Source organism: Lissotriton helveticus, chromosome 11, assembly GCF_964261635.1.
Source record: "Lissotriton helveticus chromosome 11, aLisHel1.1, whole genome shotgun sequence".
Classification (NCBI taxonomy): domain Eukaryota; kingdom Metazoa; phylum Chordata; class Amphibia; order Caudata; family Salamandridae; genus Lissotriton; species Lissotriton helveticus.
In genome coordinates this window covers 861,202,217-861,346,395 of record NC_136072.1, presented here as the reverse complement: position 1 = coordinate 861,346,395, position 144,179 = coordinate 861,202,217, and the positions used below count along the sequence as shown (strand labels likewise).

Sequence of the window (144,179 nt, the reverse complement as noted above, 5' to 3'; positions counted from 1 at the left end):
TTCAATATGGTGACACTTTTACAGATTGCGGTTCACATTCGGTGCTTTTGTGCTCCCCTTTACCCATGCACCCGTCCTCCCTCCTCCTAGTGCATTACCAGTCCTCTTTCCCCAGAACTATGTGTACTCACATGGCCCCGCCGTAACTCTCCTGAGTTACGGCCGCTCCACAGCAACCTCCGGTGGACACCACCACTCTTCCGTCCAGTGGTCGTCGGCTTCTTCCTCTTCGTCCCGCCGACCGAGGTGTCTCCTCTCGTCTCGCTGTTCCTCGTCCTGGTCCGTACTCGGGTCACCCGGCTCCACGCTTCGCATCTTCAGCCCCTCCTTCCCCTCGCTAGTCCAAGACAACTCTTCCTGGGTAGGTCCCGTTTTCGTTGGTTCCACGTGAGTACTTCCGCGGTTAGCTCCTCCCTCTTCCTCGGGGTCGTGCTGCCGAGAGAGAGGAAAGGTGAGTGCGTGACTGTTGTTCTGTGGGTGTGTTTTCCTGCCCACATAGTCCCGTCCTGTCTGTGCGGAGAACTGTGGTCACGGTAGTCTCTTGCCTGACTGTCTCCCGCAGGTCGTTTTCTCACACTGTCATTGAGGTATTTGGGTCCATTGTTGTGTAGGCATTTGTAGGCGTGAGTTAGGATTTTGAAAGTGACTCTTTTCTCCAAGGGGAGCCAGTGGAGACTTCGTAGGTGTTGACTGATGTGTTTGTGTCGGGGGATTCCGAGGACGAGTCTGACGGCGGTGTTCTGTATTGTCTGGAGTTTGCGGAGTAGGGACTTGTTGATGCCGGCGTAGAGTGTGTTTCCATAGTCCAGTCTGCTGGTGATGAGTGTGTGGGTGACTGTCTTCCTAGACTCAGGGAGGAGCCACTTGAAGGTCTTGCGGAGGATGCATAGGATGTTGAAGCAGCTGGAGGTGATGGCGTTGACCTGTCGGTTCATTGTGAGTGATGAGTCGAGTACGATTCCGAGGTTCTTGGCGTGTCTGAGGGGGTAGGCAGGCTTACGAAGGCAGTCGGCCACCAGGTGCTGTCCCATGCAGAAGGGGTGGTACAGAGGACAAGTACTTCTGTCATCTCAGCTTTGAGCTTCAGCCAGCTACTGCTGATCCAGACTGCAACATCTTGTATTCCTTTCTGGAAGTTGAATTTGGCAGTGGTGGGGTCTTTGGGGAGGGAGAGGATGAGCTGGGTGTGGTCTGCGTTGGATACGATGTTGAGGCCGTGTTGTCAGACTATGGCTGCGAGGGGGGCCATATAAACGTTGAAGAGGATGGGGCTCAGGGATGAACCCTGTAGGACTTCACAGGTGATTTTCGTGGGGTCGAAGAGGAAGGGTGGGAGTCTAATCTTTTGGCTTCTTCCGGTGAGGAATAATCAAATCCAGTCCAGGGCTGTTCCTTGTATGCCTGTGTTGTGTACTCTGATGACTATTGTGCTGTGGGAGACAGTGTCGAAGGCCGCTGATAGGTCGGGTAGGATGAGGGCTGTGGAGTGGCCTTGGTCCAGGAGGGTGCGGATGTCATCTGTGGCGGTGAGTAGGGTGGTCTCTGTGCTGTGGTTGCTTCAGAATCCGGATTGGAACAGGTCGAGGACGGCGTTCTCTTCAATGAATCGTGTAATTTTCCTGTTGACTGTTTTCTCTGCAACTTTGGCTGTGAAGGGGAGGAGCGAGATGGGCCAATAGTTCTTGAGGTCTGTGGGGTCAGCTCTGGGCTTCTTGAGCAGTGGTCTGACTTCTGCACGCTTCCAGTCGTCTAGAAAGGTGCCTGTTTTGAAGGTGGTATTGATGGTGTGTTGTAGTTCAGGTACGATGGCGGCCGTGGCTCTGTGGTAGATGTGAGGGGGCAAGTGTCGGTGGGCCCCCCCGAGTGGATGCTTTTTATGGTCGAGGCGGTGTCTTCGGCCATGATCGGTGTCCAGTTGGAGATGGTGGGCTGGCTGGTGTTTCTGGGGGGGCGGGGGCTGTCTATCGCACCAGGTGGATGCTCGATGAAATTGTCGTAGAGGTTTTTGATCTTGAGGTGGAAATAGGTTCCAAGCTTGTCGCAGAGGTCTTGGGATGGGGTGATGTCTGTGGCATTGCTGCATGGGTTGGTGGATTCTTGAACGACACTGAAAAGTTCCTTGGAGTTGGGGGAGGTGGCCAGGATTTTGTGGTGGATAAAGTTCCTCTTGGTGGCTCCGATCTGGTTGTGGGAGTCCGTCATGGTGTCCTTATAGGTGGTGTGGTTTTTGGTTGGCTTGGTGTTTCACCAGTTCTTCTCCAGGCGTCTGCAGGTGTGTCTGGCTTCTTGGAGAGCGGTGGTGAACCAGGTGGCTTTCCTGGGGCGGTGTCTGTCAGGGTTGCGTAACGGGGCTAGCTTGTCTGCGCAGTCGGAGATCCAGGTGTGGAGTTCTCTGGCAGAGTCGTTTGCGTCGGGTGCCCAGGTGTGGTTGTCAGGATGAGGATGGAGTTAAGTTGCTAGTCGGTAATCTTGCTCCAGTTTCTTCATGGTGGCTGGTTTGGGTGCTTTGGGTTTGTTGATGGCGAAGTGTACGCATTGGTGGTCGGTCCATGGCGGTTGCGTTGTGTGGCTGAATTGGACGCTGTTTCCTGCTGCAAAGATGGGGTCAAGGGTGTGTTCTGCTCTGTGGGTCGGTGTATTGACGAGTTGTGTAAGTCCGATGCTGGCGAGGTTGTCACGAAGGATAGTGGAGTGGGGGTCGCTGGGGTTGTCGAGGTGGAAGTTCAGGTCTCCCATGAGCATATAGTTTGTTGAGGCGATGGCGTGGGGAACAATGAAGTCGGTGATGATGGTGGTAAAGGGTGTTCGGGCCAGGGGGTCTGAATACAAGGATTCCTCAGAGTGTGGCTTTGGGGTTGTCTGGATCTGGAAGCGCAAGTGTTCAGCGGAGGGGAAGGTTTTGCTGGAGGTGGTGAGGCGGAGGGTGCTCTTGTGGGCGATGGCGAGACCCCCCCCTGGGTAGTTGGGGCAGTCTTTCCCCTGGATCTTTTATCAATCTGGGATGGTGGTGCTGATGTTGGGGGGCGAGTATGCGTTGGTCCAGGTCTCTGTTAAGAAGGCGATGTTGGGCGAGAGAGAGTTGAGTAGGTTCCAGATTTCCATGGCTTTTGAGCACAGAGCGTACGTTGAGGAGGATGCTTTTTAGGGTATCGCCGGTGCTGGCGTTGGTGTTGTTGGAGGACGGGGTGGCAGTGAGGGTCGGACAGCAGTGGAGGCAGGAGAATTGGCCGTGGGTCATGTTTGGCAAGGCCTGTTGGCATTCTCTAAGTCTTCCAGAGTTGAGTGCGAGGGTGGTGGTGCTGTAGCGATGGGTAGTGGGAAGTCCAGGGTTCCTGGCGCTGGCTGCGGTCGGGTCACAGATGGGCACAGACAAGCTTGCCTTTGGCGTGCCTACAGTGGTCGGCGGCTTGACTGCGCAGTGGCCGCCATTAAGTAGGTGGGAGGGAGGAGAGACTGGGAGGCGGGAGCGGGGGAATTCCGGGGGGGAATTCTGGGGGTAATTCCCGGAGGGGGGGCGGCAGCAGCAGCAAAAGGAACAGGCAGGCACAAGAAAATAAAAACAGTGGTTGAAGACACAGATGGGCCCAATAACAGTGGCACAACAGGGAAAAATTAAGAAAAAAACGGCTGAGAAAGGTTACGGTGGTTGCAGGCAGTCTGGTCCCAGTTGGAGCGGGCAGCAGGCGCAGGAGCAGGCAGCAGCCTCGAACCTCCCAAGGAGGAGGTCAGGGTCTGGAGGAAAGAAACGGCACAGCGGAGCTGCGGGAAGAGAGTAGACCTAGACTGAGGCTCGGAGGTCTTACTCCTGAAATACCACAACATTGTTAACCACTTTTAATATTCTATTCACTAGAACTATGCCCAGTCTAAATGGCATCCTGTAAAACTGGAAAGTGCCCTATAGGGTAACAAAAGCCCCCTAGTCTTGTATCAATTTCCTCCCTTGTAAGCTGGTACTGTATACTTCTAATAGTAATACCCCTCCTCTACATACTTTACTGAAATAATCTAGCTTCCTACATTTCCAATATTCATGACCAACTGTTGGAGAGCTTTTAAAATTAGAGACATGATTAAGTGAACCATATCTAAAACATTGGGTTTTAGAATTATTGCGCCTACCTCTGCCCCTGCTAACATTTGATAACATACTGGATTTTTTTATCACTGCTAACAGCAGCTATCTGGTTGAGATGAGTGTCTAGTTGTTTTGAATCTTCCCATGAATTGTCAATGGTTTAAGCACGATCCAGGGGTGTGGAATTTATTAAAATATCTACTTGTACATGGGGCAGGATGCTTCATAAATCTACTTGTCCCTTAACAAAATCCACTTGCCCCTTTGGTGCCATGTTGTGCGGCGACAAATTATGGCAGCAATCTAATTATATAAGAGCTCCTATATAGCCTCTCTGATTATGCCAGGGCTCATACCATAGAAGTGTTTGAATATTAGCAATCCCTTTATGTTGCTACGTTTCCGCAGATCTACATACTGGGACTGAAGGTAGTGGTAAACAATAGTTCCAGGGTTGGAATGTCCTTTGGAGTCTATGCAAACCTACTAACTTGCATGTTTTAAGGGTTTTCAACAACTCTTCTCTAATCTTTTCCAATACTGAGAAATGTTGGAAATTTATGGCAGATGTAAACCGTCTTCCAGAGTTGGGAAAAAAGTGGTTGGAGGGAAAATAAACTTGCAAACACTCAGGTGTTCGCATGAGCAAAGCTACACATGCAGATTTGCTCATGCTAAAATGCAGTTCACAAATATTTTCTAGGAGTACTATTTCTTGCCCTACTGCTGTAAATCGTTGTGAATTCACGAAAGCCATATAGCTGCCCTTAATGCAAGGACATATACCAAGGGTGCGTGCACTTTTGAGACTTTCTTTAATAATTGGGCCCCTAATTTGGTCTGGCATTAACCATGACCTTTTGTGTTTATTGAAATTTTCTCTCTGTATCGATTGGTTTCACGGTGAGTGACAGCATTCTGCTCTTCCACGAGAAGCATATCAGCACACAAAGTAGTTTTGTTCAGTGCCAGTAACTAATGTGGCAGTGTGTGCTTTTTTGAGACCAACATTTTTTTTTTGCTTTTGCCAATGTTTGTTATATTGGTGAGGGTCCGGCAGCTCTCACATCAATAAGGTTTTACAAAAACCATGTCAAAACAAGTCACGCATTGCCAAAATTAAAAAGCTGACTACCATTTCAGACCTACTGGTTTTGTCAATGCTTGTTTATTTTTGTTTCCCAAAATCTTATTGAAACACGTTACACTGATTTTCTAATATGAATATTTTGGGGAAATACTAGCATGCATCAACACATTTTATAAAATGATGCTGAAAAGAAATGGTAACTGAAATTTTACAGTAGTTTAGCAAAACAAATGTCCTACTTTCATTGTTTAGGAACATTTTATATTGAAAGCAAAGAATCATTAATCTTGCTTTCAAGCTTCTGCGAATATTTGCATCTAAACAGAGATCATTCTGGGAGCATTATGCATAGACTATATTGCTTAACTTTGAAACCGTGTGTCCACATTTTTATACTGGAACCACTGTCAGTAGTGCAGTCAGAACTTACATTTACTGAGAGCGCTCAGCCTAATAATAAAGGCTCTCAATGAATGAACCATAATTACAATTGTGAACAGCATTAACATATGCACACAAATATTAACTTAACTGCAGGCAGTGCCCTTCCCTGATCCTTAATGTGGTACTGCAAACTGGCAACCAAAGGGTTTGCGCTGCAGGGGGTTGGGCCTGCTTGTCCCAAGGACAAAATGCACATTAAAACTTGTTGCCCTTGACCCCAAACAATATGTCCTGGGTGTCGGGCTATAGGAATTCCACATCCCTGACGATCAATTGCTTCATCATGACTGGGTTTTTTTTCAGGCTTACAACCCTTCCTGAATCTTTTTAGAATTACACCTAGAAACATTTTGATCCCAAACTTGGGGAGAGGAGTTGGCCTAACGGCTAGGGCGCTCAACCTCGGAATTTGGGTTCGAGTCTCGGTAACGACGCCAAAACCTCCTGTGATTCTGGGAAAATCACTTAATCTCCCCGTGCCTAAAATGAATGTGTGTCCGTCCTCATGTAACGTAACTGGTGCTATGTAAAGCACTCTGATACCTGATTCGGTTTGGGTCTAGTTCGCGCTATATAAAGCTCTGCAAAAAAAAAAAAGTCACATTTTCAAATTCACAATATGACGCCAGTACCTTCAATGTGGTAAAGTGTGTCAACTCCGAAGGTCCTTGAAAATGTATATATATATATGATAATAGTGTCAGCGTGCTAGCAAATTCACTTTACCCTCAAAATGATTCCCCACTTTTATAATAATATTAATAATAATCCACATTTGTAAAGCGCACAATCACCCGTAAGGGTCTCTAGGCGCTGGGGGCCCTCGGGAAGATTAAGCAAGCTATTGCCCAGAGTCACGTGGTGCTGGGCTAATCTGCCGCCGGTGCCCGGGATCGAACCGTGATCCCCAGATTCCGGAGTCAGTCGCCCTAGCCACGGTGCCACACCACTTTTGCCACACTTTGGAACTCTTTTCTTTTCTTATCAACAAGAGAGGGAGGGAAGAGTACACTCTCAGTCACCCGGATAGGTAAACTTCAAACAACGAAAGAGTGTAAATCAATAAATGTATAGAAGCACAAAAGGAGAGAAGATGAGTGTGCAAATCTTATTAGATTTGTTTAGGAAGCCCTCACTCACCACCCTGGTTGGTGACATGCTTCACCATCGGGCCCACCGGGAGAAGCCGAATGCCTCCCCGGTGTGCTACAACGCCAGGATTACTGCGGAGATCATTAGTTGTGAAGATTATGTAAATGTGAAAAAGGTTAAAAAATGTCCAGATTGTGTCTCACATAAAAACTTTATTCTGTGGCCAATCTGACATATTAAAAGCAATGTGTTTAGGAAACTACCAAGTTAATTGTTTTGCTATTTCCACTTAAAGTGGGGTCAACAGGTTTCTGCCCTTGATGTGTGATTTACTGGGCATTCGTCAGGACCATGGGGAGTGTACCTCAGCGGTATGGGCACGCTAAGGCCCACCCTGACCAGAGGACGTGAAAGTTAAAAATCAGTGTGAAAAAAGGGTTCAAAATGAACAAACCAACAAGTTGTGGGAAAATTACCTCATAATCAGAGGAACCTGTATAGTTTGAAAAATAAAAGATCCACGCCCCATAGGTCTCGGGAGGGGGGTAGAGGCGAAAATGGCACACCGCCCGCAACGCCTGGCACCCGTTCGATACCTGCGTGTAGCCTCTAACCGGACCTCGTGGAACTCATCAATATCTTCATTTTCATCAAGCGTACACTCTGGCAAATGATCTAAAAATGTTGAACTCCCAAATAACAGTTGAGTAAATTTCTCTTTCAATCTTGTTTGAGCTTGATGCCGTAAATGGCTCCTATATAAGCATTAAAAAAGACCTGAGCCACAATCTCCACTTCAGCAAAGGTTCACTTGTAGAAAAGGAGATGAGGTGTCACAACTTGCATCATGTTGAGAATACATTTACCAGAAACAAAAAAAGCAGAGTAATATGCACTGCAAAAAGTAAGAAGAAAACCAAATAAAACAAATTACACTAGCCTCAGAAACTACATTTGATATGAAGAGAAACAAACACTGCACAAAATAACGTAACACAAAAATTGCACTTTTAATCTCTGCACAACACTACAGATCACTGAAAAAAGCATAGGTCTAATTGTAATTAGCATGCCATCCGCTGTTGGCAAACAGGCATCTGTTTTCAAAGAGCCCCTCCAATGTCTGCAGAAGTGTGCGGAAAACTGACTGTAGACTATTCACTTTAAGAACCTTTAAATAAGCATACTAATCGCTGTTAACACAAATATACGGATGCTCAAAAAACAGTAGTTGGTGATGTTTAAATGTATATGCTTCAATAAAGGTCATTCTAGTAACGGAAATGACATCAGGAGGATCTGGTGCTTAAGATCTTCCCTAATAATCCAGGAAGCTCAAAAGTGGACCCCTGCCAAAAACACCAATCTTGCAGGACACTGTCTCAATGAACAGAAAGACGTGTTGTGACACTTTTGATCCACAAAGTGCATGGAAATGCTGCAAGTAAAGGTAAGATACACATGAGACAACTTGTGCATAAGACAATGTATATATATATTGTATAGATCCGAATCCACAACAGGGTTGAAACGCGTAAACAAATCTGAAGCACTTTCTGTGAGTCGCCACTGAAAGTGCAATCTGTAGTAGTAAAACAGGAACCAAGCTTTTATGTTTGCGAAAGTAATAGCGAGATCCTACTTGTAGAGATTAAAACTCTAGAGAACCAAGTGAAATGTTCTGAAGGAATTACTGCTTTTAAGAAAAAGCTAGAGGAAGTAACTAAAACTCTGAATGAGACCGAAAAGACCTTGTGAAATACAAAGTGAATAAACTAAAAAAAGATTTAGAAAGGTTCTCCCAAGAGAATGTATATGATATCCCAATATATTAGATAAGTACCAAGGACAACAACTTTATATAAAGGAGAGGAGTGAGCAGTTGGCATCGTAACACAGACAACTGAACATCGAATTTGAATGAGTGGAGTAACACTGATGACTCTGGCTCAAGTGACTGATGGCTCATTTAAGAATAGGACCAGGCCGATGAGAGGACAAGGAGGTTTTCAACCGCTACATCAACATACACCTTGGTGGCCACCACAACCGTGTGGTTTTGCAGCTCACCCATTTCAACCAGTCCCATTTGGGGGTCCTAGACATCAACCTTTTTTTTTAAGGCAGGACCGTGGACAAAGAGGTCGAAGAACAGGAAACAAGGGTGGACTACACAAGAACTGTGTGGAACAACAGACACCACATGTACAATGGAATCTGACACTAGAACTGCATCTAACCTGGAGTATGACGAGGGATCCGACCATGTACATAAGTGGGGCAACGATTTCGAAGTCAATCTCAGCAGCAAGACCCTGACTACCTTGGAAACAAGGGTCTTGGAGAAAGGTTTAGGATTTGTCTCCACCTACATGGGTGATTACTTTACACAAAACATAAGGAACTGGCTGAGTTTTTTTCGAAATATACTATTATCTTTTTTTTAATAAAAAAGGATACCATCACAATGGATGCTGTCCTTAATACAGGTCTAGAAGACAAGTTCAATTTCAATCCTCCTCTCCATCTGGTGTCATCTGAGGTGGTGAACTTTGAAAAAGTAGTGGTAAAAGATTTTGAAGCTTGTGAGGGGCAAGCCAGACAACCATTTTTCAGTCTAACAAAAGAAGAAAAATATTGTTTGAAAGAACTAGGATCCAACTCGGAGATGTCATAAAGCCTGTGGAAAAGGAGGTGCCACTGTGATCCTGGACATTGTTACTTATTGAGCAGAATGTCTATGACAACTGAGTGTCAGAAAATACTATAAACCTTACAAAAGAAGATTTCAGCTTTAGTAGATAAAGGAAAATAATCTGGCTGGATTACCAACAGTGAAGCAGACCTCCACATTATGACCAACCCAAGGATCCCAGCGTTATATGTCTTGCCCAAGATCCCAAAACTGCAGAGACCACCACCAAGAAGACCATTTGTCTCTGGTATCGGGTCAGAATCGAACCTCACTCACAATTTTATGGTTGTTTTCTTAGACCCCTAGTTGCTGAGATGCAATCATATTTACAAGATACCAAACATGTTTTGTCGTTCCTCACCACGGTCCCCTTTCACCCTCAGAGACATTTTTGGGTGACATATGATGTGGAAGCCCTAGATACTAATATTCCATAGGATGATACTTTGCACACCATAAAGTTCTTGTTGGAACAACTCACAAGGGATGATCTTACCCCCACATCATTTGCGATGGACTGTGCTTCCATTGCAATGAAAGAGAATTTGTTTTCGTTTGAAGACCAACTCTACTGGCAAGTGACCGGAACATCTATGGGCAGTACCTGCACCCGAGCATGGCTAATTTGCACATGACCTGGTTTGAAACCACACATATCTACTCTACTGACAACCCTTCCAGGTGAACCTCAAAATGTGGAAAAGGTGTATAGACAATATCTTGGTCATCTGGGAAGGTGATCTCAAGTTCCTGGACGCTTTTTCCGAGTGGCTTAACGCCCTGAATGCCAACTTGAGGTTCACATGTCAGTGCAGTAAAATAAAACTTCCATTTCTTGACCTCCTATTGTATCCATAGGAAGGCGGGATCCATACAGAACTGTACCAGAAACCTATAGCTCGCAATTCATTACCTAGCTATAACAGCTTCCACATACGAGCCTTACGGGATAACCTTCCTGTAAGTAAGTTCCTTCAACTCAGAAAGAATTGTACAGAAGTGGAAAAATATACACATCATGCAGTGATACTAAGAGAGAATTTGAGGTCAAGACAATACCCCAAAGATCTAATTCAAAGAGCCTCTAAACAGGCACACAATAACAACCGTGAAGCCCTATTAGAAACCTATTCAAGACCTAGACCAGAAAGACTTGTATGTTTAAGAACTTTTAGCCATCACACAGGCATGGTGAAGAAGGTTTTTAACTGCAATTGGCATATTTTAAACAAAGGACATTCTGTGAGAAACCCTTATTTGCATTGAAACGCAGTAGCAACCATGGGGACATTCTGGTCTACAAAAGACCTCGCTGCCTAAAGTGGAATGAAGTCCATCAGATGCTATGGACAGGAGATCCTGTAAAAGGCCACTTTCCATGTGGTTTCTGTTCGGTCTGTAATCGGACCAAACATGCAACACAGTTCGATCTTGGCCTTAAGACACTATGGCTGTTAGGTAGTCACACCAATTGTAACTCACAGGGAGTCATCTACTTGATTGGGTGCCCATGTGGCATGCTATACATGGGCATAACAACCCGGAAGGTGAGAGTCAGGATCATTGAACACAGAAGTCCGATGAGAAGCAAGAAATCTAATACACAACTCACCAGACATTTTTGGGAAACTGGGCATACAGAGGCCGATATCAACTGGGTGGTCTTATACAAACCCCACTGCTCTACTGTGATCGGTCCACTTGACATGGTACTGTTCCGGAGGGAGCAGCGATGAGTCTTTAGATTTGGTAGTCATTTAAGAGGCCTGAATGATGACATCCCTTGGTGCTCTTTATGAGAGCATGGTGCTCTTGACGAGATCACAGTCATACACCATGACTCTGTACTATATTTGATTAGCACCATACTGCACCATACTAAAGACTACACTTTGACAGTTAAGTGGTTATTTTGAATAGGACTGTTTTTACTCCCATTAGATCACATCATCATTTTTATTATAATAAGTCAGCCATCATGACCACCACTTGTGAGTACTGGAACTACTGTACCCCAAAACCTGAGGCTTTGTGTAGTCTAATATTTCCTCTTTTGATCAAACGACGACTTAATATCTTGCATATATACCCCTGTCTTTATACCTACCACATATACATTTAGATAGAACACTCTGTTCTGGTACTAGATTCCTGTGAAACAACTTTGCCTCACATCAATGATATTCTTGAATTTTTTTGTGGATAGGCAGGAACACTTCCCTATATATAGAACACACTCTCCACACCTGCATATATACACATAATGAGCCAGCTGTGTTGACTTTCGTTATTGTATGGTAACACATGCATCTCGCATTAATCGGGAACACAATTCCCTTAAGCGCACTTCCTCTATGGATTTTACACGGAAGTTAAATAGACTGGATTTCATCCAGTTCCCCCTCCCATCAGCCCTTCAGATGTGGAGGTGCATAGAAGCGCACAAGGTACGGTGGTGTTTGTGTGTTTTTGTTTGCCTGTTCCATGATAAGAGATGCTGCCAGGACTGCACTTACAAATGCGCCTGAGTGTACACTGTCGGATGCCTCACTTCGTAAATTTGAGTGCGACCCGTTTGGTGGTATCGACCTGTGCTTGGTTTTCACATAATTATTGTTTCTATTGTAGGACTGGTCATACATAATGGGAGTTAATAGCACAACTGTCACCAGTGCCCAGGGGTCATGATAGGCTTCCATGGAGGCTTTTTATGGGCTGTCTATGTACTACCTGATATGAACAGCGACTGTTCAATCATCTCGGAGGCACCTTCTATGTTGTTGGACTTGGCCCTTTTCGCAGGGTCATCCCAGAACTTTTTGCCTTCCTCCTGTACTATTTCTGACCTGTTTTTGTTGGTTTTAGGACTCTGGGCACTTTACCACTGCTGATCAGTGCTAAAGTGCATATGCTCTCTGTGTAAATTGTTGATATGGATTTGAGATTCCATGATTGTCATATTTGATTTACTAGTCAGTCCCTAGTACCAAGCACAGTGTGTGCCCAGGGCCTGTACATCAAATGCTGCTAGTGGGCTGCAGCACTGATTGTGCTACCCACAGAAGCAGCCTGTAAAATGTAACTCTGGCCTGCCATTGCAGAGCCTGTGTGCAGTCTGGGATATCCATGTCGACTTGGCAAGTGCACACACTGCACACACTTGCCAGTCCCTAAACCTTCTCTTTTCTACATATTAGTCATCCCTAAGGTAGGCCCAAGGTACCCCTTTGGGCAGGGTACATTGTCTGTGAAAGGTAAGACATGCCCTGACCTGCAAAGAGGTGCCTGCTGCTATTTAGGACCTCTGGAGACTGTTTGTTGCTGGGAGCTGGAAAATCGACACAACTTCGAAGAAGGGTGACGCATCCTTACCGGTTTCTGATGCATCGTCAAAGAAACCGTCGGAGCACCTGCCGCGGCTTGAGAAATCGCCGCACAACCCATCGGGTGTAACGATCACTTTAGTCACCGGCGCACTGATTCGGACGCAAGCCTGGTGTGCAGCTGCACAAAACCACGCATCATAACGGATCAACGCATCGAGGCACCAAGACTGTTGCATCGTTAGGAGCCGCAGAAAGAAACAGACGCATAAACTCCCCGCGCAGTAAGAAATCGACGCATCACCTCCCCTGTGCTGCAGCAAGGAACCAACGCATCACCTCCCCTGAGTGTAAGCAATGATACAGCACCTTCCCTGCGGCCATTTTGTTTGTTTTGCGTGAATCATCCAAGGTACTTTGTGAGAAAAGTGTCGCATTTACAACTTGCATTAAACTGAACTACTTCTACCATTTGAAAACCTTATTTTCAATACTGTATTGTGGATTTTTGACGTTAGGTCTTGTTTTGGTTTAGGTAAATATTACTTATTTTTCTAAACTGGTGTGGTGTCTATTTGTAGTGTTTTCACTGTATTACTGTACGTGTTCACAAATGCTTTACACACTGCCTCTGAGATAAGCCTGTCTGCTCGTGCCAAGCCACCAAGGGGAAGAGCAGGGGTTATTTTAGGAGTGTATCACCCTACCCTGACTAGAAGCAAGGGCCCCTATTTGGACAAAGGTACCTACCTCTGCCAACTAGAGACCCCCATTTCTAACATATATTATGAAAATATGTATGTATGTATGTATTGTACACTTATATAGCGCAAGCTGTCACCCAAAGGGTATCCTGGCGCTTTGACTCCACTAAACCAAGTACGCAGTCACCACATTATACTGTTCTAGGAAAAAGGTAGGTCTTCAAACCTTTTTTAAAAGATGGAAAATCCCTCAAACACTGCAAAGAAAGGGGGAGTGAGCTCCAGAGTTTAGCGGCTGAGTATCTAAAGGAACGGCCACCCATTCGCAATCTCCGAACTCTCGGGACCACCGCCAAACATGCCGAGGAGGAGCGTAGCAGTCTTGCTGAGCGGTACCACGAAAAAAGTTTCTGCAGCAAGACGGGTCCTTGGTCATGCAGTGCCTTAAAGGCCAGGCAGGAAGCTTTAAAACAGATTTGTTGCTGAACAGGTAGCCAGTGAAGGTCTTTTAGCGCCAGGGAAGAAGAAGCATTGCATGGCCTAGATAGAGCAAGCTTTGCTGCCATGTTTTGAATGCGCTGCAGCCTACTAATCAGAGTGCTAGGTGTGCCCAAAAGTAAAGCGTTACAATAATCAATCCTGCTTAGGATAATGCCACGCACCACCTCTGGCCTACCCTGCACTGGAAGCATTGGAAGAATTGTACGCAAAGTGCGTAATAACAACATACAAGTAGAAATGGTCTTGTTAACAAAGCCATCCATCTGCAGATTGGGGCTGAACATGACTCCCAGATTACAGGCTGAATCCGCCGCCACCACTGGGCCCATAGAGGACGATGGCCAAAAATCAGCCGGTAGGGGGCACGGGGTACAATCAGATGAACAATACAATACCTCGGTCTTTGAACCATTAAACTGGAGAGAATTAGTTCTCAACCAGTCAGCCGTAGCAGACATGCATTGTTGAAAGGTCTCCTTAGACACGGCGTCTTCTCCTTCAAGGGAGAAGATAAGCTGAGTGTCGTCAGCATAATTGATCACTGAGATGCCGAAGGACTTAATTAGGCTAATCAAAGGGCGGAGGTACAAATTAAATAAAATAGGGCTAATTGCTGACCCTTTGGGTACACCTTGCCCTACTCTTTTGATTCCTGATCTAAAAGGAGGCAGAGCCACCACCTGGTGTCTATTCTGGAGATATGAATTTAGCCAGTCCAGTGCCAATCCCGCTACCCCAATCTCCTCCAGCCGACTGATAAGGATGGAATGGCTGACCGTGTCAAATGCGGCCGACATGTCGAGCAGCACTAAAGAGGCTGCCCGACCAATGTCGACCCGTGATCGAAGATCATCCAACACGACCGCCAGCGCCGACTCCGTACCATGCGCTGGCCGAAAGCCGAACTGGGTCACATCCAAACAGCTGTTCCTTTCCAGGAAGCTGGACAGAGACTGGGTCACGAGTTTTTCCATGATCTTAACCGGAAAGGGAAGCAAGGAAATTGGCCGTTAATTCACCGGGCAGGTGGGGTCGAGTGTGGGTTTCTTCCGAAGAGGAGAAACCACAGCCAACTTCCAGCACTCTGGCACTGTAGCAGTGCTAAAGGACTGGGAGCAGTTGGAATAGAGGGAGCAGAAAAGCTCCTCCTGAAAAAGCTTCCAAAATTTATGAGGTAGCGGATCAAGAGGAGAGCCCGAGGACACACCATTTGCAAGGGAACAGAAATCCTCAAACGGAGGAAGGGTAAAACTTTCCAACCTTGGATGACCTGGGATAGATGAAGGTACATGGACAGCATTTGGCTGGGGACATGAGCAACCCGAACTAGGGAGTCCACTCAGAATGGTGGCAATCTTGTCCTCAAATGCGTCAGCCAAAGTGTCGCAGAGAGACTGTGAGGCCGGAATATTGTTTGCCGCACATGTCGGCTTAGAAAGATCATTAACTATTTTAAACAGGGTCTGTGATTTATTAGACGCCTGTAATAGCATATCCTCTAGATATTTCGCTTCAGCGCGCTTAATCTGGGCTTTATAGTCCAGCAGCGCTTGTTTAAATTGGGATCTAGCAGACTCTGCATAGTGCTTTCTCCATGCCCTTTCTGCCTGTTTGCAACTTATTTTCGTATGGAGAAGATCGTTAGAGTACCACGGCATGGCAGGCCTATGTCTATCTTTTGATTTCCGCAGGGTGGCCAGCTTGTCCAGCGAGTTGGTAATTTGCATACATAGGCCTGAGTAGCTCGCCTCCACATTCCCCTCTAAATAAAAACCTCCTGAAAGCAAAGTGGGTGGAACATTGCTATTTAGAAGTTTAGACCATTGTCTGCTAGTTTTGGTGGGACCCGAACTGCACACTCCCGCAGAGTCGGCGGGGAGACCTAGGGAAAAATGGACTAAAGCGTGGTCAGTCCAACATTGAGTGATTATGTCCCTAATCTCAACCTGCGTGGCTTCCGCAAAAACCAGATCTAAGGCATGGCCCTTCAAGTGAGTCTGGGAGAGTACCAGTTGCTGCAGTTGAAGATTGCTACATGCCTGGCACAGTTCTCTATAAGCTGTGTCCATCGGCCCATTTGGCCACAAATTAAAGTCCCCCAGAATAAGTGGTCTAGAATGAGTATTGAAAAGATCATAGATTAAGTCGATCAGATCAGGTAGGCTGGATAGTGCATTACCCGGAGGTCTGTAACATAACAGCCCGGAATGCAATGTTCCTTTCTGTCCTTTAAGGGAAAAGCCCATAAGTTCGAATCCTTGGACCCTCTTTACCTCAAGCTGAGAGAAATCCAGAGTGTCCCTAAATATAAACCCTATGCCTCCCCCTCTGTTCTCCTTACGAGGGTTATGCCTGATTTTTTATCCCGAAGGACAGGCCAACCCAAGTTCTACCTCGCTGCCTGCTCGAGTCCATGTCTCTGTAAGAAAGAGCACATCCAACCCATGGGATTGAATTAAGAGTGCGATTTCGACATGGTGTTTGCAAAGAGACCGAACATTAAGTAGCCCGCAAGACAACACCGCTAAGTTGTTAGACGTCAAGGCCGGCAAGTTACTTACCGGAGGGCGATGACCGAGCTCACAGAGCTCTGCCCTAGAGTAGGTTAGCCGGTGTGTAGCCGCAGAGGCAGCATGGCTAGCACTAGTCGCGATCGATACGCGAACGGGCTCAAACGGGCTTACCTCTGGCGCACCTCCGGCGCGCCATTGGCGCGTCCGCTGCGCGCCAACGCTGCGCAGGGTAAGAGTCTCACCTAAATATTTCCCCTCAGAGAGCGCGCAAGAGACTAGGTGCCTGTCGTCAGAAAGGAGCAGCGCGATAGCGTAAAGATGCAGATGATTTAAAATTATTTAAACTAGCAATGCAGCACGATGTGCAAGCGCGCTGTAGTCAGTAGAGTCTGACCTGCCAGCAGGAGAATCCGGTTTTTATGCGCTTCACCAAACACGGGAGTCCTCCGATGTAAACACTAGCCCCCCAACCAAGATGGCGCCCGCAAATCGGCACTCACCTGGTCACCCTCACCCAAGATGGCGGCCTAGAACGCCGCGATGCGGTGGAGTCACGGACCCTAGCACGCCCTGGTGCGCCCTAAATCCCGCTTAATGCGGGGTGAACAAACAATTATGGTGCAGGGTAAGAGTCTCACCTAAATATTGCCCCTCAGAGAGCGCGCAAGAGACTAGGTGCCTGTCGTCAGAAAGGAGCAGCGCGATAGCGCAAAGATGCAGGTAATTTAAAATTATTAAAACTAGAAATGCAGCACGATGTGCAAGCGCACTGTAGTCAGTAAAATAATATTATCTATAACAAATGGGCTCTGTAGGTCTGTGGTTACATCAATTTGTTGTCATTTTAATGTTTATGTATGTTCTGTTTATACACATTTAGCTCTGCACTTTGTTATGGGACTGAGGACGGTTGAGCTGATCCTCGCCTACACGCCTAGAGTAAGATTTTCCCAATGCTCACTGGGATTATAGGTTCTCTTCACACTAATTTTGAAGTGTTGGTGATGGACACTGGTGTCATTTGATTTGAGTGTTTTGCATGAGTAATTGCTTCTGTTTATTTTTCAACATCTGGTGGACCTTACTACGACAATGGTTTCACCAGAAAAGCCACTGAGCTAACTGTATGGCTTTTATGTTTATATATATATTTTCTTCACATTAGCAGATTGATTGATTGATTGATATATATATACATATATATATCAATCAATCAATCAATATCTATATATATATCTGAAGAAAGCAATTACGCTGAAACGCGTCATGCCGCTCACCTCTGTTTTGTTTATTAAAGATGCTACGTTCCCTGTGATCCGGCGTGGCTCAGTTCTTTTCTGGTGAGAAGAATTTGGAGATGATATATATATATATATCCAAAATGCAAAGTTTCCCTTTAAGAAGAGCCCACTTGCAGGTAGGTGAATTTTCGTGTTTATTATGCAGAAAACAGCGCAGTGGAGGGAAAAACAATGTCCAAATAAATCAGTCTGCCTGACGCGTTTCATGCTCCTCGAGCATTTCTTCAAAGGCATCTCTTAAACACACTGCGTGGAGCACTGGCCTCATTAAATCATTTTCACCTGCCCCAGTGGGCGTTGGCTCACAGTGAGCCTGCTGGTATATGTAGTGCCCATAATATCGCTCCAGTGAGCTGCTCCTTATCAGTGTCAATGTTCAGCAAATAAAAACCCCAGTGGGTCTGGAAATTGTCACACAGCGCAGCATATTTAAACCTGCATCACCACCTTCCTGCCCTTCATGCTGTTGGTCCAGTGACTGCAGCTCGGACCACTTCTGGGGCAGGTGAAAATGATTTAATGAGGCCAGTGCTCCACGCAGTGTGTTTAAGAGATGCCTCTGAAGAAATGCTCGAGGAGCATGAAACGCGTCAGGCAGACAGATTTATTTGGACATTGTTTTTCCCTCCACTGCGCTGTTTTCTGCATAATAAGCACGAAAATTCACCTACCTGCAAGTGGGCTCTTCTTAAAGGGAAACTTTGCATTTTGGATTTGTTAAAACGGCCAAGCCCGGTCGTGGAAGAGCCCTGCCACATAGAAGTGGACCGAGCTGCAGTCACTGGACCAACAGCATGAAGGGCAGGAAGGTCGTGATGCAGGTTTGAAATATGCTGCGCTGTGGCTGTGTGACAATTTCCTGACCCACTGGGGTTTTTATTTGCTGAACATTGACACTGCTAAGGAGCAGCTCACTGGAGCGATATTATGGGCACTACATATACCAGCAGGCTCACTGTGAGCCAACGCCCACTGGGGCAGGTGAAAATGATTTAATGAGGCCAGTGCTCCACGCAGTGTGTTTAAGAGATGCCTCTGAAGAAATGCTCGAGGAGCATGAAACGCGTTAGGCAGACAGATTTATTTGGACATTGTTTTTCCCTCCACTGCGCTGTTTTCTGCATAATAAACACAAAAATTCACCTACCTCCAAGTGGGCTCTTCTTAAAGGGAAACTTTGCATTTTGGATATATATGAGTATAGGATCATCCAAATGTGAAATAGATAATCATCCGGCACTCCAAGGTAGGGTTTAAAAGCACTCTTATTTGCATTTAGACGAATTACATCAACGCGTTTCGGAAGTCTCCTGCGTCCTTGTTCACGATATATATATATATATATATATATATATATATATATATTCACTGAGAAAACCATAGGTTTCAGGGGCATTATAGTTAGTTGGACATTTCACTCGTACAAAACCATTGAAATTCCCCTGTTATAGTTAGTTCAGCTAACTATAACTCGCGTGCCCGCAATGCACTGCTGATGACGTCACATATTACATCACTCATGACATGGTCAGTGACATCACTCATAACATCACTGATGACATCTCTGATGACATCACTGATGACATCATCCAGTGAATGTGTGTTTTTCTGTATGAGTAGAAACAGTGTAATTAGAATGTTTGGGGTGTGTTTAGAGATAGTGTGAGCAGGTGTGTGGGACACCTGGAGAGACAGCAGTTGTGAGGAGCATGTGTAGAGATGTGTAAGGGACTGGAGTGTACCAAGTGCAGGGGTGTAACACAAGCCCTCTGCGGTGCAGGGAGTGGCAGAGCCCTCCTGGGCCCCCAAACTCTTCAGGGGGCCCTCATTCGGCCAAGGCCAATGATTACCTGTGCGATAAGGGATATAAGGGGGCCCTCTTCACATTCTGCAGGGAACCCCATCATTGTGCGTTACTCCACCGACCGTGTGGAGTGTGAGATGCAAAGTACGTTTAAAGCAAGAGGGGGCATGTGTAGGGACAGCATGTGTGTCGGCGGCATGTGTAGAGACTGTATGTGTGGGGGGGCATTTGTAGAGACTGCATGTGTGTCGGAGGCATTTGTAGAGACTGCATGTGTATCGGGGGCATTTGCAGAGACTGCATGTGTGTCTACCTGGTCTTGGCTCCAGACACACGCCAGGGGGGTGGAGACATCATTGTGAGAGGCAAGACACAGCCATATTCAGGTGTCCTTGACAACTCCTCCCACTACTCTAGCTCAGGAAGGTCCATCAGCCTGGTGATGGGCAATCAGGATATGTAGGGATCACCTTAACTCCCTGTGTGTGACTTTCTAGAGTGAATGCACAAACAGGCCCCTGTCAATCTAAACCAGACATTGATTCCACAGGCAGGCAGAGGCACAGGATGGTTAATCAAGAAAATGCCCACTTTCTAAAAATAGCATTTTCAAACACATAGTTTAAAAACCACCTTCACTAAAAGATGTGTTTTTACATTCTGCGCTCAGAGAGCCCAAACTCCAAATTTCTAGCTGTTCCCAATTGAAAGTTACACGTGTAAAATGTTACAAGGCAGCTCCAAAGACAGCCTATGGGAGAGCTAGTCCTTGCAATAGTGAAAAACGAAATTAGTATTATTTCACTATCAGAACATGTAAAGTACACCAGTACATGTCCTTCCTTTCACGTACACTGCATCCTGCTCATGGAGTTTATTTGGGCCTACCTTATGGGTGTCTTACATGTAGTATAAGGGACGGTTGAGGCCTGGCAAGTGCACTTGCCAGGTCGAAATAACGGTTTAGAACTGCACTCACCGACACTGTAATGGCAGGCCTGAGACATGTTTACAGAGCTACACATTAGGGCATCACAACCAGTGCTGCAAGCCCACTAGTGCAAAACAACAGTTGATGGACAGAATGCAGAACAATGTCATACATTCACCCCAGTACAGAGATCTGGGCCTAAATCCATCGTTTTTTTGCACTCCACACCACCCCAGTTCAGACATGGCAATATGCAAATCAGCCTTGACCCTGTGCCTCATGGGAACAGTCCAGCCCGAACTGCCTAGCCATGTTTTTCCTGGCCCAGAATCAAGCATCCTAGGACCGGTTTCTGGCTATCAGCCGTCTTCAGCCAGGATAGCTTGACTCCAGTGGTGTGGAGAGCATGGGACTCACGTCTGAGCATACCCATCCCACTCGGGGTGAGGAATGCAAAACAACAGTAGCAAGCCCACTAGTAGCATATAATTACAGGTCGTGGGCACCCCAAGTGTAGTTCACTAGGGCCTTAAAATGAAAGCAAATATGCCAATCATGGGGAACCAATCAGAATAACAATTTACACAGGGAGCACTTGCACTTTAGCACTGATCAGCAGTGGTAAAGTGCCAAGAATAAATAAACCAGCAAAAACTAAGTCCAGCATAACATCAAAAATACAGGAGGTAGAGGCAAAAAGACTGGGGAGATCACACCAAGAATGCCAGGTCTAACACAAAGGTCATAGGGCCGAACTCTTGTTCAAGATATAGGGACACAAAAAGCTAGAAGAGGCCTTTTCTTCAACTGCCCAGCTGATCAGTTTCAATTGGACCTGCCCTAGACCCTGCTGCTGGTCTCTGCTGGAGTGAGTTTTGAATATGCCCCCCGCCCCCCAAGTGCTGAACCAGAGGTCCTGGACCCTTGACTGGAGTCAAATTGTACTCTGCTTGACGTTTTCCTGAAACCTGAGACTTGGAAACTTTTTTTTGGGCTTCAAAGACCTCTGGGGGAAAGCTAAGCAACCTGCCAAGCTGATCCAAGGAAGGTGCATTGCTCCATGGCAAAAAATGCAGGTTGCTCTTGCTTGGAGTTTTTCTGCAGCAGCAAATCTGATTCATCTGGACGTTGTGGAGAAAGTGATTGATTGATTGATAGCTTTATTTCGATATGCGTATATCATAAAAGCATTACACAATAATATAAAAACAACATATCGGAAACTCAAGACTGTACTTAATACATCAAATGTTAAAAGCAGAATAAATAAGTTATTTTTTTTAAAAGAAGCATTAAATCGATAAGGACAGTCTTTTGAGACGTATCAACCATGCCCATTTTAAAAATTTAGACACAGCACAAACAATAAGGGGGGCAGTATTGGTCAATAAGATGCGAAGAGCCACAGAATGTTGGCGGATACCCATCTCATTACAAAGCGGTTTGAGCCAAAAAGATCTTGGGCGTGCGTAGTCTGGACAGTCAAGAAGAAAATGCGCCACTGTTTCGCAGCAATCAGAACAAAGGGCACAGAAGCGTGATACCTGCTTGCTCGAATTCCATCTGGAAAGGAGGTCGGCTAGGGGTAGAGTTCCTAGTCTGAACTTGATGTACAAAGCCCGGTCCATTGGAATGGAGATAATATCCAAGAAGGGTTCGAAGGCAGTAACATCTTTGATCCTCAAATATGCTGCGGTGGAGTTGCAGTGATGTTGATTGCTCGTGAGTTTTGAGGACACCCAACCCCAGTATATTTTTTTCAGGATCTCCTTTGGGGGTGCTGAATGAGTAAACCAGCAGGAGCCCAGACCTAGTTCCCCGAGCAGGAGTTTAATGTCCCTGAGCCACTTGATCCTTTGCCAGCCAGCCGAATGCATTACCTCTGCCAGCCCGTCTGCATAGGATTTTAGTTCCGGGACCCTCCACAGTCAGGCCCACAATAGGAGGGGCCGGAGGCGGGCCAGGTCTTTAATTGGTTTACAGCCCGCATCCATAAGCATTGGGACAGTCGGGGTGCTCATCGGGACTGCCAGTAGATCTTTGATGAACTTGTTCTCTGCTTTAGAGAGGGACTCCATTCCGCCCAGACCCCATAACTCCGCTCCATAAAGTGATGCCGGTACCGCTTTGGCCTTGTATATATCGATGATTGGAGATACACAATGTTTCGATGATGAGTTGTACTCCTTTAACAAGGCTCCCCCCACTCTTTTGTGAACCAATGTCATTTTAGTGGTATGGGGTACCCAACTCATGCTGTCACTCGGCCGAATTCCCCGGTAGTCGAATTCTGCAACTTTTTCTAGGGGAATAAAGTTCAGGATAGGAGGGCGGCCCAGTTTTTTAGGAGGGTGCATTACTAGATATTTGGTTTTTTGTACATTTATAACAAGACCTCTCATTACACAGAAATCCTGAAACCGGTTCAGGAGTTTTGGAGCCCCTGGGGAGTTTTTGAGATGAGAAGGGTGTCGTCAGCAAACAACAAAGTTGGAATCTTAACGTTGCAGAGTGTAGGGGGGTCTGCTGGTTCTTCGAGCAAATAATCAACCACCCCGTTCACGTAAAGCGAGAAGAGGGTGGGTGCTAGGACGCAGCCCTGCCGAACTCCCCTCTCTACCTTGATCTTGTCAGTCTTCTCCCCATTCAAGCCCCACCTGACCTGAGCGTAGTTCGCTTTGTGCAATTTCATTAGGAGGTCCACTATGTATGGAGGCATCCCAAGGCCGTACAGCACCCTCCAAAGTTCCTCCCTGGGAACAAGGTCAAAGGCAGTCTTCAGGTCTATAAAGGCCAAATAAAGACTGCCTTTGCCCAATACCACCACCTTCCAATACAGTAACAGGAGTCTGAAGACTTGTTCAATTGTTCCTGTGCCTGTACGGAACCCGGCCTGCATCTCGGATAATATGTGGTTTTCGTCTACCCAGGAGAGGATCCTTCCCAGAATTGCTTTTCCCGCCACCTTCTGGGTCGAGTCTATCAGGCTTATGGGCCTATAGTTTCCCGGTAGATCACAGTTACCCTTTTTAAATATTGGGACTACCTCGCCCCCTTTCCAGGACTCTGGGACAGACCCTCCCTCCATGATGGCATTAAGGAGAGCGGAAATCAACACCCCCCAGTCACCTGGATGTGCACGAAGAAGATCCCCTGGTAGCCCATCCGGGCCTGCTGCTTTTAATGGAGTAAGGGTTTTAATTAATTTCGTAACTTCTTGGGCAGAAAAAAGGACCATATCTCTGTCCAAAGAATAGGGGGGGAGAGTAAATTGATCATTAAGAGGGCCTTCAATGGGACAGTAAAGACCCAGAAAATGATCAAACCATGCCTTAGCTGTGATAGTGCACGTCCTCAAGGTGTCATCAGGGCGCTTCCTATTACCCACCAAGTTCCAGAAACTTCTGGCATCTCTCCCTCGACTGGCCGTCAGGAGTTCCTGCCAGAAGTTATCTTCCCACTCCTTCTTAGCAACTCTTTGGCAAGATGAATATGACCTTCAAGCCTCCCTAATCCTTATTTGGGATTTTGATTTTACTGCGTCAATTAGCAGAGTCTTCGCCTCTCTGCACGTACGATTAAACCAACCTTGTCTAGCCCTAGAAGCTGATCTCTTTCCATTAGTGCTACCTGGGACAATAAAAAGGTCACTGAGAGCCAATGTTAATTTGCAAAATATTGCAGATACATCCCCCACCCCACTCCCCAGATGATCAAGATTGCCTACAGCTGCCGCTAAGATCTGCGATATAGAAAGTAGTTTCTCAGTTGAAAGTGACAGCTTGGCCCATTTTAGCCGACGACCACAATTCGAAACTACTGACATATCCGGGACTAAGGGGCACAGATTTTTTCTGCCTGAATCATCTAAACACCTATTGGACATGGTGAGTGAGAGAAGATTGTGATCACTTTCTACGGTGGATATGATAACCATATCCTTAACCATATTCCATAGGTGGATGTTAAGAAGAAAATAGTCTATTCTGGAGCAATGCGCGGGCCTGTTATAAGTATGAGCTCCCTTTTTATCCAAGTTAGTCCTACCATTGAGAGCCCTCAGGTCAAACTCAGATGTTATAGAGTTGACCTGGAGCACCACTTCCGACCATTTCTTAATTGGACTAAGCTCTAAAGCCGGTATACCCCACCTGTTGTCAACAACCTCATGATCCTCTAAAACTTCTGGTCCAAGGGGCTCAAAAGTGCAATTGAAGTCGCCTCCCACCAGGGTGCAGTGCTTGTGTGGCGAGGATCGAAGCAAAGCTTCCAACCGTGCTACGACGGGGGATTCTCTGCCTCCCTTTATACCTCTGGCATAGATATTAAAAACATTTAGAATAACCTGGCCCTTATGATTTTTTAATGTGATGTTAAGAAGGTCGGGACATTGGGTATCGTGCTCGTCCACCCTACAATTGAGTGCGGCAGCTACCCATACGAGGAGGCCTCCCGAGGGACGGCCTCGACCGCCCTCAGTTTGTACAGCTGATATGTGGTGAGACGAATATCCCGCCTTATGAGAAGGCTCCCTGCACCAGGTTTCCTGGAACAAACATATGGAGTAATCCTCCACCAGGGTGTTCCAATCGGGCAGGGTCAATTTCCTCTCTAGACCGGCCACATTCCAACTAAGAACCCTAAAATGTGGGTCCGTCGCAGTCGGGATGCTACCGGCCTCGATGGTATTCACCAGGTCTATATCTCCCACCAGAGGACAGGCGTTCGTGAACTCACTTTGGATCGGCACTATCCCTAGTTCCCTTGTGCCACCTGATACCCTAAGCTCCCTTGGGACGGGCTGTGAGTTGGGTTCTGCAAACGAATTTGCATTTCCGCAGTTAGGGCTACCAGTCGCACAATTAGCAATTGGACTCCTGTTACCTTCTTGGCAATCAAGGGATTGTCACCGTCTCCTCCCTAAACCATTCCACCCGCCCGAAGCAGGGATGGGCGGGATGGTAGTATGTATAAGAATCTGTGAGGATGGGGCTACTATCCCTGGCCACGGACAATTTCCGGGGCCATTAGCCTCATCGATCAGGGAGGTTAAAACACTAGAGGGGCGTGGGTAGAAAAATGTTAGGTCGACAATGCCAATACCACCCTTGCCCGTGCACCAACCCTGTCTCGTAATCCATCCCACCACCCTTGGATCTTGAAAATTGACCACAATACAGTCCCCCCCCAGATTTTTAATGGTGGAGCCTATCCAATCTATTCGCCTCACTCCCAGTAAGAGTCCATCAACTTCCCCAGGTAGGGGCCGATTCGCCCTTAACCAATGCATAGCTTTGTTTTTAAGCATTTGGAAGGTCTCTCTCTGTCCCGATGGGAGTGGTGGGACATTGATCAGGACCGCTACATAGGGGAAGGAGTCAGGAGTGAGGTTCATGGGGGGTTTCTTATATGGGGGCCTTTTCAAGGGTGGTAAGGACGGACTAAAGACAGAAGAGGCAGGGCGGGGTTTCAATTTATTCGTTGCTGGCTGGTTTCCTATTGCAGGGGCAGGTGATAAGGCGGCACCCTTCTTGGCGCCCTCCACTCCTCCTCCCACTGCAATACCCAATGGATTGATACTAGGCGTCGACTGTTGCACAACAGGCTGGCCAGTTGATGCAGTGATAGGGGTGTTTACGACAATCCCTAATGGTGCAGAGTTAAGCGGCTTCGGCGGTCTCTTTACCGCTCCATTGTTGGTTTTTACAGACAGGGGGGAGTGGGAATGTTCCCTTTGTCCCTTAACGTGTGGTGGGGCTTGAGCAGTAGTCTGGCAACTACTGTTGCCATCCTGCCTTGAGTGACTTTTTATTAGTGCCTTGGTAGAATAGAAATTGTCCAGAGTAGCCTGCTCGAAGTGGTTTAGGCGGTCAGCAAGCTTAGTGATGCGTTCCTCTAGTGGAAGCAGTAGGGACCGTAGTATCCGTTCCACTTCAGGAAGCAAGCTAGTCAACCACGGCTGTGTATCGACCGTTACCGTCCCTGTGTCTATAGAGGTGGGAGGACTGGGGTCGGTATTACCAGAAGGTGTAATTGCCCCCACTTGCTTAAAAACACCCCCTCGACTCTCTATAGTGTCTGCCTTGCTGGGATACATGCTTTTATTGACTTTCCTAAATTTGTGGGGTGGTTTAGGAAGAAGGTTTTTCCTAGATAAGCTATTGCTTTTCCTTTTGAGGCCCGATTTTGGTTTGGTCAGTGGAGCACACACCACAGGTAGGGGGGTAATCGTTTCTATAGGGCTTACACGGGGGAGGATCGAGTCACCCACTACACTTTGAATGGCCCCATTCATACTTACATCATGACCCGAATTACAGAAGTCAGGTAGTTGAAGTGAGGACAATGGGGTTACTAGGGCAGGAAAGATTTGACCAGGGCGCTTATCCCCCGAGTTCTTTAGCAGTTCAATTGATAGTCTGCGCTCTGCGCGCCTCTCAGCAAGCGATTGCTCCTTGTCAATTGGGTGGACGGGGCGATTAAAAAACGTATCCAAGGGACCTACAACAGATTGGCCGGCCTCGGCCGTTGGAGACCTTGAAACAGGTTTGTTGGAGAGGTCCGGCATTCTGAAGCGTTGGTAACCCCCTTGACTGCTAACTTGTAGATTGGTGAAAACGTCAGCGGAATGGCCCAGCCCGGCCTCCAGCGGCCCCGGACGGCCACAGACGGTCCCGCCCTTGTCCCGGGCTTCTCCCGGGCGCACACCCGCGCGCTCCCGCGCAGCGGAATCCTAGTGCAAAAATAAAGGAGGAGGAGGTGGGGCGGGGGGCGTGGCAGTCAGGGAGAGCGACCCAGGTGTTGTGGGTTGACCTCGCGCAGGGGCTCCTGGAACTTAGAGTCCCTGCGGGTCCGCTCGCAGCCCTGTACTTGCCTGCCAAAGCCCAAAGTCCGGAGTCCAAGAACAGAGCCCCACTCTGTGTTCAAGACGCCTCTCTCCACGCCGCGAAGCGGGACCCGCGGAGCGGGTCCGGCGAGGAGCTACGGCGGAAGAGAAACACCGCAGGTGCAGGGAACAGCCCACAGCAAGGTCCAGGCAAACAAGGTATCCCACGTAGATCAGGCGGGAAGCTGCTTTCAAGTGCTAGGGTGGGGGGCGTGGCAGTCAGGGAGAGCGACCCAGGTGTTGTGGGTTGACCTCACGCAGGGGCTCCTGGAACTTAGAGTCCCTGCGGGTCCGCTCGCAGCCCTGTACTTGCCTGCCAAAGCCCAAAGTCCGGAGTCCAAGAACAGAGCCCCACTCTGTGTTCAAGACGCCTCTCTCCACGCCGCGAAGCGGGACCCGCGGAGCGGGTCCGGCGAGGAGCTACGGCAGAAGAGAAACACCGCAGGTGCAGGGAACAGCCCACAGCAAGGTCCAGCCAAACAAGGTATCCCACGTAGATCAGGCGGGAAGCTGCTTTCAAGTGCTAGGGCGGGGGGCGTGGCAGTCAGGGAGAGCGACCCAGGTGTTGTGGGTTGACCTCACGCAGGGGCTCCTGGAACTTAGAGTCCCTGCGGGTCCGCTCGCAGCCCTGTACTTGCCTGCCAAAGCCCAAAGTCCGGAGTCCAAGAACAGAGCCCCACTCTGTGTTCAAGATGCCTCTCTCCACGCCGCGAAGCGGGACCCGCGGAGCGGGTCCGGCAAGGAGCTACGGCAGAAGAGAAACACCGCAGGTGCAGGGAACAGCCCACAGCAAGGTCCAGGCAAACAAGGTATCTGGCCTCGTGGAGCCCTTTTCGGCTGCAGCCTTGCTGTGCTGGAAGAATGCGAACTACAGAAGGTAAAAATCTTTACCATGAGAATGCACAGAAAATATCTGGCCACCAAGGAACGTCCCCTCTGTGCAAAATTCAAATTTCCTCTGCTCCAAGCTAACACTTCTGACCGGGACGAATCTGTTTTTTTTTTTCATCCGACCAGTGCTCCATCACGTATGGCCTTCACGTGCACCCAAGTACATGTCAAGCATAAAGAGGTGACCGCGGTTGGAGCTTAATGCCTTTGAGGATATTATCACATTTAAACTTTAAAAAATCATGAATACACTTATTAGATTTCTTGTTTTGGTGTCATTTTATTTATTAAAACAAACTTTTTTCCTGAATTGGTTTGGGATTTTTCTTGTGTTGTCTTTTTGCTTTATTACTGTTTTGATACTGCATACATACTTTAAACATTGCCTCCAAATTAAGCCTATCCATGGCTATTATTTGATGTGTGTAATCACCACCCTCAACTATTACCCCAATTTCTCACACAGATCAACAGCAGCTTGCTTTCAGATAAAGGTGAAACGTTCTGTTCCCTACTACTCGCTCCAATATCAGAATAGAGTTGGAGAGCAGGATGAGGTGTTTAGACTAACCCACTCATGGTTCTGAACTAATTACCAACATTTTACAGTCAGCTTTTTCACGTCGATTCATACTGGCTATCGTTCTTTGGATTCTGAGACTTTTAGTCCACCATGTATAATGACAAAACTAAAACTACAAATACCATGTACAATGAATAAAAATAGGGTTGGAAAACTATTGGGGCCGATATGAACAACTTGAAATGGATGGCTCTGTTGATCTCATTGAAAAGTGTGGAAGTTAATAATTTGTCAGGCATGGGAGTCTAGTACAGATGCAGTAAACTGCATCCTTTTTTTTTTTTTTTTTTTTTTTTTTAAACCTTTATTGAAATACGCATATCAGTACAAGCGCAGGCCTACAACCACAGGGGCCGGCCGCAAAATCAGGAGAGCCAAAAAGGAGCAACATCAATGTGTACGGCAAAATGAATACAGTACAGACGTGGAATAAAGTCGCTACACAGTAAGCGCCAGGATAAGAAAGGTTCCATTTTATGCTTTATAGAGGAGGCAGTAGCTATATCTACCAGGGCGTCATGCAACATACACAGAAAAAAGGGGGGGGGGACGGGAGGGATATAGCCCCCCACGCAATCAGGTAACCATAATAGGGCGAGGCCCAACGACATCCCATGCCCATCAAAGGGTCAAAAATAAAGGACAAGCCATAGCAAACAATTGAATAGGACGCCACATAGACAGCCCACCCGCCCCGAAAAAGGAGAAAGTGCAGACACCTGCGAATCGAAGGAGAAAGAACAAAGGGACATAGCCCACCCCCTAGAAAGGAAGCAAAAAGGGACCATAGAACAAAACAAGCTAAAATAACAAACACCCCCCCCACCCTACATCACTGTAATGGCTATGGCCTACCCCACTAAACAGCGTGCCTGTCGCCCCAGAGTCACCCGAAATATAGAAGAAAAGAGAAAGGGAGAAATAACGGAGAAAGAAAAAGGTGAAAAAGAGAGAAGAAGAGGAAAAAGGAGAGAGAGAGGAGAGGAGCCGGCGATCGAGTTACAGAACACCTCCCCACCCGCAACAAAGGATCAATAATCGAGGTCAAAGAGAATACTGGGAAAAGCCTACACAGAGGATGGAAACAGGAACTGTTCAAATAACGAGGCCCGGAGATGCCATTAACAAAACGAAAGTCCCGCAGGCACCCAGGCACAATTACCCCTGTCCACTTCTACGAGGAGCAGAACTGCCAGACCCCGACATGGCCAAGAAACAGTACGATATAGTGGGGTCATACCAGTCAGGGAAAGCAAGTGGAATCTTCGCGGAACACCGTCCCGGCCACCAAGAAGCAACCAGGAAAACTCGGCAGCAGTCAGAATGCAAAAGTACACCAAATATCCATGTGGCCAAGCACAAAATCTGGGCTGTCCAGCACGAAGCAAAGAAATCAGGATGTAGGAAACACTGCAGCATCGGCACCGGGTCCACTTGATCCCATAGAATCGAACACCCATCTGTAGATCCCAGCACAGCAGCTGGAGGAGTCTCAACAATACCAACTCGGGGAGACGACACAGCGTCACAAAATGGCGGGGCAACCATGGCGGCGATCCGCAACTCCAAGGCCCGGCATTGCAAGGACAGGTCAATCCGCAGAGCAGCCAGGGCAAGCGAGACATCACTTCGTGTAGGGGCAGCCCAAAGCAAACGAGGTCCGGGTAGAGCAAATGCAGCAACGTCCCTGTCTCCAGGAGGAAGACACTCCGAGGGGCCATCCGCCATCTTGAACAAATCGCCCGCCGCCAATGTCCCGTCCGCCTCCAAGTCCACCACGAGCGCCGGAGGCCCCAAGACACACAGCCGATCCGCGGCGGACGGCGCCTGGCGGAGAAAGGAGAGTCACCAGAAGAACAGGTGTGCTCCCCACAACTCTCGGGGAGCCCTGCACCGGATCCCAGGCGGGACAATCAACAGGAGTGGGCGTCTCACCCGAGGGGTGCCGGACAACGCGGCTTCTCTCTCCGGTCCGGCAAGCAATCGGGCATGTGGGGCGGCCCGCTATCGGGGGTGGGTCCGCTCCAGTGCCACAGGCTCGCGGCTCTCAGGCTCCCACCATCGGGTCTCTCCACCGGTTCCGGACCGTCGGCACTCTGAACACCTCCGGGCAGGCACTGCACTCGAGGCCCCGGCGCCAGGGCCGGGAAGGCCGGCAAGACAACAAGGGCAGAACTCAGAAACCACTGCACGCCGGAGCCCCGGAAACAGACGGTAAGTGAAGGCTCTTCCTTAGTAACCGAAATCGGAACGCCCCGAACAGGATTAAAGACAGGATAGGTGGCGGGGAGGAAGGGATCACAGAGCGAGGCGTTTATGCGACCGTTCCGATCGCCATCTTGGCTCCTCCCCCCTGCATCCTTGATTTCATGCACCAAATCTCTTACAAAGGATTCTTAGTTCTGCTTCATGGGCATGTACACTTTTGAGAAGCCCCTCACATACCCCAGGGAGTATCACATCTCTTACCACCAAATGTTGCAGCTTTTTAAGGTAATCTGTTACCTCTGTCTGTTGATACCGAGTGTTGTCACCTAGCTATCCTTACCATGGAAATGCTGGCTACCTTCAGGTTGGCGGACACTTCAGTACTCCTGTAAGGCTGTACTCTGGATTGAACTGTGTGTCAGTCAGGCTGTGGCCTGCTCCTTTTAAGATATAGTCTATGCCACATGCTACTCATTTTATGATGTACTACACTTCTAAAAGCCTTCATTTACCCTGGTCTATACTGTACTCCTGTTAGGCTCCCACACCAGCTCATGTCACGCTGCGCCTTGAATTGTACTGTTCCTGCCTGGCTACAGTGTGGCCAGTAAGCACTCCTGCCCCTGTAAAGGTGGCAGTATTAAAGCCACCCTACTTTTTTCTGGCCTAAACTCCAGACCAATCGAATTATGTGGCAGGGAAGGACCAAATTATGCGGTAGGGTTGACTAAATTATGTGGCAAGAAAAGGCAAACTTTACAAAGTTCTGCACATTTTGTGATAATACTACTTCATTATTTTTGTTACCTTTACATGTTGCCACCATCTGAACAAAGGTTCCACCTCAGTAGCAACAGCTTAACGCGTGAATACAGTAACAAGAAAATGAAAGGTGACCAGTCAACATTTGTAAAGCATCTTCCAATGAGGGTAACACATATCTATGTTTTTAGTAACTGTAACATTAAATGTTTGTTTTATATCTGAAGATTATGGAGCAGATTTATACTAATGCATTTTTGGTAGAGGTGGGTCAGCCAACAAATGAACAGGGAGAGCTGAGCAAGAGCCGAGCCAAGGGTCTGGCTCGGCTCTTAAAGCCTGGGCCGAGCGCCCTGAAAATATTTGCAATGTAAATCACACAACAGACCACACAAAATTTGATAAAATCTTTTCAAAATTAAAAATATTTTTCTTTAACATGTGGAAGCTTTGACATCAAAACGTCACATTATAGCACTACACTGAGAAGCACTTGGTAAAAGTGATCGTTTTTAACCATGAACCATTGGTGAAATAAGAGGCTAGACAGTTGTCATGCAAAGGCTGTACATAGCCCAGATAAGTAAAGGCAACATTATAGTCTATTAAATCACACACAATAGGTTTTTATACAACTGGTATTCTGAACTCACGTATTTGAAGGTGCTTTTATACCGGATATTGAAGGAAAAGGAGTTTAGGTTAAATAAAATATTTGCTTAAGATCACTCAATAGCAGAAGCGGGAAAGCTGCGATTTATACAGATTGTCTGGTTTTATTTGATACAAATAGGCCGTTAAACGGGTATCTATTTGACTTTCCTTTGAGGCTTTGTTTTTACCACGTTTGTGCATTTTTCTGCAGTTGTTGTATATCGCGAACCCTAAGGTATGGGACTGGTAAAGCACGGGGGCATTTGCCCAGAATCGAAGGATGTTCAGCTGACGCCAAGGCTCCAACCTGGTTTCCCACTTCCAAAATCCACAACTCCGCTCCAAAGCCACATCTTGGATAGAGAGGGGTGTCAGGCAGAATCCACTTGAAATGCTCGGCTCGCTGTGGCATCTAGGGTCTAACAGGAGGGGAGGGGAGGAGCCGAGCGGACGTGGATTGTCTCGGCTCCCGGTCCACGAGCTGCTCTAACCCGGCTCTAGGCTGCTACAGCCCTTCTTTTTGATCGCTCATTTTCCCCACCTGAAGCGGAGCGAGTGGGGCATTTGCAGAGCAACAGTGATCGCTCCTGAGTTGGCGGACAAGTTCGATCTCCCTGAGGTGAAGAGAGGGAGGCGGAGCTCAAAATGGCGGGCGGCACCTCGCCGTGGACTCCACCGACTGCGGCCGCCCCTGGGAGGTAGGATTGCGACCTGCGCTCCCCCGGCCTGCCGAGACTTTCGCCGATTCTCGCAGCAGCTGAAGGGACATAATATTATCCAGCTTCACTTTGGCGGCGACCCCCACAGAGGGAATCCTCCCAGCGCCTGCCTGACTCCAAGATGGCGGCCGGCGGCGACCTTCAGATGGCGATCGCTGCTTCCACTGGCTCGCCCTAACCTCTATCCGGCATCCTGTTAATCCTGCGGCCCTCTCTCTGATTTTCTGGCCTGCCTCCCGACCTGCTGCCGGTTTGGGGCCACTGCCATTACCGGAATGCCCTGCGGTCCTGCAGCACGGGCCGGATCTCCGGATCACTCACTCACCCCTCCCCCCCCCGCATGGCACCAGTGTTGTGAATGTGCCGAGCAAGGCTGCATTGCTCCCGGAGTCCACACTGCGTGCCCCCCTGCTGGACCGCCGCCGATTCCTACACATCTTCCAGGGCGGTTGAATCCACACACAACCCACCGGCTGCCGTGCCAGCGCCACACGGCCAAAGCGTGACCGCACCAACAGTGTCAACACGGCCTTCACCACCTTGCACACCCTCACCCCCACCGAGCCGGCTGACCGCAAGCTCTCCAAGATGGTGACGCGCCTGCGGCTGGCCTCCAGCTTCATCTCCCACCTGGGCTCCCACCTTCTCTCCTGGACTTCTTTACTTTTTGTTCTGTCCTGGCCGCCATTTTGCTGCTGATTTCGGACAGTTTTCTCTGGACTCTGACCCTCCATCCATTCCCTCGTCCTTTAACCCTTTTCCCCGTCGTTGATCCTCAAATGTTTCTTCCCTTTTCTGCTTTGCCTTCTCTCCATACCCTTGCATCCCTCCCACCCTCCCTTTGTGCTGTGACTGCATCCACGCTTATGGAACTCTGCTTTTTTGTATATAGAAATAACTCTAATCACTAGTAAATGCAGTAGACCTTTGTACCATCTACCATTCCTATGTGACTCTTAGAGTATATCCAGTCATATCCCTTCCCTATGTATATAGAGAAAACTCTAATCACTAGTATATGCAGTAGACCTTTGTACTCGCTACCATTCCTATGTGACCCTTAGAGTATATCCAGTCATATCCCTTCCCTATGTATATAGAGATAACTCTAACGACTAGTCTCCTATGTGACTGTTAGAGTATATCCATATGTATCCCTTCCCTATGTATATAGAGATAACTCTAACGACTAGTCTCCTATGTGATTTAGAGTATATCCATGTGTATCCCTTCCCTATGTATATAGAGATAACTATAATCACTAAAATATGCAGTAGTCCGCTGTGCTCTCTACCATTCCTATGTCTATGTGACTCTTAGAGTATATCCACGTGTATCCCTTCCCTATGTAAATAGAGATAACTCTAATCACTAGTGTATGCAGTCGACCTTTGTACTCTCTGCCATTCCTTTGTGACTCTTAGAGTATATCCATCCGTATCCCTTCCCTAAGTATATAGAGATAACTCTAATCACTAGTATATGTAGTAGACCTTTGTACTATCTACCATTCCTATGGTACTCTTAGAGTATATCCATTTGTATCTCCTCCTTGTGTGACTTTACCTCTTGTACATTTGCAATTTTTTCTGTTTGTATCCTTTATGTAACGCATGTAATCCTAAATCCTTATGTTTTCAACTGGTTCTTATGTAAAGCGCTCTGACACCTTCGGGTAAAGTTCGCGGCCGCGCTATATAAAATCGCACAAATAAATAAAAATAAAATAAAACCTCGAACTGAGCCAGAGCCAGGCTCGAGAATGGCTCGAGCTTTTAGTGGCTCGCCCACCTCTAATTGTGGGTTTCTGATAGACTGTGTAGTCAGTGCTAGTCTGACTCATGTCGGCCTGCACTGTACTCTCTGCTGACCCACCATGCCCGTTTAGAGGTCTGCCACCCTTCCCTCCTCCCGTTCCTTCCTCCATCCCGCTCTCTCATCTCTACAAAACATTCTCCGGTATCAGCTGCCCCGCAACGGCCCTCTCTGCCCTGCGACCTTAGACAACCCGTCAGCCGGTCCCGTGGAGCGCCGCTGGCACAGTTTGGGATGTGGGCCGGGAGAAGGTCACTAGAACCGCACCCACCACCGGCTGCTCCACTCTGTAGCCGGTCCCTTCTGTGGGCGGCGCTTATCCGTAGGCAGGGGCTGTTCTGTGCTTGTGGGTGTGGCGGCCAAGTAGTGTTTCGTTAAACTCGGAGGTTCTGCCCAGTCTGGCTCCGTCCTCAGTTTGTTCGCCTCTTGTTTTTTGCTCCGCGCATCTCGCCTTCAGCCATGCCCGTAGATCTGTCCGCCTGGACCGGGCCGCTCTGCCTCACGGACGTGGAGGAGAAGCCCAAACACCCGCTCCGTCTGTGCTACGGGAGCCTGGAGGTGGACCATCTGGGAAAGGAACTGGCCCCTACACAGGTAACGATTGTTGACTGAACCCCCTAGAGAAAACAGCATTCCCCCTCTCTTCAAAAAGACGTCTGACTGCTTTCAATGCAGTAACTTTCCATCTTGCTCTTCTTTCCAGATTGCCCCTGCTCTTGGTTGGGGCAATTCCATCAACCCATAGTACCTTTACGCACCCACCCCACGGGGTACCCAACCCCAGCCCAGACACCATACTCCACAACTCCGGGGAGGAGGAGTTTCACTGGACTCTTCCTAACCTCAAGACATTTTCTGTCGCCCGTCTGCTAAGAGCAGCAACCTCTATTCGTCGTACGTTTGCAGAGCACCTCGGAGCCACACGCCCATCTTTCACCAGCTCCGAATAGACTAATCTGCGACTGCTACCCAGATCATTGGTCGGCAGTTAAGTTTACACAGCCAAATGAGAAATATAGTGCTTTGTGGCCGCGCCATGGGATCGAAGTGCTATTGCCAATCCAGGTACTCGGTGCTGCATGTCTACAGAGCATCTGTACACTGTGGCAGCTCCAGCAATATTGTGTGCCAGATGAGGAAGGATCCTTTTCTCCTTCCTACTGAACGTTCCACGGTGGGGGTGGGGGCAGGGGGTGGGGGGGGGGGTGGAGTGACGAGTGGCTTCCATGAGTTATTTCAGGGTTGGGACAGTCAATTTCTACCTTAGGGTAATTGTATGCAGTGGTTGGGTGTGGCGGATGGGGGCGGGTATGAAGGGAAAACATGCCCACACTTTTTGTGAAAAGACGACACTCCCGAGAGGGTTACTTTTGACAGTTGAAATGCTTCAGCTGAATTGTCAGGCAGGGTCTCCTGTGCTGTGAAACCGAGGGAGGGATGACAGCTAAAGAAGCCTTCTTGCCAGGGTGCCCGCTTGCCTGAACGAAAAGTACATGTGCACAACTAGTTAATCTGGGTGCTTTGAAGCTGGTATTGGCTTTGATTGATGGAATCACTTGAAGCTTCATGATGACGCACATTTATTCTTTTTTAGAGGCATTGTATGGGAGCTACCAGCTAACCTGTGAAATGTGTGCTTAAAAAGACAGTTATGAAAAAAAAATTTGCACTGTATACGGTTTGTGTATTACTAAGATGTATTATTGAAAGCAATTTTTTCTCCTTGTATCTTAAACCTTTTTGCGCATTTGTCGCAGCTTATCTTAAACTATGTGTAATACACGTTTAAAATAAGGACTTGCATGTCCACAGAGCTTTCTGTCACAGACTGGGACCAGGTAGTTTTAACCATACACAAGTCACTATTCTCCACTGCACCAACCAGGATTCAATTCCATTACTCTCTGGTGCAGCCCATTAACTAAAAGTGTTTTCCTAATGTACAATAGTGCATTTCACATCAATTAACATAAGTTTCATTTAGCTTTCATTTAAGCTGGGCTGGATTTCATATGTAGTTACAGAATTAATTGGTTTTTTTTGCCATGACTTTGACCACACCCCTGATCTCACTCACCCTGCCCCATTGCGTGCAGCATCACAGTTCCCATGCTTTTCTTAGTACTTTTCAACCACTGATTGTTTGTAAATTTTTCAGTTTTACTAATGAGCAGTAGAGCCGAAGCTTAAAGAGGAGTGCCCAAGAGAATGCATTCGTTTAATAACAGTGCTTGGGACGGAAGTGCAGATTAGTTGAATAAGAAATGGTAAGGATGGAGATCATTTGGTGTCAGACTGGAGAAGGCAGGGCAACGTTATCTGTACTGTAGTCTTGCATACACCACTCGAAGCTAGTAGTTAAGTATACAAGGGATAAAGTACCCCCTCCTTTACATTATAAGGATATTGCAAGTCACAGAGGAATCATATAGAGGAACGATTCCAAAGGCCGATTTCCTTTAAAAGGTTATGAAACTACAAGGTGACTTGTAATATTCTTATCATTTATTCTAGGGAGACTATGCGAGGCACACTTGTTATCGCTGCCCAAACCTGACAGAGACCCTAGAGGCCCCTCGCTCCTCTCAACACGGACTATAAGTTGTTGGCGAAAGTATTGGTGGACAGGCTAGCACAAGCGGTTCACACCCTGGTACACTCAGACCAAAATGGCTTTATACCAAACCAAACCACCTCACTCAACCTTTGCCGCTTCTTCCGAATAGCATCTTATTCTATGTGCACATTGCCGAGAGTAGGCTGCCTCGTACTTGATCTTGAGAAAGCCTTCGACTCTCTCAAATGAAATTATATGTTTGCCACACTTGGAAGGTATAAACTAGACCCTGCATTCCTGAAAAGAACCCACCTACTCTACACAAATCCAGTGGTAAGAATGAAGACGGGCCTATACATATCAGATATGGTCCCAGTGCTACAGGGATGAGCCAGGGCTGCCCATTGTCCCCCTTGTCTTCACGCTTGTGATGGAGCCGCTAGCGGAGACAATAAGGACGCAACTGTATGATGGCATACTGCTAGGTGATGGCACACATAAGGTATTGCTATATGCCGATCACCTGTTAGTCTATCTCCAGGATATCAACAATGTGCTGGAACATCTGGCCCAAATCCTATGTGAATTTGCGGCCGTATCAGGGCTGAAAGTAAACATCGGCAAATCAAAGCTTTATGCCTTTGGCGCAAGAAACCCTAACCCAGGTCTTGTGCTCAATGGCAAAAGGGTGAAATGGAGTGCAGACACATTCCACTACCATGGAATACGAATATATCGCCAGCCGCTAGATCTATTTGACGGCAACCTAGGCAGGACACTAACAGCCACTCCCCCTCGCTGTGACAGGCAGAGTGGTATTGGTAAAGATGGTGGCTCTACCAAGGTTTTTGTACTACTTTGTCAACCTGCCTATCTAAAACCAGCCTCCTTCTTCGCCACACTGGAGAAGATGGTCAGAGACTACATATGGGGCCCCAGTCGGCAGACTGGCTATAAAGAAATTATATTTGCCCACTGACGAGGGGGTCTGGCAGCGCCTGTCTCGAGCACTACTTCCTGGCAGCTCAACTCCAGTGGATCGCCAGATGGATGGCAGAGAACCCAGATCCTCAAACTCTTCCACCCCGGTGCACAAACGCGATGTTGAACTTGGCATACAGATGCTACTGAAGGAGCCTATACATAACCCGAAACACAATGCCCTACGCCCCTGCGCTCCCCTTAGAGCTCACTCCTAGAGGTCAGAGAGTGCTCACAACTGCCAAGTTGCACCAGTGGCACGATGCAGGAGTACAGACTCTAAGAGAACTTTATCGCGACGGCTCGCTTGTCCCCTATGCAACATTTTAAAATTGCCCCGGGGGCATCTAGAACTGTGCCATCCTGCCTCCATTTTGTTTTGTTCCTTTGTCTGGCATGGAGTTTTTCTATTGCCCAGTGACTTCTTGAATCCCAAGCCAACTTGTGGATGTTTTACAATCTCTTTAATATTCTTTCTTTTTAGCATAGTTGTAGATTCCCCGAGGCTGTGAGGTATGCACATATAACAATGCCACCAAGTGCGGAGGGTTGCTATTGTATCTTCACTAGACTATGGAGAGATCAATGGTTGGTAACTACTTTGTGCCCGGTCATAAAATTTGATCAGCCTCCCATCACTGTAAGCCTACTTTTAGGTTTCACCTATACAGCACACGTACTTACAAACAATGGGATTACAGCCTGGCCATAGCTCTCATTTGCATCGCTCCTGTTTGTCACGGCATGCAGGCATCATGTCCTTTCCTTGTGATTGACCATCCCCTGGAGCATGGAACAAGAACTTGTGTCCATCCACTGCTCCTGTTTTAGGAGCTACTTTGTTTTTGTGCTCAAGCACTCACTCCATATGAGTGCTTGTGTTTTCAGTCTGTCTCCCATATCCTCATCCATGTAGCTTTTTCCCCTCCCTCCCTCTCCACTAAACTGCAGTCTACGCCACTGAATTCTATTCTGCACCACTGTACTCTACGCCACCGTGCTCAATGTCATTGCATTCTACACCACTGTACCCCAAGCCTTTCCAGTGTATGTCACTCTACTCCATGTCACTGTACACTCTTCTTGTCGGCCCCTCTCTATGCTACTGCCTTCTACTCAGGAGTGATTTACAGTCCACCACTGCACTTTATGCCAATGCACTCTAAGCTGCCACTCTACTCTGTGCCCACTGAACTCTACTCTAACCCACTCCATACCACTCTATTCTACACCAGTGCACTCGGTACCACTCTAATTAGTGCCACTGCACCACTCTACTCTGAATCAATCCATTCTACTCTATACACTGTATGCCCCTTCACTGTATGCCACTCTATACCACTCCACAAAGTGGCACTCTAACCCACCCCAAACAATGCCACTCTACTCCACCCCTCTCCAGCCCATCCTACCCCACCCCACTACAAGTCCCTCTACGCCATACCACATCACTCTGCTGTGCAACATCACTAAAAGACATTGGCAAAGCCATTAATTATCGGGTAGGTGAAACCTATCAGCCTTGCCAATGTTTGTTTAACTTTTAATGCCATGTGCATGAACGCACAGGTGTGTGCATGTGTTGTTTCAATAACAGTATGTACAGTGAACGTTTCGAGGGACTTTGTGGCCGACTCAAAATAGAAGTTCCATTTAAGTGCATGCCACACTGGCTTCTTTTCTAATACATGTTATTGTCCTAGCACTGCCCACTCCTTCACTTTCAGAAACTACATTTTCTCTTCCCTCACTTTTTTTCTCTGCATAGACCTTGCCTTCCGATACAGGTTGCCAAATCCTGCCAGAAGCAGTAGACCTGAAGGTCCGAACAGGCACCCACCAACTCTTCCTTCAGCAAAAGAGGGAGGGCACCCGGGATGAGCCAAAAATACCTCTCCACATCCCTCCTTGTATTCTTTTTGGAATTCCAAGGAAGAAGAAACGCCCTTTGAATTATTGGGACAGTCATCTGAATTTCAAAAGGTGGCAGCTTCTGACTCCCATCGCATTTAAGACAAAGACAAGAAGCTAAATACATGGTTGCATTTTCTTTTTTTCTCTCCTTACATTCCACAGTTACCTCTATGCTCTAGAATTATGCTAACATTGACTGTCGAACAAGTTTTTTAGGTCTTGTGCCTAGCATTGCAGTGCACAGCATTGCTCGCGTAGCAAGAGATCTCATGTAGGGGGTTTCAAAACTGACCAAGGAATCACACACGCTCATGCTTTTCGTTTCCCCCCGGCTATTGGGCTTTACGTGCGTCTTTTTAACAAAGACAACACGCAATTGGGAAAAGGCGGGCGCATGTCCCGCCTTTGCTCCGCCCACATCCTATTGGTGTCTGTTACGCGCAGCAGCAGCATCTGTTTTGCATTATTGTGCCTGATAATGCAAAACAGATGTCTCGCTGTGGCGCATGCGCGCGCACCACTTGCGTGCTTGTCCTGCTTACAAAGGCTGCACGACGTGCTCAGCCGGGACAGGGGCTTTGTTAATGGCGGCGCTTGTTTATTTTTTGCATCACGCTTTCACATAAACTGAAAGCGCGATGCAAAAAATAAACTCAGACCTGCTTTTACCTCCTGTTCTGCTTGTTTTAAAGCTGAAGTATACTCAGCTTGGATTTAGTGCCGAATGGGCCCTGGGCGTTCGGATCTTTGCACAAATGTCATCTTTTCTAATGTTTTGTTCTTGTTGCACATCTTGCCAAGATGTGATCTACAAGATACCCTTGAGAGTCGATCTGCAGTAATGTAGAATTGTCCACATACATGTCCCCCGTGTACTGCTCTGGCCTGGCCTGAACGCCCATTCTGTTTAGCAGCATCAATGAAATCTGCTGCAGTTTTTTCCCTATATTGTAAAGGCTGGTTTTAGTTTGGACGTGTTGGCCTCAGTTCGTGTGGCGGTGCAAGTTTATTTTTTGCATCGTGCTTTCACTCGAACTGAAAGCGCGATTAAAAAAATAAACTCAGACCCGCTTTTACCACCTGTTCCGCTTGTTTTAAATCTGACCTATACTCGGCTTGGATTTAATGCCGTATGGGCCCTGGGCGTTCGGATCTTTGTGTGTATGTAAATGTTTTTGTACTTGTATAGCGCGCAGCTACCCAGAATGAGTTTCCCGGCGCTTGTACGAATACCGCAAGGAAACCCTTCCTGGTTTTTCCCTGTGAAGTGTCCACTCCTGGGCACCCCCATGGTGAAACCAGGCATCCCTCGCGTTGTGGGGGCCGTTGTGGAGACTAAGCAAGCTATTGCCCAGAGTTGCAGCGTGGGACCCATGATCAGAATAGGTACTGAGGCGAGAATTTCCGGTCAGAGGAATTTATGAGCCCGAGACCCGCCGAGGCGGGAATCGAACCCTGGTCCCTGGCCAGAGCTCTGCATCAAGGTCTGCCTGCTCTAACCATTGAGCCACACTTCTCCACATGAAGTGTCAACCAGGGTGGTAAAGGCTGCGGTGAGCGGCACCCCAAGCCCACCCTAGGGGCATTCATTCCAATCGGGGCTTGTGCACTGGGTGCAGACTGAAGGGGGTACAGTTTACTAATATATACTTAAGAGGGTGGTTGAGTTAAGGGCAGTCACGTGCCCCTTCCCCATCCTACGCCTCCCACAACTACCGGAAGCTCGGGGTATTTTCCAGAAGGGGAGCTTAGTTATTGGTTTTGGTTTGTTTGCATTACTATGGGGCTTATGGAATGGAGTGTAGCTTCTGAACCCCCCATGCCTACACACACACCCACACCTCTACACACACCTACACACACCTACACCTCTACACACACCTACACCTACACCTCTACACACACACACCTACACACACACACCTACACCCACCTACACCTACACACACACACACCTACACCTACACACACCTACACACACACCTACACCTACACACACCTACACACACCTACACACACACACACACACACACACACACCTACACACACACACACACACACACACACACACACACTCCCCCCCCTCCTCCTCCATGGTGAAGCCCGTACTGCATGTACCAATGAAAGCTGTTAATCCGATGAGCCCTGCCTTCTTGGCCTGTCCGCCTCCGGCCTTACCCTACCATTGGCCTCTTTGCCCTCTAACCCCACATCCCCCGGCAGAGCCCCGTCGACCTACCTGCTTGATCATGGAGTCGATGAGGCGCACGTAGAAGTCCTTCTGCGGGCGGATGCCTGCAAAGGAAACACACAGCGCTTAGAAGAGGAGGCGCAGAGGGGGCTCGACATTGGGCCTGGTCCAGGCAGAATATCTTCTTTGTAAATCTCGGAGCTCAACGAGTCACCTCTTCTGCTTACTAATAAAAGGATACACGCACAAAGTGGGAACTCTTCCAAATAAAATGATAAAACACCTCTCATGTGGCCCATTGCCTTTTCCAGCCCCGGCTGAAAGGAGGTGATGCGAGGGGGGGGTATTAAACCAGGTAGGACTAGACGCTCTATAGCACTGGTCAGTACACGTGGGACCTGCCACCACATGGCACGCGGTGTAGTCTAACACCCCCCCCACCCCAGAATGGTACATGCCCTGGCTTCCTGTTACCTATTCAGGGGTGGTCCTGTGGGGAACTTTCTCGGTGCGTGGGGGCCTGTGGCTCAGTGTATAGGGGTTTCAGGCCAAGGGTGAAGGCCCCGGATGTGCGCGGTGCCCGGGTTGGGGTGCAGGGCCTGGTGCTGGGAGCAGAGACTTAGCGTTGCTGTACAGGAGCCGCAGACGTTAGTGGATGCCATCATTTGTCTTCTCACTGCTGGATTCCTGGATTTTGGGGAAAAACAGAACAAGCATTTGCAATGCACTAGGTCTCACATTTGCGAGAGTTTGAGCTATTGGCATTGTAAATGACTGCCTTTTATTTATGCCTTTGAAAACCTGCAAGCTGTGCGTAAACAAGCACTTTGTACTTCTAGTTCTTGCTTATAAGAAGCAAAACTGGCCGTCTCTTTTACTGACAGCCTTGCTTCTCGTAAGCAAGGACTATACGTACAAAGTGCGTGTTTATGCACCGCTTGCAGGTTTTCAAAACACATGCATAAAAGGCATAGTCATTTACAATGCCAATAGCGCAAACTCTAATAAATGCGAGACTTATTGCATTGCAAATGCTTGTTTTTTGTAGTACCTGCTGCTCCTGCAGGATGTTACAGATAAAGATTTTGTGGTACTACGGAAGCTAACTCTGTAAACCTAGTCAGTGATGTGCTTATAGGGTCACTCTAATATCAGTAATACCACTTGTTGCATGCGTTCAAACAGAAATAATTGACTAGAGAGCCTAACTTGGCCAACTGCTGGAGGAGTTTGTATTGCCCTATATTTTCATGAAAAGTAACCTGTCCATTCTTTTTCTGAGTAAGACCCTCTTATTGTGTCAAACTGGTGTTGCTTTTTGGTCATGTGGGAAGGGAAATAAAGATAGAATGTTAATTTTTTTATTCTGATTTGCTCGAGTGCAATGACGTTTCAATCAGTAGTCAATGGATTGGCTGGAACCCCTGTTTGAGAGCTTCAAGTTGAAAACGTATTCAAGTGAGACATTTATATAGATAATAATCAATACAAATATTAGAATTGATATTCTCACAAGAGAGAGTTTTATTGACTAAGGGAAACACACAGCCTGTGTTAAGAAAAGATGATGCACATGTGGCATAAATGCAAAGTCTCCATGTGTGATGCAATGTGCCTTTATAAATCTCACATATGATGTGGGATTTGAGAAACTTGGCAGCAGACTGTAAAGCTGCAGAACTGAATGCAAGGGAGCAGGGCTAACATGCCAGACTAAAAACCTTTTTGACTGGCTCAGATCTTTCTTTAACATTCAATGATTTGTAAAATGCCTGCAATACCCAATTGAATAAGATCCAGTAGTGGGAAATTCAAGGTGTGCTGCATCTTAATTCACTTCAGAGGGGCCTTCGTAGTAACAAGCACATGTTAGATGACACATTCAAAGGCTCCGGCTTTTGTCCTCCTAATCTGCCTGGCACCAAACCCGGGGAAGGGGGAGTGGAGCTGTCATCAGAACAGGTTTGAAGTGACCACAGAGAAGGGATCGGTCATTACCCTGTGCATGGATGGGCACAAAGGGTCGGCACATTGGGGGTGGGGGGTTCTAAATTTTGGATTGTGTGAAGTGCTCTGTGAAGTTGCCTGCAGCAGGTCAAACAAAGTGCTGCAAACATGGGTAGGGAACCCCATAGAATGTTTACCCCATTGATTAGGGAGGAGCCAGGAGTCACCCCCAACCCACTAGTTGGTGGCAGGCATAAATGTGGCACCTTCAGGCACCCACTTCAGAAAACTTTCTGGACCTGAGGAATAACAGAAGTGGGCTGGACCTGCTCTCTGTGACCCGAGAGGAGCCCTGAAGGCCTGTAATTGCTCTCGTGCCCAGAACAAAGTGGACTCCAAGGGTCAGTTGCCTGACCTCATTTGTGGCTATAGGACCACAACATGCTGCAAGAGGCCTTGCTCCTAAAGAGTCTAGCTCATCTGACCAGTACCAACTGAACCCTGCTGGCGGTCTCTGCTGGAGGGACTCCTGACCCCTAACTGCTATTCCCATGGTCCCGAAACCCTTGACTCTGTGTAACCGGACTTCTCTTTACACCCTTAAAAAGCTGGGACTTAAACACCATTTGCACTTCCAAACCTCAGGGACCATCCCTGCCTATTTGCATAAGGTGTGACCTTGCTGGGCTAACAAAACCGGTTTCTCCTGCTCTGAACTTCTCCACAGTAGCAAATCCAATTCAGCAGACACTTGGTGAGAAGGCATCCAGCCTTGTGGTAACCGTAGTGGGATGCAGCCTGCAGCCTTTTCCAGCTGGAGACTTCCGATCTCCACAAAAAAGAGATTATGTCCAAAGGTAAACGTTTTGACGGTGTTAAGGCACTAAAAGTATCCTGTTGGCTGAGGACATCCTTGTGTGTGTTCTAGATCCCTTCCAGTCAAACATCCGCCCCCTTCCACTTGCAGAGTAACTTAACCGCACCGCCGTTCCTTAAAAATCTATTGTGTGGTCGCTTCGCTGATCCCAAATATCCTTAACACTAGCTCACATTTCACAATCTACGCCGTGTTCCATGCATATCCATATTTTCACCTCACCTCACTGGCTTCAGATTTCTAGCGCAACCCCTAGCTTCTCATGCTGGGTCTAGTTTTTTTTGCCACACGGTGAACCTTGTGGGCAGCACAAACTCGGATTGGCTGACAGCCTGCTGCCTCTCATTGGTTGCGCTAAAAATTACAGCAGCCTTACACACACCCCCATTCACATCTCTCAAGTCTCTGATGCGCAGAATGGTTTCACTTTCTTCTGTCTGCTGTTCGGAAGCTATTGCCCACACGAGATGCTCGTACATTTTTAAGAACTAACAAATGCTGCGTTTTATTGCTAAGAAGGGGAGGTTGGTAGAGGGATGAGAGAAACTGCTGAAACAAAATGGAAAGCGAACAAAGAATGGGACGTGCTGGACTGAGCGGCATAAGATATGAGTGGAACTAAGTGAAACAAGCATTGAAAATGCAATTTGACGCGCCTTTGATTAAGTTAAAGCCATGTGCTTCGTTAATGGTATTGTATAGCAAAGCAAATGGATTTAACTTAATGAAAGGCGAGACCTATTGCATTTTTTAAAAAAAAAATTGTATTGATTCAAAGAAACAAACAATGGGCATTTGAAAGGCGTTCCATGCATACAGAAATAGGGAAAATCAAATAAATCAAGTACATCGTCACAATTTGGAAAAAAACCAAAAAACAATACAGTTGTGGCATTCCGTCAGCCCCTCCCCGTCTCCCCAAACCCCCATCCCCTTCCCTCCTACTCGGAGTCGCTATCGCTGTCTAACTGTGGTGGCTTGCAGATGAACCCTCTATACTCATTCCATGCTCCCCAAATCTTGGCTCATTTCCGCGGACATTTCCGATTCCGATACACTGCCCTTTCTGCCACCATTGCAGAGTCCAAATCCGAACACCAGTCCCTGAGCGCCGGCACCAAAGGGGATCCCCAGACTCTGGCTATATTCCGTTTAGCGTGGCCCAGTCCTGCATGGAGTGATTGAGATTGTTAGGCTCCCAAACGTTTAACAAGCAGCAGCGCAGTTCCGGAACCAGTTATTCCTTCACTACTTGTGATATAGTCTGCATAACCTTAGCCCAAAAACAGGCAACCGGAGGGCAGTCCCAAATAGTATGAAAGAATGTTCCCTCCTCCCCACATCCTCGCAGACAATACTGATGTGCAATTTTCCCTATCTTGTGAAGAGTGACCCTAGTGTAATAAACTCGGTGCAAAATTTTCAACTGTATTAATCGGAGCCTAGATGGCACAGCAACTTCCCGAGGAGAGGAAAGCGCGGTTTGCCAATCCGACTCATCAAAGTCACCCACCTCCACAGCCCAGGCTGCCCTTAGCTTCAGAGTGGCGTCAGGAAGGTTATTAACAAGTTTGCGATAAACCAAGGAGGTCTCCCTCTCGGGCATATGCTCCGTAATTACCCTATCTTCTAGTGGGGTAGATTCAGGTAGCTCTTCACCAGGTTGGATCAGTGACTTCAGGGCATGGCTAATCTGCAAATATCGGAATCGCTCCCTGTGCACTAAATCATAATGTTCCACAAGTTGTTCAAAGGAAATGACGGCACCTCGCCTCCAAAGGTCTCCAACCGTAGAGATACCAATCAAGTCCCAGGCCTCAAAGCCCCTATTGTTGCATAGACGACCCAGTCGACACGATGACCAGAGTGGCGTCATCTGCGTAAGTGTATCTTTACATTTAAGGCTCGCCGAGGCCAAAAATCACAACCTCACCGTGGGGCCAAGTAAGGCCTCAGCACTTTTCGTGTCATAGAGTGCAGCCAGCACACCTCCGCCACCTAGGTCATACCTGTCCGCTTTATACGCTGGTTCAGTCTGTGGAGCGTGCAGCCAGTGGTTTACGATCTTTAACTGGGCCGCCCAGTAATATAATTGAATATCAGGGAGTGCTATGCCTCCATCAAACCAGCCCTTAACTAGTTTATGCCGGGAAATGCGCGCTGGTTTGTCCCCCCAGAGGAGACCCGAGACCAGTGCGTTTATAGACGTGAAATACTTAAGAGGCACAAGAAACGGGGTATTCTCAAGGATATAAAGCAGCCGTGGCAAAGTCATCATTTTAAATAACGCCGCTTTCCCGAGAAGGGTCAGTGGCAAGGTGTGCCAGTGTTTTACGTCATTACGAAAGCGCTCAAGAAGAGGCGTCAAATTATGTCGAAAGAAGGCCTCTTGGTTAGGCGTCACCCAGACCCCCAGATATTTAAAGGGCCCATCAGTAATCATCAATGGACAGTGGCCGGAAGCTGCGGTGGGGTCCCTTAAGGACAAATAAAACCGACTTGGACCAGTTAATAGTGTATCCCAAAGCCCGCCCGAAGATTTCACAGATGTTGAGGAGTACTATAATTGAGCGTCTGGGCAGGGTCAGATAGAGAAGGATATCATCAGCATATAATGATATGCGGTCCTCCCACGACTCGGTCCAGCTGAGTCCTTTAATCATGGGGTCCCACCGTATCCATGCTGCCAAAGGCTCAAGGATCAGGGCAAAAAACAGGGGCGACAGAAGGCACCCCTGACGCGTGCCACGACCGAGTTGAAAATCCCTGGAGATATGACCATTAGCCACTACATGGGCTAGGGGTTTAGTATAAAGTAGCTTCACCCACGCACAGAACTTGGGGCCGAAGCCCAGATGTCGAAGAACCGCAAAAAGATAAGGCCATTCAACCATGTCGAAAGCCATTCGGGAATCCAGTGAAAGGATCACCGCCGGTACCGAAAGACTAGGTATCTGTGCCAGCACCGCGTGGACCCGTCGCAAATTAAGAGCGGTATTTCTGTTCGGCATGAACCCGGATTGGTCCGGGTGGATAAGCGTCTCTAAGTGCGGGGTCAGTCGACTAGCTATCATTTTAGCCAATATCTTTGCTTCCGCATTCAATAATGAGATTGGACGATAAGATGTGCACTCGTCCGGGGGCTTGCCGGTTTTCGGTATAGCAATTATTGTGGCTGTCTGCTGGTCCAGCGGCAATTCCCCCTTACTCAACCTATCTAAAAACATCTTCAAAAGGTGCGGAGCAGTTAGGTCAGAGACACGCTTATAAAATTCTATGGGGACCCCGTTGGGTCCCAGGGCCTTACCAGATTGTAAAGAGTGAATCGCAGCCAGGACCTCGTTCTTCGTGAACTCAGTCTCCAGGAGTGAGGCCTCGTCGTCCGACAAGGAGGGCATTTTTATATCCTTGATATAGGTCTGCGCTTCTTCTGTGGACATGTGGGAGGTGAAGGGAATAGACTTTTTCGTAATAGTCAGCTAGGGCATCTATGATGTCCGTGGGAGTGGTGACTGCCACAGCCTCTGGGGTGCAGAGTTGCGCTATTATCCTTTGTGCCCTTTCCTTCCTATCCAGCCAGGCCAGAAGTCTTCCCGCCTTATCCCCAACTTCATAAATAGTGTGCTGCGTGCGTTGGAGCCGTTGCCGAACCTGGTCCCGCTGATATTCAGTGAATTCAGCCTGTTTGAGGTGCAATGTGGGCAGCCTCCTCAGTAGGGTCTTCCTCGTGTCGCGACTGCAGCACAGCCAGGTCAGCCTCGATCACTTGGAGGTCGGCATTCGCGGGCCGCCTGTGACCCGTTATTGAAGCTGTCGCCTGCCCCCTTAGCACCGTTTTATACGCTTCCCACAAGACCCCTGGCGATCGAACCGAGTCCGTATTTTCTTGGAAGTAATGCTTTGTAACTGTAATCAGCTCTTTCCTAATCTGCGGTTTCTGTAGATAGCGGGGTGAAATTGGGAAAATACGTCTCCGGGCTTTAAGGTAAGAGGTATAGGTCAGAGAGACCGGGGAGTGATCATAAATACCTCTTGGGCCTATCAGTACCTCTGTCAAATGGGGTAGACTATCATCAGAGAGGAAACAATAATTGATGCGGGAAAGACTATTGTGAACCCCTGAATAAAAAGTGTACCCGCGGTCCCCAGGATGTTTAAACCTCCACCCATCCGTGAGGCCCAGTGCCTCTATAAAACCAGCCAGTCGGGATTTACCCGTCCCCGGCGTCCTGCAGGGGTGGCGGTCCAGCTCATCGTTTAGAACTGCGTTGGAATCGCCCCATATTATGAACTCTCCCTCCGGCAGTGTCAATAAAAAAGGACTAAGGGCAGGAAGTGCAACAGCATGAAGAGCCGGTGGAACATATACTGTTACCACATTAAATTTCCTCCCTTCCCACAAACAGGAGATGGCAGCAAATTGTCCCTGTGTGTCCTTCCAGACCTGTTGAACAATCAGAGGGAAGCGATTGCGTATCAATATGCCCACCCCTCTAGAGCCAGTTGAGAATTCTGAGTGCACTACCATTGTGTACCCCCAGCGGTCCAAAGCCTTACAGGTCGACCCCACCGGATGAGTTTCCTGAAGCAATACAAGTGCCGGGGCTGTACGGCGTACATACTGCAGTACCAATCCCCGCTTAATTTTATCCCCCAGCCCGTGCACGTTCCAAGTAAGCAAGGTCATAGGAGATACCGGGGTCATAAGTGGGGCGTTAACATCTGCCGCAGTGCCCAACAATCCCTCGTCTTCCATCATAATCTAAGCATCTCTGTGAACCCATCTCTGCAGCATGAACCTTAGCATATAGAACTTTGAAATGCAGCCCAAAACCTGAACTAAAAACAGAATTCAACAATCCCCCCCCCCTTCTCCACTGTGGTCACAATTTGTACATTTTCATAGCAAACACTACTACTGTCCCCCCTTACCCCTGGAACCTCCGTCTTACTCCCCTCCGCCCACCTCCCTGCTCCCCTGCCTGTGGACCTCGAACTTCCCACCCCCCAACACGACAGAGTGCCTGTACTCCCCCCAACCATGCTAAACGTGCAGAGGTGTAGCGAGCCCCTCAGCCCGTGGCAATCAACAATGTCTACAATAAAATACAGCTTGCACTCGAAAACCCGACCCTTAGAAAAGCATCATGGCATGTCTAGAAAAATCACAAATCAGGCATGTTACATACCCGAAACTTCGAACCCAGGCACCCTCGTATGTTCACTCCCTCGTTGGTTCCCCCCCCCACACCTCCCTGCCAGTTACTTGTGAATGTCACCATGAACCGGTCCAGTAAGAGGCCGTGAATGCCGCTCATTCCTGTTCGTCCAGGCCACTCGGTCCCATCTCGGCCTCCGTCGCCTGAGTGTCAGGCCCTTCACCTTTCCACGGTCTACCTTGTTGCGGCGGGTGCCATTCGCGTCGCCGACCTTTGTCCATCCCTCCAGCCATTCCCAAGTTGCATCAGGAGAGTAAAAAAAACATGGTTTACCGTCCCACTCAACTCTCAATTTGGCCGGAAAAAGCATTGCATATTTGATGTCCCTGCTGCGGAGTTCCTGCTTAACGGCCTGGAAGCTGCGTCTCTGTGCCTGGACCCGTGCCGTAAAGTCAGGGAAAAAAAGAGACCTCGTAGTTATCAATCTTCAGTGGGGGGCCCGCCCTGGAGGCCTGCAAGATATTATCCCTGTCCTGGAAATTAAAAACCCTGTCAATCAGGGGTCGCGGCGAAGCCCCAGGCCTGGGTCGCCCACCTGGCACCCTGTGAGCTCGTTCAATGGAAAAATAAGCAGAGAGCGCCTTGGGCTTTAGATGTTTCGTGATCAGTTCCTCCACCTAGAGTTCCGCAGTAGGCACTTCTGTCTTTTCTGGAACCCCAAGGATTCGTATATTATTCCGACGGGCCCTCCCTTCATAGTCATCCAGTTGTTGCGCCATGCAAGTCTGTTTCTTTTCCAGATCAGACAGTTGACGTTGCAATTCAGAAGTGTCCTCTTGTAGCGCCGCCATCACCACCTTGAGCTCCTTCACTTTCTCATTCATCTGCTTAAAGTCCGCACGCAGCAGGGAAACTTCAACCGTGACTGAGTTCATTGAGGTACACATTCCCCCTATGGCCGCCATGACGTCGTGCAGCGTAGGTTCCTTAGCCGGGGGGGACGATGTTTCTGCGCCTTCTTTGTCTGCTCTCGGCGAATCGCCTTTATCCCCGCCTTTGTTCCAAGCAAATTTAGACAGTTGTGCCTGAGGGTTACTCCTAGAACCTCTACCCCCCGTCGCCATTTTTCTCGTTGTCATGGGAGGAAAGCCGGGTATGGGCACAGCGACAGTAGCCTCGACCCCTCCGTATCTTCCACTAGGTCCAAAACCCCTTGGTGGGGCCGGTATGCACCCCTAGCAAGCCTCTGGCGAACCCGCCGCCCAGGCCGCAGCACTCCAGACCAAGCCGCCAGCCCTCGCCTAGGCTCAGCGACCAACACTCCGTCCCGGGTTTAATAAGTCTTAAGGACGCCCTCAGGCAGTGCCACGATGGAGAGATGAGGCTGAGAGCGCCCCGCCTTAATCAGGTCTGTTCTGGGGGGGAGGGGGGGGGGGGGAGCAGAGATATCAGTTGCCCCCCAACCGTCCCACCCGGGCCCATCAGCGCCAAGGTCCGTGCCTCACTCTCACCTCCAACAAGGATGGAGCCCAAAAACCAGCTTCGGTGATGAGCTGTGGGCCCGGAGAGGTGGATGCGTCAATAATTAAAGAAAGCACCTTGTCAGTGCTTCGGAGAACTTTTAGGCCGCTTGAGGCTCCACAGGATTCACGGGGGGGCGTGTAGTTAGGTCATCACCAGTCAGCATCTGCCCAGGCCCCCTACCGTTGCCAGAGGGGCCGTGACTCCGCCAGCCTCGCGATATCGGGCACTTACCACCGCTAGGCCCTGAAGCCGGGGCCTCGATTAGTGTCCTGCCCCAGGCCGACACCTCCACACACCACAGAGCCAGTAATCAGATGGGGCCAGTCCCTGCTGCCCCTCGTCGCTTTATCTCCGTGCCCAGGGGTCCGGGCGGCAAGGAGCATTCAGCTGGGGGGAGGAGGTGTCCCGTATCGAGCCGTTCGCGCCTCTGCTCAATCATCACTCCGGCGCCGCAAACTTGCGCAGTTCAGCCCCGGAACTCTCAGAGTGCGCGCTCATCGCTTCCTGGGGGCAGCGGCCCTGCAAGTCTCGCACCGGAGCCTCCTAGAAGGTGCCAGGTATCATATTCCGGCACCACAGCTCGAATTCCTCTGGGTCCGCAAGCTGTGTCAGGATATTAGGCCACGGGTCGGGCAGAGCTCGCTCAGGCTGCGGCCATAACTCTCGGCCGCTAGCCACGCCCCCCTATTGCATTTTTAATGCTTGTTCTAATTTGGTTTGGGATTTTTATTGTTTGGTGTTTCCACTTTTTTACAGCTTTGCTACTACTTAAAACGATACACATCGCCCCAGGTTAAACCTATCTGCAATGCGCCATAGCTACCAGGGAGGTGAGCTCAGATTAATTTAGTCAGGCCTGCAGCCTAGCCAGACATCATTTAAACTGCCAACACAACTTGGTAAAAATAAACCCTTTTGCCAAGTAATAACCTTCCTTTTTAATATGTATAAGTCACCCCTAGGAAAGGACGCAGTAGACCACAAGGCAGGGTACTTAATATTAAAAGGAGGACATGCTCATTTTACATCTGACATGTCCTGACAGTGAAACCTCATAATTTCTGTTTTCACTGTAACAATAATGGCAGTTCCATTGGCTAACATGGAGATACACTAGCCCACAAGCTAAGTGCTAACTTCTGTCTGGAACCACCAAACATAGTATTGTAAGGGATCAAATTTAATTGTGAATCAAAAATAGCTGCCGGGTAGGGAAGTTATGCTTTATTCAGTCCTCAAGATGGTATGATTAAAAAGGGAAGAAATGTAGAAAGTATGTGTGGTTTTAATGACCCTTCTTTCGACATGGTCCACATGTTTTAAGTCACCCTTCTTTGTGGCTTTCATCAGGACCAAGGATTACAATCCCTGATGCCACTCCTAGTTAGCACTATCCAATAACAACGAGTGTAGCAACTTCACACACTCTGCATGCGCAAATACACTTTTCACCTACTAGGTACTATATTCTGTGATACCTGTAACATGTGGAGATAATTAGCCTGTCTTATTATATGGCACATTTATGTGAAACAAAATGCTTCACACCAGTAGGATAGGCATGTACCATCATGCATTTTGCTTAAAAACATCTTGAAGCGGTTATAGCCTGTGCAGGTAAGTAGGGATACTTCATAAAGTGTTTATGTGAGCATATCTACTAAACCAGTGAAGATCCTTGTGATTGGGCACTCCATTTCAACAGACATACTAAACAAAACAATACATGGATTTCAGATATTACATATACATAAAAAGTGCTAGACCTGACAGCTTTAGAGCGGTTTTCCCCCAACTTTTTGCCGGCCTCTTTCTTCTTTTCTGTACTTGTCTTGCTGGTTCTATGACTCTGAGCACTTGATTACTGCTAACCAGTGTTAAAGTGCATGTGCTCTCTCTCCCTCAAATATGTTATGATTCACTTACACTTGTTTTGTATATTTATTTATCTGTAACCCCCTTGTTAAGTGGTATACCATATAGCCAGGGCCTAAAAATTAAATGCTACTAGTGGGCCTGCAGCACTGATTGTGCTACCCACACAAGTAGCCTTTCAAACCTGTCTCAGGCCTCCCATTGCAGGGCCTGTGTGTGCATTTTACAGCCACTTTGACTTGGCATTTAAACTTGCCTTTTATTACATACAAGTCACCCCTAAGGAAGGTCCTTGGTAACCCAAAGGGCAGGGTTCTATGTAAGTAAAAGGTAGGACATGTACTTTTGCGTTTTACATGTCCTGGATGTAAAACCAGCCTATTTCATTTTCCTTTACTATGAGGCCTACTCCTCTCATAGGTTAGCATTGGGTATTCCTGAATACACTTTTACAATGTAATTCCTGTACAGAGAGGAGTAGCTTTTCATGTTTCATATGTTTGGAATGGTCTAGTAAAGTTGGATTTATCATTACTGTTTTAGAAATGCCACTTTTAGAAAGGGGACATTTCTCTGCTCTTAGGTCTTCTGTGCCTTATATCCGGTCTCCAATTCAAGTTTGAGATGGATGACAGCTACGCTTTGGGCATTCCCACTAAACATCTAGAAATACAGTAAGAAGCATTCTGAACACATGTGCATTCTGATGGGTCTTCCTGGGCAAGGAGGAATGGGAAGGGCTGAAACACTTCAATAGGTAGTGCCCTGTCCACATACAAAGCACTGATTCCACCACCCCCCCCTCTCCCGGGTTGGCCTGGCAGACGGGACTGGGCTGAAAGGAATTGTGTGCATTTGATTTCACCTCCACTTCGAAAGCACTTTCGGGTAGAAGTACAAATCAGATACTTCTGGACCTACAACTGGAATCTGTCAGAAGACTACTGTGCTGCTCAAAGCCCTCAACTGGACTGCTGATCTTAAAGGCTAGCTTTTCTGCTTGTTGTCCCACTGCCCATTGCTCTTTGACTCTGCTGAAGGAGAGTTGTCTCTGCCTTCTTCCAAGGGCATCTATCTTAGGAAAAGACTACTCGCCTTCACTGCCTGGAGAAGATTGTCACAGGAGAGGTACTTTGTTTACCAGGGCTTGCGTGGGTTCTGTAGCTGGCTGGCTCTCCATCACAGCCGGCCCAATGTTATTGCTTACCCGTCCCCCCACACTCCACTCCCACCAGTAAAACAAAAGTATTATGACACAGCCAGCAAGGGCCATGTACTAGCGCCATTTTCCCACCTTTCATTGTTTATGGTAGCTTTGGTTTTCTTCCTAAACATCAGCCTATGGTCGATGTACAAAGATGAGCAGCTGGTGTAGACCGTCAAGTCCAGAGAGCAGGCAAGTATCACATGCACAAGCGTGCATGCTGAGTCATGCCTATAAATGACGACAGATGGGGAATGAAAACTGAAGATACATGGGCATGTAGAGCAGGACTCAGGCAGATTTGTGGGCTTATGTTGTTGTGGGATAGGCACACTCCTTGTAGAACAAAGACAGGTGGAAGAATATAACAAACATATTAGCAGCAGCAGCACAATAATGATTGACAACTTTCACAGTGGTGAGTGAAATTGTGGTTGGATCACAGAGTTTAATATATTATAGGAGTGTTAGACCTGGCATCCTTGGTGTGGTTTCCCCTATCTTTTTGCCTCTACCTCCTGTATTTTTGACGCTGTGCTGGATTTCGTTTTTGCTGGTTTAGATGCTTTGGGCACTTTGCCACTTGTGATCAGTGTCAAAGTGCAAGTGCTCCCTGTGTAAATTGTTATTGTAATTGGTTATCCATGATTGGCATATTTGTATCACCAAGAAGTCCCTAGTAAAGTGCACTGAGTTCAAGGCATTGTGCTACTGCCACCGCATACTTGCACAAAAAGGTCCTAAATACCTGCAACCTCTGCTGACAAAATACGTTCCTGGACGCAACCTTAGGTCCACGGACTTAGCACTGGTAAAAATCCCCATAGTCTTCAAAGCCCGCACAGGAGCCTGCTCTTTCAGGTTCCTGGCAGCAAAAAATTGGAACGCCCTACCAATCACGTTAAGACTAGAACCCAGCGAGAAAGTGTTCCGTAAACAGCTAAAGACCTGGTTATTCTCCAACACGGAGGACAAAATGTAAAAGTACCCAGCTACCGCAGTCTCTCTTCTGACCATGCCTCAGCGCGGGGACACACCATTGGTGTAAACATGCGCTCTATAAATGAATAAATATAAATATAGTGTGCCAGGGCTGGTGATACAAATGCTACTAGTGGGCCTGCAGCACTGATTGTGCCACCCACATGAGTAGCCCTAAAATGGTGTCTCAGGTCTGCCACCGCAGTGCCTGAGTGCAGTCTGCGAACTGCCATGTCCTCCTGCTCAGTGTCCCCACTGGCCAGGCCTAACCCTTCCCTTGCTGTACACATTGGTCACCCCTATGGAAGGCCCAAGGTACCCCCTTGGGTAGGGTGCAGTGTATGTGCCTGTCCTGCTGTTGCTCTGCTGAACTAACCTGTTGTTGCTTTGCTGCCAAGGAGAGGGGAAGGACTTTGCTTTGTGCTGTGTCCCCTTGCTTGAAGGAATTTCCAAGGGCCTGAGAAGAGCTGGCTCCCTGTTAAGAAGTCCCAGGAACAAAAGGACTTCACCCCCAGCTTCCCTGAACTCTGCTGAGAGAGTTCTGTTCTTCCTAGAGTGATTGGGCCAGTTGTGGTGCCTCTGGAAGTTGTACCTGTGTTGGGAAGCTGGACACCAAGCTTTTAAGGAACTTTCTGCAAGTTTTATCGCATCCCCGGCTGAGCCTGTCGCCGCTGCCTGAAGACGTTGCACCCTTCGATTGCGGGAAGATTTCCGTCACTGCGAACATCGTCGCAGAGCCTGTTGCCGCTGGGTGAGGTAACCACATCACGTCGCTGTGAGAATCGTCGCAGAGCCATCACATCCAGGAACTGCGACTGAAAGATCGCCGCTGAGCCGCGCATGGTCACCCCGGAGATCGTCGCAGTCCCAAAAGATCGTCGCATCGTGCCTTTGCGAGCATTTTCCTACGGAACCTCCACACCGGAATCCATACAAGGTATCGCCTCCCTCCATATACAGACCAGATTCGTCTTAACACACCCGCTAAGTCCAGCGGGGTTGTCGCATCGCCTCCCCAAGGTCTCAGGAGTGACGCATTGCTTGTTTTCCACCGCACCAGCTTCTGTTTTGTAACTTTTGTCGCATTGAAAGGTACTGTTGGCAAAACGTGACGCAAACTGTGGATTATTTTAACGCTAACCCTAAGAACTCTTTTGCTACCATATTCTTGAACTGTGTATGTTGGTTTTTTGTCGTTTTGGTCTTGTGTAGTTTAGATTAAATACCTATTTTTCTAAACTGTTGTGGAGTCAGTTTGTGGTGTTTTCACTGGGTTACTGTGAGTGTTGGTACAAATACTTTACACATTGCCTTTGATAAGCCTGCCTGCTCGTGCCAAGCTACCAAGGGGTTGAGCAGGGGTTATCTAAAGAGTGTATCCTCCTTACCATGACTAGAAGCAAGGGTCCCTGTTTGAACAGTGGTACCTACCCCTGCCAACTAGAGAACCCCAGTTCTAACAAGGAGCAATACATGAAACCTTCCCAAGTCTATGAATTTTAAAGAGATGCACTCCCCCCACCACCACCCCACCACCGGGAGAAAAAAAGCCTAAACCTGGTAAAATTGATTGCTGTTCTGACTTAAGTGCCTGGAGTCCACATCTGTACAGAATCAAATTCAGTCTAGTGAGATGCACTGCAGACGTGCATCGAGTCGAGGCTTTGTGTCATGTGCTTAATTGTTACCTAGCTGTGTGATGTTCGGTGTTACACTTAGAGCCCCACACATGTGGGCAGGAATGTAGGAGATGCCCTGTGTTTGTGATACCCTTTCCTCCCTCCAGGAAGTGCCGGAATGCCTAGTTTGCATTTGTGCTGTTCAGTAAAGAGGCCAACCAAAATAAGGGAGAAGTTATCTTGTGTGTGCCTGAACTGTTTTTATCTACACTGGTTGGATGACGCGTGTATATCCGAGGTGCTGATTCTGGAATTACGTTCAGCTCATGAATGCTTCTCTTACATTAGCATTAAACTGCAAAGGAGCTTTAAGCATGTGAATGCAACATCTTTCTGGTACAGCACATTAATGTCAAAAATCTGAACTTCTTTAGCAAAACACGTCCTTGTCTGTCGATAGTTGTCAACTGAACACGTACAAGATTAACCTTCACTCTGTCATGTCCCGTTGATTTTAAGCCTCGCCTGCGACAGCACATGTGCTGTCACTTACAAGACATTTTGTTTACTTACAGTGGGCTTAGAACCCACTCATCGCTCACCACTGGTTGGCTTCATAGTCATTCGAATTATTTCTTTTCTTTGATCAGTGTGTGCCAGCTTCACTACCTATTCATGTGGTTGTCTCTCACATGGACCATGGCCCAAGTACCTGTATCCTTCTCTGCTTGCCCTTTCATGGATACTTTTTAGTTGAAGTATCCATAAGAGTGCATATGTATGCATGCCATCACCCTCTTACTTCTCTCGCCTCCCCATCCCCTGTTCACTCTCTGATACCTATGTGCTTTTGTCCCTCTGTGCTGTTGCTTGCCCAGCTCTACGGTATAACTCTGTGTTATTGTTTGCCCCCAGCATCCCACATTGCTTTTTTAGGTTTCGCCTAGCGAAGGCTGCGCTTGCGCAGCTCTCGCTGGGAGAAACTGATGTTTTCAGAGAATGGGGCTTGAACCCGCCACTTTTCTCCATTGGCTGGCCTCGTAAATGTTGGCCAGCCATTGGAGGAGAGGGGCGTCACTCTGTTCAAGCACCGTCTTTTTCGGATTCGGGGGCGTGGTTTTTGCAGTTTTTAACTCTGTGACGTCATCCGTTACTCAACTGCAAAAACCACGCCCCCGAATGCGAAAATGGTGGCGTTTTTCCTATGCCATTTCTGCCCGACCGCCGCCGGAAGAAGTCGCCAAGTCCTCCGCCCCAGCCGGTGAGTGCTTGCTTTTCTGCCCCCCTGTTCCTCGTTCTGCTCGCTTTTCAGCCCTCCACCCCCCTGTTCCTCGTCCCGCTTGCTTTTCGCCCCCCCCCTGTTACTAGTCCCGCTCTGTTTTCGGCCCCCCCACACCCCTGTTCCTCATCCCGCTCGCTTGTTTCTTCTCCCAGGGGCTGCCTCCCTCCAGCCCCCACCCTCACTTCCCACTCCCTGCTAAACCCTTTCAGGCAGCATTTACATGAGAATAAAGGAGGGGGCCCTTCAAATTCCCATCAACTGCCTCTGATGACCCCCCTAACCCCGCCCGCCCCCTCACCCCCACTGTAAGCCACAGGTTGGCTCAGATGGAGTGAAACCTGTAGGAATACTTTGGGACAACGAGCCACCCGATTATGTCACGACTATTGCACACTTGTCTATGGTGTGAATGCTGCTGCAGGCTCGTAACTCTGCAGCGCTCTCAGGAGTGGGTGCAAGTGTCACTCTGTGTAAAAACACCCCTTTTGCGGGCCTCGGAAGTATGATAAGCCGAGCTGGAGACGCGCAGGTCTCTGCATACGCTGCAAGCGTGAGGACCATGGCACAGGGAATAACTGCCGCTTTTTGCTCATTGAACAGCTAGAGCTTTTTGTGCATTGAATAGCTAGCGCGTTTTCCGCATTGAATAGCTAACGCTTTTGAGCATTGCCCGCCGTCAGAGCTCTGTACCGTAGAGAGGTACGGAAAATCTACACTTGCGGAATACCACTCCGCGGATTATCCTTAGGGAGGTGTTCCGTGTGGGAGAGATGCATTCTAGCGTCTAGAGCTGTGGGCTGTGGTACCAAGGAATAAATCCCGAGTCCTGCCTTTGGAGGGTCAACATCCAGTGATTCCAGGCAAATCACTTATCTTTTATATGTTAAAAAAATTTATTGCAGGGTTCTTGTGTAAAGCGCTCTAATGCCATTGAGCCAACTTCGCTCTTTATCTAACTGCACAAAAAGTGGATCTTGCAACCCTCCAACCTACCCGGGTGAATGTCAGGTGGATAGTGGGTGCCACGTGTGTAATAATGCCCAGTCTGAGGTGTAGCTTCTTCCAATGCTCATTTGAGATCCTGAGACCTGCCCTGGTCTCTGTCTCCATCTATCTGGTCTCCTGGAGCGCACCGGCGACCTCATTTGACCCTCTCATCCCCCACACAGGTGTCTCACACTCTGTGGTCCTGTGGTTCTCTTGTACCTGGTGCCCACCAGAGACCCTGAGTCCCCAAGTACTCACAGCGCAGCGTGTTTTCTGCGGCACCTCAGAGGCTCTGTCTGATCCAGGGCCCTCATTCCTGCCTTCTGATTACCGAGGGGCGGCATCGGATGTTAATGAGGGTCTGGCAGCAAGAGGGAGGGGGCAGGTGGGGCACAGTGCCAGGGGCGTGACAGTGCGCTCTACTCATGTCTGTCTGTCTGCGTGTCACTCTGTCCTGGCTGTCTGCCTCACCCTCCGCCTGCCAGCCTGTCTAGGCAGCTAGTTGGACAGACAGACAGAGCACAGAGCGAGGGACACATCACCCCATGGACACTCTGCCACGGTTTCAGACCCTCGTTCAGATGCAGGGGAGCGGCCCCAGGGCCTGCTGCCAACATTTCACCTGCCTGACTCCTCTTTTCAACAGGGCACTCTCGCTTCTCTCCTGTTACCTTTACGTTCCCTCTTCCTCGGTCTCTCTCCCCCAAAACACACACTCCTCTCTTTCTCACACACACACAGACACTCCACCTCTCATAAACACAAAAACACTGTCTCTCTCTCTCCCCCATAACACTGCTCACTTTCCTGCACACAAGTATCCCCGTTATATACACCAGTCACGCATAAATGTCACACTCCCTCACACATGAACCCCACAAACATCGCACTCCCTCACACACAAACCCCACAAACAACGCACTCCCTCATACACAAACCCCACAAACAATGCACTCCCTCACACACGAACCCCAGGGGCGTGACTGTGCTCTACCCGTGACTGTGCACGTCGTTCTGTCCTAGCTGTCTGCTTCACCCTCCGCCTGCCAGCCTGTCTGGGCAGCTAGTTGGACAGACAGAGCACAGAGGGAGATGTTATGGGGCACATCACCCCATGGGCACTCTGCCACGGTCTTAGACCCTCGTACAGATGGAGGGGAGCGGCCCCAGGGCCTGCTGCCATCATTTCACCTGCGTGGCTCCTCCTTTCAACAGGGCGCTCTCGCTTCTCTCCTGTCTCCTTTACATTCCCTCTCCCACCGTCTCCTCCCTCTGCCCCCACACACACTTCCCCTCTCACTAACACAAAAACACTGTCTCTCTCTCTCTCTCTCCCAGAACACTGTTCACTTACCTGCACACAAGTATCCCCGTTATATACACCAGTCACGCATAAATGTCACACTCCCTCACACACGAACGCCACAAACATCGCACTCCCTCACACAAGACCCCCACAAACATCGCACTCTCATATACGAACCCCACAAACATCACACTCCCTCACACACGTGGGGGGCTGTGTGTGTGTGTGTGTGTGTGTGTTGGGGGGCTCTGTGTGTGTAGGGGGGCTCTGTGTGTGTGGGGGGGCTCTGTGTGTGTGGGGGGGCTCTGTGTGTGGGGGGGCTCTGTGTGTGGGGGGGGGCTCTGTGTGTGTGGGGGGGCTCTGTGTGTGTGGGGGGGGGCTCTGTGTGTGTGTGGGGGGGCTCTGTGTGTGTGTGGGGGGCTCTGTGTGGGGGGCTCTGTGTGTGTGTGGGTCTCTGCGTGTGTGTGGGTCTGTGTGTTTGTGTGTGCCATTTGCGAGAGATTAAGCTATTGGCATTGTAAATGACAATGCCATTTATTTATCTGTGTTCAAAACCAACCCATAAATAAAAAAATTGTCATTTATAATGCCAATAGCTCTAACTTTTGCAAAGGCGAGACCGTTGCATTGTAAATGCTTGTTACTTTCCCCAGGCCCATCAGCAAAAAAAGAAAGCACTATGACGCTGCCCGTTCTGGCCATTTCATAGCACTTTCTTTTCTAACTTTCAAGCACGGATGTACAATATGGCTAAAAGACACCCACAAGGCCAAAAGATCTCGTAATTGAGACCTAATGGCTTTGCCTATGATCATTTTCTTAATAAGTGTGGTCTCTCAAGTCCCAGGATGTCAAGTTGTGTTTGCTCAAAAGCCGTAACAGACTGCGGGTTTGACATATGGCTATTAGGCTGGTATTTGACCGACTACTACCCTGCCCTACCCACTTATCAGAGACAGGTTAGGGAAAGGCAGTCAGACATGCAATAAAATACAATTGTTATTAGTAAGGCAAGTCACAGATCTATTGGCTCGATCAAAACATGAAACACAAATGGCAACTTTGAGCATTGCGTTTACATGCTTGGATTTAAGGAAGTTGCTTGGTTCCTTTGCAGCACAAGAATAACAAACATACAACGAAAGGTCAAGGCGAGTTCAAGGACTACTGGCTCTCAAAGGTTCCTACCAGGAGAATTTCTAGAAAGTAAAAGAAGCGTCATCATATTCATTTACTCTCTAGTTGGTTTGACTGGTAAAGAGGTACTACCATTCAAGCTGCTACATCTTGGGTGCTTGCTAGACGTTGCAATAGTTGGTAATTACAGGCAAATTACAAATTTGAATTTTGCGAATGTCCACCAGCATCTTTTGTCGCTGCTAGCGGTTACAAGCTTCATAACAATCTGGCCTTTTCCTACCATACAACCAAATGTTCTAGGTAGGCAAGCACAAGGTGGTCAACAGCACACAGCCACAGAGGCCCTGGCCTGTTTGACCATGCGATCTCTTTAACATCTTAATGCTGGCCACCAGAAACACGAAAGAACCCTGGACTAAAAAATGAACTTAACAGAAAAAAAACGCCAAAAGTTTTAATTAAACTTTAAAATCAGAACTGAATGAAGTCTATGTAACATGGAAATAATTTGAAATGTAAAAGATTTAAATTTCTTTAACAATAAATTAAATTTTTAAGATGTGCTCAGCTGTGTTGAAGGAACTTCAACAATCATCCCCACCCCAAACATAAAGCTAACTCCATTACTTACCCAATGCTTAAAAAAACACGAACCAACATCTGCAAATTAGCACAAAAGACAACCCATTTTTCCTTCATTATCCCCAGCATTATTAATAATCCATTATCCTAGGTTGCTTTTGCTGTGGTCACACTGTAAAGTAAAGTATGGCTAAAATATACGTTTAGACTCAAAATAGAAAAAATATGTGCAGATAGAATATTAATTTGGCCATATTAGCTTTCCTTCATATACTTGGGTTTTATTTTGGGCTACCATTCAACCTTCCAAAAACGTATCCCCACAGGTGGGGCAAGGGCACCTGCCTAAAAAAAAAAAAAAAAAAGATGGGTGCATTGTGTCTACAAAGAAAGAAAAAGAAAATCCCTTTCCTGTGGTAGTCGAATCAAAGGACAGTGCCCCAGGAAGAAGCAGCCCCCAGTAGACCAATGTAGCAATGTCAGAATTTACATATTGTGCGCTTGTGATGCCCAGGAGGAATAAGTGACTTCTAACAAATCGAATTGGCTCTGGGGACCGCCAGGAAGGACAGTGGCAGGCCCCCACAGGAGCCTCATTAGATTTTTGGCTAATCTCACAGAAAGAATTGGGTGGAGAGAGTTTGCTTGCAAATTCAAGTACACCTAGAACTGGGGCGTTAGTCTAGAGCCTCTGGGATGAATTGACATTTGTTACTGGACCTTGTGAATGCTTGGCAGTCATGTTAAAGATAAGCGTGTGCGATAAACTCTGCTCTGCTGGCGGAGTACGTGGAGTTTTGCCCACTCGACGTTCCGCTTGAAACGCGGAGTTCCAGCAAAACCTTGCCAACTGCCATGTGGCAGAGGTTTTTTTTTTACATGCGACTCGACAAAGTTAAGTTAACAAGCAAGAATTTGCCTACTCGGGTGCAATTTTCTTGCGCCTCCCAGCGAGATTTCTCAAAGCGGGCAGGTGCAGCAAGTTGAGACTTTTTGCACTGAGAAAGAGTGCCCTCAGGAGTGCTGCGTGGTGCATTTCACACTGATTTTACTGCATGAGAAGCACAACGTGTTGAATTTTGACAAGTCGCAGAACTCCGTGGAGTCTCAGTTTTTATGCAACTCCGCAGAATTGCTCAGAGTGATACTCTGAGTTCTGCCCACCCCTAGTTGAAGATAGAAGACAAACGGTATTATATTGAAAACTCATATATGTACCTTGTTGACAGTGAATCACTGTCTATGATTTATGTTCATGAAAAGTTGTACCCTCTTCCAGGATTCTGAACATCAATGAGCATTGTACTGGTATGCATATTTTACCTGTGCTGTTGCAACACCCTTACAGAGCTAGTAGGTCTGACTTTTTATTAATACTTACCTCATGTTCAATCAATCAATCAGTATTTGTTAAGCGTGGCTATTCACCCGCGAAGGTCTCAAGGCGTGGAGGGTCTCAATGTTGGGTTAGGCACATGGATAGTATTTGATTTTTAATGGATCATTAAAGGTGCCTCCAGCACAAGTGGGTTAAGGTATATTTAATGGGTTACCTGACCTTTAGGATCTTTCTATAATGTGCACACCCTGTTGTATTGAGAGACCCTTTAGAGGGCCCCAATAGGCATTATGGCCTGCCTTGCTGTACATACTTATTAATTTGTGTGTAATATTTGGTAGTGTATGTAATAAAGCACAGCACCTTCCCAGAGGAAGCCTTAGACCAGGGGTCTCCAACCTTATCTGCAGTGAAAGCTACTTCTGATCAGTGAAAATCATCATGAGCTACCGAAGGCCAAACTACTTGCTTATTATTACCAGATACCCCCCTGCCGAATTTTATTGACTAAGCCTAATGTCCGTGAAGCCAGATACTATGGTTTTAAAAAAACACTTAGACTAGGGGCATTATGACAGGGCTGCCACATGTCTCAGTGAGAGCATGGTCTAATGCGATGTATGAATATGTGTGCAATGAATGGGTATGGGTGAATGAGAGCCTTTGTCGTGTGTACTTGTGGCACAAGACATACCTTTCGCCATGTTTGGCACAATTTTTTTAAATGGTAGAAATGTAAAAATGTTGAGGATATGGAAAATTTTTCTACACTTTAAAAAATACAGCTATGTTTTTTTAAATGTCAAAATGTAGTTCTAAATTCGACACTATGTGCACTGGGCACTAGGAGTAGGATACATGCTGTTTGTAAATGTGACACTTTGTAATGGGAGAAAATTAAAATAAAGATTTAAATTAATCATTAAATTAACTCTTCATTTTAATTTTCTCCAATTTAAAAGAATTCAGAAGCATTCTGTTCTCAGCTCAAATATGGAGTTGACAAGGACTTTTGTTCAAGATTTAAAATGCTTTAGTTTTTCACTTCTGCACCCCACCTGGGTAATAAAGTGGAGTCCAGCACTGCTCATTATCTGGCCCTGCTATCTACAGCTCGATGATGATAATATAAAAAAAAGCAAAGCCTTCCCCTAACTTTAAGAGGAAAACATGATCCTTGCAAAATGAACTCAAGGCTGAGAGCTACTCTGAAGGTGTGTGAGCTACTGGTAGCTCGCAATGGACCGGCTGAAGAAACTTGCCTTAGACTTTTATATCTTCTTACTATCCTGATAGTTAAGTGCTAAAAAGGGGTATATCTTTCCCAGCTGGGGAAAGACCCCAGTTGTTAAAACTGACGCCTTCCTGCCTCAGACCTGGATTTCTTTAAGACAGTCTGTAGAGAAGTCTGTGAAGCTTGGAATTTGCGGAGAGCGAGCAGTTTCTGTGCTGCCTCTATGTTGTAACACGTGGCCAAGGTGCCACCTTCCGCTCCCACCAGGTGGCTGGCCCAGCAGCACAGCCTGGAATGTGTCAGTTTGCCACCTCACTATTCTCCTAGAGAAGTATATTTTACTAATGACCAGCAAGAGTTTGGCACTGCTATGGGGCCTCACTTGCAAAACTGACCCACGTATCCAAAAACAAACACACTCCCCAATCTATGAAGACGCACTTTCATTTAAAAAAAGTTATATATAACCTTTTGTCCTATAAAGACATTTTAGTCTTGAAACTTGTATATTTTTGACTGTGAGAAATGTGTTTATTTGTCCATTACTGCTCTAGGAAACCATATATTAAAAACATGTTAAGAATAAACCTTTTTAATACCCTACTTTAATTTTAGAAAATTTCAATACAAACATATGCAGTGCATTACTCAGTAGTGTATCCAATAGAACAAGGTTTGTGCTACATTACTTTTTTTTAAATCTGCCTTTTAATGCCAGTTTATACCTTTTTATTTTAAACACTGAAGGTTAAGGACAAACCAACAGTCTTTGACTGGCCAGGAATGGACAAAAGCAAGCTCTATACTGTGGTTTTTACAGACCCTGATGTCCCCAGCAGAGAAGATCCTAAGTTCGGGTAAGATGCAGTAGGCTATGAAATGAACATATAGTACAAAAGTGGCCAATGTTTAGGAAGGAATGTTGCAATCAATAATGTGTAGATAAGAGTTCCTGTACGTAGCAGTTTAAACCACATTTTGTGCTAAGAGCTAAATATTTTGGACCTAAGGAGGTTAAGATAGTGAAGTAAGGTTATAACAAGCATTTGCAATGTAAAAGGTCTTGCATTTATGCGAAACCTACTGCATTGCAAAAAGTAGGCATAACGAACAATGGGAGCGAAGGCAAGCTGGGGGGGAGAAAGCACGGACAATGGGAGGGAAGGTGGGCAGGAGGAGAAGGCAGTGAAAACAGGAGGGTGGGCAGGAAAGGAGGCGAGAAGGCAGAGACAACGGGAGGGCGAAGGCATGGACAACGGGAGGGCGGGCGGAGGGCAAAGGCATGGACAACGGGTGGGCGGGGGAAGAAGGCACGGACAACGGGAGGGACGGCGGGAGTAAAGAAGGCACCAAAGCATATTGTGCCTACACTAGGAGAACCTGACTAAAGAAAATAATTCTCACCGTCTAAATAACATGAACCGTGTAACAACCAAAGTAGAAGGGCCAGCAGCCATGGGAGGTGACAAATGAAGAGGAGGCAGTACCAAGGAGGGGCTAACAAGCCTATTGACAAATCAGAAGCCAGCATTTAGGATGGACAATGACACAAGCCAATGGCAAATATAGGTGGAGAGTGGATGGGGCTTTTATTCCCTACTCCTCTTCAATAAGTCTCTCAGAGCAGCGCATGTGCGCTGGCTCTAGGCTCAGTAACCCAAAGACTTGAACAACATCAGACAATTTGTGAGGGCAGATTTTAAAGTAAGAGTTTGGGGTCCGTATTATATATCGGGGTGCACTGACCCAGTTTGTGCTGGTGCACCCTCATTGGTCCTCCTTCTACAGACTAGGATCCTGTACCAGATTACATATAAAATAATCTTTGAAGTAGTGCATGCACTCGAGAGAGTGAACAGGGAAACAGAGAGGCAGCAGTTCAAACCACTACCACATGTTTTACTGTAGGCCCGGCTTGGTCTGCATTTGTAGAGATGATAATGACCTCCGGCATCTCCACAGAGGGTTGATGTCTCAAATTGAAACGTTTGAGGGAGGTTCCTCAGTGTCCCCGGGAACCCTCTGTGGCCATTTTCTTTTATTTTCTCAAGGCTATTTTAACAAAAGGAGAAAAGACAATAGTACATTTCCAACCATCATTAACTATGTTATAGTACAGTTGATACGGCCAAGTATGCTAATTCAAAGTACACAAGTTACTGCCTTGTAGGTTTTAAACATGGCATCTGCTAAAAAGAGCATGGAGGGTTGTTAGAAGGTGAACAGTATGTTTGAATAGAAAGAGGTTAATAAAAAACGAAAGGAGAAAAATGAAGGGAGGGATAAGGGGCACAGAGGTAACTATGTCAAGGGTATCCCACAGATTGTAATTCTTATCACTGTAATTCATATCTCGTGTACTACCCTCCCTTTCTGTAGAGCCATCATTCCGCCAGCCTATCTTAATCAGAAATCAGGAATCCGGGTGAGATATTTCATTTCACTTGTGGCATAGTTAATTAAAGGAAACATTTAAAAGAAAAGATCATTTTTAAGGGTAGTGACGATTTTTCTGGCCATTCGGAAGGGTTATGATCGATTTTAGGGGTGATAGATATGTGAAGTTTAGTTGTCAAAAGGGGCTTTAGGATTCAGGGATGGGGGTAGGTTAAGGATGGTGATGGTTTTATTTTGCGATCATGATTGGTGGCATTTAGGGGTGGTAAAGGGTTTTTAGGATTCACAGAGGAGTGAGATTAGGAGTGGTGAGGGTTTTTAGGGTAAGGGAAGGACGGAGTGTAGGGGTGTTGGGAGATTTTTAAGTTTCATGGATGGGCATAGTTTAGTGTTGGTGAGGGCTTTTTAAGGTTCCATGATGAATAAAGTTTAGGACTTTTTTAGCGTTCAGCTCTTTACTGAGTTTAGGTGTGGTGAGGGATTTTAGCAGACAGGGTTGGGCAGAGTTTAAAGGCAAACAGTGTTTGGTCTTGGACTGGGTGAGATTTAGGGTGGTCATGGTGTTAGGGGGTCAGGAATCGGTGTAATTAAGGCAGGGGGAGGGGCATTTAGGGGAAAAATTATTATGCTTAGGGGGGTCAGGGATGGATGGTCTGTATTGGGGGTGAGGGGTCAGTGAATTAAGTGTCCGAAGTAATTTACAACTTAAAGATTTAAAACTGAAGTGATGTTCCCTGAAGTAAAGTAATTAATAAATTCCTCAGGCAAAAATGTTTCTGCAAGTAAGTCTGAAATATATGCACCTCTAAAAATATGCAAGCACAAGACAATTTCTAAATCAAAGTAAATTTCTAAATGAAAGACATTCTGGGAGTTGGTTTCTATGAAAGGGTAAATGCCATATATCCAGCAAGTTACTAATATATAGTTTATGTGAAATAGTTAATCAGTAATTATATTCCATGAAATAATTTTTCAAGGAAAACGGGTACAACCAATGGGTCTGCCTCTGTGTGCCGTGATTTTTGGGTATTTTGTTATTTTGTGTTGTGGAAGAACACTGCTTTAATACTGAGGGGAGCCGCAATCTCTTTGGCGTGGGTTATTCAGGATCAAACCCCCGTCCAGTATTTTTGGAGGATGGGGCACTCCTACTAAATATGGACAATGTCACTGTTTAGAGCTGAGCATCTCCAACATCACAAGTCTGTAGCCAGATACGCTTTATTCAGCCTGTCAAAGAGCCGATGACGCCTCTGCAGTATTTTATAGTAGCTTAATTTGACTCTGGCTTCCTAAAGCTTTTTGTCATGATTCAGTAAGGTATCTTTGCAACCTTGGTCTGCGTAGTCTCTCCGTCCAACATATCCGTAAGTAGTCAGCAGTTGGGTGTGATAATACATGATCGGTGATTGTATTGTATAATCCTGAGACTCGTTTTTTATGTACCCCATGTGAGCGGGTATTATAGAATCAGGGAGTCTGGTAAGGTTATTGAGCCTGTTCCTATAAGGTTTACAAACTCAGTGCCCCAGACTTTGGCAGTACCGGAAATGTCAGTGTAGAAGATCAAATTCTGCTGTGCTTTGGCATATGATCGAGTGTCACCTGAGATCAGATGGCCTAGTGTAGAGTTCTAACTATTCCGAATTCTGCCACAATGGTTCTTCACCCGCTGCATACAGACCGCACCATTTCCCCAGAGTTTTACCTCACTATGCAGACACCCATCTATGAGTAACATCCCATGGGATGTATGCCATGCATATGTGGTGCTATAAATGATAGGGTTCATTTTTTCAGTTTGCCTTTGGTATACACCAGTCCCCTGCCAGGGGTGGTTCCCATAATTGATTTTCCATCTTAATTTAAATGAGGGTTTAATGTGCTCTTGCATATGTTATCCGAGTCGTGCTAGTTGGAAGGCTAACCTGTGTGACTATGTGTTGCTAGTGAAGCCCACCCCATTATGTGGACAAGTGTAACTTAGCTAGTTTAAGTATGGGTTTTCTACCTTGCCACAAGTAGGCTTTCAGTAACTGAGATAGTGTGCGTTTTAGGTTTGATGGGGCACACAGTGAGAGCATGGCAGAAATGCAATTTAAGTGGGGCATTATGTTCATTTTGATGGTTTGTGCTTTTCACCAGAGGAAGAGATTCAGTTGGGACTTGCAAGCTATGTCTCCCCGTGTCTCATCAGCATGAGGGCCCAATTTATCTTGCATCATATTTCGAAGTGTTCTATTGACACTAATCCCTAATTATTATAGCTTATGGGGAATCCAATGGAATGGAGATGTTACAGGTGAGACTATAATTGTTACAGGGGTTAATGGAAGAGCCTTGCATTTGTTATGCCAGAAAAGGTCGAAAACGCCAGAATTATGTCTATTAAGGCAGAGATTGATTGTAATATTTTGCTGGATAGCCTTTTGGGACGGGGCTGTTATGTGTTGGTAGGGCATCTATTGCTTCCACTAATTCTTCAGTGGAGATTGGTGCTTCAGGTGATTGGTATATTTCTGGGAGAGTGATTTTAAACAGAGGCAGGAAAAGTTTCTGCTCTTGTGTGTTGCAGTTGTGTATAGCGATTAGTTACAATCTTGGAAGATCACTAGTATTTCTATAGGGCATGTCAGTAATGTGTCCAGGTCTGTACGTTTTGCTGATATTGCTTGCTGGGCTTTTTTGCCTTAGTTAACGGGCTACAAGGCATTCCTCATCCCAGTCATATCTCATATGCTGCTGCCCTGGGGGCAGAACATTAGTAAATGACAAAGTGGCCGCTTGAAACAACTGCTTGGTCTTTCACTGTGCAAGCAGCACCTGTCTGGACTTCAAAGAGGGAAAAGAGATCCATAGCAGGCATGTCAAGTGAGTGGCTGGAACCACCTGCAGGGGAATATATTGGAGGTCCATGGTTCCCTTTTTCTCACCTCCAGAGAGTTGCTCAGTGGGGGTGCACTGAATGTGCACCCGCAGACCGCCTCTGACATTGTAATATGAACGTGGGTGCAGATGTGAAGTGTTGCCTCCATGCAAATGAAGGAACATCCTCTAAAGATGGCACTGGTGTTGTTGGTTCACCACCATTATTGTATTACAGGATGTTGCAAATGCAGTCCCTTTGTAATACCGTTGTGCCCAGAGGGTGCAAAAAACGTTTGCACATGTCAGTTGTGCCATTGGGGAACAGTATGTAATATGGCATCTTCTGTAATACAGATAGCACTGATGCACATAAAGCACCAGCACGTTTTTAAGACAACACTCTGCCTCTGTGACTGCAGTCACTGAAGGCACCCATCTGCAGGTGGGATCTTGGTTTCCCCTTTGAAGTGAAGGCAAGTGCTGCTTTTACAGTAAAATACAGAGCAGATGCTTCAAGGAGCCGCTCCTGTATACACTAATATGCTGCCCCCCCTTTATTATCATGAGTAGGCCATTGGAAATATGAATATTGTTGCTATGGTGCAGGGCTAACATTTAAAAAGTTTTACCAGTAAGCTAATTGTATCAATAGCAGTTAAGACATCTTAACACCGCATAGAAGGAATGTTATTCGTCGAGATTAAACACATGACAAACACTAGGATGTGAAGGTGTTAATCAATCTGTATTGTATTTGTATATCTTTTCACGGACACTCTCACAATGGATGATTTATTTCACTTTAGGGAATGGCACCACTGCATAATAGTAAATGTGAAGGGAAATGATCTCAGTTCTGGATGTGTCCAATCAGAATATGTTGGATCCGGGCCCGGTAAAGGGACAGGTCAGTATGACTTAATTGTGGTTTAAGACTATTATATTCGAAAAAGATATATCTAATGATTTGTTTATTGTATTTGTAATGACATTGCCCTTCTTTGAAAATTAGACCAAGTAGAATAAGATATACGAGAACGCGTCTAAACTTCTGGTTAGTATCAGTGTTTCTTGGTGAAAGCCACCCTGCTGTTGGATGGCCTTTCATCTTCTACAGGCATAGCACGGCCTATATGATTTTCCAAGCGCAAATTAGGGCCTTTCTCTTCTAAGTATGTGTCTGATCCCTCCATGGATTTGTGTGCTAATTGCGTGATGCAGGGGGGTATGGGAAGCCATTCATGTCAAAATTACAGATCCCCATGTCGGACATCTCCTGAAATGCATGGGGTGCTGCAAAATGAATTTGACAAACACCAGAATTAATGTAACATGTGTCAAAACAAATATGAAGCATGGCATAATGAATATACTATCTAGTGGATGATTGGAATAAAACACACTCTGAACTGGATAAAAGATATACTGAGATGCATAACAACTATGTTGAAAGGAATATGGTGTTGTTTAAAAGAATAGAACAAAACCTCAAGTGAATATAACCCTTAATGAAATGATATAGACTGGTGCTGAAATTAATATGACCCTCATTGGAACGAATATGGCACATATTAAATTGAATCTGACACTCTTTAAAATGAATGTGGCACATGTGAAATGAATATCAGACATACATAAATGAATACAAGCCATGTTCAAATGAATATGACACAGGTCCAAATGAATATAAGATAAGTTGAAATAAATATGACGTGTCAAAATGAACATGAGTAACACTGAACTGAATATGAAACATGTTCACATGAATATGAATGCAGTTGAAATTAATTTGATGTGCATTAAAATGAATATTACCCACACTTAAATGAATATGAGATACTTTGAACTGAATACAACATCCAATGGCATCAATATGACACATATTAAATTGAATGCAACACTTTTTAAAGTGACCGTGAAACACATGAAATGAATGCCAGACAATCAGCAATGAATACAAGCTATGTTTAAATGAATATGACACCTGTTCAAACAAATATAAAATAAGTTGAAATAAATATGACTATTGTCAAAATGAACACGACCTACGCTGAACTAAATATAAAATGTGTTCATATGAAGATGATTACAGTTGAAAGTAATTTGGCATGCATTACCATTAATATGGCCCACTCTTAAATGAATATGAGAAGCTTTGAATTAAATACATAAATTGAAATGAATATTGCACATCTTGAAATAATTCTGACACATGTTGAAACATACATGACATATGTTGACACAAGTAACATGTTCATTGAATTTAAAATGACACTATCAAAGGAAAATGACAACTGTTATATTACGTCTTGATCTGTTGGAACAAACATTACTCATGTCCTAATGGATAAGACAGGCATAGCAACAAATAAAACAAGTTTTAAAATGAATTTGCCCTATGTTAAATGCATGTGATACACAATTGAATGAGTATGGCATGCACTGAAAGTAATATAACTAGTGTTAAAATGATGATGACCTACACTGAATTGAATCTGATATATGTTACTATGAATGTAATCACAGTTGAAATTAATTTGTTATGCCTTAAAATGAACATTGTCAATGTTTGAGTGAATATGAGAAGCTTTGAACTGAATGTGGCATCCATTGTAATGAATATAGAATGTGTTCAAATAAATCTGAAACATGATGAAATCCTCATTTTGCTGCAAGACACAATCTTTGTGTAAAATGATAAAGTGGGCACGAGAAATTGCTCATTTTTACATGCTCAACACTTTTGTCCGCTGAATTTATTGCTGTTTTAAACTCTCAACACTATGGCACTACTATCAGTGCACAGGGTATGTGATCTAAACCCTAAAACCTTTAGGCATTGACTAATCATTGATTGGCATCAGTGGCGTGATGAACCTTAAGGGGGGCACCCTGCAGGGTATGTGAAGGGGCCCCCTCCGGACTTAATCAAGAGCTCCCCAGCAGAAGTGTGGTGTGACGGGGCCCCCTGGAGGTTGAGGGTCCTCCCGCACCGGGGGGGCTGCAGGGGCCTGTGTTACGCCCCTGATTGGCATGCCGTAGTGTATGATGTAGAAACTGCACTCAAGGCATGGAAATGGAAAAGTCACCTGAGAACTGCAGCACTTATTGTACACTCCACTCAGTACGACAAAGAAAACATAACATCAGGGCTACCATGGTAGTATGACTGCTGCAGTGTAAAGCTTGCCAAGCGAACGGTTAAACTAACCCTTTTTAATAGGTAAAAACCTCCCCTTTAAATGTTAGTAAGTCACTCCTATGTAAGCTTTGTAGCCAAAAAGCTTGGCTGGATGGTATTTAAAAGTGTCACATGTTGAAAATTAACATGACGGCGTCCCTTAAGCAATAAATCCCCAAAAGCTATTTTCAGTTAGGCAGGTCTTGCAGTCCAAACGAGAGGGATTTCGAATTTTTGTTAAATAGAATTAATATATAGAAAATTACCATTAATCTGCCTGAGCTGTCAAAAACCTAAATAACATTAACTTTTGCAAACTCTGGGCCTTTACTCAAGCCTGGTAATAGTCGTGCAAAATGTGTGAACTGCATCCCAGGAGCAAACAATAGGCTGACCTGAATGGTAGAGATGACACTCGGAATTCCACCCATTAATTTACAAGAGAGGTTGTGGGCATTCTGTAGACACTGGAATGTCCAATCCTTCTTAACAGGTCTGTTGAGCCACACCTAACACTTGACAGGGAGAGAACAGGATGCCAAGACAATTCTTGTCTATCTAGTGCCTTTTACTGAAAAAACGTGCTATGTTATGACCTACCAGGCGTCAGCCTCTAGGTTTGTTGTGGGTACGGAGAGTGCTACAAACTGCGTTATAGTGTTAGATGTGGGACGGCACTAGAATTACCAGGGTGCACTCTCCACTCACACCCACAGCCTTAGAGCCCAAGTTTAGTGTGGCAAAAGACCTTTGCCATAGTGCATTTGCTCTGACACATTGCGTTTTGGCCTGTTTGCAGTAAGGCAGACAGGAATTATGGCAAAAGTTAGTTGGTCACGGCCTGGGAGCCTATACTCCATTGGTCATAGTAAAACAATTAGTCATAGGGTGTCCCCCCCCCCCCCACAGGCTGGTGAACCGTACAAGTCTGGACCCTCAGAAACATGCTGGACTTGCAAAAGGATGCAGGCAGACAATCTGCTGCACTTGGCTTCTGTGACTGGCAAGAAGGACCTGAGTAGTTCGGACCCCCCTCCTCTTGAAACCCAAGGACAGAACGGTCTCTGAAGATCATGAGGCTGATCCCCTGGGTGTCTACAGGAACCTACAAAAGCTGGAGAGGACATTCCTGTGAACAATGCTAGTTGACCAGAGGCAACTGGACGTGGACTGGACTTTGCTGTTTCCCTCTGCCAGTCACCAAAAGAGGCAGATTTATTATTATTTCATGCAGAGCAGTGCAGCAAGCCACCTTGCTGTGTGAAAGAGAAAGGGCAGGATTGCACCATGTTTAACATGATACGGTACATTCCTGTACTTACTTGCACTGGTGCACAATGTGCTGCCAAGCTTCAAAGCAGGCACCTTTGCGCCATGGTGCATGGATGCCTGCTTAGTAGACAGGATTGTTTTTGTGCAGGAACGGGCACATTCCTGCACAAAAACAACCCCGGAGGCATATTCCTCTTTCTATGTAGGAACAAAAGAGGAGAAACTTTTCATCTCGTTATGCCTCACCTGGGGAGGTATAGCATTTTGCCCCTTCCCAGGTCTACCAGTAATGTTAATATGGGAATGCCCCAAAATCCTTGGGTGGATGCGTGGGAAAACCTGGGTTCTAGCCATGAAACACCTCCCTGGGCAGAGTAACACAACCAAGCTATTTGTGCTGCATTTTGTTAGTCTAGATTTATTAAACCACGCAAGGTGACCTTGCATGGCTTGATAAATCAGAATTAGTAGTTGTGTCGCCCTTGCATGGTCCAAAGACAATGCAATCCATTGATAAATCTTCCCCGGAGAGTCTAAAACGACTCCACCTGAGGTCATGTGGACCTTAAAAGTGTCCTCCTGCTGTAGTTCGGGCACCACAAGAAGTTTGAGAACTTTGCTCCAGAGCTTCAAGGGGATTTGATAGGCAGTTCCACAGTGTGAGATTGAAATTCCTCAGACAAAAGAAATAGTTTGGACTTGAAAATTATTTCTAACATCCCTCCTTCAAGGCCCGAGCATGGCCAATACACTATTCAGCTTGGTGATACGGCCCTGATATTAAAATATATAACCCTCTTTTATCTGATGAAATTCCACTCACTTTTGATGCAATGCCCTCCCTTGAAGGCCTCTGGTTAGAAATAGTTGACTAATCTCTCTTGTTCTTTGTGGGTCTACTGTTATGTGCTTCAGGTAGGGGAGGAACAGAGAAGACTTCGGGGCGTATCAGCAACAGCCAGCGATAATTATCGCTAACTGCGCTTAGCGCGAGTTTAATTATCGCCGGCTATCGCTGGATTAAATCGCCGAGATAGCGCGTTATCATCAAAACATATCTCCAAGGTGATAAAAAATGTAGCGATAGTGGCAAAATGTGCGATTATCTCAGGAGATCCAGCAATAAAAACACAGCAACAGGCAAATCCTTGATGATAGGGCAAGGTGGACTTATACTTACAATCCACCTCCAATAGGATATAATGTCTAAGTCAGATTGAAAGCAGGCATTCAGAAACCAGCGATAAGCGCGGTTAGCGCTACTTTTATCATCGCTACGCAAGTTTATGGGCAGATTGATTATAGGAGGTTAGCGACATTTTCCATGTTATTTTAGTAAGGTACGCCCACTTTGCATATCATTAGCGTTGCGATGCTGGGCGTAAAGTAAACGGCCGCTGAGGCATGGAATCACGCGCTAGCGTGTCCTTGCTGATAATGCGTTAAAATGATTGCCCCTTTTCGCCCAAAAACTGAGGCTGAAGCAATCATTATATCGCGGCCCCTTGATGATATGCCCCTTCTTTAGTAATCATAGTTCTCAATCCTTTTATTTTGTATATAGAAATCAACACAGTCACTTCCATACCTAACATATTTCCTCCAATGCCCTGCATTACTTATGCAGTGAGTCTGAAGCTAGCATGGCTAGGTTCATCCGTCTCCACCCAGTAGTCACCATCAATATAGGCTTACAAAAATGTTTTTTCTGAATCTGAAGAACTGTAATTCTGGTGTGGTCATAAGGGCATTGTTTGCACTGATGCTGGCGTCGTAAACTGGGCCAGGATTTTCTTCCACAGATGATTAAGCTAAAAGAGAGCAAAGGAACAAGGGAAGATGTATTTTTTCCTGCTTCAATGAGAAAAGAAACAGAAATGAGACCAAATTCTTCCCACATTTTCACATATAGAAAGAGGAAAATGCCTCTTTGAATAGTTTTTTGGGAAGATCCTGCACATAAACAGTCCTGCCCGTAACACAGGCCCCCATGTAGCATGTTACAAGGGTGCCTGCGTTGTTGCAAGCACTTGAAGAGAGCTGAAGAGTGCCATATAGTTTAAATATGGCCCTTCTCAGCTCTCTCCCATTCACGAAACACAGCATAGAAACGGGCCTTGCTGCACTGTGTTCAGTGACTTGTTAGTAAATCTGCCCCTAGACCTCAGTTTGCTGATCTTGTGGCACAGTTGTGTCTTCCCCTTTTCAACCACGGATTGTCGGGTGTAATGCTGACTGAAAGATGCCTCCTACCACCTGGATCCATGTTGGGTCCTATGACATTTTATGTTTTCAGTTTACTTGTAAGGGCACACAGCCCACAGCTTAGCTAAAGGCAATTCAGTTAATAAGCTTTGCAGACAATTTTGAGGTGAACCTATGGGAGTATGCTGTTCCTTCACCCTCCAGCATTCAATTTGACATGCTGTTTCTTTATGCCAGCTTCCCTGGTGTTGTAGTTAGTATTCTGAATGCTGGGCTACCTCTTCCATTCAGTCCTCTGCCCCACAGAGCCATGGCCACTTTGACTTGTCCGCTTCACCACCTTCTTGTACACTAGCATGTACCAGTTCTCCTTGGATCCCATCCCTACCTGGATCCATTCCCCGCATTTACTCCTCTACCTTTCCATGCGTACCCCATCCTGGTATTGTCGCTTCAACCCACCTCAACAGGTTATGAACTCTAGTAGACTTCTATTCGTGCCCTCCCCTTAATATTGTGTAATTTCTTTCTTCCACTCCCCTGCACATACTGGGTGTATCCCACGCAGTCTGTTTTTTCCTTTCTTTCTCTATTCTTTGCTTGTGCCATTTTCTCCCTATATCCTTTCATGCTTTGTCCATATTTTGCTGTGTTTTTTTTGGCTGGACTCCTGGACACTCTCATGCTTCCTACCTTCCTTTTGCACAATAATGTCATTGTTATCACCTGGTCTCAATGAGACCTCACCTCTGTATCTATCTCTCTCCTTCCACACCCTTCTTCTTATACAATTGCTTACCTAGTCTCTCTAACCATAGCAGTCTTTTCCTTAACTAAATAACAAGTTACTTACATTCAGTAACACCTTCTCTGGTAGAGACTCTAGCTGCAGATTCTTAACCATAATATTCCCCAAGCATAAGACTAGATCCAGAAGTGTTCAAGCAGTACCCCTGCGCACCAGTAGGTGACATCATTTGGCTCTGTGTCAGCGGTGTCTGCGCCTGCAATGAGATGAGTGCCTATAGCAAATACAAGGATATGATGAGCAGAGCGCTGAAACTTTTCAGTCACAGATCTGGGTTGAATCCATCATCGTTCTTTAGCTCACTTAACCATCCCAGTTCAGACCCAGCCATATGCAAATCAGTCTTGACCCTGTTCCTTATAGGAACTGTCCAGCCCGAACTGCCTATATAAATGCCACCCCAGAGCACTGATGTCAGTTCATTTCACAACTTTCAATGCTAGGAATGCAGGGCCACAATGGAGTCTGACAACTGGACGGAAATTCTAAGGCCCTTAGAAGGGTGACTCTGACACTGTAATCAGTTCTACCAGTGGGGAGGATGGGATGATTAGTAAGGAATCTGTGGCTACACAGAGTCTCTACCAGATAAGGCATTGCCAAAGTGAAGTAACATGTTCTTCTGATAGAGTCTCCTAGCCGCAGATTCCTTATATTAGAATAGAAAACCCAAGTAATGTCTCCAGGGGGTGGGTACGCAAACCTAATTTAAAGCAGGATGTGCTACAGGACCGAACGGACAAAGGGCCCGTCACGATGGACCTGACTGTCCAGGCAGCAGTGCTTGGTAAACATGTGCAGAGATGCCCACGTTGCTGCCTGACAGATGTCCAGAACAGGGACCCCTTGGGCTAATGCAGTGGTCGCAGCCTGAGCTCTGGTGGAATGATCACGTAAGCCCTCAGGGGGGTTGCTTCTTGGCCAGTGCATAGCAGATATTTATGCAGTGCACTATTCCTCTTAAGATGGCTCATTTCTGCATGGCCTTCCCTTTCTTAGCCCCTAGGTACCCCACAAAGAGTTAATCGTCTACACAGAACTCTTTTGTGTGATCAAGATAGAGCAACCACTCTCTCTTTGGGTCCTTTGAAGTGTGAGGTGGAGTAAAGAAGTTAGGCAGTGTGATATTCTGGCCTACATGGAAAGGAATGACAACCTTCGGGAAGAAGGAGGCCTGTGTCCGGAGTACCAAATTGTCCGGATAGAAGATGGTGTCGGGAGGGTGTACAGAGAGTCCCTGCAATTCGCTGACCCTTCTGGGTGATGTAATAGGAACTAGAAAAGCAGTCTTCATGGTTAATAAATGTAGAAAGCAATTGAGCAGTGACTCAAAGTATGCACACATTAAGCTCCATTGGGGCATTATGAATGGCCCGGGAAGAAATATATGTTGCAAACCTTTGTGTGACCTAGCCACAACAGGTGACTTGAACAAAGAAGATTGGTCTAACAACCACAAAAAGGCTGAAATGTCCCATAGGTAGCTGTGCTGAGAGCAAGGCTCTGCTGGGCCAAGGATCGACCAAACAGAAGAGCCTGAGAAAGGGGTGGAGATAGCGGATTGATGTTCCTATATGAACACCATGCCACATATTTGTCCCAGCGGCTAGCGTATACTGACTTGGTGGAGGGATGCCTGGCTGCTGGAATAACATCAGACTTTCTGAGTAAGTTTGAAAGCTGTCAACTGTCACAGCTCAATCTCCACTCATAAAGGTGAAGGGTGTGCAGGTTCGAGTGCAACAGAAGATACTCTCTATGAGGCAGCCTGATCGGGGACCGATGCTCATGCTCAACAGCTTGGGATACCAGACTCTCCATGCCCAATTCAGAGCCACAAGAATGATTTGTACCCGGCCATTCCTGATCTTCTTGAGAACTCTGGACAGAAGTGGCACTGGCAGAAACATACAGGAGGCCAGAACTCCACTCAAGACTAAAGCGTCTCCGACCGAAATATGCCTTGGAAACTCCAGCGCACAAAATTGCGGACATTGCAAATTCTTCACAGTGGCAAACAAATCTAGCTAAGGCTCTCCCCACTCTTGAAAGAGACCTTGCACCACTTCTGGATGGAGACGCCATTCATGATCCACTAGGCATCGTCCTCCGAGTTCGTACACCCTGACCTTCAAAGAGCCTGCTATGCGTGAATTCATCAGGGAAACACCCTGATGTTCCATGAATATCCAGAGACACAGAGCCTCTTGACAAAGAGTCCATGACCCTACTCCAAGCTGTTTGTTGCAGTACCAGATTGCAGTTGTATTGTTCATGAACACAGGTACCTGTCTTCCATTGATCAAAGGAAGAAAGTCTTTCAATTCCAAGCGGATTATAGGAAGCTCTAACATACCAAAGTCCTCTGATCTCCATCACTCCCAAATGGTTGCCTTAGCCAAGGAGTGGCACATCTGTCACTATAGTGAGCTCTGATAGAGGAAGGTAGAGAGATCTGCCATTGACCCAATCATGGTCCGTCACACGCCATTGCACATCTTTCACAATTCCCTCTGAGTGTTGGACCATGTTGGAGAGATTAACCTAATGCTGTGCCCTCTGGAACCTCAGGTTCCACTGCAGGGTCTGCATATACCCACGGCATGTGTTAAAAGCAGGATACAGGATGCCATGTGGCCCACAGCTTTGGTGTCATTCATACCGAAATCCAGGATAGAGGCTGAATCATTTTTATCAAAGGCTGAATATCCTGGACTAGCCAAAACTGCACTATGTCCAAAACACCTCAGAGGAAAGGGAGCTCCTTATAGGGGGGTCAAGTGTGACTTTGGCACATTGATGTGAACACCAGCAAGTGCAGGAGGTTCGACATAGTCTTGAAGTGGGGGACAACTACCTATTGGGAACCCTCCTTCAACAGCTAATCATCGAGGTAGGGGAATCCCTGACATCCGAAGATGTGCTGCAACCACTGTCATCACTTTGGTTAACACTCAATGGATGCTGGTAAAGCTGATGGGGAGCACGGCAAACTAAAAAGTGCTCTTGGCCCACAGTGAATGGCAAGTAATATCTGTGGACAGGCAGGACGGGTATGTGGAAACATGTGTCTTGCAAGTCAAACGCTACCATACGGGCTCCCGGGTGCAGGACACACAGGACTTGAGGTAGCATGAGCATTTTGAATTTCTCAGTTTTCAGAAATAAATTGTGAAGGTGCAGGTCTAGGATAGAACGGAGGCCTCTGTACTTTTTGGGCATCAAAAATTAGCGCTACAGAAACGTAGAGCTGAAGAAACCATTACCTACTTCTGATGCCGGCACCCTTTTGATAGCTCCCTTGGCCAAGAGAGCAACACTTCCTGATGGAACAAGGAGAAGTAGTCCTCCATCAGCTGGTTGTAAGTGGGTGACGTGTGTAGGTGTTGTCCTAAAGGGAAAGGAGTAGCCTCTTTTTACAATCTGTAAAACACAATGGTCAGGTGTTTCCAAACTCCAGAGGTGCAGGTGATGGCCTATCCTTCCCCCCACTGGATGCCTTTGATGGTAGGGGGGTAAACTAAAGGGGGTTGGAGGCTGCAGCTGCTGGGGCGGTGTACTGGCCTGCCCTTCGGCTACCTCTTCCACAAAGTCTGTGGGACCCGCATCCAAGGCCACAAAAAGGCTGGGAAGGTATGAATACGGTTAAAACCCCCTTCTGTGGCGGAAGATGGACTGAGGTTGACGAGGGGCCATGGAGAAAGCCAAGGAGCTGGCCATAGATCTGCTATCCTTAAGCGCTCCAGCACTGATCCCGCTATCTCTTCAAAAAGACGAGAGCCCTCAAAGGGCATGTCCATTAGTGAGGCTGTGGCATCCCCTGAAAAGCAGGTATATCTCAGCCAGGCATGACGCTGAAGGGCCACCGACAATGAAATCACTCTACCCAGCAAGTTTGTTGTGTTCAGTCCACATAGTATGTTGAATTTTGCTATGTCTCTCCCCTCAGCAATGTCTTCAGAAAGTATGGCTTAGCCCAGCTAAATATCCCCCCTCATAGCCTATCAATCCTTTACATCAGAACCTGATTCTTCTCAATTAGTCTTATACATGTATTCACAACTGTGACATTAAACCGAAAGATTTTTCATTGTCTTTATTTTTTGCATAACTTCATGTATTTTATATCACTTCAATTTTTCATAATCTTTTATATATATTTTTTTCTTTTGTTCATTCAAAGTAGAAAAAGTATTTTTTCAAAAGATCATAACTAGAACAAAAATGTACACAATCATTACAATCAATATTCTGAAAACAGATCTATACAATAGAAAAACAGAAAATCGCTGGGGTAGCTTCAATAAATATACCATACCCATTCACACACAAGCAAACTCTCACAAAACCTCAAACAACTTGCATCTGTACACGGTAGTTGTTACAAGTGACCAGCGGAACCTCTGTAGAAAAACAGATATTAAAGTTCAGAGCACACGGCTCAACACAGGGTCGACACGCATTTTGGTGGTGTAGGATGGCTTAGACCAGCTTCATCAGGACCTTGTCAGACACCCACATATAATTCACAACTCCCAGGGGACAGAAAAAATACGTGGAAATGAATTTTTCTAGGTTAGTGAAATAACCTGATCAAATAATGCATCCTCCCTTATACTCAGCAGAACCGCTTTAAAGTCACTCTCTTGAATCGAAATACAAAGATATTCTTAGTTCATTCTGTGGTCCAATTCGCAGTAAAACCATGCTCATGCTAATAAATGTAGAGAGCAGATCAATAGCCAATTTCCTGCATTCTTTCACGTAAGTATTTATTCCATCTCCGTGTTTTGGCTTTGGCTATTTTAATTGGTAAGCTCAACTATTATCTTTGAGCTCTTGGCTCTAAATTTAATGCTAGCAAAACGTGGGCATCCTTACAGTTAACTGTGTCAATGAGATTTTTATTTATCACCTTCACCCGTGCAGCGTGGGGGGGCTGACATTGATCTGACTGCATGCTGTAAATTCGATAAAGTTAATGATAAAAAAATATTACCTTCAGAATCACTCTGACATTGAGAATCAGTACATCCTTCCCTTATACTGAGAAGCTCTTCCTTAATCGTCTGCCAAGGCTACCATTTGAAGTCCGACAGGCTCCCCTTCCAATGAAACAACATCATCAAAACTTCACTTACATCTTCTTTCCTTCACTAATTTAGTTGTCTTCACAGGGAAGAGACTGCTTTTTAATTCTTATATCTATAACTGTAAAATTATAAATTCTGATTGCTGCTTTCCTCTGTTGGAGCAACCCAGTTTTCAAAAAGAACATGCAGGACAGATCATCTGACATCTACAATATTATACAGATGTGCCTACGACTATCACAATTTTCAGACAACACCAAAGCCCATGAAATTACAGACAATATCACAATTTACGGTATTAACCAGTAAGTATTACTACTACTTATCCCTATTCCAATATGCCAGTTAATCAGATAACTCGGTAGATCGAACAATAATCCACCATTCAACATTGCATCTTTTTAGTTTTGTCCAGATATACTGATTCTTTCCTGTATTACAAATAATGTTAGACACGCCCCTGGAGACAATAAAGAGGACAAAATAGAACCACAGATGTGTAGGGGATGAAGCTGAAAGAAATGTGCACATCTAGACAAATAAGCCCACAAATCATAACTGTTTACAGGAGTACCTGCAATGCTGGCCGTAATACTGGATAAAGTCCTGTCACTATTTGCTTTATTTTTGTGTGCAGTGTGTTAGAAGATGGTTCTGACCATCTGACCATTCCGTATTTTTCGCTTTTTGAACACGTAATTGTTGAGCTTTTACTGTGGGAGAGCCTCATAAGTTGGGACCCACCCACAGTGAATTCATGATGAAAGAGACTGCATGTGGATTTTACCAGTGTCCCCCTGGTCCCAATGGGAAGAAACATATAAGGGAAAGTAAGTGTGCTTTACTGTTTTCACTGAAGGACCACTTCATTATTCCCCTATGAGGATGGGGATCACATGGGATAGTTTCACTTCCCTAGGGCCTACAAATTCCAGGCACGCACTAAAGTCCACTGTAACATAGGTGAGAAGAAATATTTTGCTGAATTCAAAACCATAGATGTACTGCTTATGGGTCATCCAGAAATGTCCTATTCCTATTCCTCTGACTAGCTCATAACAAGAGCCTGGGTGTGACCCTGCCAGGCTGGATTAATGACCTTCCTCCCCAAGGTGTACCATCAGAGGCCTAGCCCTTCACGACAAGCATTCCAAAGGCCAAGGTCTCCTTGCCAATAGGGAGAGAAGATGGGTGGAGCTATCCGGTTATCCATCAGCAGCTCTCACCTGGTGCCAGGCACCAAGCTGCTCTGGAGTGAAGGCAGCAAGGGGAGAAGGGGCTTTCAGAGACCATGTGGCATAAGACCCCTGGACGACGTCATTTTGAACTAACCCAGAGGCCTTGACAGGAAGGAGGGAGCAGGGGCAGAGAGGTGATGTGTCGCTGTTTGATAGGTCTAACAGAGACTTCCTGCCAGCCCCCTCCAAATTCTTTAAAAAGAGGCTGCACACGAAGAGGAGCTCTCTCTGGAGTGTGATGTGCTGAGGAAGACTGGTGCTGGAGCCTGGTGCCATGGGCAGCTGGAGAGAAGAACCTCCAGACTGGTCAAGGACCCTGACTTGCGCCACAAGGGGAGACCTGGACCAGTGAGCAGAAGCCTGGACCTCTGCGCATGGAGAAGAGAGGCCCAGGAGGAGAGCCAGGTGAAAGGCTGGCGCAAGGAGCCAGTGAAGACTGCTCCCTGCTGAGTTCACACTCCCCAAGACTAGGAGGGAGAAAGAAAGTGCTCCCAGTAGCTGGGGCGCGCCACAAGAAGTTAAGTCGGGGAGCACTGTCGCGCTCCCCCTGAAACTGCCTGAATGGGGTGCCAGGAGCCCACCCTGGCCCCCAATACGACAGAGGGGGGCGGAGCGCCAGGGAGGCGAAGCGCCTTCGCGCCCCCCTCGCGAGATAAAAGAAGCTGGGGAGCGCCGTTGCGCCCACCGTGAAGAATTCCCAGGGGCCTGGGATCCCAACTCCAGCCCCATCACTCCGAAGACAAGTCGGGGATCGCCGTCTCGCTCCTGCGAAGACTGCCCATGGGGCCCCGGGATCCCAAATCCATGCCCAGAAGACCCGAAGCCGGGGAGTGCCGTCACGCTCCCCGTGAAGACCTACAAATGGGGAGGGGACTGGGATCCCAACTCTGGGCCCCGGCGTGCCCCACAGGGGGAGTGCTGTCGAACTCCCCCAAGGTCCGGCCGGACCAGCAGGAGTCTCCCTGTCTGCCTGCCGGAGCGGGCAGACCAGAAGAGAAGTGCCAGCTCCCGTGGCAGCACGCGAAGGTGCTGGCCAGGCAGGAAGCCAGCGTGAGCCGCCGGGGGTGGGCTTCCGGAGCTGCTCTAAGTGGACTCACCTGGCAAAGGAGGGGTCTGGGTGGGACCGGGTCTCCCCTACGAGGAGCTGGTGTGGTGCAGGTCTGCCATCATGTGCAGAGCGGCTCTCCCCGGAGCAGCGAGAGAGCCGCTCATCAAGAATTCACCCGATGGGTGAAGAGCGCCCCAAAGGCCCTGCAGGCCCCGCCCGGCCTGCAGGGGAAAGCAGATTTATCTTGGCTTGTGTTGGCACCGTGAGGATAGGGTCACTGCGAAAAGTGTGCCGATGTGCAGGGGGAGCTGCAGGAGCAACACAGTCTCCCCCAGCACGAAGAGGAAAAGTCCCCCCCTAAGTCTCTAGGGGACTCCAAAGAAATAACCCCTAGTGCTCAGCCCACAGTGAAAGCCTCCCGGGTCTACAACTTTTGTTCTACAAATGGGGGTGCGTTATGGACTGCCTCAATTTATGGAGGGCTGTGCTGGGGGATGTATGGAGAAGGGCATCCCCTGGAGGTGAAGAGGTGCAATTGCATGAGAAGTGCATTTACCAATGTCATTTATATGGTGAGACTGTAAGTCACATGTGTAATGTGAATTCATAAGCAAAATGGGGTTAGGTACCAGACGTTCTTGCTAGGGTGTCTGGCGGTATATGCCTAATCCTGTGATTATAACTGTGATGCCTTTTAGGGGCTGTGATTGCAATGCATTACAACTGTTATCAGCTATAAGTACCTCATTTAAAGTGATGTCTAAACGTGTATTCTTGTTACTGATTTAGGTGAAGAATAACCCCGACAGTTAACCCCTAAGATGTAGAGGTGTATACTGTATGGACAGTATGAGATGCTCAGTCAGGGTTATCAGTCCCCAGGGCAGGTGTTCCTATTTGTAATGCTTGTTGAGATTATGGGGTGGGTCGCCACTGGGATGGTGCCAGTGGGCAAGGCCCTCGCTCCAGGTATGTCAACCTACTGCATTAGGGTGCAAGATTATGTGGATACATGGGAGTGGTGGTACTAGACCCCACACCCCCTGCAGGAGGGGTGGAAATGTTACGCAATGTCACAAAGTAATTCCAACAGCTTATGTATGTTTGTAAATTGGTGCATAATATTGAGTAGTGTGTGGGTTTAATAAATGTACTCTTCCTTTTATAAAGCAAAGTACAGACTGGACAACCAATTATTGGGTGTTATTTCTGCATACTAGTAAATGGCGATTACTAGCGTGCACTACCTCCCTTGAGTAAGCCTTAGACTGCTCTGCAACACTACCCTCTGAGAGTCGAGCGCTACAATAGGATGTTTGGTTCCCAATGAAGGATAAATGTGACATGTTATTTGTGCAGGCCTCACAGATACTGCCTCGTTTCCCAACAAAGTGTCATTTCTCCTTTAAGGTAATATAAGGCAGGAGCAAAGTGATTTACATCTGTTAAATCACTATTTTATGTTCTGTGCATTTGTAAATCCTGCCATTAACACATACAACTTTGTGAAACAGGCCAATGGTATATTAAAAGTTGCCACCTCAACTGAAAATGCACATGAAGCTATGTATTTTTCACCCCCCCAACAGAAATAAAATCAGCACACCCGCTGCTCATCATGTGATCAAAAAGGCATTAAATCCACTTGTTTCTTTAACATCTAAATATCCCATTACCTTAACATGTCCAGTCCATATCAGAACCATTCACTATGTGAACCTAAACATAGCAACTTGTCAAAGCCCTATAATCAGCCAACGGTGCCTTCTAGATGAACTGCTTCCCCATCGGATAATGTTAACTGCAAATCCCATCAGCACAACAAATCCCAAAACGCACTGCACATTTCAAGAACAGGTTCCGGTCTGCCAGCATCCATTATGAAGCATTACTGACGAACAGATTACTTAGTTCTACCTCAACTAGGGACTACTGATCATCACTATTAAACTATGGCAAACACAGTCCCACACAATGCTACAAAGTACTGTTACACCATTTCTTAATCCATAGCTGAAATGGGCATCCGTACCATAAATCACCTCAGCACCATAAGAGTAGATGTATTACAGATGTATAACAGAGATGCTCATAACCTCATCTAGCACCGCATCACACTCTATTAATGTTATGACATTTTTTAAATATATTTTACTGAGGATTGTCAGGTTCATATTAGGGAATATTTAAACAGCACCTCAGTAGTAAAAGATGCAGCAATGGATGACATTGTCTTCTGGTATCTCAAGGGAAAAGGGTATGATAATTTTAAAGTGGCCTTCAGCACTAAACATGTTTTATGTTAAACAGTGAAAGATGTAACTTTGAGCATTTTTCTGTTTGTTGGAACTGGAATTTCCACTGCACAGTGTACAGTTGTGTCCCCCTGCCCTGAGTGGCCGACTGAGAGTATCTGTTATCTTAATTTTTGTTATATGGTCTTAGCTTCATCATAATGTAGATTGTGCACAGAGGCCCAGGCCTGTACTTTGACATAAGCAAGGCACTGGACATGTCCTGTGAACTGATGAGGCACACCAACTGCGCTCTCATTTACTGACAGAGGACTACTTAGCATGTTCATAAGTGGTGGTAGCTTACGATGCTTTGTGAATCGCTTACCATGCTTTGTGAATAGTTTTAACCAGCCCTTTTTATCTGTATTAGCAGAGAAGACTCCTTCTGGCCCACTCATGTAACAGTCCATGCGCTAACCTAGATTGTGTCGCTATCATGCGAAGTGTATGTTATGTGTGTGAGGCATGTGTGGTACATGCATGTTGTGTTTAAGTGAAGCAGAGTAAAGGGCACCAGTGGGTTTTATTTTGGAAGACCCTGGCCGGTTCTCTTTTGCAAGGCGGAGACGAGGTTGTTTTAACAGAGGAAGTATATTGCTGACATTCCTGAAACTGGAAGACGATCTAGACACTGAAGAAGAGACATGACACTTTTAGAAACTCAATCAGGCTGTTTGCCGGGTGAAGATACGGATTACTCCCTATAAAACTGATATGGGGTAAAAGATAGGATTAAAGGCTGATACTGCGGTCGCTGCTGTTAAGGTGAAGGTTACCCACTTTGGGTGAGGTCAGCCTTTGGTCTCTTCCCTCATCACTGCTCATTGTGCCAGTTGCTATCCAGATGCAGCAAGATCACATCTTTGTGGCTCTATTGTAGGTACTCCAGACTGGCAACCACCTTACTATGAGGAGCATCACTCTTCACAAAGACCGGCCTGATGAACAGCTTGCAGAGATACACTTGAAAGAAAAACACCCTAAACCATTTTTGAAAGCACAAAGAATCCACACCCTCCTACGGGTATGCACATTCCCCAGTGGGAGGGGGTCATACAGAGGGTGTAGTCATCCTCAGGTAGATGGCCCAAGGGCCATTACCTGGTACTCTATTTAATGCCTTTAAATGTAGTATTTAGGTGATATCCATAAGCCTTTAACTTCAGATTTGATGGACCCAAGATGAGAAAGGACAAAGAAGAACTGTTGACCACAAGAACAGAGAACCTGCTGTGGACGTTTGGGAGCGAAACCTTGACTGCCGCTGCCAGGCTTGACAATCGGTAAAGACTGTCTCATCCTGCTGTTGAGAGACCTTTGCAAATCCCAGAGGTCCTCCAGCCATTCTGACTGAAACTCACTCAGACACACTCATTCTTGTTCACCCTGACTACTTCAGTATCACACTCTCTTACATTGGCTCACTGTTCCACTCATTCAGACTCACTAAGACTTGACTCACTCAATCTCACAAACATTAACATTCAGTTACACTACCTGTCAGTCTCCTTCGCTTCACTCATTCATTCCCACTTTTCTGATCACTCTTTCCTCACTTTGACTCACTACTTCATTAACACTTTTATTCACACATACATGCTCACATATACACACACTCTCACATATACATACACTTCACTTAAAACCATGTATTACTTACCTTGCTGTCTATGCAGGTCCTGTTTGCTGCTGCATCTTAAGGCTTGAGACAATTGAATGTGAAACCTCAAACCTGCGCAATTGCAGATTCGAGTTTTCAGTCTCTGCTCATTCACCTCACCCTTTCCCAACTCTACGATAAGCTGGTAAAGGATAGGGTGACTTGCGGATTGATATGTGGCCTCGGGCACCACAGGGGTCCAGCCTGCAACGCACATGTCTAACTTTATCTGTGAGGCTTTACCACGTAACAGATTGGGAGGCACTGAAGCATGCCAGGGGTGTGAGGACAGAGCTGGGGGTTTCACCAGCCGTGGATAATCTCTGATAGCTGGTGCAGGCACTTTAATGCTCCTGCACCAGACATCAGACATTCTCTCTAGCAGAGCTGCCTTAAGTTGCTGCTAGACAGAATTTTCTTTTTATACCAAAGTGTATAAAAGATTATTATTCACTCTTGGTATAAGTGGGGAGCGCGACAGTGCCGGAGAGGAGCGGACTTGGAAGCGCACGGGCTGCCTTGGGGAGACGGGTGAGCCCTGCCCGACCCGCTGGTGCCCGGAGGGGGGCGCCGGCTCTCCTGCAGCCCGTACCCGGCACTACTGCGAAGAGTGCGCCACGTTGGTTCGCCGAGCCCGGCCGCGGCTCGGCCGGTCCCGCACTTGACGCGGAGGAGGAGGGTGAGCGGGCGGCCGCGAGGCGCGGCCCAGCCGGAGGCAGCTGTCGGACGCCGCTCAGGGCTGCCCTGACGCATGCTTGGCTGAGGACCCCGTGACGGCGGTGCTGGGCCGCTGTATGACCGCAACGCAAGTCCCCGGCTGCAACCGGAAGTAGGCCCCTGATCACGAGGCCTCCCGGCGCACAACGTACGGATGGCCCGGGAGGAGCGGGGGGCCCTGGCTGTCTCGCCGGTGCGGTGAAGATCCTGCACACCTGCTGTACCGGTCCCGGAGGGGAAGCTGTGACCTCTGAGTGGACGGGACTCCTGCTGCCCCCTAGGGAGTCGGGGCTCGGGGTGTCAAAGGAGTGAGCCGAATGAGACCCGGATTGCTGCGCTTGCGGGCCCAACCCCCCGGGGAACGCCATCGCTGGAGGGGGGACGCACCTGGCTTGCAGCAGGACACTCTGACGCCACGAGGGTGGCCCCCCACTAGACGCTTGGACTGCGGGGTCCTTGACCCACCCCTGGGACCCGGATTGCTGGGGGACCGCCGCCGTAAAGACCTCAGGAGATCGCGGTGAAGGCCGGTGGGCAATCAGTGCTTGCTTCCCCCGAGCTGGCGCCCTATTTCCAAAGCAGGGGAGAGGATGGACTTGGCGGCGCTACCCATTGCTGATCTGGGACTCCTGGGCCCGGCCCTGCACCGAGTTTGAGGACTCAGACGCAATACCCGGCCTGAAAGTTGAGATGAGCGGGACACGGTGGGTGTGGCTGCGGGGCTGCACGACCCGGTGAGCACCGACGGCCGGCCTGGTTGGGCCCGGGGAGCAAAGAGAGTGGCAGTGCCTGACTGGCGGCGCTACAGAGGGCCCGGGAGTGCGCTTTCTCACACAGAATGGCCAGCAACAAGGGGTCCAAAAAGGGGGAACGAACCTTACCAGAAATGTTGAACAAGAGCACTGCGAGGTCAGATCGTGGGCACCCATCTTCGAGCCCGCCGGGAGACTCTCGGGGAGCGAATGGAGGGGAACCCCCGGTCACCAGATCCTTCCTGGAATCCCTCTTCAGCTCCTTACGGGAGGACTTCCAGACACTGAAGCAAGAGGTGGCTGGAGAGGTGCGAGAGGTGCGGAGGGAGGTCGACGGCCTGGGTGAGAGGGTAGCCACAATGGAGGAGGCCGGACACGCCAGGGACGAGGAGATCTCACAGCTGCAGCAGAAGGTGGTGCGGCTACGGGACCAGCAAATCGATCTTCAAGCACATGCCGAGGACCTGGAGAACCGGTCCCGGAGAAACAACATTCGAGTCCGGGGAGTTCCTTCCGGAGCAGAGGAAGAAGACGTGGCTGGTTACTTGAAGGAATTGTTCAGAGAGGTTCTGGGGGAGCCGGCCGACTTCCCCATCCGGATAGATAGGGCGCACAGAGTGGGCCTGCGGCGCAGATCTTCGGCACCTCCTCCGGATATCCTAGCGTTCCTGCCGAACTACCCTCTGAAGGAAAGGATCCTCCGGGAAGCGCGACTGAAGCCATCCTTGGAGATCCGAGGTCATCGGGTGGCCCTCTTCCAAGATCTGTCGGCGATCACGTTGCAGAAACGCCGGGCCTTCAAGATCGCAACTGACTTTCTGAGGGAGCACGACACTAGGTATTCGTGGGGCCACCCCTTTCGCATCATCTTCCGTTGGAACGGGACCTTGCATCAGTTACGCTCCCTCCAGGACACCTGTGGAGTGCTGGCAATCACGGCGACGGAAGAAGAAACCCCCACTCCGAGTCGCTGGCGCGTCACTAGAGATGGCTGGCAGGCGGTCCCTGGTCGCAGATCCTCTGCCTCTTCCGCGCGACTGGATTCACCCACTATTCGAGCTGAGATGGACAGCGCAGTGCGGGGAGTGGCCAGGGACACGGCGTCCGGAGATGTTGCACTGACAGCTTGAGGAGAACTCCGGGGGGAGATCGGCATCGCTTTCACTGTAATGCAGGTTTGAGGGTCCAGGGGAGGGGGGGCGGGTTGCTGAGTAGTGGCTGGACGTCCACTTTTGTACTTATCCACAGACTTGTCCGTTGAGGACCGGACTGGGACAATGGGACCTTGGGGACAGTTGGGGAACCTGGGAGGAGGGGGTAGGGGTTGTCGGAGTGGTTCGGGTCGAGGGTTGGAGGCGGTTGGGGTGTTGAAGAAGGGGGGAGGGATCCGGGAGTTGGGATGGGGGGGGGGGTCGTCCAGTGCACAGTACGATTGTTGGAGGTTCTGGAAGTGGTCACACAACTTAGTTTGCCTGCGTCAGGAGGCTATATGTACACATACATCTCCTTTTCTGCCTTGCTGCTTTTGGCGCCACTGTGGGCGCCTTTGCGCCCCGCCTTTTGCGGGCGGGTTCCTCTTGCTTGCTGCCCTCTTTCTTTCTATGCCCCCTACTTCTTTTAAGGTAGTTACCCTGAACGTTAGGGGCCTGAACAACCCTGTCAAACGGCGAGCGGTGCTCTCCCTCCTTGAGAATGCACACGCTGACATATGTCTCCTACAGGAGACGCACCTGCTGCCACAAGACACACATAGACTGCGCTCCCGTAAGTTCCCATCACAGTTCTTTTCATCTAGCTCCACCAAGACGGCGGGGGTGGCAATACTGGTATCCAGTCACTTTAAAGGGGAGGTCCTCCACAAGCTTGTGGAACAAAAGGGTAGGCTGTTGGCGTATCGGTTTAGAATTGGGGGTCTTATGTTTACAATTGGATCCCTGTATAGCCCCAATGACCGACAAGAACGCTTCCTGCGATCAGCAGTCGAGGATATCACTGCCTCACAAGATAGATATGTCATTATCGGAGGGGATTTTAACATGGTCTTTGACTCGGCTATGGACAGGTCGGCACAGCGCTACCCGCAGGTCGGGGAGTTCTCGGCCGACGGTAAGGAATGGCTGGCGGAGGTGGGGCTCCTTGACATCTGGCGCCACTTGCACCCAACAGACAGAGACTATTCGCACTACTCCCATGCGCACAAGACGTACGCGAGGCTGGACCACTTGTTGGTCACTTCCCCGGTGCAGGCGCTAGTCTCGGGATCGGACATAGGAGTGCTGTCCCTCTCGGATCACACCCCGGTCAATGCTACGTTGAGTTTACCCCCAGTGGCTCTCCCCCCTCGGACGTGGCGCCTGCGAGACACCCTGCTGCACAGGAAGGTGGTGGTGGATCGTATTGAGGGCGCTATCCGGGACTACCTGACGCACAATGACAACACAGACACCGCCCGGGCAACACAGTGGGCGGCTCTGAAGGCGGTCCTCAGGGGGGAATTCTTAGCAATCTCCTCGGCCGAAAACAAAGAGAGACAAGCTAAGAGGGAGGAACTCACCGATAAGGTCCGCGAGCTTGAACAGATCCATCGCAGAACGGGGGCCCCTAGAATATGGCGACAGCTTAAAGGGGCAAGAAAGGCCCTAGCGGCTCTGGACTTGGACCGAGCGGAGTACGCTGCACTCCGGCTGCGCCACACCTTTTACACAGGGGGTGACCGTTGTGGCAAGTTGCTGGCCAACAGACTCCGAGTGGCACGCCAGAGTCAACTGGTGAAGGCGATCTCTAGCCCTACGGGGACCACGGACACGGAGGACGCCCACATCGCGGCCGTTTTCCGTGGGTTTTATGAGGAACTTTACACTGGGGAGCCGCGGGATGAACCGGCCATAGCCGCATATTTGGACTCGGTTGCTTTGCCCTCCCTGGACCCCCTGCAGGCGGAACACCTGGACAGGGATATCAGGATAGAAGAGGTGATCTCTGCCATCGCTCGGCTTAAGCATGGCAAAGCGCCAGGCCCAGATGGGTATACCGTGCTTTTCTACAAAACGTTTTGCACATCGCTGGCCCCTATTCTTACCCGTCTTTTCAACTCGTTTACCGCGACGGGGGCTATTCCGCCTGATCTTTTGCGAGCTTCTATCACGGTGATCCCCAAACCCGGGAAAGACCCGACGCACTGTGGATCATACAGGCCGATATCTCTTCTGAATGTCGATCTAAAATTGTATACGGGGATCCTAGCCGCTCGTTTGGCCCCGCACTTATCCGGTCTTATAGACCCTGACCAGGCCGGTTTCGTTCCGGGGAGACAGACGGTTGACAACACGAAACGGATTGTCCACCTGCTCGAGAAGGCCTCCCGGATTCCGGGGGAACGAATGATGTTAGCGGTGGACGCAGAGAAGGCGTTCGACCGAGTGCACTGGCCTTACCTGGAACAAGTGCTGGTGAAGGCAGGCATAGGGGACAAATTCCGCTCCATGGTCTTCAACTGCTACAGACTCCCGACTGCAGTGGTTCGGGTGAATGGGTATGCCTCTCGGGATTTTAACATTGAAAGGGGCACCAGGCAGGGGTGTCCACTCTCACCCCTGCTCTTTGCTCTTTATATGGAGCCGTTCGCCCAACGGATACGGAACAACCCGGCGGTGACCGGTGTGCGGATGGGAGGTTTTACACATGCTATAAGCCTCTACGCTGACGATGTCATCCTGTCGCTTGACAAGCCCCGGACAGCCCTACCGGCCTGCGTTGAGGAGCCGGCCTCCTTTGGCGCGGTTGCGGGGTTTAAACTGAATATGGGGAAGTCGGTGGCTCTGGATGTCTCCCTTGACCCATCCACCAGGACAGACTTGCAGAGCCGATTTCCCATGATTTGGTCGTCAGAGGCAATACCCTATCTGGGGATCCAGATAGCACCCACCTTACCGGCCATGGTGTCGGCCAATTACACAGCACTAGGTGTTAAAATCAAGGAGGAGCTGGGCCGTTGGAACCGCGGCACCCTTTCCTGGCTAGGTAGGATAGCTGCGGTTAAAATGACAATTCTCCCGCAGGTGCTATATTTGTTTCGGTTACAAAAAGGGGGTGGTGATGGACAGAGTATCTGAGTTAATCAGAACACTCCTACCCAGTCAACAGATCAGGGCTTGATCCATCACCGTTTTTTAGCTCACTGCACCATCCCAGTTCAGAACCTGGCTATATGCAAATTAGTCTGTCCCTGGCCCAGTGCATCATGGGAACAGGGCAGACCAAACTACCAAGCCAATTCTTCACTGGAAAGGAAACAAGCTTCCGGGGACCAGTTTCTGGCATTACAGCCGTCTTCGGCCCGGCTTGCTTGAATCCTGATGGTGCAATGAGCAAGGGACTCATGTCTGAGCATACCCTTCCACACTCATGGTGGCCAAAATAATTACAAAAAGGGGGTGGTGATGGACAGAGTATCTGAGTTAATCAGAACACTCCTACCCAGTCAACAGATCAGGGCTTGATCCATCACCGTTTTTTTAGCTCACTGCACCATCCCAGTTCAGAACCTGGCTATATGCAAATTAGTCTGTCCCTGGCCCAGTGCATCATGGGAACAGGGCAGACCAAACTACCAAGCCAATTCTTCACTGGAAAGGAAACAAGCTTCCGGGGACCGGTTTCTGGCATTACAGCCGTCTTCGGCCCGGCTTGCTTGAATCCTGATGGTGCAATGAGCAAGGGACTCATGTCTGAGCATACCCTTCCACACTCATGGTGGCCAAAATAATTACAAAAAGTACTCTGCTTAAGTCAGAGACTCTGCCCATCACCACCCCTTGTTGTATATATTTGTTTCGGGCCTTGCCAGCCGCCGGTGGGGTGGATCCCGCCGCTACAAGCGGACGTATCGCGCTTTATTTGGCAGGGGAAAAAACCCAGAATGCGTAGAGCCCTCTCATTATTGGCCCCTGAGGCGGGAGGGTTAGGGATACCTGACTAGGTATTTCCGGGCGGCGCAGTTACGTTGTCTTGTAGAATGGAGTAGGTGGGAGTCCGATAAGCACTGGCTCTTCCAGGACCAGGCAGTGGCAGGGCGGCCCCTGCAGGAAGTCCCGTTTTTGCGCCGGATTCATCGACCCAAAAATGTGTACGCCTCTTTTGTTACGCGAGTGCCGTTACGGGTTTGGGATGCTACTGCCACTGCGTGCGGCCTCACCTCTTTCCCGTCGCCGCTCACGCCGCTGGTGGATAACCCGGATTTTACCCCGGGTATGGAACGGGGAGCATTCGCGCATTGGAGACAAGCAGGGTGTAGAGCCTTGTGCCATATGTACGACCAGGAGGGAGTGATCCCCTTCGTACAGTTCCGCCAGGAGTTTTCACTTCCTGAGACTGAGAGGCTCCGCTATATGCAGGCCCGCCACTGGGCTCTCCAGCCACAGGTGAGGGAGACTGCAGATAGGCGCTTTTTACCTTATGAACAATGGCTGCTTACGCGTACTTCGGATTCAAAACTGATTACAGACCTTTATAAGTTACTGCAACCACCATCCACGCACTTCTATAACCCGGGGAGAGAGAGGTGGGAAAGGGAACTGGGGAGGACACTGAGCCCTAAGGAATGGGAGAACCTATCCTATAGAGCAAGGCATTCGGCGTATCATATGGGCCTTACTGACACACTAACTAAAGTCTCCACTTATTGGTACTACACGCCGGAACGGGTGCACGAATTTGATCGCAACAAGGAGGACACATGTTGGAGAGGGTGTGGGCACCGAGGTACACTTACACACATTTTATGGGATTGCCCCCTCCTGGCCACATACTGGAAGGAAGTGCTGGACGACATTGATACACATTTTGGCATTGAACTGCCACGCTTCCCCGCCTACACCTTACTAGGGCTCCCGAATGGACTAATGTACCCCCTCAGATCTCGTAGGGGTAGGCAGATTGCCATTGCGCTGGGCTCAGCAGTTCAAAATATCTTGATACATTGGCGCACTGCCACGATACCCTCTGTCACGGGCTTGCTCCATAGATTGTGGCACGTGTTGGGCATGGAGAAGTTGTCGCTGATGGTGGCAGGGGATATAACGCAATTTTCAGAACTTTGGCAGCCATTTCACTCCCTGTTGTTGACGGAATTTAAAGAAATTACCTGTCCCAAATACCTCCGCCTCATGCGGTTCACGAGCCCCGCAGCACAAGCCCCGTGACCTGGTGGGAGACACACTTCCCCCGCAGGTGATGATCTTGATGTTGGCCTTGAATGATGTCGGTGCACTGGACGTAGAGGGCGGGGGGGAGGGGGGTTGGGATCCGGGAGTTGGGTTGTTGGGGTTCAGGGGGGGAGTTTGAAATGGAAATGTTATCTCATACTGTGACATGGCACGCCAGGTATAGCCGAAGGAGACTGATACAATACATTGCATTTAACCATTTCAGCTGGAATTGGGGTTCTCCCCGCCTGAACAGAATGTCTCATGTTGATGCTAATTGATCCTTGTATGAGGTGCTGAATAAAATACTTTAAACATAAAATAAATAAACTACAATGTTCACAATATAGAGTAGTGTAATAAATAGTCAGGGCTGGCTGAAGGAGTTGCACATGACATGGGACCACTTGGCAGCCTTTATGAAATTTAGACACCAGGAAGTGGGACATTATGGTACTTTTTCATTCAAGTACAGTTGACATTTCCTTTGTGCCCAGAACAAAATGGTTATAGATAGGGACAAACGGACGTACGCACGTCAAGGGTCGCAGGCCCATGTCTGCTCAAGCTCCTAATCCACACTGACATATACATACCAACAGACTGGGAGACCCGCTTCTGAAGCCAAAGATGGCTTTATTTTAGGTGTCTCCTGCCTGAAATTGCCCCTGCTTCATCAGAAGTCAATGGGGAAAAAACGTTCGCCTTCTTTTTATTATCAAAATCTCCCTTGTTGCTGTTCTAAACTTTTTGCATGTATGTAACATGCCTGCATTTTTACTCTCACCATTTGTCAAAAGTACTGCAAGGTTGTCAAACACTCAACAAGTATATATAAGGACTACTCAGAGTAGTAAACCCTCATCTCTTCTATTTGTGGGGTATTTCTTATGTGACTCATCAGTATCGGGAGGCAGCACAGACAGGTCCTTCCTCTGAGATGAGCAGCAGTCACCCGGGGTAAGAACTGCAACAGCTGAAGTATATTAATTTCTGCTCTGGGCAGGCCATGGATCACTGGTGCGACTGAGGCTCACACACCAGGTTTTTTTTAGGTATTGGCTAGACAGAGCATGTTGTTTCTCGAAGAGACTGCTATATTGAATATGTGGGCCTCAGCCCGCCCTCAGGTATCACATTTGCTCACTCCATTGTCTGTCTCATATTCTTCGCCAACATTTGTCCCTGCCATGCATGGTAATGTCACTCTTAGTGTTTAGCCCTTCCCCCAGAGCATGGGCCAAATACTTAAAAACAACCAATGCTCCCTCTTTTACGAGCATTTTTGGACCTTTATTTTTAATTTCTTTTTCAGCACTCTACATAGTGCTCATGCTTTGACAAGCTGTCACTTCCCACCCGCCTTCATGCCCCGTCCACAGATCACCCCTTCCCCGTCACTGCTTTTACCTTTGTTACATTTTCCATTTCCCGCACCTCCCTCCCGCCGCTGCTTGTTCCCTTGCACCTCTCGCAATCATGGGCTCTGTCGAGAGAAGGAAGATTTGGCCATAGTCAGGCACATAGCCTAGAAATGATGTATATTTGTTGGTATATTTCCTTTTAATGTGATATGTTAATTATCAGCTGTTGGCTGTGCTTTCAGGGCAGAGAATTTAACAATCGGTTCATCTTTATCTGATGGAGAAAGTGAAACGTTCTAAATGTGACTGTTGTGCTTTCCATGGAGGTGTTCCTACTGTGTGTTCATCAGGAGAACTTTGTTCCATTTCCTCATTTTTTCCCCTCTCCGAAAAAAAAGCTGAAGAGTCTTTAGCACCTGGAAGCAGTTCATTTTCCTGACGCAGGAACAGAACAGTGCGATGCTGCAACTTCTGTCAGTTGTTTATGTACTAATACACTGAACAAATCAACATCATAACTTATGTTTGCAGAAGGAGGGTGGCTGTGGTCTGTCTCCGTCCTTTTCCAGGGTAGGTGTGTGCTGATTACCTGACCTTGTAATCCAAGATGCATTATGAAAAGGCTCACACACCCTTACTTAGCACAGCAAATTTGTTTTCAACAGACCCGAAAAACACCACAACTTATGCCCACTTCTTTTAACCCTTTCCATGCTGATGACGGAACCGCTCTGTCATCAGCTGCGGTTGGGCTGTGCTGATGACGGAGCGGTTCCGTTATGGCCCCGCCGCCGCGCCTGTGCGGCGCAGATTTCGCGCCTGCGCGGCGAGTTCTATTGAGCGGGCGGGCCATGATGGAACCGCTCCGTCACGAGAACAGCTCAACCGCGGCTGGTGACGGAGCGGTTCCGTCACCAGCATGCGGCCACCGCGCGGCCGCCCCGCCCACTTAGCGCTGCGGCGGAATAGCCGCCGCAGCGATGCGGTTAATATCCTAGGGCTGGATGTCCGGCAGAGTCGGCTCCTCTGCTAGGATGGAGGAGTGTCGCTCCACTACTTTTCAGCACTGCAATAAAGGAAAAATAAAATGATAATAACGCAATGGTATTATCATTATATTTTTCCGTGCTGAAGCAGTTTTGTGGGGTGGGCTGGGCTGGGCAGTGCAGGGGGGAGGAGTGGTGGCACTCTCCAAGTGCACATGACAGTATAGACGTCCGTCTTGTGTCGGCCAGTCATGAGCACTTTGCATGTTCTCCACCAGCTATACTGTACAGCCTGGGTGGAAAACATGCCTAGGCTCCCAGTCTCTGTCTAAGTGCCGAACCACGGCACTTAGATCAATCAGGATGCTGTTATGGTGACAGCAGCGTCGTGATTAGCTTAGGGGGAGCCTGGGTGCTTCCGGTTCACACAGAAGGAAGAGGACGGAGAGGAGGTGGCCGGCCAGCAAGTAATTGATTTTTTTTAACCCCCTTCCCACTACTTCTGTCCAGGAGCAGCCGCCACTGAGTTATGGGTTCATAGTGGTCGAAGTGGGGGAAAAAATAGGAGGCATGTGGGCGGCGAATCAAAGGGAGTTAATACCTTGAGGATTTGGCCAGTGGGGGGAGTTAGAGGTGTGGCCGGAAAGAGCTAAACATCCCTATTTTTTGTATTTGTTTGGCATTTCACACTACTTGTGCATGAACAGAGACCATGAAGTTTGTGAACTTAGTTTGGTGTGCGTGCAAATCCTTCATTGCCGATCCCTGGTGAGTTGCACTTCTACTGCTGAAACAAGGCCAATGGAATTACTAATGGGTGAGGCGTACTGGCCTCAAGGGTCCTGTGAACTCAGTGCCAGAGTCACTGTGGCTCTAGGGTGTGCTGCTTCGTAGGCCTGCCCACAAGACTGGAGGTGAACTTCCGAGTGAGTTGTGGTGGACAGGCCTTCAGGTTAACCCACACTTGCCACCACTAGGGTTCACCTGCTGGTGCTAAGACACCAAGGCTTCTAAGGTCTAGCGGGGCCTTCTAAGGTCTAGCATGGGAATGTGCTCCCTCAGGAGAGTGGATTGGTGGACTGGTCATGGAGGCTGTACCTGGTTCCCTAGTTCTAAATTTGGCAGCTCTGGCCATAGTGCCATATTATCTCCCCCACTGATCACCATACTGCCCCACTGAGAGAAACTCGTACTGCCTTCAACCACAACCCAATTCTGCCCCCTTATAAGCACCTGAATGCAACTATTCATTTATGCTCTAAACAAGAGTAATATGCTGCCTGGAAAAAAAACACACACATGGCCACTTTGCGACTACAATGCCTTGTTTTATTAAGTTATTTTTTGTATTTTTAACCTTTATTTTTCTTTGTCAAGAGCCAGCATTTTGAAATAAAAAAATGTCAGAAAAAGAGGACATTTCCATCAAATGTGTTTCTTCTTTATTGGATCCCTTTCACAGGAGAACGAATGAAGGACAGGAGAGAAAAGAGATGGTAAGAGCCCTTATCAGCGGATACTCTTAGTAAAGGGGACGCATAAACACTCTCAAAATTCACTCTATATGACAGGCAGCAATCAAACTACCCCTCTCGACATTCTCATTAAAATATACATCACACCTCGTTCAAAACCCAACACCCAAAATAAACTTGAAAGAACTCCGTTTGGGTTAACATGTATTCTACAATTACATCAGCTTCAAGGCATAAACACAAGTTTGGTATCTAACAACCAGTAATACCCATGTTTTTTTGCACACAAAAATAAGTCACCGACAACTGTTTGCCGTTCATTTTTGGACTCTCAGTAGAAGCCAGATAAGCCACCAAAAGACCATTCGCATTGGAGGCAGGTTATTTCTCTGCAGCAGTCGGGACGCGAGATACTAGCCATGAAAACTTTAGTCTCCAGCCTAAATTGGGAGGGTTGGCATGTGTGCTTAACTCAGCGCGCAGCCCGGTGTGTTTAGCCAGGATTCAGGCCCCAATGGAAATTATGCACCACATTGTTATAGAGCGCTGATCTGACGCCGAAGGGCTTTTTTAACTCGCTTTCAGCGTTTATAGGCACACTACTTTTAGGACCTTATGAGAGGGGCAATAGCCTGAACAGCAAGCAGCAGGAGGGAAACCCTGCCACAATGGGGCCTCGCACATCCAACACTTTCCAGGGCGCCAGCAGAGATCCGGAGGATCGCTCGTACTACCTCTGTACATAGGCTGGTTGACACCTTAGAAGTGCAGTTCTCGTTACAGTGTATAGGACATGCGCCCTGTCAAAGCGGCACACCCACAAGGATCACGGGTCCAAAGCAAAGGTGCTTCTAACACGGAGCAAGCCTGGCTGCATGGGCGTATTAACTGTGGGGGACGCGGGGGATATATCCCCCCCAGATTTTAAAGTGGGGGGGACACGGGGGACAAGCATGGGGCGGGGCGAGGGGACAAAAGAATTTCCCCTCGCCCTTCTGTTATTCACAGGGCCATTAGCGCGGGAAAGCGCTACCTAATGGCCCTGCACTTGACCTGCCTGGAGTCAGAGAGGCCACCCGCCCTCTGCCCTTTGTTATGCTGCAGGAAGGCTCGGCATCCTCAGGGCAGAGAAGGAAAAAAACTCTGATTCTTTTCCTTCATACCCAGAGAAGGCAAGCAGAGTGTCACCTTCTCCTGATCTTCCTCTGGCAGCGTCGCGACCCTCCTCCCCCTCTCTCTTTCTTTTCCCTCTATCTCGTTCTGTCTCTGTCTCCCTCCTAGTTACGTTCTGATTTCAAGAGACATCTCTTATGTTCTCTCTCTCTTGCCTCTCTTTGTCTTTATTTGTTTCCTTGTGAAATGGATCCAAAATAGGAAGAACACTTTGGCTGGAAATGTCCTCATTTGCTGATCGTTTTATAATTCCAAAGGAAAACCTCGGGACGGAGAGAAAACATTATTGAATACCTAAATCAAGCGTTACAGAGTGGTCAGCAGACAGGTCAGATTGTTATTTACACCCACTCACATTAGCACCACTTTACAGAGTTTGCCAGTGAAAGCGCTACTTTCTTTTTTTCTTCTTTCTTTGAAGAACATTGTTTTTCCAGGGCGGGGAAGTGCACCATTCCTAAAGGGACTGCGATACCTGGTTGAGTGGAGTAGAAATGTTTCATATGATCGTTTTCAACTGTTTGAATTATTTAGATTATAAAATGTGTACTGCGGCTCTGTGTTCGTGGTGTTTTTTAAACCAAACTGCTTACATTTTGAAAGGATATAAGCAATGGACATTGAAACGGGTCCCTTCCTGACTGGTCCTGTAGCCATGTCCTGAATTTTACAGGAAAAATCACTTACTGATTTCTGAATGAGTTTAAAACTGTTAAGGTAACCATGTTGTTCCTGAATACATTTCACATGCTTGGCTTACTCTTGCATTCCTGATGAGTGTTTGCTTTTTCCAGGGTGTTATTCGTTTTTTTCAGGCAGCATTTTACTGTTGTCTAGTGCATAATTTGAATTTAGTCGCAGCACAATTGAGTTGTAGCTTAAGGCAGTGCAAGTTTCTCTCAGTGGGGCAGTATGGAGTTCAGTGTGGGAGAGGATGCGGCACTCTGGCCAGAGCTGCTGAATTTGGAACGTGAGCACCATTTTCAGCCTTCATGACCAGTCCACCAGACCACACTCCTGACAGAACTCATTCTGATGCTACACCTTAGAAGGCTTCGCAAGACCTTAGAAGCCCTGGTGTCTTAGCACCCGCAGGTGGACCCTAACGGCGGCAAGTGTGTGTTAACCTTGAAGGCCTGGCCACCGCAGTTCACCTTCAGTCTTGCGAGCAGTCATACAAAGAAGCACACCCTAGACACACCATCGACAGTGACTGTCACTGAGGTCACAAGATCCTTGAGGCCAGTCCACCGCACCCATTGGTACCTCCATTGGCCTTTTATAGCAGTGGTGGTGCAACTCACCAGGGATCAGCAATGAAGGATTTGCATGCACACCAAACTTAGGGGGTGATTATAATGGAAGTGGGACTGCCACGTCACCCCGTCAGTGGCAGTTCCACCACCATCGGTGACTGCATTACCGCCAGCCATATTACAATGGCGGGTGGTTCCCTGGTGGTCGGAAAGACCCCCGCCACACATCCAACTGGTGCCTTGAGCCTGCCAGCGCGGCGGAAGGGCTTGTGGTTCCTACAATTCTGGTGGTGCCTACCAGCCACCACAGTAGGGATTATGATACCTTTTACCCGCCAGTCTATCCATGGCTGTTCACCCCCATGGAAAAGTTGGTGGAAAGGGACATTGGGGGCCCGTAGCAGGCCCCTGTCTCTCCAACCCCCAGACATGGAACTCGGTGGGGGGGGGGGTTCTAAGATGCCCCCCTACCTATCACTGCACCATGTGGCAGGCACCTCATTGTGCCTGCCACGTAGTGCAGTGATATATGTAACATGTCCTTTTTAGGTCTCGGCCTGCGTAGGCTGCGCTTGCGCAGTCCCACTGGTGAGAAATTTTGTTTTTGCAGTATGGGGGCTTGAACCTGCCCCTCCTCTCCATTGGCTGGCTTCCTAAACAGAGGCCAGCCATTGGGCGAGAGGGGCGTCTGTCCATTCAAGCCCCGTCTTTTTGGGATTGAGGGGTGTTTTTTTAAATTTCTTTCTATTTTCTTTCTCTCCTCTTCCCATTGGCTGGAATTTTACATTCCAGCCAATGGGAAGAGTAGAGAAAGAAAACATGCCCCTCAATCCCAAAAATGACACTGGGTTCTCAGAGGCATTTCTGCCTCGCCTCGGAGAGATGTGGTGGTGTTTGACTCTTGTGCTCACGGCATCGTGTGAATCTGACGGCTTGTTTTTTTTAGCTCACACAGGCTAGGGGTAGCTTCGCTCTACGATCTCTCTCTCTCTCTTAGAGCGGCAGCCACATGGGTTCCACTTATCCAGACAGCGCCGCCCAGCCGCGCAGGCCCATCCCCATACCCCCAGGGCAATGTAGGCATCTCTCCGCTGGCCTCTCAGTTCTTGAGGCGGGCCACTGCTAGTCGTCGCGCCAGGTGGGTCGACTCGGCAGGCGATATACAGCCCAGTCCTTCCCTCTCGGGTCACTAGTCAAGTGAGGCCTCAGGCGCCCGTGCGAGCCCGCAAGACCCCGCTGTCCTCATGGTGGCAGGGGCCCTCGCTCACCTCCTCACAGCAGCTCTGCCCCCTGCACAATTCCCAGGCGTATGCAGCGCAGCCCCCCGGTACATAAGCTCTGCTCGCATCAGCTCAAAGCCGCTGCACGTTACCCCTGCTGGGCCCAATCTCTCCGGTGCCCAAGCCAGCACAGGGGCCCCCACCCGGTGGCCGCCCCTGCAGCAGGAACCCGCGCAGATGGGTTGCTTAGAATTTGCGGGTCACCTTCCCTTCTGCCTCGGGGTCACAGTCGGCCCCAGCAGCCTCACTTCACTGCGGCGGCAGGGTGGGTCGGTCCCTGATCTTGTTTCAGGTCCGCTTTCAGTCCCCACTGCACTCTGACTCCATCTGCCAGACTCTGTTAGGTCTTCCAGACTCCGCTATCTTGGGACCCGAAGCTACCGGTGGATCAATTTGGTGGGGCGGATTCCAGGCCACGGAGCACCTTCTAATTGGTTGTGCTGCACTCAGCAACGTTCTGCCCCCGCAGTTCTATGGGGCGAGGGAGGGGGTTCAGGATGTCGCTGGATCAGGCTTGTCGCGAGGAGCTCCGAGGTGAGCTACTCACATCAGCGTCAGGCCACCCTTTCCCCTCCAGACCCCCCCAACACCACCACTTGTCTTGCCTCTGTTCTCTGCTTGTCATCGTTTTTTCTTGCCTCTGTTCTCAGCCTGTCATCGTTTTTTCTTGCTTCTGTTCCTTGCTTGTCATTGTTTTTTCTTGCCTCCTTGTTCTTTGTGCTTGCTCTCCTGCCCCCTCGTTGGTTGTGCTTGCTCTCCTGCCCCCTCGTTGGTTGTGCTTGCTCTCCTGCCCCCTCGTTCGTTGGGCTTGCTCTCCTGCCCGTGCTTTCTCTCCTGCCCCCTGGTTGTGCTTTCTCTCCTGCCCCCTGGTTGTGCTTGCTCTCCTGCCCCCTGTTCCCTCGTTGTGAGTGTTTTTTCTGGCCTCTGTCCCCTGTGTGTATGGCTCTCTGTGTGTGTGTGTGGCTCTGTGTGTGTGTGGCTCTGTGTGTGTGTGTGGCTCTGTGTGTGTGTGTGGCTCTGTGTGTGTGGCTCTGTCTGTCTGTGGCTCTGTCTGTGCGTGGCTCTGTCTGTCTGTGTGTGTGTGGCTCTGTGTGGGTAGCTTTTTTTGTAGGTGGCTCTATGTGTGGGTGGCTGTGTGGGTGGCTGTGTGTGTGTGTGTGTGGCTGTGTGTGTGGGTGGCTCTGTGTGTGGGTTGCTCTGTGTGTGTGTGTGGGTGGCTCTGTGTGTGCGTGGGTGGCTCTGTGTGGGTGGCTCTATGTGAAAGACTCGGTTTAGGTGGCTCTGTATGTGTGGGTGGCTTTGTGTGTGGTTCTGTGTGGGTGCAAATGCAATAGGTCTCGCATTTGCGAGCGATTAAGCTCTTGGCATTGTAAATGACAATGCCATTTATTTATGTTTTAAAAACAAAAACATAAATAAAAATGTCATGAGCAATGCCAATAGCTCTAACTTTAAGAATGCAGAGACCATTGCATTGTAAATGCTTGTTTACATTGCGGCAGATGATGCAGCCAGCAGTACCTGCTGCAATGTAAAAGATAGGCACTTGCGAATGCCATAGTGGCGGTCGCATTGTAATGCCTATCGTGAGGCCGCCACCTTGAAGGCCAGCGGTCCCATTTCCCGATTCGATGGCGGACGGACTGAAGTCCGCCTGCCATCGTAGTCAGCCCCTAAGTTTGCAAACTTCATGGTCTCTGCTTCATGCACAAACACTTTTAACATGTGCAGCCTTCTTTCGGGCCACTGGAGTTAAGCAGCAATGGAGGCCAAAAAGATTTTGCAGTGTTGACTAAATTATGCAACAATAAAAAGGCTGCAGCGTAATGCAGTGCATTTATGATACTTTATTATTTTGACATATTTATACATACTAACAGCCTCTGCAAAGCTTTTGCCTCATTAGTAACTGTATAACATACAAATGCAGCAGTGGGAAAGGTGACCAGTCAACCTTTGCAAAGGGCCCTACACTTCACAGCAACATCAGTCACATTTCCGTGTTGCCCTCCTTCCTTGTTGTCCGCCTACCGCCTTCCTCGACGCCCCCCGCCCTCCCTTCCCGCCACCGCCGCTTAGCCACGCCCCTTTTTGCCTTCTGTAACCCTCCCCGCTCCCGCCTCCCAGCTGCTCCGCCCACCCGCGCACTTCGCCTTAAATGGCGACCGTGCGAACGCGCAGCGTTGACGCGCAGCGGGCGCGCCGATTGTGCGCCGAAGGCGCGCCAAAGGTAAGCCCGTCTGCGCCCGTCCGCGACCGGAACGCGACCAGCGCCAGGACCCCTGGCCCCCACCGACGGAAGCCGACCCGACGAACCTACAGCGCCGCCGACCTCACCGCACTCAACACCGGCCACATCCCAGGATGTCACCGAGCCGCCCCGAAGCACACCCACGGACCCTTCAGCTGCCTCGCCTGCAAGTTCACCTGCATCCGGACCTTCCCTGCACCCGACAAGCCGAACTCCAGCAGCACCCACCTCAAGTGCATCCTACTCAACACCCGCTCCGTCCACAGACATGCCGTAGAACTCTGGAACCTGCTCGACACCACCGCCCCCGACGTTGCCTTCATCACCGAGACCTGGATGAACGCCTCCTCAGCCCCAGACATCGCCATCGCCATCCCAGAGGGATACAAGATCACCCGGAGGGACCGCGACAACCAGACCGGAGGAGGCATCGCCATCATCCACAGAGACACCATCCGCATCACGACCAACACCGACGACACCCTCACCACCGCTGAACACCTGCACTTCCAGATCCACACCAACCCGAAGACCACCCTCAGAGGCACCCTGATCTACCGACCCCCGGGACCGCGCACACGATTCAGCGAGGACATCGCCGACTTCGTCAGCCCGCACGCTCTCCCCTCCGCCGACTACATCCTCCTGGGGGACCTCAACTTCCACCTGGAGAACAACAACGACCGCAACACCATCACCCTGCTCGACAACCTCGACAACCTCGGACTCAAGCAACTGGTGACCACCCCCACCCACCTCGCCGGACACACACTCGACGCCGTCTTCTCATCCAGCAAAGACGTCACCTTCAGCCACGCAACAGGACTCCACTGGACGGACCACAGCTGCGTCCACTTCACCTTCAGAAGAACGACGATCCACCACCGCCAGCAACAGGTGGCTCGAAGAAGCTGGAACAAGATCACAGCCGACCAGCTCACCGCCTCCCTGAGCCAGCACCCTCCCGCCAACTCAGCGAACCCCAGCCAGGCCGCCGACAACCTCACGAAGTGGATCAGCAACTGCGCGGACGAACTCGCCCCTCTAAGGACCCCGCCCAGCAGATCCTGCAGCAGAAAAACACCATGGTTCACCGACGAACTCAAGAGCTCCAAGAAGAACTGTCGAGCCCTCGAGAAAGCCTGGAGAAGGGAACCAACGACGGACAACATGACCACCCTCAAGCTCGCCACCCGGAAACACCACCAACTGATCCGCGCCACCAAGAAAAATGAATACAAGGACCGGCTGGACAACAACGCACACAACTGCAAGGAACTCTTCAACATCGTGAAAGAGCTCTCCAACCCCAACGCCGGAAACAACGACATCACACCGTCGCAAGACCTCTGCAACTCCCTCGCGTCCTACTTCCACAACAAGATCACGGACATACACAACAGCTTCAACAACCAACCAACGCAAGCCACAACCGCAACGACGCCACCCACCACCACCCTCCGCACCTGGACTCCGATCAGCACCGAAGACACCATCCGCACCATGAACTCCATCCATTCAGGATCTCCGACTGACCCCTGCCCTCACCACGTCTTCAACAAGGCCGACGCTGTCCTCGCACCCCACCTGCGGGACATCATCAACACCTCCTTCGACTCCGCCACCTTCCCTGAGAGCTGGAAGCACGCCGAACTCAGCGCTCTCCTCAAGAAACCCACAGCAGACCCCACCGACCTCAAGAACTACCGTCCCATCTCGCTCCTCCCGTTCCCGGCCAAAGTCATCGAGAAGACCGTCAACAAACAGCTGGCCGCCTTCCTCGAGACGAATGGATCCCTCGACCCCTCACAGTCCGGCTTCCGAGCGAACCACAGCACCGAGACCGCCCTCATCGCCGCCACCGACGACCTTCGAACTCTGATGGACAACGGAGAAACAGCGGCCCTCATCCTCCTGGACCTCTCCGCGGCTTTCGACACTGTCTGCCACCGCACCCTAGTACAGCGCCTCAGCAACATCGGAATCCAGGAGAAGGCACTGGAATGGATCACCTCCTTCCTCGACGGAAGAACACAAAGAGTCCGCCTACCACCGTACAAGTCAGAGGCCACCAAAGTCATCTGCGGCGTACCCCAAGGATCCTCGCTGAGCCCAACCCTCTTCAACGTCTACATGAGCCCCCTCGCGGCCATCGCACGCCAACACAACCTGAACATCATCTCCTACGCCGACGACACCCAGCTGATCCTCTCCCTGACCAACGACCCCGCCACCGCCAGAGCCAACCTGCACGAAGGGATGAGAGACGTAGCCGAATGGATGACGACCAGCCGCCTGAAACTGAACTCAGACAAGACGGAGGTCCTCATCCTGGGCTCCACGCCCTCCGCCTGGGACGACTCCTGGTGGCCCCCCGCCCTGGGCACCGCACCCAAACCGACGGACCACGCACGCAACCTGGGCTTCATCCTGGACTCCTCCCTCTCCATGACCAGACAAGTCAACGCCGTCTCCTCGTCATGCTTCAACATCCTGCGCATGCTACGTAAGATCTTCCGGTGGATCCCCACCGAGACGAGGAAGACGGTCACCCAAGCCCTCGTCACCAGCCGACTGGACTACGGCAACGCCCTCTACGCCGGAACCACGGCCAAACTCCAGAAGAGACTCCAGCGGATCCAGAACGCCTCGGCGAGACTCATCCTCGACATCCCCCGACGCAGCCACATCTCCGGACACCTGAGAGATCTGCACTGGCTCCCGGTCAACAAGAGAATCACCTTCCGGCTCCTCACCCACGCGCACAAAGCCCTACACGACCAAGGCCCGAGCTACCTCAACAACCGGATCAACTTCTACACTCCCAAGCGCCTCCTCAGATCAACCAACCACGCCCTCGCCGCCGTCCCCCGCATCCGAAGAGCGACGACAGGAGGAAGATCCTTTTCCTACCTGGCCGCCAAGACCTGGAACTCACTTCCGACCAATCTGCGCCTGACCCAAGACCACCTCTCCTTCAGGAGGAAGCTCAAGACCTGGCTGTTCGAGCAGTAGCGGCACCCCCCCCCCTCCCAGCGCCTTGAGACCCTACGGGTGAGTAGTGCGCTCTACAAATGACCTGATTGATTGATTGATTGATTTCTCTTAGTAATTTTTGATCCGTTTGAGCAACAAAATTGTTTTGGGTCAAATCGTTAGATTATGCAGCAGATGATGTATTATGTTGCAAATATGATACAGCCATAGTTAAGTGGAAAACATTTTTCCACTTAACAACATTTTGCCACAGCATTGTAGTTTATCAATTTGCAAGTTCCCCAAACCCAAAAGTCAAGTTTGGGCACAATTAGCATTTTAAAAGCAGTCCTGCAACACAGGGCTACTTTTAAACTGACCTCAGGCTTCAGCAGTGTGTAGTAACTGACTCCACGCAGGTAGATGAGTTTCATGAGGATTTATTGAAGTTAAGAGGGAGATCAGAAGTACACAAGTATTCAGCCCCACCAGGAGCAGCCAGCAAAGCGCTCAGCCCTTCTCCAACTCTGTGATTCATACACCAACATTCTAAGTGACATCATCTTAAGAGTGTTCCCCTGGTGAAGCAGTGGAAGACATGTAAAGCATAATAACCAAGATACTACATATCCTCCTTTCTTCCAAAGAAAACAAAAGAGAAGAAAGTATAATCAGATGTATAAGCTAGTAGGAAGAACTAGAGAGGAGAGTGACATCATCTTAAGAGTGTTCCACTGGTGAAGCAGTGGAAGACATGTAAAACATAATAACCAAGATGCTACATATCCTCCTTTCTTCCAAAGAATACTACACAGTGCACACATGCAAACACAGAAAGGGCGGCTGGCCTCAAAACTGCCATGCCCTATTATATTCTAGGGACTTAAAGGTAGTTCTAATCCCCCTGCCCTATTATGTACTAGGACCTTATAGGAGAGGTCATGCCAATCATAGGGGTACCCTAACCCATAGTGCACGCTAGTGTATGTATGTGTTTTCACAGTATCTTTAGGTGTCTCTTTAGGAATAGCACTGGCCCTGTAGAGGCCAGGGTCAGGTACCACCAGTACCAGTCAGCAAAACGTTGGGGAGTGCCCAGGGCAGAGGATGGCTTTGCACCACCAAAGAAGCACAAACTCAGAATTTAAAACATAACACCATGGTTGGGGTGCTCTTTAATAATCAGAATTGATTTCTATCCTAATGAACCCATTTTCCAACATTAGGATAAGGAAAGACTGGGGAAAAATCATAACGTTCTAATCTATACCTTGAAGTTTTCATGCAGTTCTTTGATGATGGTTAATAGCTCACTGTTCTATGTTAGGATTTTAACTTATAAACTGCAAATACCAAAAGAATCCCTCAGACAAAAGCAGTAACTCACTAACCTATTTACATGATATGCATTTTGTGATCTGCGTGGTACACGTTCTTTGCTGCAGGCATATTACACCACTTTGGCTACCTCACCATGAGTCAAAACTACCACTAGACAAACCTCCGATCTCTCTCAATAAAGGTTATGAATCACCAAAGTTATCTTCACATTTTTATTGTTGCCTGAAAATTTCTGGAGACCAGGAATGCTGCAGTAGGTATTTTTCAAACCATGATGCACTTGCAAACACGATGTCCACACCCTAAGTCCGCGACCTTTGTTTGCTTGGTGCATGAAGATGCAAGATTCATATACATGTTTTTTTAACATTTGGTCTGATTACTATATGAAATAACAAAGAAGCATACATGCAAACTGACAACATACCTGCTTTTCTCAAAATTTCACTTCGAAAGTATGCGATTGTATTTGTTTAACGGGCGGTGATTTGTATAGGGTCACTGGGAAGTCCACAAGGTTGTCCCTGTCCCCCCCAGAATTTTAGTGTCTCCTACGCCCCTGCCTGGCTGGGCCCACCTCACTTGTCCAGCACTTGATGGCCGTCATAACGGCTCCGCACTGAGTGGCGATCATGGGCACGGACACCCCCTGCCGATTATATGTGTGAGCTGAGCTCGTGGTATAGCACATGGGTCACAGCGCCCGAGGCCTTCAATAGGGGCCTCCTTACCGGACCTCACCCCACACCCAAAGGCGCGCCGGAACAGTACTGTTGCTGAGCTAAAAAGCAGCAGTGTCAGAGGATACTTCTTAGTTGTGCGAGGCGCCAGCATAGCGATGCAGGCAGGAATTCAGGTGGATGGAGGGATATCTGAGGATAAATGGTGAGCCAGGCAGAGAGCCCTGTGCTACACACCCGCTGTGGCCCGCATCTTAGCCACGTTGCATGGGGCCTTCATATACTATCACTGACTGGTAGAGGGGAGAGTGAAAGGGGGGGGGGGGGCTCCGACCATTTTTTCTTCGTAGTATTTCCTGCCCGGCAGCGCCAGACGGAGCTGCAGGCTCAGGGGTCAGGCTGGGGCTCGGCTTGCTGACTAAAGTGGCTGTTGGACACGGGCAGGCCACAAAAGCCTCTCACCTACCTTTGGCGAGGCCCTTTGAATGAAAGCACTTCTAGGAGAGCAGGAGCACTGTAAGCGCGGTGCAGGCCAAAATACAGGGCCGTCATTGGTAGGCTTTTGCACTCTGAGAGATTGACGGCCCTGTGACCCAAACAGCACACGTGCTCCTCTCCACAACCCCTCCTCTTCCTGAGCTTCCCTGTTCATCGTCCAAAGTGAGCTCTACAACTTGCTGATTGGCTGTCAGTGTCATGTGCTTTTCAGTGTGTGTTATACACACAATTCACCATATCTGATTCATTCACATCCTTATCCAGTTCATTCAGTATTCTATGCAACACAATGTGATTCATATCCAATTTCAGTGAGGCCCATATTCATTTCAAGAACAGTGTTATTTACCTCACTGTTATTTATATCAATATCAAGATTTCTCATATTTAAACCATTTATTAATATACATTTTCACATTTATTTTTAAATTACCTTTTGTGTTGTATCAATGCTATAGAAAACATTGCACTTGCCTTCAGTAAATTACTGCACCGTAACACATGGGGCAGCATATATTTTAATACATTACCAGTCCGGCAGTTTCCAGCTTTTCTCAGAACATCTTTTCACACATCAGGGGCCGTATTACACATTATCACTGTTTGCGCCTGGTGCACCTTTCAAAAGGTGTGCAGGCACAAACAGTGATAATGCACCCCATTATGGTGTATGCGCTGCGCCCAGGGCAACCACAAACTCGTGCTGCCCTGGGGGCAGCGCATTCATGTGAAAAAAAGGAGTAGCCGCAGGCGGCACTCGCCTGCACTTTCAAAGGGGATTAGCGATCCCCTTGCAGTCGGGTGTAGTCAGTGACTGCACCCACCTGCAAGGGGATGTCTGGGGGGGTCCTTAAGACTCTCTTTACCCCCTGCAAAGGGCTTCTGTCAGGAGGCGCACTGACAGTGCGCTATGGTGCAGCCAATGTGTCTCCTGAGGGCTTCTTTAACTCTGTGCCCGCACTAGTAATATGCTATAGCTCGACCTTGGTTGCTATTCTGTGGATACTGCCTCTCATGATCTTGAGGTTTTGATACCCCCAAATTACAATGGGCAAACATGAACTACAGGAGGTTCAGGCAATAGCACCTTCTCCCCTTAAGACTACCAGCATCGACAAAATGTTGCAGAGGGCTTTGGGGATCATTTCCACAGAAGTTACTGAGAAGAGATTGTTTCTGAAAGTCCCAAATGATTCAAGCTTGGACAGCTCCTTATCATACAGACTAACCGGTAGAGATAGTGTAGTGGTACATTAGGGGTTGGGTAACAACAAAGCCAGCAATGAGGAGGCCCCTAATCCAACTAGGGCATGCCTGAAAGTTACATCTCTAATCTTGTTGACAAATACTATCTTACCGTGGATCGATCCATGGCAAGATAGTATTTGTCAAACCTATTTTTTGGGTGCACTTGATAAATTGAGGTGGCATGTATATATTTTTTTCAATGTAAGCCATATATCAGTGTCAACAAGATTAATGCAAGGAATGAATGGGACATCGTTCCAAGATGGCGCTCACGATTTCGTGAGACGCGTGAAGTCCTGTTTTTGTTTCCATAATGTAAGAACTACAAATGGCGCCGCACTGTGCGTTACGCATTGACACAGAAGAAGGGAATTAGCGAAACGCGTCTGTCAGTGAAATAAAGAACACCGCTTTGTTCAATATTCCCGTGAGTGCTGCCTCTTTTTCCTGTCAAGTGGGAGAAATTTCGGAGCTTTAATATTATGCGGCACACAACGCATGGCAGCACCCGTCTGCAGAGTGACTCTCTGTTCTGGTGTACCAGGAGTGGCAATATATATATATATATAAATATATATATTACAGCTCCTTTTGCACTGAGATGCAGCGCCCTCCCAGACGGGTGCTTGTATCGCGGCGGTGCCTCCGCAGTAATATAGGCGCTCACTTCTCACTCCTCCTTAGTCGCAAGAAAAGCACTACAGAGGGACCATAGCAGTTGCAGATTCCTTTAATTCATGATAAGCAGGGACATGTAAAACACAATGCGTTTCGACGATGCCTTAGTCTGATGTTTACATGTATCTGCAACTGCTATGGTCCCTGTGGAGTGCTTTTCTTGCGACTAAGGAGGAGCGAGAAGTGAGCGCATATATATATATATATATATATATATATATATATATATATATAGGATCAAGGGCACAGGGTGCTCAAAACGCGTCGCAGAGGGAGAAAATAAAAAGATCTTACCTGCTATATGTATCTGGGTCCGTCTCTCTCTGTTCGCCAGCGTGAAGCATGGAGGTTCGGAAAGTGTGTTTGGATATATATATATATATATATATATATATATATATATAGATAGATAGATAGATAGATAGATAGATAGATAATAGATGTGTGTATGCACACACTCATATGTATATATTTATATATGTATTTGTGTGTGAGAGAGACACCTATACTGGGAGCTTCCTTGTGTCTGGACAGAGCTATACCTCTCCGGAGAGCTCTAATAAGAGCTAAACTTGGGTCAAGGGTAGCTTTTATTGAATTCAAAGCTGTGATACAGTGAAGTGGTAAAACGCTTTTGTTATTTCTTAGCTCGGCATGGATGGCACTATCTAATTCTTTGTTTAAAGAGTTTGCTGTAAAACTGGCAAAAGATTTCGGGCCTGATGACGAGTCTACAGTGGCGGTGTGGCTACTGGCCGTTCGAATGCCGTATTATGAGTTTGGCAGTTGGACCGCTGTAGGACCTCTGCTAACGTGGTGATCCACAATCCCTGGCAGTCTTGCAGCGGTCTAAGGCCTACCAATATATTGGAGGTGCTGCTGTGGCCCCGCCAAGCATATTACTAGTATCCTCACCTCTACAGTTTTTATGGCGGTGAGCCCGCCATGAAAAGTGTGGTGGTGAGAAAACTAATGGGGCCCTACAGGGTCCCCTGTTGCCTCTGGGCCAGGTGATGCATGCAGGAAGGCACATGGTGTGGGCCCTGTTTGTATGCACCCAGTGTTCCAGTACAGCATGGACTTCACAGTCCATGCTGTGCCAGAACGCTCTGTGGTGTTCCCACAGATCTACCTTTCTAAGGCTCACATACAAGCCTTTGAAAGGCACCGCCATGGGCCAGCCACCACAGGACTGCCTGACCTGTATTCCGATTGGAATATGGTGGGCAGCCAGACCACGGGTTTAGCAGTCTTGGAGCGAGGCGCTGGCGTGGCCCGTAGTCACTTTCTAGCTTGGAGTGGATGGAACTGTACAAATCCAATGCTTAACAATTTTGCAAGAAAAATTGGCATTTGAGGTGAGCAGAATCGGTGGTGTTGTAGAGTGCTCCATAGAAAGGAGCTGCTCTCCAAGTAAACTTGGGAACTACCCAGAGTTCCCTGCTTCTTTTTTTGCATAAATTAGACAGCACTCCTATCCTGAAACGCTAAAGATATATTCATATGTGTGCACACACCAAGACATATACATGGATAGATACATACATTTATGTGTGTGTGTTTTCTTTTTATTTTGTGAGAACACCCTTTTTTGTTCCTTACTTCCCTTTACCTCTACCCGCTTCCTAAACCCTTCAAATTACCATTACCTCCCTTTACCTTTATCCACCCCTAAAACCAAAACCTTTCTTCTCTCCCTTTACCTCTACCCACCTTTAAACCCTAAAATCATCCTTACCTCCCTTTATCTCCATGTGAACATAAAACATTATTTTATTTACAAACATACTTACCTATGTAATATGTACTTTGTGACAAATGTAGAAATACTTAACTGTGTTGCAATTGGATGCATGTAATCGATGAGCAGTAAAGGCTGGTTCATTGTTTATATTCTGTTAAATATGTGTTATATTACATTTTGTTAATTCATTTTAGTCCTTATCAGATCCTTTCTGAATATGTAATATTCATTACAACATGTAATATTAATTTTGAAGCAAATGAAGATAAATTCTGCAAGCCATATTCATTTAAACATGGTTTGTGTTCATTTCGATATATGGTTTATTCATTTCAAAGCACACTACATTTATCTCACGTAGTTTCATATTCATTCAAAAAATGCCATATTCATTTTAATGAATGTCAAATTAATTTTGCTGTGGCCATATTAATTTCAACAGGTGTCATATTCATTTCAAAGTGGTTCATATTCATCTTAAGATGTGTCGCATTCCTTTCAATAAATGTCATATTAATTTCAATGGTTGTCATATTCACTTTGACACCTGTCATAGTAATTTTAACATGTGTCATATCCATTTCAACATAGGTCATATTCATTTCAATACATGCAATGCTCATTTTGATGTATATCATATTAATTTCAAAGCATAACATATTCATATTTAAAAGTTTCCTCTTAATTTCAGTATAGTCATATTCATTTTACAGCATGTTGAATCAATATAAATGGGGATCATTTTTATTTCAATGCATGTCATACTCATCCTGACATATGTCATATTCCTTTTGATGGCTGTCTCATTCATATTAACACATTTTATATTAATTTTAACATGAATCATATCCACTTCAATACGTATCTTAATCATGTCAATGTGTATCATATTACTTTCAAAGCAAGCTGTATTCATTTTGATAACTATCATGTTCATTTTAACGTTACTCGTATTCATTTTCTAAAATGTTAAATTCATTTAAATGAAGCACTTATTAATTTCAACTCATTTCATATTAATTTTAACATGTGATATATTTTATTAATCAATGTTATATTTATTTCAATTGATGTCATATTCATATTAGCACTTGTCATATTAATTTTAAGATGCAACATATCCATTTTAACATATATCTTATTCATTTGAATATGTATCATATTAATTTCAATGCATAGCATATTCATTTTGACAAATGTCATGAGCATTTCAGCTTTGTTCATACTCATTTTAAGGCATGTCAAATTCAGTTAAATGGGGCTCATATTCATTTCAACACAAGCCATATTCACATGAAATCATCTCCTATTCATTTCTGTATATCTCATATTCATTGCAATCTAGGTAATATTCATTTCAACTCAAGTCATATTCATTGCAACATATGTTATGTTGATTTCAGTATATGTTATAACAGATATACATTTCAATCTGTCATATTAATTTCAATGTATGTTATATTCCTCTTGGCATATGTCAGTCATTTCAAGGAATGGCCCATTCTTTTGGATGCATATTGTATTTATTTCACTGATTGCTATTTTGTTTATTGTGAGGGCCATATTAATTTCAGTATCATTGATGTATATTTCAGTATATCTCTTATTCAATTCGGAGTGTGTGTTATTCATTTTAATCTCTAAATAGTATATTCACTCTGCCAAGTTTCATATTTGTTTTGGCTCAAGTCAGATTCACTCTGTCAGGTATCATATTTATTTTGACGCATATTACATTCATTCTGGTGTTTGTCATATTCATTTTGCATCACTCCATGCATTTCAGAAGGTGTCTTTTATGGGGCTCTGTAATTTTGACATGAACGGCTTCCCATAGTGGGGCCCATTCCATTGAAGGCAATGGATATAAGGAAAACGTGGGATTCACAGGGGCCCATCATCAGCGGGATGCACAGGGTGCTTTCATTTTTTTTACACAACTATGCCTTTGGGTCCTATGACACTTTAAAATTGAGGAGCAAATTAGCCTGGACTTATTTTCTCAAGGCACTTTTTCAGTCATGAGGAGTAGCAATCTACTCATTTCTCCTGAAACCAAGACAGCATAGACATACTTTCACACCCCACTTTTGAGATGATCGGTGTTACTTGCAAGTTTGATTTGGTTATTGGGAGTTCAAGATGGCAGCAGACCCTTCCACTGCCAAATTCCTTAATGGTCTTGAAGATGCCTCTGATGTGCTCACTTAAATGACTGTTGTAAGCACTGCTCAATGTGAGGTGCACACTTTGAAGCAAAACAGAAAACTGCATGAAGAGCTGTTGTGTACTAGTGATATTCATAAGAGGTAAAGATGAGCATGCCAGATTTTTACACATTTCCTATCCCCCCCCCAAATCCATCGAGTATATGCTTTTTTTGTTAATTGTGAGGCGTTTTATTGCTCAATTTACTACTCACTGGAGCCACACTAAAGAAAAACCTGCTCACATAACTAAAATGGGCGTGCAGATGTCTGGAAGTAAGGCTATAAAATAATTTTACAAAACATACAAGAGCCCTCAGGTCTGAAAGGTGAAGTTTAGGCTAAGAGGGAAAACTCCATAGCAAAAAAGGTGTCAATTTAAAGAACTGTTTCCTTCACCCACCAGCGGTGGCATGCTTCATCATTGGTGAACCTCCTCGCGTCATGAAGCCTAGACATGGTGCGGGCTACAACCCCCTCCCTGAGAGGGAGGAGCTCAGGGATGTTTTATATACTAGGAGAGTAATTACTAATACTCATCGTGTGCTACAAGATATGATGAGGGACACTGTACAAGTGATGAGGTGAATTAAAACTAACAACAGAGTCTTTATTCAGGCTGCCATGTGCTAGGATTAAAAACATAGGACACAACAGGAAAACATTAAACCCAGTTGTTTTGTACTAAGATGAACATGTTTCAGCCAATTACCTAATAAGTGTTGTGGATTTCTTCAGGATCAGATACGTGCTACTGCTGTGAAGGTGATATATACAAGAGAAAGTGTATTATTAAAGTATATTCTTTATATACAAAACCAGCGATCCATGGATTTTCAAGGTGATGGATTCACTGGTAGTACCAGTTAGGAAACATCAAAAACATACAATACAGTTTGAAAAAGTGTTAAGCAAATCTCAACTTCAAAATTGTGAGGCAACTGTGTCAACACAAATTCTTTATGCATATGTGAAAGAGACCCCTAAACCGCCCGGTGTGACTCTGGCGGTAGGGAAACCAAGAATTAGAACCCAGTTTGCAGAGCACCAGAAACAAGTGTCTGAAATGGACACTCACCCGCATGAGTCGGGTGTAAGGTCTCAGCTGTCCTTGGCATAGATGCTCAATGGGCAGTCACGTCTCCAGCCTGTATGATAGAAGGTAGGGACATTACCAAAAAATAAATAAAAGGGTGTATCAACAAACATGACTACAGTGGAGACCAAATCGCTATCTAAACAATAGAATGAAAGACTTCGATGCAAAATCCTATAGGAGGGAGAGTCACTTCAAAAAGTGTCAGAAGTACAAAAATACGATTGTTTGAAATGTGTGCAATATTGAGTGTATTCAAATAAGCCAGACATTCTATCATGAGGCCATTTTATTTGGAGTGAAGCTAGATGGAATGTTGGACTGTTGCAATTGGAATGTCAGAAACCTCATATGGCCAGGGACTGCCGGAGGACCCCCACCCTTCCGTTAACCAACATAACATTATTAACAGGACAGGAGAGGGCTTTCTTTGGAAGGCGGGGGATCTTTCGACCCCCCGGCCGTATTTATTAAAACATACAAAATAAATCAAAATTGAAATAAACAATACTTACACAATTACTCAGAAAAAGTTACAATTGATATATACAGGTATTCAGATGGCTAACCTTAACATATTTCTACTACAAGGTATTTCCTATCTGAAACTAACATATCAATTCACATTATACAATAGTTAATTTTCTGCGTACCTATTTGGGCCTACGGCAAGGTCAGTAACTGGTGTCAGATCCTTAACACTAAACCACGCCCTCCTGAAGGAGTGCGCCTGCGCAGGAGGGCCCGTTTACAGTGGGGGCACATCCCCTCCCCAGTTACCCCTGTACGCCCTATTTAACCACGCCTTTCTGTCAGAGTGCGCATGCGCAGGAGGGCCAGTTTACCGTGGGGGCACATCCCCTCCCCGGTTAACCCCGTACGCCCTATTAACCACACCCTTCTGTCGAAGTGTGCATGCACAGAGGGCCCGCTTACCGTGAGGGTACTTTGGCCCCCCGGTTACCCCGTACGCTCCATTAAAGGGGGCCCTTGCATCTCTGCGCCGTTTACTGGCGTCATTGTGCACGTGCGGGGTGGACAAACAGCCTAGAGAAAGCGTGACTGTCTCCCCCGCACCCGTACCCAACAGGCTGTACCTGCCCCTGGAGTTCTATGAGAGCCCACTTGTCTCTCCCTTTGGGCGACCCTATTCGAGAATGGCGCCGCCCCCCTAAGGACCTTAAATTAACTGCTCACCAATCATGACCTTACCGCCTGACCAAGGCATAGTAATAAATACGACGATTGATGACCTGAAAAGGGGAGAAAGTTCTAAGGAACAAAACATATGAATCAGACACTTTGTCATACATAAACACTTGTAACCAAATTATGAACACCTTCATAACACACAATAACAATCATCTGCTTTAGGGGATGGTGGGTGGGAAAATTAATATCAGCCTCCTAGAGGCTGGAAGGGGCAGACCGTGGCGCGCAGGAGTCAAAGAGGCCGACTCCCGCGCTGCACGGCCTTTTAACCCTTCGCAGGCCAGGCCGGATCTAACCGCACTGGCCTTTGTTCCCTTCGTGGCCCGGAAGTGACTCAATCACTTCTGGGTCACCAGGGAACCCGGGGCAAGTGGGGGCCGGTGCGCCCCGCCATAAGTGCGACGGGGCCGATGACGGCCCGCCTTTCCATATGGCCAGGGGCTGCCGGAGGACCCCCACCCTTCCGTTAACCAACATAACATTATTAACAGGACGTGATAGGGCTTTCTTTGGAAGGCGGGGGATCTTTTGACCCCCAGGCCGTATTTATTAAAACATTCAAAATTAATCAAAATTGAAATAAACAATATTTACACAATTACACAGAAAATGTTACAATTGATATATACAGGTATTCAGATGGCTAACCTTAACATATTTCTAGTACAAGGTATTTCCTAACCGAAACTAACATATCAATTCACATTATACAATAGTTAATTTTCTGCATACCTATTTGGGTCTACGGCAAGGTCAATAACTGGTGTCAGGTCATTAACACTAAACCACGCCCTCCTGAAGGAGAGCGCATGCGCACGAGGGTCTGTTTACCGTGGGGGCACATCCCCTCCCCGGTTACCCCCCTACGCCCTATTTAACCACGCCCTCCTGTCGGAGTGCACGTGCGCAGGAGGGCCCGTTTACCGTGGGGGCACATCCCCTCTCCGGTTACCCCCGTAAGCCCTACTTAACCACGCCCTCCTGTCGGAGTTATATACAAGGAACAATATCCCAACCGGTATTGTTTGCAGACAGTTATTGAGGATATCTGTACAGTATTATCCAAAACAGAGAAAGGAGACTCAGTTAGATTTTCATATGTGCTCAAGGCATCATTTTTATAAGCGTTCCGAGAAATATAGGGCAATTGTAATTAACAGTTGATATCAACACTGCAATTATTGAATAGTACGTAACAGCCCAAGGTTGTACAAGGTGCACGAGTGCAAAGGTGAGTGACACTACAGCAACACAAGTGACAGTGAGAGCAGCGTGGACGGCGCAAAGTGTATGGTGAACAGTTATATACAGTGAATAAAAACAACAAAGTGGTTTCAGAATAGTTCAAGAAGATTGTTATTCATTTTCCATTTTTTTGCGAAAACCACTGTGTGAGGGGCGCCTAGAATCTCGCTGGAGAGTCGATGGCGTTTCGATCCGTAGGATTTAGGATCATCATCAGGACAAATGAGGGCTGGTAGCAGTGCGTTTAGGCAACAGGTAGGTAAGGCAAGGGTTGGCGGGTAAATAATTCCGCGTCTGTAGGGCTGCCTTGATGGACGTCCCGTGGCAGAGGAAGGGTCCAGACTCAAATGATCAGTGCTGCAAGGACATATGAGAAATTAATGAATTAAAGGGGTGTCCGGAGCCGCGTGGTCAGTGAATGGGTCTGCGCTTGTCTCAGCGTGATCCGCGGGAGAGAGAGGAAGGGGAGAAGACCCAATCAAATTTAGGAGTCATAAGTTTACAGAGCCTCGTGGTCCATGGAAGAATCTGCGCTGATCTCGGAGTGATCGGCGGAAGGGGGGGGGGGGGGAACTCAATCTCTCCTCGAGTGAAACAGGCGAGTCAAGTGTTGTCCGGGTGTTGCCATGTCGGAGTGCGTGTGCACAGGAGGGCCCGTTTACCGTGGGGGCACATCCCCTCCCCGGTTACCCCCATACGCCCTATTAACCACGCCCTTCAGTCAAAGTGCACATGCGCAGAGGGCCTGCTTACCGTGAGGGTACTTTGGCCCCCCGGTTACCCCGTACGCTCCATTAACTCCATTAAAAGGGGCCCTTGCATCTCTGCGCCGTTTACTGGCGTCATTGTGCACGTGCGGGGTGGCCAAACAGCCTAGAGAAAGCGTGACTGTCTCCCCCGCACTCATGTACCCAACAGGCTGTACCTGCCCCTGGAGTTCTATTAGAGACCACTTGTCTCTCCCTTTGGGCGACCCCATTCAAGAATGGAGTCACCCCCCTAAGGACCTTAAATTACCTGCTCACCAATCATGACCTTACCCCCACAGGCCAGCATAGTTGACCGACTATCTGGCCACCCCTACCCTCCTACACTGAAAGGTCATGCCCTAACCTTAAATTCTCACACCTAGCCATCATATGTTCAACTATCGGGCCCTACCAACTCCTTGCAAGATCATATCTTGTTCCTATACTCCCTTTTGTAGGCAAGAAAAGTTCTCTGCAATGGTTTCAACCCCAGACGTGTACAAACGGACGCAGTGTTTCAAGAAGCACGACTCCCCCCAGATGCACCCCTCGGCTACGGTCTGCAATTAGCAAGCCTCCCTACTGTTGTTACTAGGTATTTGCTTCCATGGGCATAATATGGCCTCACAGACTCGCTTCCTCACTTCGGGAGATCTGAAATGTCTGCGCCAGGGTGTACCCAGAGTACGGACATGTCGACCCCTTTCTACCCAGGCGTCCTGGTGTACCTGTTCATTCAGGCCCCCCCCCACCAACCCCACCCCTCAAATGCGTGCTAATTATGCTAGGGTGACTGATCCAGGGAAATTAAACGTGCCGCCGTAGGCCGCCAGATGGGCTTAATTGAATGGCATTACGCTGCGCCCGAGAATACACGGCGCTCCTGACGCTGCCACCCACTGTCAGTGTAACTGAAAAGGCTACCCGTCCGTGTATGTCTACCTTTTTACTATGGAAGTCTCCAAACGCGCTGTGTCTACTAACACGGCAACTGGGAGCTCGGGCCCCCGTAAAGGCAGAGTCCAGCTTCCCGACAAGGGGTGCTGAGGTGTTGCATCGGCCTATTACTGCTGGGTTTGGCCAGGTTGGCCAGGCATATCCCTGTGCACTGCCACATTACTATCGTTGTCCCTACGAATTGGTATCCTATGAATATACTATGACGACCACGGTGGCCCTGCGAGCACAGGCGCCGTTTCTGTAGAAATACAGTTTCCTGATAAGGAACAGACTGCCATCTTATGTGAAGCAACATCCGCTACATTACTACGGCCGGCCAAATCTAGGGTTAACACACCAATAAACAATCAACCCAGTGTTGGCACCTCCTGAGTCCTGGATTGGTCGCCCATCACACTTTACGTCTTTCTTGCCATTCCTGTACCTGACGTATGCGTCCCTTTGGCTGTCCACCTGTTGCAGTTGTTGCGGTGTGGAGCACTTCCCAGATATCCACCATGGACCCGGCCATACATAAATGGAAAAGACAAACACAAACGATTAGTGTTTCTGGCTTCCTGACGAAAGCTGCAGTACACATGCCGGTATTACATTGCCGTCACATGCTAAGCCTTAGCTAAGATTAGCACCAGACGCATTCCCATAAAACTTGCAACTGCAAGTGTTTAGCATAGCATCAGTCTGTGTCACATGCGGAGTATTTGAAATAGTGTTGCAGATAGGGTGCCCGGTAGTATGACCCTTATTAAAGAATAGACCTGGGGTCTACAGTGAATACAATAGCGCCTTCATGACTCCTTAAGGACGATACACAGTTTGAAGTGCAGTAACAGCGCATTCATTGTTACTAAAATTATGCTGCAGACAAGGACATTTCTAGCCAGGCCCATGCTAACGGTACGAAGTCCGTCAACACATACGTGTATGAGCGAATGTGTGTGACATGACCCCCCCATCAAAGCTTACGTGTACCAGCAGATGGTGCCAAGGGCTTTAGACACAGGCCCCCAAATTCTTAAGTACCGCCGCACTCTGCGCAGGGATACCCTTAAAGGTGTGACAACATGGCCTGAGGTGTACTGCTTTGACTTCATCAGTGTTGGGAGGGTACCTGAGTGACCCTCCCGCTATTTCTCTTCCCAACACTGTCCCTGAAATTACACATCACAGTACCCCAGTGAGGGATCTAATCCTATCACTGCGTCTGCAATAGCATGAAATACATATAGGTGGCGTAGAAATAGTGCGTCGGCATCCTGTGCATCATAAATGCCTCTAACATGCCTTTAACCTAGCGCCATTTACCCTATCGTGTGCCGTTTAGTCCCCGGGACGAGTGGGGGCCGGTGCGCCCCGCCATAAGTGCGGCGGGCCCGATGACGGCCCCGCCTTTCCATTTACAGGGATCAGTTAGATGTATCACTAATGTTTAGCCTGATCCACAAATAAGATTGCAAGCGGTGGAATAATCAAAAAAGTTCAGTGATTTGCCCGACGGGAGGAACAGATAGTGAAGACTAGGTAGTTCAAGGTTCATCTCAAGAACTAGGAGGGAGCAAGTAGAAAAGTCACTCGCTGTAAAATCGGAGCCGGCCATTGTGTTCCACTGCTACATCTACATTCAATACATTATGTAATGCAAAGGCTGTTGTTACCGATAAGGTAGGGGAGAAAAGATAGGGCAGAAAAAGAACTAAAAAAAGTCAGTGCGAAGAGCTCCGGCAGGTGGAGGTTAACATTGCGGCTATAAGAAACATGGAAACCCCCCATATACTAAAAGCAGGAGGCCAGCAAATGTTGCAGTCACGCTGTCAAAACACTAAGGACTCACCTAAGTGTAAGGGTTGAGAGTGCCGTTCGCCATGCCGAGGGACAGGAACACTGGAGAACGGCCGGTTACCGTGAGTGACTTATACTCCGGGCTGACCTGTTTACCATGTACTTCCTGCTTGGAAGCAAGGCAGGTCGGGAAATGTAGTTTGGCTGATTTTGGCGAACTGTCAGAAAACGTCATGTGAGAAAGAAAGCAGTTCTGTTCTGATTCGTGATGAAAGGGAGACATCAAGTTTTGTAAACATGTGAAATGTTAATCCAATAGGTGTATGTAATAGGAAATAGTTATCCAATCGTACAAGTACACTTAGTGTTGCATTCTAAGGAATGGAGTGCAGAGACTAACCAGTTAACTCAAGTCACTGAGACCTGAGAAGGGGATGTGATGACAGAGAGACAAAGGGGTTGACCTAATGTAATTGTAGTGATGGGTACACTGGTGTCCTAAGCTTATTATAGGTAGGCATATTATGAGATAGATAGCATAGCACTTCATCGTTAAGACCCCTCTTATCGGTCCTCAATCTGAACACCCATCGTTGTTCAATTTTGAGAAGAGTTTTTGTTATGTTGGGTGAGGTAGATATCAGATAGGTTTGTCCAATACCGTCCATCACAGGTCCTCCGGAAGGTGGCTTTTTTTCCAAAAAGTGATCTATGAGCTTGGTAGCTTGTTTCTGCACCCAATGGTGCTTTTGTGTTCCATGATCCGAGTCTTTACTTTGCGCCTGGTCATATCTTAGATTGTATGGGCATGTAATTAGATATATTAATCTCTCACTATTGCAATTGGTGTGTTGCTTCAACAGCCAAGGTTTATCGGTCCCAATATTGATGGATTGTGTGACGTAAGTCTGGGTGCATACCCCACATGATCCACACAGGTAGTGCCCTTGAACCGGTGGGAGACCCGAGAGAGCATATTTTCTGGTGTTCAATGTGGGTTTAGGTCTGGTACAGACAAGTCAGTCTTTCAAATTATTCCTCCTTTTAAAAGCAAACAAGGGTTGTTGCAGAGATAGTTCACCTTTATTCAGAAGGTGAGTACACATACCAGTCTGTCAACAGATTCTCTGTCCGATATGGTTTGTATGTTATTCCTGCTAGCTTCTTAATTAATTAAGGTCAGCAACAAGCAGAAAGAAGCAGAATAAAGGTCAGAAACGAGAAAAAAAGAGTCTGAATAAAAGTCAGCAATGAGCAGGAAGAGGCAGAACAAAAGGTGAAAAACTACCAGAAAAGGGCAGTCTAAAGATCAGCAGCGAACAGAAAGAGGTGAAATAAAGGTGAGAAACAAACAGAAAGTAGCAGAATAAAGGTCAGAAGTGAGCAGAAGCAGGTAGAATAAAGTTCAGAAATGAGGCAAAATAAAAGTGAGAAAGGAGCAAAAGAGGCAATATAACGGTCAGCATTGAGCAGAAAGAGGCAAAGTAAAGGTGAGAAATGAGCAGAAAGAGGCAACATAAAGGACAGCAATGAGCAGGAGCCTAAGAAAGATGACAAACAAGCAGGAAGAGGCTGAATATTTGTCAGAAACTAGCACAAATAAGCAAAATAGAGATCAGAAATGAGCAGAAAGAGGCAGAATAAAGGTCAGAAATTAGCAGAAAGATACAGAAAAAAGGCCAGCAACAAGCAGAACAGCAAAATAGAGATCAGAAACTAGCAGGAAGAGGCAAAATAAAGGTCAACAACAAGCAGAAAGAGGCAAAATAAAGATCAGAAACAAGCATAAAGAGGCCAAATAAAGGCCAGCACAGAGCTGAATAAAGGCAAAATAAAGATATGATCAAAGTATGCTAAAGATCTGATGAAGGTGAGAAATGAGCAGAAAAAGTCAAAAAGAAGGTCAGGAACGACCAGAAAGGGTCAAAATAAAGGTCCGAAGTAAGCAGAAAATGGCAGAAATTGAGCAGAGAACAAGCAGAAGAGCGCAAAACAGAGCACTCGGACGCTCACGCATGCCTCACAGACCCACTCAGGGACTCTCACACCCACTCACAGACTTACTGAGACACTCATGAACTCACACACACACACACACACACACACACACACACATACACTGTCAAACATTAATGGTTACATTTAGGAAATTAAATTGAAAAAAACATTACAAATTCACTTAAAAAACCAAAAGGTTTCAAGGACATTATATTTAGGAAATAGAATTTTAAAAAACGTAGAAATTCACAGAAAAAAACAAAGGTTACAGGAATGTTATAGTTAGGCACAGATTTCACTTGTATAAAACCATAGACATGGTCAGTGACAACACTGTTTACATCATCCACATAACCACTCGGAAACCCACTCACACCCCTATACTGCAACTTACGCCCTGCAATGCACTGCTTAAAACCTCACATATTACATCACTCATAACAAGCATTTAACAGGAAATAGGCCTGCAAACATGATAATACCTAAAAAATAGAAATAATAATTTTTAGCAACATAAGAGAATGCTAATGGAAATGACAGAGATGTGCCTACACAACATACTTTTATTCGACACAAAGTTATTCAAACACAAATGACTGCTGTGTGATTTTCATTCTAACCAAGCAATGCTAACCTAACAATGGGTTGGGGGGCAACAGCAGATTGCATGGATAATTGAAATCGATGAGTTCACTGAAAAATAATGACGTAGCTTTGATTAATCGATTATTTGTTCCTAATCTGGGATAGCACACAAAAATAATTCACAAAATATCACAAAAACTGAACAATAATCAGGCAAAGCTACAAATCATGTATGAAATAAGCGAAACAAGGGTGACTTTCCTAAACATTGACATCTATGTTCAAGAGAACAGGATTCACAAAACAAACACTGCATAGAAAGGAAACGCCCTAATATGTCGTATTAAATGCAGAAAGCATTCACCATAAGAGTTCAAAATGGAGCATTCCACTGGTGAATTCTTGAGAATCAAAAAAAATTGTTCTCAAGAAATGGAATTTGAAAAATACAGTCAAATAACAAGTGAATGTTTCAAAGCGTGCAAATATCCAAATGCCTTAATAAAATCCGGTCTTCAAAAAGCAAAACCCTAAAACAGAATGCAGATTCTGCGCATGAAAGACAAACAACCAGAAACAAATCAAATAAGATTAATAACCAACTAATTTGCAGAAACAAACAAACTGAATCATATATTAAGATGACACTGGGGCCTATTAAAACTACATCCTGTAGAGGCAGAGATGGTAGGAGATCACCCAAATGTAATGAACAGAACAGAAGGCCACAAAACCTGAAGGATAAATTAGTGCACAGTCACTTCAAGAAAACCAACAAAACCTGGATGAACTCCGCAAGGTTCTGGAAGTGTAACCAATGCAAGGTGTGTAAAATAGCATTTAACATGAAAGAATTCACCTTGAAAACTGGCAAAATAAGGCAACCGCAGAAATGCACACCATCATTGAATCTTGCACCTTTAATAAAGATTATGAACCTCTTGACATAAAGATGAACACAAGTTTGTATCAGCACTTGCGCTTTAACCATTCAGCACATTTAAACAATTTGCAAGAAAAAAAGCACAATTTGGACTTTAGGTAACAAAAAGAAAAATTCCATCATTAGAACAAAGTGAATGACATTTTCCAGAACAGCATGGAAAATAAGTCAAAACTGTTATTATTACTGTGTGGGGTACATAAACGTTGTTGAAGGACTAAGAACTTTTATCCTGTGATCAAGGTCCAGGGGGAGCGAAACGCGTGGGTGTTGCACTTTCTGTGATTTTATTAATAAATTGAGCAGATATACATCCACCCAGAGTGTGATTCTTCCTTGTTGCCAATCTGGTGACAACTGAGATATAAATATTACTAACCCTGGGCAAAGCACTACGCTACGCTCGCGTAGTTTTGCGAAGTTTGCGCAACTTAGCACTACGCGAGCGAACACGCGTAGGGTAGTGCAGCGGTCATTTTTTGCTTGTTCGCGGTTCTCAACGTCATGTTCGCGACCGCGAGCAAGCAAAATGACATCCCGGCGAGACTCAACGTGGGAAGGTCAGGTTTCTCATTGCGAGTAGTCGTGCATGCTCGCGACCGCTGCGATGAGAAACTACCAGTTCGCGTTGAGAAAGCTGCCGCTCGAGTAAAAATCTACTTGAGCGGCAGAAAACTACAGCTCGCACTGTGCAAGATGCCGTTTTCAATGATTGCACAGTGCCGGGTGCATGTTCACACTGTGCAATCATTGAAAATGCATCTTGCACAGTGCGAACAAGCTACTACGCAGCTCGCGTAGTGCAAAGTGCACTTCGCGTAGTGCTACTTCGCGAACTACGCCCACCCTTAAATATTACCTACTGGTAGGTAGTTGTAGTTCGAACCTAGTTTCCATAGGAAAATTATTTTTTGATTTGCTTATAACTTTGGCGTCGTTTAACAAATCTTTGTGAAATTCTCCCCCCCCAAAAAGTTTATCCAGGTCAGCTCCTATCCTGAAAATTTGCGGGTGATTCGTCAAGTGGGGGCTGAGAAAAAAGGGGGTTCCAAAACACGTTTTCCCTGAGCTACAGCCCGAACTGCTGAACGAAATGACCCCAAATTTTGCAAAAAGGTAGAGCTTGGTTCGGAAAGCAACCTTTTTTTAAATGATGTAAATCCATTCTGTAGTTTGAGAAATTCAAAAAATAAGAGTCAAAAAATCAATTTCCCTTCGGAAACTTTCCGCAATGCTACAGCCGAAACTACTGAACAGAATTGCCCCAAATTTGGCAAAAAGGTAGTGCTTGGATCAGAAAGCGGCGACCTTTTTTTTTTTTAAATGGTTTAAATCCGTTCAGTAGTTGCTGAGAAAATAGAAAAATAAAAGTTTTGATATCTGGGCGGAGCCTAACTCCAGAGCACGAGCTTCACTCGGATTGGCTGCCAACACTCCAAACCAGGAAGTGTTGGCAGCCATCGTGTGACTCGGTAGAGGAGAGTCACCAGAAAACAGAGAAACAAAGATATAAAACAAGAGAAGGGGGCAGGGTAGAAATACAGAAACACCCTGACCCCCTAGGCCTACTTAGGGAGTCTCAGAAGGACCCCCCGGGCCCAAAAAAGCATTAAAAAATAAAAAAATCAGCGCACTTCACGCTGGGATTGTGGGTACTCGCGTTTTATTTTAATGAGGCCTCTTGGTGGACTAGGTTCCGGGGCATTTCTTAAAAAAATAGTGGGGGCTCGTTGGAGTTCGGGGGCCCCAGCCCCGGGGCTTTACTCATGTTTGGAGGGGGGTTGCGCGGCCCCCCTCCTGGAGCCCTCCATGTGATTATAACTGTGGCATAGTTTGACGAATCTTTACGTAATTTACCAAAAAGTTTCTCTTTTTTGATCAGTTCTTGTCTTGAAAGTTTGGGGGTAATTGGTCACGGGGGGCTGAGAAAAAAGGGGGGTCCCCAAACTTGTTTTCTCAATGCATTTTCCATAGGAAACTTTAGACAAGGCTACAGGTCAAACCGCTGAACGGGATTATGCCAACTTTGGCAGGGAGAAAGGTCTTAGCCCAGAAAGCACGCTTTTGTTTAAATGGTGTAAATCCATTCAGTAGTTTTTGAGAAATATAAAATTTGACAGATATCGATATTTGGGAATTCTGACATCTGATTGGCTGAGGGGTTACGAGCACAAGCTTGAGGCTGGTTGGCTGTGAACGGTTGAAACTAGGAAGTGTTGCTAGCCATTTGTGATTCAGTCCATCAGCTCGCATCTCTCCCTCTACAAGCCATCAGGTGCGTAGTTCTACCTCTGCAAGGCAACACTGAAAATATACTGCAGCTCTGTCTGTGTGAGATACCCCTTTCACGGTCCCTCTCCCCACATCACTGGCTCGCGGCTCGCTCCCCACGCCACAGGAAGTCAGGACCTCGGTATGTTGTGTTATACCAAAAACACGCCTCAGTGCACAGAAACCCCTATCTGGCTAGCTATAGTTTGTCATTCGTTCTCCGTACTACAGTGGAGCTACCAATGATTAGATATCCTAGAACAACGCGACTCGGGTCCTCTCAGAATTCGTGGAAACAAGACACTCTTTCGCTTAGACACCTGTTCACAATGTGAGTAACCAGAAACTTTGTATAGTTTAAAATGTTTATTTCAACTAACGAGCTCTGTAATGTAGTACACGTGCTAAGGTGAGCAAAGAAATGCATGTAAACAATACAATTAGCATAGTTAGAATTGCATAAAGTACGAATGGGGAAAGGATATTATAATGTCAGTGGATTAAGCCAATAGCACTCAACACCCTCCCCATGCTACGAGCTATGTTTATTATATCAGTGGAAGACCTCTGACTCATTCGTTCTCCGTACTACAGCAGAGCTACCAATGATTAGATATCCTGGAACAATGAAACTCAGGCCCTCTCAGAATTCCTGGGAACAAGACAATCTTTCGCTTAGACACTCACACCTGTTCACAATGTGAGTAACCAGAGACTTTGTATAGTTTAAAATGTTTAATTCAACTAACAAGCTGTATAATGTAGTATACGTGCTAAGGTGAGGAAAGAAATACATGTAAACAATACAATTAGCATAGTTACAATTGCAGAAAGTATAAATGGGGAAAGTATTTTATAATGTCATTGGATTAAGCCATGTAGAGTTTACCACCCTCCCAATGCTACGAGCTTTGTTTATTACATTAGTGGAAGGGCTCTGGTGAGAGAGAGAAAAAAAAAACATGTGGCACAGCCAAATGAATTCATCAGTGTGTAAGAGCAGTAAGTTGCAACAGCTTCCAATAGGAAATCATTATTTTCATCTGAAAAAGTAGACGCCATCCAATTGAGCAATTTGAAGGAGCAAACGTGCTCATTGATTATTGTTGCTTCCAGCACCATAGCAGGGCAACTTGCGTGGCACTCAATGTAACTCCGTTGCAGGAAATCATGTGCAGCCGTACATACATCCCACTGAGCTAGCACACCAAGTGCAGCAGCATATGCCATGTACCCAATACCGGAACATTCACGCTCATGATTCACCAAAGGGTTCATCAGTAAAGGAAAATCCGGGTCAGGCGACACTGTTTGCGAGGCATAGGTCCAACGCCTATTGGAAGGGACAGGACATGCATGTGAACACTGGCTTGATGCAAGTATACCTGGAATAGCGTAAAGACAAATTGTAAGCCATGCTGAGAGTGGCCAGCGGCAAGGTGCCATAATAGTCATGCTTGCGGTTGCAAAGTAGCTGTAGTAGGGCTGGGTTGTGAACGAGCACAAGTGGAGCAGCCATTTCTGAGCATGCAGATCAAGAGGAAAAGTCTGGCAGCCAAAGTTAGTCAAAGTGGCAACCCGCCAAAAACACTCGAGAAAATAGAATGAATGAAAGCAGGGATCACACCAAAAATAGTTTGAAAACACGTTACAAGGCCGGATCGCACAAGCTAAAAAAAAATTGCCAGCCCTGTTGTATGCGAAGCATTGAAAATAGAATGAATTAGTTCACCAAAATGTTGTGGGAGATCAGTGTTTAAAAGATTATGAACTTCTGTTGTCGTGTTAGCCACCTGCAGGACATACGTCTCAGGGGCAGAAGTGAAAGAAACTTCTTTCAGGGATAATAAGGCTCTTATTCGGCTCAGCTTGTCGAACTCTGCCTACAATGTCGGAATGCAAGGCCAAATCAAGGTATCGAAACTCCCCTGTGAGGGAGGAAACAGCAAGTTTTTACAGCAAACTATACGATCTGACACAGTCACAATGTATGGAATATCTTTTAAAATGCTGCAGCATTTTTTATTATTCAAGAGTAAATAACTGCCATTACACAACATTGTTTCGTCTGTTGTTGATATTGTACAGGATGATGCATCTGTGTTATATCATGGTCAGAACCAATTACGGCTCACGGCTATGCCTTTAGAAACCAGTGTATCGGCTTGCAGCTGTGCGCCAACGAGCAGTCGGGCCCGCAGCTCTACCTCTGTGAGGCCTCTGCGAGTTAGGCCGTTAGCTCGTAGCTGTGTCTCTACTAGCAGGCCCGTTGCTCAGACCACAGCTGTCCCTCTGCGAGCCAGACCCCAGCTGTCCCTCTGCGAGCCAGTATGCTGCTGTGCCTTTGTGAGCCGACGGCACGTAGCGCTCCCTCTGCGAGCCAATATATATATTCACTGAAAAAACCATAGGTTTTACAGACGTTATAGTTAGAAATTAGCATGTAAAAAACCTTTGAAATTCACTGAACAAAACATAGGTTTCAGGGGCATTATAGTTAGCTGGATATTTCACACGTACAAAACCATAAAATTCCACTGTTATAGTTAGTTCAGCTAACTTTAACTTGTGCCCCCGCAATGCATTGCTCATGATGTACGTCACATATTACATCATTCATGGCATGGTCAGTGACATCACTGGTGACATCTCAAATGACATCACTGATGACATCATCCATGTGAAAATCTGCTGCACCTCTTCACAGTCTAATAGAACCTTTGATACATCCACTGTTAAATACAGACAACCATTTTCGAAATATAAATATATCATAGGGAGCCGTTCGTGACAATAAACAAAGCAAGTTAAAAGCACTTTGGAGTGTCCTGGCGCCTTTTTCGCAAAAGGAGAAGTTGTGAATATTATTTAGTGGGCGTCCAGAACCCACGCAGGACCGCGGCAAGTTTAAGCCCCGCACTTTCCGTGACTGCCTTCACTTTTATTGCCCCCCCCCCATCATGGAAGAACACGTGAAAGTAGCACTTGGAACAGCGAGCTCACAACAAGTAGTAACTTGCAGAAGTCTTTTTTATTTTTACATTTTCATTGATACAAAGTGCAAATAAAGAGGCAGAAATCGACCTACGCGTTTCGGCCTGCGGCCTTCGTCTGGGTATCTATATCTCCACCAATTTCCCCAAAAAGAGATGCAGGCACTCATGGGGAATTATAAAGGATGATTTATTACTCGTGCTAGCAAATGCGTTTCGGCACAACTGCCTTTCTCAATGCTTGCTGCATTACAACACACCCCTGTGACAAAAGCATTTGTATAATGGTAAATAATATTGACAGGCTGATTGTCAATAACATTTCCTCCTTCACCAACAATCTCATGTATGGGCTGCCACCTTCTGCCCAAGAGAAGTTCTTTGCTTATTAAATGGATGCTAATCGTAATCCTGTGTGCCCGTTGCAGTCTGAACCAGGGAAAAAGTTATTTAACTGTATTTCACTGTAGCTAGGGCGAGACTTGCAATCCTTGTGTGCCCGTTACAGTCTGCATGTCTCCTTCCATGAATACCATCAAATGGCCCCTCACCAGCAGCTGATGATTTAATACAGAAATTCCTACTTACTCGCAGGATTTCTTTATCCTTGGATTCAAGAATCCACAACCTTCCATCAGCAAAAATACATAAAGAATTTCTTCTGCTGTGATGGTTCAGGCAGCGAATTATTCAATCCATTTCTCAAAGTTGTGAAATGGATATATGATTGTCTCATGCACAGTTCGTCATCCACTTACCTCGGGTCCTCCGATTCGTTGCTATGAGTTTCCACACTGTTGAGTTTCTCGCCTGGCGGGAGCGGGGAGCCCAGCAATGATTTCTCCCAAGTACTTCTCCAACTCCGGCATGCCAGTACGGCTGATTTTTGCTCAGCAGGTTGGGGTATACGATGTGGATACAGCCTTTCCGCTTCAATATGAATGCCTCCCATATTTTCAACTCAAATCCTTGCGGACCAGGTGCAGACACTGAATTCTTTTCACAAAATACTTTTATTGCACAATTTATCCGCCATGACGAGCTTCGGCCACAACACTGGCCTTGTTCACATGCTTGCAGAGCCATTGCAAAAAACCCTTTCAATAGTGTCATATGATCAAGGATACTGAGGTAAGGCTTCATGTTTTTTTGTGTCGTTTTATTGGGCGGTTGCTTCAGTTTATGTTTATTTCAATCACAATTCGTTTGACAATGTAAAACATTCTTTTGCACTTACTCTATTGGTTATAATCACTGGACAGATATATGTTAAAACATATTAAGTTGATTTGAGTTTGTCACACTAAATTCCATAAGTTACATTCTCTATTTTCTCCAACTATGTGGAACAAAAGCACATATTACATTACATATTGCAGTAATATTTGTAAACTTGTACCATGTGCTTAACGTTCACCACCAACGCCATGTAGACTAATATATCACCTTAGAGATTATTGGTCGGTTCCGTCCATTTGCTGTTTTTCACAATTGAGCCCAAGATGGCAATGTCCCTTTGTTTACATACACAAATATTATATATATACATACATACGTACACACAAACAAACACTCTGCCATCAAGTGAAGGTGAGAAAAAAAGAGAGGGTCTCAAAATGCAAAATCCCTGTGCTTTTTCTGTAGACTTATTTAACCAGGGCTACAGCCGCAACTGCTGAACGTAATTACACCAAATTTGGCAGGAAGTTAGATCTTGGTCAGCTGATCGTGCTTTTTGTGATTTGGTGTAAATCCATTCAGTAGTTATTTGGAGATATTAAGGTTAAAATATAATTGTATATCTGGACTCTTGGGTCCACAAGAGTCTCAAGAGAGCCTTGTAGGAGCCCCAATTTAAACCTAGAGTGCTCAGACTGGCCCAAGGAGCTTTATTTCCCTTGGGCCAACTCGCTCCTGCAGGAGTCAGACTCCAGCGGGAGCAAGCGATCTGATTGGCTTCCAGCAACATGTGTTGCTGCCAGCCATTACATGACTCGGGGACTTATCCCCTGTCTTGAAGTAATAAAACAAATAGTGATATAAGGGGGCAGGGTAGGGCTACCCTGCCTCCCTAGGCCCAATGGGTTGGGTCGCACGTGGCCTTTAAAGTCTACATGGTGGGTGCCCTGTGTGGGGACTGGGATACTCACTTTCCCAGCCTAATGAGGCTCGGGGAGGGGGGCCATGCAACTCCGGTCCCCTTTAAAAAGAAAAATTGTCCAATATTGACCCTTTTAATTGCTGCTAAGTTTGCAGAGGCACCAAATCACCTACAAGCTCCACTTGCTTGGCCCCACCCCTTCCACATTAGTAGTATGCGACAGTGTTCACACCATTTTCCACGCTGATGGACATTGTGTTTTCTTTACATTTGCACATTGATAATAAATCTGTAATGCTTGATGAAGGTGAATGCATCATTGATATATTGGAGCACCATCTTTTATGTAGTGACTGTCCAAGACGAGTGGGTTCTTTCTTGCCATCTCCAGGTCCGAAAGCAGAGTCCACGGTTCTCCCTTTTAATTGCTGCTAAGTATGCAAAAGTGCCAAATCACCTACAAGCTCTACCCAGTTCGGCCACCCCTTCCACATTAGTAGTAAGTAATGGTGATGGTTTGGCCACAGGGCTTGGCCTTAGACCAGGCCCTGTGGCCAACCCCTTGCTATGCACAACCAAAGGCGAGTGCAGTGAAGGGTTGGCTTCCTGTGCCATGCACAGCTGGGGGTTGGATTTACATGTTGTAATAAAATATTTCCTCATGTTAAAAAAAACTAGAAATTCACTGGAAAAAGCAAAGGTTAAATGAACGTTATAGTTAGGTGAATAGGTCAATGACAACATTAATGTTTTGAAATAAAAAAAACACAAATTCACCAGTTATAGTTAGTTGCGCTAACAATAACTTGCACCTCCGCCATCCACTGTTTAGGAGCTCACATATTACATCACTCATGTCATGTTCTATGGTACCATTTATGACATCACTGATGACATGTCAAATGACATAATTGGTGACAGAATGTACAATTCATGGAAGTATGTCTGTTGCGACCTGTATCAATTGCAGCACTCATGTCTGTTGTTGTTCTCTTATTTGGTGAGAGGCTTTTGCCATTTTGGTTATAATGCATATTGTCCTTCCCCTAGGTCTCCACCGATATGTGTGGCTGGTGTACGAGCAGCACGGCACAATCAAGTGTGAAGAGCCTGTCCTTGGAAACCGCTCTGCTGACCACCGTGCTAAGTTCTGTACATCATCCTTCCGTAAAAAGTACAATCTAGGAGCCCCTGTTGCTGGTACTTGTTTCCAGGCTCAATATGACGACTATGTGCCAGAGTTGTATGAACAATTAGGAGCAAAATAGTTTATATATTTTTTATTGATTTGGAATTTTTTTTGTACATTAAGGTTTTACCTAGACATGTGTGGTGAGACTCACAGATTTACTGATTTACCAATCTATCCATCCTTTTTTGTCAGGAGATTTGGAGGTTCTGTCTAGCTAGTACACAAAGTAGGTTCTCTAGAATTTTAGCCTTGATTTTTTTTTAAGCCCAAAAAAATAAGAAGAGCAAAATAGCCATTGTAGAGAAACTAAAATGCTGCGTAACATCCCATTGTAAAGTAAATCTCGGGGCAAAGGGATAGTGGAGTATTAACATCACTTTCACCAAATTCAAGCTTCTTGTATAAATGTAGCACCTTGATGTTATTAAGACATCAAGCCGACCAGAGAATTATTTAACGTTTTGGCCAAATCAATGTACTTTGAGGAGGATTTTCTGGGGGTATTTTGAAGTGTGACACATGTTGACTTTCGGAGGATTTGAAAACAGATAAGGTGTTTAGTTTTGGGAATTTCAGAGATGATTTAAGGCCACTCTCAAGCTACTAGCATTTGTAACACATCGGTGGGTGGGAATTTCTTGGCACTAGTTAAAGTTCCTTTATGGGACATTTTAACAGCAAATCAATTGGATTAAATCATGTATCCTTCAAATCAAAAGTTGGTCTTAAACTGTGCAGGCTTTTAAAATTGTTCTGCTTTCAATATTTTAGAGCAAAACAGAATTTCGCACCTTTGGCAGGGGGTTCTGAAGCCCACTCCCTTTTGACCAATGTGCTGGGTGATGTAGAGAACCTAACCCAAGACATAGAGGCTCTTGTTTCCGTGTTGTTTCAATTAGGCACATCAACAACGGATACCTTGGCGGAAATAGGCTTTCAAAATGCTTTTTAAGAACAACATTTTATAAAGATCTTGGGAGAATAATTGATAGCGAGTTTAGGGTACTCTCGCCCTCAAGCGTTACGTTTTTAAAGCATGTCCACTTCAGGCCAAAGCCCAGAAGAAAGTATTCGGAAAATACACATCTTAAGAATCTCCAGATCGTCTTTGTAAAAGTTCTCTTGCCGTAGGTTTATCATAATCTTAAAGTAAACATTTGTAATCGTTCCACTCTCAAGTGGCTTCTATTACCTTGAACTACTTCACTGATTTTTATCATCACTCTGACAGTCAGTCAGGTGTGTTTTATGTCTCTCAGATGAAAAGGTAACGAGACCCTCACCCTCCAAAACAGACACACTGTGCAGTGTTATGCAACACTATGTAGAGTATTCAATGGATGGCCTGAATACACCAAACGTTACTTTGTGGAAACAAAGAATAAATAGCCCTTCTTTAAATGAGAAAATACTCAGTATAACGTGACTTACTGTCCTTTTTGGCAGCTTGACTACCATAACTGTAGCATAACCTATATCTCTCTTTAACAAATATGTGTTTCGCTTGCCTCTCATTTACTTTTAGGTTTTTAATATAGCTTTTCAAACGATCTGTAACAAATATTTTGTCTGTCTGGTTTTAATAAAAACGAAAGATGAACTATGCTGTGGACTGGCCTTATATGTTCTTGTATCTCAATAGTATTCCATATTCAACAAGTGGGGGAAAAAAAGACTTTTGTAGTTTGAAATGCTCCTGTTTACTATAACAAGTGTGATATTCAGATTTCCTGCTCACAATGTAAGAAATTAAAGTGCATTCTATAGATTGGATTAGTAATTGAAAGACACAGAACATTCGAATAAATACTTTGCTGTTCAGACTGCCTTCAAGGTACTTCAGTTCCAAGAGTACCGATTTTTGTTTTCATTTATTTTTTTTCCTCCTGGTTGGCATCTATCTTAGTCACAAGCTTAAAATGTTCTCACTGCCCAATGGACGTTAGAGCCAAATCTGTTTTCAGGGTCAGCAGAGTGACAACATTTTAAAGGGGCCATCTGGTTAATGATGTCACAATAGGTCTCAAAACCCATGCCGACAAACAAAAGGAGCATTCTTGGATGCTTACTGTTAGTATTTGTGTTGTGTCCTGAGTGGAATAAGATGACTCCAGAAGTAAGGATTTTAGATAAGTTTATTCATCAAAGGAGTTCAGCACCAACAGCTTCACAGAGCGTCTCACATCTTCAGTATCCAGAAGAGAACTGCCTCACTGGAGCTTCAGAATGATTAACATTTTACACTGCTAGGCAACATAACTAGGTAATACAGAGATTAAAAGATGCATAAGTTAAATAACATTAATACATGAAATGAAATGTGAAGAATGTGAAGAAGGGGAATATAACACACCTTCCCCCTTTAAACACGAAACAAATATACTTCTAATGAAAATTCAGAAATAAAACCGAACAAACTATGTGATGTAATCTTCTAGATATCTAGGCTTACATTTAATTCTAGAGTTCTATGTAATGCATCTTTGGTAACTGTTAAATCATGATTCACATCATCTACAACCAACTTTTCAGTATACTCATTCACAGTACCAGTTGATGAATGAATAACAGATTTAGAAACATCAAGGTCCTCATGAACACGAGTTTGAGAAAAATTGTATGTTACCAAATCAGATCCAACATTTACACTGGTATTAGAAGTAGGGGCAAACTTATGTGAAGAAACCTTATTGTGAGAAGAATCAGAAGGGTTAGTTAAACTGTTTTTTACTTTTGCAACATTTCTTTTGCTCCACCATTTTCTGCCACATACCATGATAGCATGTTTGCTCATCTTAACAATAGTGGTCTCTGGATAAAACTTTGAACCTCTTAATTTAAATGGTCTCTTATCTCGAACACGTTCACCCATGGTGAATTGGTCCTCTGCAGTTCTTTTAAGCTCATCATATCTGATTTTACATTTGCTCTGAGACTCTTTCACTCTTAATCTAATTTGATCAAAGTGAGGAACATCATTATGACATTTAGAATTAGCAATGACCCACTCAGGAGAAAGTTCATTAAAAGATTGCCTACACCTCAACATGGTAAAAGGAGTAATACCTGTGGTAGAGTGCGGAGTATTGTTGTACGACTACACTCTATCACTAATCACCTCTTGTTCTTTCAACATACGATTCACTCTTTCCACTAAACCATTTCCTTGAGGACTATACAGAGCAGTGGTTAGATGTTTAACACAAAGGTTACTTAGGAAAATTTTCATGTTATGTGATATGAATTGTACTCTGTTATCACAAACTAAGAAAGCAGGAATACCGTCTGAGCGAAATAATTGTCTCAAAACAATTTGATAACATTGTCTGTGTTGGGTTCCCTCATGAATTTATAAGCAACCCACTTGGAAAAATAATCAACAATAGTCAAAATGAATCTAAAACCTTCATTCAACCCACTGATAGGACTAACAACGTCGATTCCTAATTTCTCCCAAGCTCTTTGAGGAAAATCAACAGGACACAGGGGAGTATTATGAATGCGAAGGGATTTCTCGGCATGTCCACATTCATTACAATAGCTTAATATATTTTCAACCAGAATATCTATTCCAGGCCACCAGTAATAAAACGCAGCCTTTTTTTTGTTCCAGTAATGTCAACATGACCTTTGTGTGCAAGAGCAATGAGTTTACTTCTTAAAATAGCAGGAGGAACAAGTGAAGAGCCTCTCATGATGAGATCACCTTCAACGCTCAATTCATCTTTGATCTTGAAATAAGGAATTACTTCTTTGTCAATTTGACTTTTCCTGGGCCAACTGTTGCAAATTAATTTTTTAAGACTAATTTGACAAGTATCAGAACAGGAGGCTTGTACCCAATCAGAATGTGACACAACCTCTTTAGCCAACACTAACCCATCCAGTAAACCTACGACAATTTAATTTTCATCAGTGAGTAGTTAGTCATGACAAGCAATAGCAGGACATCTGGACAAGAAATCTGCCTTAAAATTTTTCCCTCCTGGACTGTGTCTCATAGAAAAAAATGGTCATATAATTTAGAAAATAATCTGATTAATCTGGGACTGGCATTTTTTAAACCTTTGTCATTCCAGATGAAAACCAACGGTTAACTCCCCAAACACAAGCAAATGCTTCCTTTTCGATAGTACTGTAATTTTTTTCTGCTGTAGAGAGCCTGCAAGAAGCAAATGGAACTGTATTTTCAACATTATCAACCATCTGACTTAAAATGGCCCCAAGGCCAGGGGGGGCGTGGCCACGGCAGCGACCAAGATGTCCGCAAACGATTGAAGCTCCGCCGGTCGGGCTATCCTATCCTCTACTCGCCCTATGTAGGAGCGACCGGATGCCAGCAGACATCCTCCTACGGTTCCCTGAAGCTGTGGAGCCCATACCTGTGTTCGATGCGGTCAGCTAGGACTCCCGGGACCGGCACTTGAGTGATCTGCGCATCGGCCCGGTGCGGCCTGGCAGCATACCCCGACGGAGAACTTGGCTTGAGAGGGTGCGGTGAGTGGCTGCCTCGGCGGGTTTCTGGCGCTACCCCGTCCTCCCTTCTACGCTCATCGTTGCGGGTCCTTCTCCCCCTGCGCCCCCTGCTACGGCTTTCTCTGGGTCCTGCTCGAGGTGCGGTGCTCATAGGGCTCGGTAGGCCTTAGGAGCGTGTCTGCGCCGGGGCCTAGATTTCTGCTCGTGGCGGGAGGAGTGGCGGGCTAGTGAGGGGACCCCAGCTTGCCTCCCTGGAGTGGTGGTGGCGCCGGTTCCGGTCGGGTGCGCTGTCTCCCCCCCCCGGCCCCCTCCGGACTGTGGCAGCCCACCCCAGCACTTTTGTTTTGGCGCGTGGACACTCTGCTTGGCCTTATTTGCTACCGAGCGCTGTGATCTGGATATGGTGGGTGACAGGCTTTTGGCACTTCACAAACTGCTGCTGCCCGGCGTTGGCCGTCTTCTGTTGGTGCCTGCGGGGGTGCTCTTGAGTCCTGCGCCCCATTCTCCCATCATCTGCTGGAGGGGCCTGTCTGGTCTCCTGCGGTTGCCTGGTATTGTCCCACCGCTGTTTCCACCTGAGGGGCATAATTAGCATTCTACACTCGGTGCTTGGACTGGTCACCACTTACATGTTCGCCTCTCATTTTGTCGCCTGCTGACCTTTGAGTTGCGTGGGATCCTACTCGTTCGCAACCACGCCACTCTCTGCTTCAATCAGGTCCGTCCTTCACTGGCTAACACTCCCACTTAAGGGCATGCATCCACATTGAGATCTGCGCCACCTGAGCTACGTTCCACCCTAATTTCTTGGACACCTGTATCGCTTGCCCCAAAGACGGCCCCCTGGGCGGGTTGCGCTATCTTAATGGCTCCCTGTTTTTCCATCCTTTCATCCTGTGGACTGGGCAGACGGGCACTCTGGTTCTGCCTTGCTACTATCCTGGACTCTGCTCTGTAGGTGCTGCTGCTCCCTGAATTGGATGAAGGGCGTCCTCTAGGTGTACAGTTGGCAGTTATCTTCCATCCTTTTTCCCTCTGTGGTGGTGGTGCCGTTGGTGCCGCCTCATTCCGCATCTTTTGCGGTGCCTTCCGCGATGGGAAAGAAAGATCCCAAGCAAAGTAAATTGCCATTTGAAAAATCCACCGCTCCGGCTTTGGACGCACCTGCTGTCATGTCTGGTGCGGCTTCGGGCCTTGAGGCCCCTGGAGATCCTGCCTCCCTTGCATCCTCCATGTTGGCTGAGATGAGGGCCGGTTTCAAGGCGCTAGATAGCCGTTTTCATGACCTAGAAAAGAAGCTGGATGACATGGGCACCAAAATTCAAACGCACAACCGTCGTCTGGATGTCGTAGAGGCAAGAGTTTCGGACATTGAAGATAGTGCCTCACCATCGCTGAAAAGACTGAAACAGGTGGAGAAGATTCTTAAGGCAGTTGCTATAAAAAATGAGGACTTGGAATCGCGTAGCCGGCGTAATAACATTCGCATACTTGGCGTTCCAGAGACGACGGCTACCGGACGGATGGACACCTTTGTGGAGCAACTACTGGCGGACCTATTTGGCAGGGAGAATTTCACACAGAGCTTTCTTGTTGAACGTGCTCTCAGATCCTTGGGCCCCCATCCTCGCCCGCGCCTCCCCCCAGACCCATCATTGCAAGGCTCGTGAACTTCAGGGACAGAGACACTGCTTTGAGATCATCCCGCGACATGGGAGATGTCCAATGGCAGGGCAACAAATTGACCTTCTTTCCTGACTTTACCATCGTGGTTCAGGAGGCAAGGCGGAAGTTCCAGGGGGTCAAGGCGGCCCTGAAGAATTTAGGACTAAGATATGAAATGTTGGATCCGGCGAGGCTGAGGGTTGACATTGATGGAAAATCGCGCATTTTTTATACTCATACGGAGGCTCAGGAATTCTGTCACAACTACAAAAAGAACTCTTCCGGATCCCCGGCTGCACCTGCCCGGTCCCCCCTCCCCGAG

At 47.1% G+C, this 144,179-nt stretch overlaps 1 protein-coding gene across 1 annotated transcript; it reads left to right on the top strand.

Annotated features, from left to right (window-relative positions):
• The first annotated feature begins 35,375 nt into the window (after positions 1–35,375).
• LOC144792198 (phosphatidylethanolamine-binding protein 1-like) lies at positions 35,376–139,321 on the top strand. Its single transcript, XM_078667100.1, has 4 exons — positions 35,376–35,588; positions 66,441–66,550; positions 71,768–71,868; positions 137,575–139,321. Exons 1-4 carry the CDS (start codon positions 35,454–35,456, stop codon positions 137,790–137,792), a joined length of 564 nt encoding a protein of 187 aa, XP_078523226.1. The 5' UTR covers positions 35,376–35,453; the 3' UTR covers positions 137,793–139,321.
• Positions 139,322–144,179: the final 4,858 nt, after the last annotated feature.

Coding starts and splice junctions, on each gene's coding strand:
- LOC144792198 (XM_078667100.1), top strand. CDS start 35,454: ATGCCCGTAGATCTGTCCGCCTGGACCGGGCCGCTCTGCCTCACGGAC. Junction 66,551..71,767: donor AGAGAAGATCCTAAGTTCGG/GTAAGATGCAGT, acceptor ATTTCACTTTAG/GGAATGGCACCACTGCATAA. Junction 71,869..137,574: donor CGGGCCCGGTAAAGGGACAG/GTCAGTATGACT, acceptor TCCTTCCCCTAG/GTCTCCACCGATATGTGTGG.